The sequence below is a fragment of the Procambarus clarkii genome, chromosome 66 (assembly GCF_040958095.1).
Source record: "Procambarus clarkii isolate CNS0578487 chromosome 66, FALCON_Pclarkii_2.0, whole genome shotgun sequence".
Classification (NCBI taxonomy): domain Eukaryota; kingdom Metazoa; phylum Arthropoda; class Malacostraca; order Decapoda; family Cambaridae; genus Procambarus; species Procambarus clarkii.
Genome location: NC_091215.1, coordinates 23,370,183 through 23,476,220, shown reverse-complemented (window position 1 = coordinate 23,476,220; position 106,038 = coordinate 23,370,183). Strand labels below are relative to the sequence as shown.

At 41.8% G+C, this 106,038-nt stretch overlaps 4 protein-coding genes across 5 annotated transcripts; 2 read left to right on the top strand and 2 right to left on the bottom strand.

Moving 5' to 3' along the window:
* Positions 1-23,308: 23,308 nt before the first annotated feature.
* On the top strand, positions 23,309-23,872 carry LOC138355268 (uncharacterized). The gene has a single exon (XM_069310132.1). The coding sequence runs from the start codon at positions 23,309-23,311 to the stop codon at positions 23,870-23,872; it is 564 nt and encodes a 187-aa protein (XP_069166233.1).
* A 179-nt stretch (positions 23,873-24,051) lies between these two features.
* Positions 24,052-25,482, bottom strand: LOC138355267 (uncharacterized). The gene is made up of 2 exons (XM_069310131.1): positions 25,425-25,482; positions 24,052-25,190 (listed from the first exon to the last, which is right to left on the bottom strand). Exons 1-2 carry the CDS (start codon positions 25,480-25,482, stop codon positions 24,052-24,054), a joined length of 1,197 nt encoding a protein of 398 aa, XP_069166232.1.
* Positions 25,483-27,386: 1,904 nt separating this feature from the next.
* mRpS26 (mitochondrial ribosomal protein S26) lies at positions 27,387-54,205 on the top strand. The gene is made up of 5 exons (XM_069309861.1): positions 27,387-27,672; positions 28,736-28,873; positions 35,261-35,407; positions 39,931-40,045; positions 52,583-54,205. Exons 1-5 carry the CDS (start codon positions 27,560-27,562, stop codon positions 52,763-52,765), a joined length of 696 nt encoding a protein of 231 aa, XP_069165962.1. The 5' UTR covers positions 27,387-27,559; the 3' UTR covers positions 52,766-54,205.
* A 2,461-nt stretch (positions 54,206-56,666) lies between these two features.
* On the bottom strand, positions 56,667-97,755 carry LOC123769186 (sorting nexin-25). 2 transcript variants are annotated; one of them, XM_045760201.2, is made up of 19 exons: positions 97,600-97,755; positions 95,461-95,712; positions 93,060-93,229; positions 89,217-89,351; positions 87,687-87,862; positions 86,045-86,231; positions 82,640-82,702; positions 78,920-79,040; positions 77,475-77,669; positions 77,064-77,273; positions 75,112-75,301; positions 73,679-73,815; positions 70,640-70,813; positions 70,093-70,337; positions 67,660-67,914; positions 67,106-67,327; positions 63,889-64,035; positions 62,764-62,902; positions 56,667-59,261 (listed from the first exon to the last, which is right to left on the bottom strand). In XM_045760201.2, exons 2-19 carry the CDS (start codon positions 95,698-95,700, stop codon positions 59,193-59,195), a joined length of 3,075 nt encoding a protein of 1,024 aa, XP_045616157.1. In that variant the 5' UTR covers positions 95,701-95,712; positions 97,600-97,755; the 3' UTR covers positions 56,667-59,192. The 2 variants fall into 2 exon arrangements, with proteins under 2 accessions (XP_045616157.1, XP_045616158.1); XM_045760202.2 differs by lacking the exon at positions 82,640-82,702 and having other exon boundaries at positions 97,600-97,754.
* Between the last annotated feature and the right edge of the window lie 8,283 nt (positions 97,756-106,038).

The following is a 106,038-nucleotide window of genomic DNA, read 5'->3' as shown; positions in this document are numbered from 1 at the left end:
TTAAAGTTGTTAGATACGATAGTTACAGATTAGTTACAGATGCAACAGTGATAAACGTCATTAAATCCTCGTAAACCTTTTTTTCCTGTGTCACATTTGTTTTTTGTTTTGTTTTTACTCTGTAGACTGTGTAATTTTTTGCTATTTTGTTGAGTGTATTGAGTTTGTTGACGGGGTGATCGACACACGTCGCTAGTGAGTGATGGTCGACACACGTCGCTAGTGAGTGATGGTCGACACACGTCGCTGGTGAGTGATGGTCGACACACGTCGCTGGTGAGTGATGGTCGACACACGTCGCTGGTGAGTGATGGTCGACACACGTCGCTGGTGAGTGATGGTCGACACACGTCGCTAGTGAGTGATGGTCGACACACGTCGCTGGTGAGTGATGGTCGACACACGTCGCTGGTGAGTGATGGTCGACACACGTCGCTAGTGAGTGATGGTCGACATACGTCGCTGGTGAGTGATGGTCGACACACGTCGCTGGTGAGTGATGGTCGACACACGTCGCTGGTGAGTGATGGTCGACACACGTCGCTGGTGAGTGATGGTCGACACACGTCGCTGGTGAGTGATGGTCGACACACGTCGCTGGTGAGTGATGGTCGACACACGTCGCTGGTGAGTGATGGTCGACACACGTCGCTGGTGAGTGATGGTCGACACACGTCGCTAATGAGTGATGGTCGACACACGTCGCTGGTGAGTGATGGTCGACACACGTCGCTGGTGAGTGATGGTCGACACACGTCGCTGGTGAGTGATGGTCGACACACGTCGCTGGTGAGTGATGGTCGACACACGTCGCTGGTGAGTGATGGTCGACACACGTCGCTGGTGAGTGATGGTCGACACACGTCGCTGGTGAGTGATGGTCGACACACGTCGCTGGTGAGTGATGGTCGACACACGTCGCTGGTGAGTGATGGTCGACACACGTCGCTGGTGAGTGATGGTCGACACACGTCGCTGGTGAGTGATGGTCGACAGTCTCCTCCAAACTTGTCAGGGTAAAAATGTTAGCTTTAAATGATGCTCATGTTTGGCAACATTTTTATGTTTACACACACACAGACACACACACACACACACACACACACACAGACACACACACACACACACACACACACACACAGACACACACACACACACACAGACACACACACACACACACACACACACACACACACACACAGACACACACACACACACAGAGAGACACACACACACACACACACACACACACACACACACACACACACACACACACACACACACACACACACACACACACACACAAAAGAAGGATGGGCAGACTGCATTTTCTTTGACAGAAAGATGGCTACGAGACTTCAACCCCGTGTAGTGCAATGAGAGGGGGGCAAGGTACGAGAAGACTTCTTGAAGACATGTAGCAAAGGCATGGAGCCTTAAAACAAAAAAATCAATACATTACTTAATATATTTCAGAGATACAGCACAATAACTAGAACCTCAAATGGTTAGAAACCAGTCAATTGAGAGCCGGACCCAATAACTAAAGTTCAACTCTAGCAAGCATAAATCTGAAAGTTAATACTCTCACATGTACACTAAATTACTTCCGTCCAATGACAGATTTCTACATAAAAATATAAAAATATATATCACATTCAAACTAAAAAAAAATCAGAATTGTTAGTATTTCTAAATAAACATTTTTGGCCTGAAAATAGACTATGGTGAGGCGCTGTTCGCTGTAATTTCAAAATTGACGTTTCCAATTTTCAAGTCTTTTTCAACGGTCGAGTAATATTCATGGGTTGACAGCCTGTAGACCGAACTGTCCAGCCTGTAGACCGAACTGTCCAGCCTGTAACCTGGACATATCCCCCGTTGGACACATCACCCTTGGACACATTCCAAATCTAGACACATTCTCGGGGAATACAGCTTCCCAGGAGTATTTTCGTCTTTAATCCCTGTAAACAAATTATTCCTAACAATTCCACACTGGACATATTCTGTGTCACGACCACTCCATGATATTTAATTCCTACAGTTTGCCCAGATATATTCCATTCTGACAATCCCATTCGTGAGATATTGCACGCTGTCACCCAAAATAATATTACTCCTGACAATACCTGTATGTAAAATAATACTAATTATGATTATAATCGATTTAATAAAATAATTTAGGAAATTCACGTTATTTTGGATTTCAGTTTGCATAGAGAAGAGCCACGAGTGATTGGTTACCGCAGTGATGTCTGGTAAGTAAAGAAGATGGATGCGGCCGTTAAGGGAAGGTAGGAACTATCCCATTTTTTTATTATTATTATTATTATAATTGTAATTTTTTTATATAATGCTAGAAAGTGGGTTATTGTAACTTGAAACATAACTGTAATAAGTGAATGAAAGTCATAGAAAAGTATTTACACACTTAAATCACTAGAATACATGTTGTTGAAGATTCTTATTGAAGGGAAAAATTCCAGTACAATTTTTTTTTATTTTGAAGCTTATTTGTAAATCACTGTTGAGTTTATCCATTTGTGATGACATTTTCCTACAATACGTAGAGCAACAGGCGCTACAATTTATATTTCATTTATTTCAAATTCCAGTTTTAATGCTATTCATATATGTTTTTAAATTTCCAAGTTTGTTTCAAATTCGTAATATTTTCTCTATCAGGAGACACAAAATATTAAATTGTAAAGTGATAGAACTGTGTTTCATCTTTGCAAATAATTTTGTCGTAATATTTCTTCGAAAGTTAACAAAAACTAAAAGACTTATTATATACCTTTTAAACAATGTAAAAAAAGACAAATCTGAAAATTCCTTTAGTTAAGTAGTTACCTTGTGTTGCTTTATACACAATATATATATACATATATATATATATATATATATATATATATATATATATATATATATATATAAATATATATATATATATATATATATATATATATATTGTTGAATGTGATGGAAAGGTTAAGATTAATGATTCTAACACGAATCTTCTCAATATTTCCTACGATTTTTTTCACTGTCGAGGGTAATTGAAAAATTAACTCTCCAAAGTTCATTTTCGCATATTATTTATGGTCTGACGCCTAGAAGTGTTTCGCAAGAGACTTCTTACGTTTTCAAAGACAAATTTTACATAACACCGTTTCATGCTTATATTCGTTTTTGAGTGAGGTGACAACACAAATCAATGGGTACGTTGCATATTTGACCTTCTTGCTTCTGTGTTGGTTCGGGGTCTTGAAGTGAACACTTCAAGACCAATACTTAAACATTACCGTTTAAGTTAATGCGACTGTGAAGGACTGTTGGCTCAACCAGTTTTTCTTATTATTGTTATGAGCGTTGAGCCTTTTGGGTTCTCTGATACACTAGGCTGTTTGGGGTTCCCTGATACACCAGATTGCTTCATTTTTGTAGATTGGCTTCCTATGTGGAACTATGCAAAGCCCTTCTGGTATTCAGGAAATATGCAATCCACCCACCTCTTTCCACTTCCGCCTGATCTCATTGATCGTGAAAGAGAATTTTAATAGGTTCATTAGGTCGAATTTTCCTTCAAAGTCGGTGCTTGTCTTCCAGAATTATCCCTTTGCATTCCAAGAGTTCGAGAAATGAGTGTATTAACCTAATTATACTCACCTTATTGTACTTGCGGGGGTTGAGCTTCGGCTCTCTGATCCCGCTTCTCGACTTTCATTATAATGATGTACAAGGATCATGTGTGTTTACTGAGCTAATTGGACGATAGTTTAACAAATGTGATTTGTCTCCCTACTTAACAATTGGGACCACATTAGCAACCCTCCACGACTCTGGTATTCTGCTCGACTCTAATGATTAATCAGCTATGCATGACAAGGGATATATAAGTCCGTCTTTACATTCTTTAAGCACCCTGGATAATACTTCGTCTCAATCTAGGGACTTATTAGGCTTTAATTTGTACATTTCTTAATTATTTCCTCCTCGATAAACACTAAACTAATCAACTTATCCTAGTTTTTCGCCATCAATATTGATTTGTTCAGCTACAGGCATGTTGGTAGGTTCTCCACTAGTTAGATTAGTGTGTATTTTGGTTTGACATACAGCCAGCATCCTAGCATATGACACCCACACTCCCAGCATGACACCCACGCACTCAGCATCCTAGCATATGACACCCACACTCCCAGCATGACACCCACGCACTCAGCATCCTAGCATATGACACCCACACTCCCAGCATGACACCCACGCACTCAGCATCCCAGCATGACACCTCAGCATGACACCAAGAGGCTAACAACTAACCCCTATAGTGAATGCTGATAAAGCACTTACCCTTAAAGGGGGAGCACTTACCCTTAAGGGAGGTAGAGGGACACATTACCATACATCCCCCGGCCCGCGACATAGCTCCTCACTTACCTTACCCTAGTTATACCTACTCCCTACCCCTACACCCTTCTCCCTAAACCACCCACCAGATAGGAGAAAGTGAGAGAAAAATGTTCTGAGAGACCGATAGACAGAGATAGAAGCAGACACACACGCAGTAGATAGATGGGATGGATAGATGCATGAATAGATGGGTGGATATATATATTTGAATGACCCAGGAGCCATTCAAAGCAGCCGGCATAGAGACTCAAGACACCGTGTCAGTATTCACGAGTCTCACACCCACACGCCCTCGCTTCCCATTTTCTCCTCGTGTCGCATTGGGCTTTAGGGAGCACTTAATTATTTTGTCCATTCACCGGCACCTTGGCGGTGGCTGATGTTGCCAGAGTGGTCTCCTCCGCGGTGGTCCAGAGCGGTAATGATGGCTCCTGAGGGCTGACCCTATTGATCAGCCTCGATGCTATTGATCAGCCTCGATGCTATTAATCAGTCTTGATGCTATTGATCAGTCTTGATGCTATTGATGAGTCTCGATGCTATTGATCAGTCTTGATGCTATTGATCGGCCTCTGTGCTATTGATCAGTCTTGATGCTATTGATCGGCCTCTGTGCTATTGATCAGTCTTGATGCTATTGATCGGCCTCTGTGCTATTGATCAGTCTTGATGCTATTGATCTCTCTCTCTCTCTCTCTCTCTCTCTCTCTCTCTCTCTCTCTCTCTCTCTCTCTCTCTCTCTCTCTCTCTCTCTCTCTCTCTCTCTCTCTCTCTCTCTCTCTCTCTCTCAGTTCCTACACTGTAAACAAAAGCTATGTTGATTCATCTTTGCGTGTGTGGCTAATTTGCATATCATCTCGTCCATCAAACACTCCCTAAGTCCAGGACATCCATCAGTATCACGAGGGGTGGGGAGGAAGGTAGGGAATAAGGTAGGGAGAGCAAGATAGGAAGGTGGGGAGGGGAGGGGAGGAAGGCGAAGATATGAAGAAGGTGTAGGGAACAGGAGACGTGAGAAAGATGGGAATTGGAGAAGAGAGAGAGAGAGAGGTGGAGAGATGATAAATATAGTAAAGATGAAGGGAAGAGCGTGACACAGTCAAGGTAAATAGAAGATATAAGGGAGAAGTAAGGACAAGATAAGAGCCGTAGTGTGGAGTGGAGGGAAGTGGAAGAGTCGGAGATGAGATGCGAGGGAGAGAGACAATAAAGAACACAGGAACTACGCGGGAACTGATGAAAGAGAAGGGGGAAGAGGATGCGACAAACGCAACATCAACAAGCGCCCCGCAACTTGAAGCTCGCCTAACCATCTTCCAGCACAAGGCTCTCAAGTGTAGTGAAGTGTAGCACACTCTCTCTCTCTCTTTGCAAACGAGAGGACCCGGGCTCGAATCCTGTGGCAGGGTCTCACACCCCCTGCCCTAGGAATCGAACCCAGGCCCATCCGTCCCTCCCATGTGATATCCTCCGTGCCACCTGAGGTGATCTCCCACGCCCACCAGGTATCCGAGGTGACCTCCCCCGCGCCCCCAGGTGAGAGCAGCGTGGGGCGAGGAGCAGGACGACAACAATATCCGCGGAACGGATCACCGCGGATCACAGCGGATCAGTCAACAACCTCAAATGGATCACTCTAAGATCCTCGCAAGACTTCTGTATTCACAGCCCGGCGAGCAGTGTGGGGGGAAGGGGGGGAGGAGGGTTGGAAGGGGGTAGGTGGAGGAGAGGGTGTTAAGGGGAAGGGGGAGAATGGAAGGGGAGGTAATGGAAGGTGTTGAAGGAACAGGTTTAAGGGAAAGGTGGTATAGAGGGAGAGAAGGTGGAGTTTACCTTAATTTACCTGACGGGCACCATGTCTAGTGGCCTCGACGGGGACAGGAAGCTCATGGTTTGTCAAAGGTCCCCCCCCCCCTTCCATTTTCCCCATTCTTCCTGAGGATATTTTCCTATTCAATTTTGAACTCTAGGACTGTCTTGGCATCTACGACTTCAGCAGGTAGGCGGTTCCATGGATTTATAACCCTATGCGTGAAACAGCAGCCCCATTCACCCTAATATTCTGGAGCGTTAACCTGGAAGTTGTGGCCTCGTGTGTGTGTGAGTTATATGGGATCTTTTAAACAAGTGAACTGGATTCATATCATCCAGTTTGTTAATTTTGTTTACAACCTAAACCAGATTAGCCATGTTATGTCTGATTATTAGCCCTGTTATGTCTGATTATTAGCCCTGTTATGTCTGATTATTAGCCCTGTTATGTCTGATTATTAGCCCTGTTATGTCTGATTATTAGCCCTGTTATGTCTGATTATTTGCCCTGTTATGTCTGATTTTTAGCCATGTTATGTCTGATTTTGAATTGTTAGTCCTTTGGCCCTCGACTCACCTGGTGTGTGAGTTGGCGTAGTGCTGGCATGATTGTTGTAGCTCTGTATTGTACTTTTCCCAAGACAAATATGTGTTCTTTTGAAGGTGAGGTCTCCTTAGCTCAGTCGATGAAGGCAGTGTCTGGGATGCTCCCGGACGCAGGTTCGAATCCTCGTCACGGCCCTTGTGGATTTGTTCTTGAGGTCTCCTTGCTTGGTTATACTAGTCTTCTAGATGGGGGGGGCTCAGACTTGTTCAGTTGAATAACCACTTTCTTGGCCTTGAAGCCAAGAGTTCGTTGACCAGACCACACACTAGAAGGTGAAGGGACGACGACGTTTCGGTCCGTCCTGGACCATTCTCAAGTCAATCAAGTCATTCTCAAGCCAAGAGTTCGTTGACCAGACCACACACTAGAAGGTGAAGGGACGACGACGTTTCGGTCCGTCCTGGACCATTCTCAAGTCAATCAAGTCATTCTCAAGCCAAGAGTTCGTTGACCAGACCACACACTAGAAGGTGAAGGGACGACGACGTTTCGGTCCGTCCTGGACCATTCTCAAGTCATTCTCAAGCCAAGAGTTCGTTTGATAATTCCTCTGGATTTTGTAAATTTTTCACCACAATTCCTACTTTATCAATCTTGGGAAAATTAGGACACGAGTAAACAGGAAGAGGAAGGGTATGATTGAACACGTATGATTGAAGTAAGTAGATGCATGAAAGGGTATGACTGAAGGGCATATAAGATTTACAAGACGCTCTCGGTGCGTGCTGAGTCGACGCTCGATCCCCGAAGGTCAGAGGGGTTGGGCCGTGTTCTCATGCCCCTTTCCAAGTGCTGTATGGTCGTGGCATTTTCTCCTTTTAATTTCCTCTCCTTTTTCGTAGTTCTCGTTCAGAATGTATAGTCTTGTTAAAATATAGTTTAAGATCCGTAAAATCGGCAGGAGAGACCCGGATTCTGTCCACTTTGTACCATCACAAAGTGCTTAGACGAACCACTTAGGGTCGTCTAAGTGGTTAGACGAACCACTTAGGGTCGTCTAAGTGGTTAGACGAACCACTTAGGGTCGTCTAAGTGGTTAGACGAACCACTTAGGGTCGTCTAAGTGGTTAGACGAACCACTTAGGGTCGTCTAAGTGGTTAGACGAACCACTTAGGGTCGTCTAAGTGGTTAGACGAACCACTTAGGGTCGTCTAAGTGGTTAGACGAACCACTTAGGGTCGTCTAAGTGGTTAGACGAACCACTTAGGGCCGTCTAAGTGGTTAGACGAACCACTTAGGGTCGTCTAAGTGGTTAGACGAACCACTTAGGGTCGTCTAAGTGGTTAGACGAACCACTTAGGGTCGTCTAAGTGGTTAGACGAACCACTTAGGGTCGTCTAAGTGGTTAGACGAACCACTTAGGATCGTCTAAGTGGTTAGACGAACCACTTAGGGTCGTCTAAGTGGTTAGACGAACCACTTAGGATCGTCTAAGTGGTTAGACGAACCACTTAGGGTCGTCTAAGTGGTTAGACGAACCACTTAGGGTCGTCTAAGTGGTTAGACGAACCACTTAGGGTCGTCTAAGTGGTTAGACGAACCACTTAGGGTCGTCTAAGTGGTTAGACGAACCACTTAGGGTCGTCTAAGTGGTTAGACGAACCACTTAGGTTCGTCTAAGTGGTTCGTATATACCCGTCAAGGTCAGTCCCGGTCAAGATGCAACCGTCTAGGGTTGCATCTTGACCTGTATTCATGGGTCAAGATGCATTTACGCGGCCATTTACGAAACCTGTGCATCTTTGCTCAGTCGTGGCAGTTTACGACATTGTTCATACCGTTGGGTTGAAGGTGACCTCGTTTGCTCTTCAGGGCTCGTAAACGCCTTTGGTGAATACCAATTTCGCCGCCGTGATGGAGATCAGACGTCCGGAGTTCGTAAGTGCATCTCGGGCCCTGGATCCGGATTCATAAAGCAGTTACGCAAGCACTTACGAACGTGTACATCTTTCCTCAATCTTTGACGGCTTTGGTTACATTTATTAAGCGGTTTACAAGTATGAAAACTTCCCAATCAACAGTTGTTATTGTTATAAACAGAGTCCTGGTGCTTTGGAGCTCATGAACTGTTTAATGATTGTAAACAAAGCCGCCAAAGATTGAGAAAAGATGTACACGGTCGTAAGTGCTTCGTGAATCCGGGCGCGACCACTGTAAATAGTATTGCCAGACCACTACGAGAGACAAACCTTGGTTGTTGAGGAAAATTACCCTCATTACGGCAAGGTAGGAAGTTGGCCGGTGGATGGTATCGAGTTCCTCCCACAGCAAGATGCTTTGGCTCTTATTCTTACATCCTTCATTAAGGACAAAAGTCGACTAGTTTCGCTGGCAATGCTGGAAGATAGCGGATATCTTGGATATCTTGGGATCGTCCCGCAAGGGGGAGAGGAGACGTAGTTCACCCGAGAGTTGGCAAAAGTGTTTGTTGTGTGTGGCTGCTGTAATTATTGCTGGATCGTCTTTATGTTTACTATTTATATCTACAGACATTAGCTCTTGGACCCCGCCTTTCTAACCAATTTATACACACACATACCCCCAGGAAGCAGCCCGTAACAGCTGTCTAACTCCCAGGTACCTATTTACTACTAGGCTAACAGGTGCACCAGGGGGTGAAAGAAAATCTGGCCATTTGTTTCCGCCATCGCCGGGGATCGATCCCCGGGCCATAGGATTACGAGTCCCAAGCGCTGTCCACTCAGCCACCAGGTGTGTATTGGCAAGCGTGCGTGTGTGTGTGTGATCCTGTTTTAATAACGTGGTACAGTGTTCGATGCTCATATTGACCGAACACTCCACGTCCCCTGCTCGTGGTCAACACTACTTCACGCTGCCACTATTATTGACCAAGTGATCTCATTGGCGCCAGTTTTCCCTCCCGTCATGTTGCTTATCAGCCAGCTGGTTTACGTCCAGTTGGTTCACGTCCAGCTGGTTCACGTCCAGTTGGTTCACGTCCAGCTGGTTCACGTCCAGCTGGTTCACGTCCAGCTGGTTCACGTCCAGCTGGTTCACGTCCAGCTGGTTCACGTCCAGCTGGTTCACGTCCAGCTGGTTCACGTCCAGCTGGTTCAGGTCCTGCTGGTTCACGTCCAGCTGGTTCACGTCCAGCTGGTTCAGGTCCAGCTAGTTCAGGTCCAGCTGGTTCAGGTCCAGCTGGTTCAGGTCCAGCTGGTTCAGGTCCTGCTGGTTCTTGACAGGTTAGGGAAGACATCTTAGACAGTGCCTGATGGTTACCCTGAGAAGGTTTCGGGGCTTAGTGTCCCCGCGGCCCGGTTCTCAACCAAGCCTCCTCAATAAACCCCCCCCCCCCCCTTGTTGCACATTTATGCCCCAGACAGAGAAGATAGCAAAGAAAATATAGAGAGACCTTTCCTATATCACTATCCCCCTACCCCCCCCCCCCTTCCTCTCTCCACAACCCCCTCCCCCCTACCCAATCCCTTCTCCTCCCATCCCTTCCACCTACATCAGACCAATCTTGGAACATGCAGCACCGGCCTGGAACCCTTGTGAAAGATAAGCCAAGATTTATTTACGCTAAAATGTGGTTTCGTTTGCGGCATGACTCCTCGCCCCTGGGTTAAGGCAGCCGATTCTGTTAACCCTAGAGGGTAGAAGAAGCAGTGGGGGATATGATTACGACATACAAGATACTGAGGGCGGATAGGCATGTTGGATATAGGACAGCGTCTTTAAATTGAGAGATAGTTGGACAATAGAACACAAGTAGAAGCTGGAGACGCAGGGGAGACGATGGAGGGTAAGGAAGTACCCGAACCCTGGGCTGGTGGTTAATAAGTGGAATGTTCTGGAGGAAAAAGTTGTGGAAGCCACCTCCATCCATAACTTTTAAGGCCAGATTCGACCTTGAATTCGAACGGCAGAATTACTTCTAGGTAAACACCTCAACCACCACAACCATTACCACCACCACAACCACCACCACCACCACCACAACAACAACCATCACAACCATTACCATAACCACCACCACCACAACCACCACCACAACCACCACAACAACAACCATCACAACCATTACCATAACCACCACCACCACAACCATTACCATAACCACCACCACACAACAACCACCACCACCACTATCAGTATGGCATTATTTTTCTCTCAGTGGAGGTTATTAAAGAAATGAGAAGGTAACCGCTCTGGGTAAACCAGGCCTCCAACTCTGGAGCTTCTGGCTAAAATTGAGGGATTTGTCGGGCTTTGTGGTGGTGTGGTGGTGTGGTGGTGTTGTGGTGTGGTGTTGTGGTGGTGTGGTGGTGGTGTGGTGTTGTGGTGTGGTGGTGGTGGTGTGGTGTTGTGGTGTGGTGGTGGTGGTGGTGGTAGTGGTAGTGGTGGTGTGGTGGTGTTGTGGTGTGTTGTGGTGGTGTGGTGTGGTGTGGTGTGTTGGTGTGGTGTGGTGTTGTGGTGTTGTGGTGGTGTGGTGTTGGTGTGGTGGTGGTGTGGTGTTGTGGTGGTGGTGTGGTAGTAGTAGTAGTGGTAGTGTGGTGGTAGTGGTGGTGCTGGTAGTAGTGTCATATATACTGTAGTGATGTGTTAAGTATTGTGAGTGACAACTCACTATACTCTGACTAACATGTTACACTAACAACCCAAAATTCATAAAATAACAAACTCGCGATTAGATGATACCAGAAAACGCCAATCTTCTAGCCTAATCCGTCGCATTTCTTACGATACCCACCAATCCGTTAAAATTACGACGCATTACTAACAAATCAAAGCACCTGAATATTGACTGTTTTCCGACGCATCGGCCGCGATAGGCTATAGGTGGATTAGAACGCATTTGGCTAGGCCAAACCGTTGCATTTCTTACGGATTGACATAGTGAGAGGACGGCCTGGCCAAGGACACGTGACCTAGGGAGGGTTGCCATGGTAACAGCGTCTTAGCCAGTCTCAGCTCTGATTGGCTGAAACTTACTGTGCTGTGATTAGGGAAGGGGGAGGGGGGGGGGGGATTGTGGCGTTCTTATACCGAAGATTTGCGGTGTTCTCGTTGATGTGGGAGGGGGAGTTTACTCCGTTCTGATTGGTGGACACGTGTCGTGTTCGCGTTCAGGGGGGTGATTTACTGCGTTCTGATTGGTGCAGACATGCTGGCTTTTTGTTTTGTTGCTGAAGATTTCCTGCGCTCTGATTGGAGGAGATGTATCGTGTTTTCGTTGGTGGGGATTTACTGCGTTCCCAGTTATAATTATGTTAGTTGGGGAAGCTGCTCCCACAGCTGGAAGGAGGCGAAGCTGCTCCCACAGCTGGAAGGAGACGAAGCTGCTCCCACAGCTGGAAGGAGACGAAGCTGCTCCCACAGCTGGAAGAAGACGAAGCTGCTCCCACAGCTGGAAGGAGACGAAGCTGCTCCCACAGCTGGAAGGAGACGAAGCTGCTCCCACAGCTGGAAGAAGACGAAGCTGCTCCCACAGCTGGAAGAAGACGAAGCTGCTCCCACAGCTGGAAGAAGACGAAGCTGCTCCCACAGCTGGAAGAAGACGAAGCTGCTCCCACAGCTGGAAGAAGACGAAGCTGCTCCCACAGCTGGAAGAAGACGAAGCTGCTCCCACAGCTGGAAGGAGACGAAGCTGCTCCCACAGCTGGAAGGAGACGAAGCTGCTCCCACAGCTGGAAGGAGACGAAGCTGCTCCCAATAATTCACCAATGACAACATATCTCGCCACCAAATTGGCCCTTTCATGGCCTGGCCGGGTCGAGGGGGGGGAGCCAGGCCGCCGGCAAGTTCAGGAGATTCGAACTTCAACTGAGGAGATTCGGTACCTCAACTGAGGAACATGAGTGCTTCACTTCTCTCCCCCATTGGACTTCACTCAATCCCGCAACTTTCCGTAATCCCCTCGTCTGTAATCTCTCTACTTCCTCAATGTACATCATGGTCTAACCAACTCCTTTGGCTCCTGTATGTACTCCAGGGTGATAATACAGGGGTGGCTAGCCCCAAGGTGGTGTCGCACGCCATATTTGTCTACCTCATTCTGGGCGAACACCAATGTGTAGTGTTGCTGGTCCCTCTTCCCTTCACTCTTGTAATGTGTTGCTTCGGGAAGTGTTGGCCCGCTGTGTCTACCAGTTTTGCTCTCCATGTCTCTACCTAATTTATTTCTCTGTGATTGAAATCTCCAGGTATTATTAAAATGTTATCCCTCGCTCTTCCTCCACTGTGGCTGCTTTTTTTTCCATTACCTTAAGGCATTTGTCGTTGTATTTATCATAGTCAACCATAGACTTTCAGTTGTTTGATGTGGGGGGACTAAATCGATGCTACCTCTATTGTCATGCCGCAAACTATTACTGTTCCTAGTATGTACTCCTGCTGATCGGTTTCCTTTTATACTATTACTTCCTCGAAGCTCCAGTGTGGTTGTGGCACTATGCCCACCCCCATGTCCACCTATGTTCACCCTATCTTTACTTATTACTTGATATCCTCGTGGGAAGATTGCATTTCCTACAACACTTGTTGGCTTCGTTTCTGTTACTACAATAATGTGTGGTTGCCCCTCTGTCTTCTGTTGCTTTCCTGCAGCTCAACCTCTTTATGTGTAATTCCATCTGCATTCCTGTACATAGCTGTGAAGCTGCTCATCTGTACTGGGCAACTTTGGTTCCCCCAGTAAATAGTGGATCCTGTTGGTCCGTGACCAATGCCACTATAGGAGGGGGGTGGGGGGGGGGGTGAGTGCTTCAGGGATGGTATAATCCAAACTTTAAATTGTTCATGATATAATATGTATATGTATTATTTGATCAGGATATTAACTATTATCGTATATATATATATATATATATATATATATATATATATATATATATATATATATATATATATATATATATATATATATAAACTCTCCAAGCGGGAAATATTTGTTTTTGATGTTAATATATGCCAGATAAGAGGGAGGGGGTTCAAGGGGGGGGGGGGCAGAAGGGATGGGTAAGGGACGAGAGGGGGAATAGGGGAGAAGGGAGAGTCACTAGGCAAAGGGGATGATTGGGGGTACGGAGAGATGGGGAGGGAGGGGAAAATGAGGAGGATCATTGAGGCGAGGTTTGAAGGAGGGGTTGAGAGGGGGGGGAGCTATCCAACACGCGGTCAACAAACACGAAAATTAACCTCTTGGGCGGCAAAGTGTATATACCAAAGGGGTGGGAGGGGGTGATGGGGGGGGGGCAAAAGCTGACACAAATTACCACTGATTCATCTGCAGGCATTCACTGTGATAACGAACTATTGTGGGCTATCATAGAGAGACTCGCGCCGCCAGGAGCCTCACGTGGATAGCCTCAGCCACCAGCTTATTTTTCAGTGTGCTTTCTTGCGGCCCGACAAATTTACTCGCGAGCCTAGCGTCTAATTTATATAATTACTTTACAAAAAAATTAATCATAGCTTAACTTTCAACGAGATAATAGACTTGTTATAATTTGTTTTATGTATCATCATCTTTCGCGCCGATAATCCCCAGTCATGTAACGGCATCTGAGTGAAACTTTGCGCAACACTTCGATCGCTTTCTCGTTAACATGGCAGTTCAAATTATGTTAAGATTACAGGACACTCGACCCCTCATCAATAGCAGCCACCAAGACCCTTTGATGCGCTCCCAGTGATTAAGTTATTAAAATCCGGCTCCAATTAGTTGAGAATTGATGTTGGTTGTGTTAATGGTTGGGTCGGGGATCCTAGAATGGCACTTAGGTAATATTCCAGTGGCAGCCAATGATAACACCGCAATCGACAAGCTCACATCCTATTGGTTGAATCTGTAACGTAAAATAACAGTTTATACTTTAAAGTGCTGCGAGGGGATTGGTGCTCAGAGAGTTGGAAGATGCTCTCTCATTGGTCGGGCATGGGTCTTCAGCACACTGGTGACCAATCAAAATAAATAGTGCTTATTTTCCTATCCCGCAAGGACATGGATGGATGGGAATGTTTATTCAGAATGTTCTCAGATAAATTCAATAACCAATTAGTCCTCATTAGCTCTAAAGAAATTGTAAAGGCTCCTAGTGGTCTCCTCCAGAGCCAGACGTGGCAACTTGTACTGATTTAAAACAATATTCAAATTATTACAATTCAAATTCAAATTCATATTATTACAATTCAAATTCATTCACACGGAGATGAAACCGAAGTGAAAATGATAAGACGACAAATACTTAAAAAATATTACACAACGAAAAATGCTAAAAAATTTAGCGTATAGGAAGTATACCTTGCCCAAGTTAAGGCTCCACTTAAATTACGCAGTTCAGTTTTGGTCGTAGAGTAAAGAGTAACACGAGACATAACTGGATGAAAAACATAACAAAGGGGATATAAATATAATTTAAATATATCCACACAAAGTAGAAGACGAAACAATGGATATAAATTGAATAAGTTTAGATTCAGGAAAGACCTGGGGTAAATACTGGTTTGGAAATAAGGTTGTTGTTTCATAGAACCCATTACCAGGTAACATAATGCACGTGGGATCATTTGCCTGTTTCAAATGTGTTGCTTCTCAAGCAAATTTCTCTGGTGATGGTCTGGTTGTGAGAAAAGATTATATGTTCCTTAATGGAGCCCTGTTGTTTGTGCAATGTTAATCGCAACTAACAAATGCACAAGCATTATATATATATATATATATATATATATATATATATATATATATATATATATATATATATATATATATATATATATAATGACAGTGTTAGACCACGAAGAAAGGATTGAAACAGGAATCTCCTTAAGTACTTTCGTATTTAATAATACATCTTCAGAAGGATCCTTTCAGCCGTCCTGTACGGTCGAAACATCGTCGTTTCTTCATTATCTGACGTGGTTTGGTCATCATATCTTCAAGCACGTTATTGAGACTCATCGTCTGTATTCTCACGTTGTTATGTAATAACAACAGACTTAAGGATCACTACAGCAGACCCCATACCATACGGGTCCAAGGACGGTCCGAAACGTCGCTCCTTTCAGGTCTTGTCTGTGAGGGGAGGTTTCAGGCAGGTTTTTGTGATATATCTGTACCGAACCAAGACTCGTTTAACTCCATCCTCTCTTACCCAAAATATATAGAGCTGCGGGTTGCTACTTTTGTGGTCTGATGTCCGAGGCTTCGATTGTCCAAATGAATGAAATGTAAATACATTATTTACACAAGCCTATTTGACTCATCTACAATTCTCTTTCCGACCCAGTATGCGTCCCTATTTTTCTGCCAAGTCGAAATTGACCAGTTTGTACCTATTGTTACGGATTGGTGACGCAACAATAAGGACTTTGATACGACAGTTTAATAACCACGTTAATATTAATCCCAATATTAATCCCAGGTAATATTAACCCTCACGGCGAGAATAATGATCATCTCTCCTTGGCTAGTATTTTCGTAGCCTAGCGCGTTCAGACCGTGACATACTTTAATCTGATTTCACGGGAAAAGTTCCTGATACATGGCATCAGGTTTTATGTCCTTCTCTGTGGTCTGAATCGTGGTCTAGCCTCGCTAGATATATTTAATGGATGATTATATATATATATATATATATATATATATATATATATATATATATATATATATATATAGAGGGGAAGGGAGTACCACCTCTAGCTGGAAGAAGGGGGACCCATAGCCTCGGAGGAAACCACGCATAACGCATTAGAGGGAATGTTTAGATCCCCTCCAATACAGTTTCTGTGTGCTTTTCTCCTACCACCCCCTTCCTTAAATATTTTTTGTGCTTTATTATGCATTTGATGGTTACAAGATATACATGGGTTGATACAAAAATAATAATGCAAATATATATATATATATATATATATATATATATATATATATATATATATATATATATATATATATATATATATATATATATATATATATATAATATTGTTGAATATGACCGAAAAGGTAAGATTAATAATTCTAACACGAATTTTCTCAATATTTCTTATGTTTCTCTTCACTGCCGATGGTAATTGAAATTGGTAATATTGAAATATCATAAAACGTAGGAAAGGGTCCTGAAAGATATTGTTGATAGGAACGTTATCCCCACAGACAAAAATCAGAAAATACAATTGACAGTTTACTATAAAACCAAAAAAACGGCCAACCTACTCATGAAAAACTCCCCAGACACCAAACAGAACGCCTTGAAGGAAACTAACGTCGTCTATGCCTTCAAATGCCCACTTGGGGGACTGTAAGCCCCAAAGAACTCAGTATATAGGCAAGACAACAACGTCTCTTTCCAGGCGATTAACAATGCACAAACAACAGGGCTCCATCAAGAAACATATAATCTCTTCTCACAACCAGGCCATCACCAGAGAAATCTTAACAAACAAAACAGAAATCATCGATAGGTACAGCGATAGCAGGAAGCTCGACATCTGCGAGGCACTACACATCAAACAGTCAACACCAGCAATCAACAGCCAATTAATGCACAACTATATTCTACCCACTTCAAGACCCCGAATCAACAAAGAAGCAAGAAAAGGAGGTATGGGCCATTAGGCCCTCTGCAGTTACTTCCATTCTTATGTTTTCATACCCAATTTATACCCATTGTTTCGTGTTCTTTCTTGTGTTTGTCACCTTACCCAAAACTTTTGTGCCATATCACATGCGTCAGACCATAAATAAAAATGAATTTTGGAGAATATATATTTCAATTACCATCGACAGTGAAGAGAAACATAAAAAATATTGAGAAAATTCGTGTTGAAATTATTAATCTTACATTTTATATATAAAAATATATATATATATATATATATATATATATATATATATATATATATATATATATATATATATATATATATATATATATATATATATATATATATATTAACAATAACATATAACCTGCAGATGTTGTGTTGTGAAGCCTAGCACTGTGTTGCCTGTTCTCACGTGTTGACGCTTTGATATTTCACTCTCAGGTCCACAACTCTCAAATGTATCTCACAATTTGATATATCCCTGAGACGTTATTATTATTAAGGTATATATAAAGGGGGGGGGATTGCAGAGGGCACAAAAGGTGTATAATCAGACCTCGACGCATATATTGGATGCTTGTCGGTCCCTCTGTGTGTTCACCTAGTTGTGCTTGCGGGGGTTGAGCTCTGCTGCTTGATACCTGGTTGATGGGGTTCTGGGAGTTCTACTCCCCCAAGCCCGGCCCGAGGCCAGGCTCAACTTGTGAGAATTTGGTCCACCAGGCTGTTGCTTGGAGCGGCCCGCAGGGTCACATACCCACCACAGCCCGGCTGATCCGGAACTTCTCTTAGAAAACAGTCCAGTTTTCTCTTGAAAATGTCCACGGTTGTTCCGGCAATATTTCTGATGCTCGCTGGGAGGACGTTGAACAACCGCGGACCTCTGATGTTTATAACAGTGTTCTCTGATTGTGCCTATGGCACCTCTGCACTTCACTGGTTCAATCTTGCATTTTCTTCCATATCGTTCACTCCAGTACGTTGTTATCTTACTGTGTAGAGTTGGGACCTGGCCCTGCAATATTTTCCATGTGTATATTATTTGGTATCTCTCTCGTCTCCTTTCTAGAGAGTACATTTGGAGAGCTTTGAGACGATCCCAATAATTTAGGTGTTTTATCTCGTCTATGAGTCCCGTATATGTTCTCTGTATTCCCTCTATTTCAGCAATCTCTCCTGCTCTGAAGGGGAAAGTGAGTACTGAGCAGTACTCGAGACGGGACAGCACAGGTGACTTGAAGAGTACAATCATTGTGATGGGATCCCTGGATTTGAAAGTTCTCGTAATCCATCCGATCATTTTTCTGGCTGACGCAATATTTGCTTGGTTATGCTCCCTAAACGTTAGATCGTCGGACATCATTATTCCCAAATCCTTGACATGCTGTTTTTCTACTATGGGAAGATTCGGTTGTGTTTTGTACCCTGTATTATGTTTCAGATCCTCATTTTTATCGTACCTGAGTACCTGAAATTTATCACTGTTAAACATCACGTTATTTTCTGCTGCCCAATCGAAAACTTTGTTGACATCTGCTTGTTATTTTTCAATGTCTTCAGCAGAGGTAATTTTCATGCTGATTTTTGTGTCATCTGCAAAGGACGACACGAAACTGTGACGTGTATTTTTGTCTATATCTGATATGAGAATAAGGAACAGTAGCTGTGCAAGGACTGTACCTTGAGGTACAGAGCTTTTAACATCGCTTGGACTCGATTTTATTTGATTGACTGTTACTCTTTGTGTTCTGTTCGACAGGAAATTGAGTATCCAGCGTCCTACTTTTCCAGTTATTCCCATTGACCTCATTTTGTGAGCTATCACCCCATGGTCACATTTGTCGAACGCCTTTGCAAAGTCTGTGTATACAACATCTGCATTTTGCTTTTCTTCTAGGGCTTCTGTGATTTTGTCATAGTGGTTGAGTAACTGTGACAGACAGGATCTTCCCGCTCTAAATCCATGTTGTCCTGGGTTGTGCAATTCATTGTTTTCCATAAAACTAGAAATTTGATTCCTAATCACTCTTTCAAACACTTTTATTATGTGTGATGTTAGTGCAACTGGCCTATAATTTTTTGCCAAGGCTTTACTCACCTAGTTGCAATACCGGGCCGATCCGCGGCAAAGGTGGAGCAAGCTCCTAGCACTTCGCCCACTTGTGCAACGAAGCTATATCTGCAGATTTAAGTGATGCTGGTATCTCCCCTGTATACAGGCTCTTTCTCCATATTATTATATATATATATATATATATATATATATATATATATATATATATATATATATATATATATATATATATATATATATATATATATATATAAGCGGGCTCTTTCGGCCCGCCTCTCAACTGTCAATCAACTGTTACTAACTACAACCCCCCCCCCCCACTCCGGGAAGCAGCCCGTAACAGCTGTCTAACTCCCAGGTACCTATTTACTGCTAGGTAACAGGGGCATCAGGGTGAAAGAAACTCTGCCCATCTGTTTCCGCCGGGGCAGGGAATCGAACCCTGGACCACAGGACTACGTATCCAGCGTGCTGTCTACTCAGCCACCAACGCCCTAGCCATGTGTGTGTGAGTGTGTGTGTGTGTGTGTGTGTGTGTGTGTGTGTGTGTGTGTGTGTGTGTGTGTACGCGCATGCGCTTAGACAAAAGCACAAAAAAATTTGCCAACGGTCCCAAACAGAGTATTAGCCAGGGACGGGGCTCAGATGCCAGCCAATTAAAACGCTCGTCTTCCACAATCCCCCGTGATAATTGGCTGATTTCCTCCTGGCGAGTGTCATTTTTCTCTCAGCTAATCATATATATATATATATATATATATATATATATATATATATATATATATATATATATATATATATATATATATATATATATATATATATATATATATATATATATATATATATATATATATGTCGTACCTAGTAGCCAGAACGCACTTGTCAGCCTACTATGCAAGGCCCGATTTGCCTAATAAGCCAAGTTTTCATGAACTAATTGTTTTTCGACTACCTAACCTACCTAACCTAACCTAACCTAACTTTTTCGGCTACCTAACCGAACCTAACCTATAAAGATAGGTTAGGTTAGGTTAGGTAGGGTTGGTTAGGTTCGGTCATATATCTACGTTAATTTTAACTCTAATAAAAGAAAATTGACCTCATACATAATGAAATGGGTACCTTTATCATTTCATCTGGAAAAAATTAGAGAAAATATATTAATTCAGGAAAACTTGGCTTATTAGGCAAATCGGGCCTTGCATAGTAGGCTGAGAAGTGCGTTCTGGCTACTAGGTACGACATATATATATATATATATATATATATATATAATATGTATTGCAAATCCACAATCATCCACAATCAGCTAAAGTTTACATCTAATTTTGTCGATTGTTTTGATAAATTGTCGACACCATCAGATGGTTATAATTAGTGGTTTGGTGACACTACCAGGAGCCGTCCTGGTAGTGTTTCAGTCTCTCTTCGTTATATCTACCACAAAAACCTTAGCCCTCCACATCCTGGGAGCGGTTGTAACTCACGTAATCCTGGATCAACACTACCCACAATATTCTCTTTTATTTGTGGGAGTAAAGACGCTGGAGAGCTACAGATGGCGGGGAAAGTTGTAGAAATGTTGATTATAGTGTGGGTTGTGATAGCAGGGCGGGCTGTCCGCCTTGCTGACACGATGTGTGTCCATGGTGGCTAGGCTAGGCTTGCTGTCTTTGGGCCTCCATATGTGTGTGTGTGAAAAGGTTATCCACGTGTATTTCAACATATGTGGATGTGTATGGATGAACGGTTTAGAGCAATCATGTATGCAAGCTCGGGAGTTTGTGTATAAGTCTTGGCGTTCCTATTTACAGCATAATATGTTTTAGTATTATTATTTTTATTCGTGAGAATTTTCGAGTTTGTATTTTATCTGGGAATTATATATTGTTGGACATGGTTGCCGCAGCCAAGCTCTTGAGCCACCAGTTGTATAAGATCCTGCTGTTGTTGTTTTAGATTCAGCTACTTGGATTAAAAAGTTCCAAGTAGCACGGGCTATGGTGAGCCCGTAGTGGACTTGGGGTGTCTCGTCTTGGAGCAGTTCTTCTAGCGTTGGGTCTGCTAACGTTTTGATCGTATTCCACAGCCTCTGGTGGCTTGCTTTTGTAGTCTGATGCTCAGAGCTACCAACCAGCTGTCTACCTGTTGTAGGATCCGGGAATCAGTGTTCCCGGCGGCCGGACTCCCGACCAGGCGGCCGCCAGGTTGGTAGGTCTGGTCGTGTCCTGAATTGTAGTGTTTACATGCAGGCGAGGAGTCACAATAACGTGGCTAAAGTATGATGACCAGACCACACACTAGAATGTGAAGGGACGACGACGTTTCGGTCCGTCCTGGACCATTCTCAAGTCGAAACGTCGTCGTCCCTTCACATTGTAGTGTGTGGTCTGGTCATCATAGTGTTTACATTTTAGTTCTCTTTAATAAGGCATGTTGAGGTACCGGAGGGTATTCGGTACACACTGTCACCCCACCAGGAACCCACCCGGGTCAACCCCAACCCACCACTCCTTACATAGCTTCATCTTCAACCCACCCACGCTCACCCTCGACCCACTACGGACCCACCCACTTCTCTCTCCACCAATAACACGAGATAGAAAAGAATACAAACTTGGGGCTATCCGGCAGACACTTGCACCCTCCCATTTGTTGCCTTGTGACATTGTGGAGAGGCGGGGGAGGAGCAGGGGAGAGGAGGAAGAGCCGAGGAAGCAGGGAAGAGACGGAAGGGAGAGGAATAGAAGGAAGAAGTGGAGAAGGAAGAATTAAAACCGAGAGAAAGGTGCAGGACCTCACAGACACCAGTGTGACCAACGTACTGACCTCAATAGCATGCTGTTTACCCAGTTAAATTCCTCAAGAAAGAGTGAAGACGTTGCACTAGAGCACCGCAGCTCTCAGAGCACCGGCGGGAGACCTCACTCAGCACGAGTCCTCCTACACACAGACTTAGAAGAACTCTTAGCAGTGTTTTTGACTTTGAAATTTATGTGTCCCCTTCTCACAGCACAGATTTTCTCATTGATCTTGTAATAACTGCCTACCTTATTTGTTTACCCGATTTTACCTGAGGGCCATTCTCCTCTAGTGGCCTCGACGGGGACAGTAAACCGGCGGCTTGTCGAAGAGTCCCGCCCTGGACAGCCTAGGGTTGGCCATCTAGGCAGTCCTCTGACTCTTGTGCTATCTTGAGGTTATCTTGAGATGATTTCGGGGCTTTAGTGTCCCCACGGCCCGGTCCTCGACCAGGCCTCCATCCCCAGGAAGCAGCCCGTGACAGCTGACTAACACCCAGGTACCTATTTTACTGCTAGGTAACAGGGGCATAGGGTGAAAGAAACTCTGCCCATTGTTTCGCGCCGGCGCCTGGGATCGAACCCAGGACCACAGGATCACAAGTCCCGCGTGCTGTCCGACCGGCTGGATATAAAAATAATTCCAGATCCTGGTATTTGTGAATTTGCCTGAATTTACCCGAGGAGCACCATCTCTCTAGTAGCTTCGACGAGGACAGGAAACCTGCGGCTTGTCAAAGCTCCATCATTTTTCCTGACGATTTTATCGAGCTGTTTCAGCATTTACGGTTGGCCGACAGGTGATTCAACGGGTTTATAACCCACAGAAGAAAAGAGAGACACAGAGACAGACAGAGAGACAGAGACAGACAGAGACAGACAGACAGACACACACACACACACACACACACACACACACACACACACACACACACACACACACACACACACACACACACACACACACACACACACACACACACACACCTCGGAAAGTATTCTTCGAATTATGGGGTTTAATAATGAGTGTGAGGAAGAATGAACCAGAACGAAAGCGGGTGTATAGTGGCAACACTACCACTGCACCACGGAACCCCACCACAGAGCCCCACCACAGAGCACCACCACCGACATTACCGCCAACACCACCACCAACACCGCCCCCAACACCGCCGTCAACACCGCCAACACCGCCCCCAACACCGCCCCCAACACCGCCGACAACACCGCCGACATCACCGCCAACACCGCCCCCAACACTGCCGCTAACACCCGCCGTCAACACCGCCGCCAACACCGCCGCCAACACCGCCGCCAACACCGCCGCCAACACCGCCGCCAACACCGCCAACACCGCCGCCAACACCACCGCCAACACCGCCGCCATCACCACCGCCAACACCGCCGTCAACACCGCCGCCAACACCGCCGCCAACACCGCCGCCAACACCGCCAGCACCGCCAACACCGCCGTCAACACCGCCGCCAACACCGCCGCCATCACCACCGCCAACACCGCCCCAACACTGCCGCTAACACCGCCGCCAACACCGCCCCCAACACCGCCGCCAACACCAGCCAGCTGATGTCCTCTGCGCCAGTAAGATCCTCGTTAGCCTTAACGACGTAGACAGCGATCACGTTTCAGAGTCAGTGGCACAAGGGTGGCATTTGTGGGCCCGTCTGTGTTGGTGGCCCGTCTGTGTTGGGGGCCGGGGACGTCAGTGTTGGGGGCCGGGGACGTCAGTGTTGGGGGCCGTCTGTGTTAGGGGCCCATCTGTGTTGGGGGCCCGTCTGTGTTGGGGCCCGTCTGTGTTGGGGCCCGTCTGTGTTGGGGCCGTCTGTGTTGGGGGCCGGGGACGTCAGTGTTGGGGCCCGTCTGTGTTGGGGGCCGTCTGTGTTGAGGCCCGTCTGTGTTGGGGGCCGTCTGTGTTGGGGGCCCGTCTATGTTGGGGGCCGTCTGTGTTGGGGGCCGTCTGTGTTGGGGGCCGTCTGTGTTGGGGGCCCGTCTGTGTTGGGGGCCGTCTGTGTTGGGGGCCGTCTGTGTTGGGGGCCGTCTGTGTTGGGGGCCCGTCTGTGTTGGGGCCGTCTGTGTTGGGGGCCGTCTGTGTTGGGGGCCGTCTGTGTTGGGGGGCCGTCTGTGTTGGGGGCCGTCTGTGTTAGGGGCCCATCTGTGTTGGGGGCCCGTCTGTGTTGGGGGCCGTCTGTGTTGGTGGCCGGGGACGTCAGTGTTGGGGCCCGTCTGTGTTGGGGCCGTCTGTGTTGGGGGCCGTCTGTGTTGGGGGCCCGTCTGTGTTGGGGGCCGTCTGTGTTGGGGGGCCGTCTGTGTTGGGGCCGTCTGTGTTGGGGGCCGTCTGTGTTGGGGGCCGTCTGTGTTGGGGGCCGTCTGTGTTGGAGGCCGTCTGTGTTGGGGCCCGTCAGTGTTGGGGCCCGTCTGTATTGGGGGCCGTCTGTGTTGGGGGTCGACTGTGTTGGGGGCCGTCTGTGTTGGGGGCCCGTCTGTGTTGGGGGTCGTCTGTGTTGGGGGCCGTCTGTGTTGGTGCCCGTCTGTGTTGGGGCCCGTCAGTGTTGGGGGCCGTCTGTGTTGGGGGCCGTCTGTGTTGGGGGCCCGTCTGTGTTGGGGGTCGTCTGTGTTGGGGGTCGTCTGTGTTGGGGGCCGTCTGTGTTGGGGGTCCGTCTGTGTTGGGGGTCCGTCTGTGTTGGGGGTCGTCTGTGTTGGGGCCGTCTGTGTTGGTGCCCGTCTGTGTTGGGGCCCGTCAGTGTTGGGGGCCGTCAGTGTTGGTGGCCGTCTGTGTTGGGGGCCTGTCTGTGTTGGGGGTCGTCTGTGTTGGAGGCCGTCTGTGTTGGTGCCCGTCTGTGTTGGGGGCCGGTCTGTGTTGGGGCCCGTCTGTGTTGGGGACCCGTCTGTTAACGTTATTGCAACGTAGATAGGAATGATTACGTTTTTTTATCGAGATTCTAACATATTTAGATAAAAAAATGTCCTTGAAGAAACGTTGTTGTAATAACAACCAGATCACTTAAGAATCTCGTAAGTTATCGGTCAATTAGGAGCCCCAAATATATATATATATATATTTGTATACCCTGGGTTTATTTATGTAGTAGAGCCGGAGGCGACATTGGTCAAGCGCACACTAGAGGCGTGCCATTCCCCGCGCGGGGCTGCCAGGCGTTTGTCACCACCAATGGCCATCTACAACGATTTATTGCTTCATAAAAATGCTCTTATGAATATTAGCCTCCACTAGGGTGACCGACAATGGTGAGGTGAGGAGGAGGAGGCGCTGCCCGCAGTGTTGCCACCACCACTAGTGCTTCTGTTCACCTAGTTGTGCTTGCGGGGGATGAGCTCTGATCTTTCGGCACACCTCTCAATTGTTATTAATTACTAACTCATTTTTTTCACGCACACACACATACCCAGAAAGCAGCCTGTAACAGCTGTCTAACTCCCAGGTACCTATTTACTGCTAGGTAACAGGGGCATCAGGGTAAAAGAAACTGCCCATTTGTTTCCGCCACCGCCGGATATCGATCTCCGGACCCTAGGATTACGAGTCCAGAGCGCTGTCCGCTCAGCTATCAGGCCCCCCCCTGATTGTGGGGGAGGGGGGGTGCAGTGTTGCCAGGTCCAGGAGTGTTGGTGGTGGAGGTACTGCAGTGTTGCCAGGTCCAGGAGTGTTGGTGGTGGAGGTACTGCAGTGTTGCCAGGTCCAGTAGTGTTGGTGGTGGAGGTACTGCAGTGTTGCCAAGTCCAGGAGTGTTGGTGGTGGAGGTACTGCAGTGTTGCCAGGTCCAGGAGTGTTGGTGGTGGAGGTACTGCAGTGTTGCCAGGTCCAGGAGTGTTGGTGGTGGAGGTACTGCAGTGTTGCCAGGTCCAGGAGTGTTGGTGGTGGAGGTACTGCAGTGTTGCCAGGTCCAGGAGTGTTGGTGGTGGAGGTACTGCAGTGTTGCCAAGTCCAGGAGTGTTGGTGGTGGAGGTACTGCAGTGTTGCCAGGTCCAGGAGTGTTGGTGGTGGAGGTACTGCAGTGTTGCTAGGTCCAGGAGTGTTGGTGGTGGAGGTACTGCAGTGTTGCCAGGTCCAGGAGTGTTGGTGGTGGAGGTACTGCAGTGTTGCCAGGTCCAGGAGTGTTGGTGGTGGAGGTACTGCAGTGTTGCCAGGTCCAGGAGTGTTGGTGGTGGAGGTACTGCAGTGTTGCCAGGTCCAGGAGTGTTGGTGGTGGAGGTACTGCAGTGTTGCCAGGTCCAGGAGTGCTGGTGGTGGAGGTACTGCAGTGTTGCCAGGTCCAGGAGTGTTGGTGGTAGAGGTATTGCAGTGTTGCCAGGTCCAGGAGTGTTGGTGGTGGAGGTACTGCAGTGTTGCCAGGTCCAGGAGTGTTGGTGGTGGAGGTACTGCAGTGTTGCCAGGTCCTGGAGTGGTGCGGAGGCAGCACATTCTAGTATGAATAAGAGTTGTGGTATATTTGAGAAAAATAAAAATTTTTAATACCTGAATTTACCTGAGGGCCAATAACACTATAGTGCCCTCGACGAGGACAGGTAGCCGACGGCTTGCCAAAGGTCCCCCAATTGGCCCTGATGATTTTTTCTAGTTGGATTTTAAAAGTTAAGTTTGTTGGCATTAACAGCTTCAACGGGTAGGCAGTTCCACTTATTTATAAACTTGTGGGTGCCCAGGCTATCCATAATACAGTGCATTAGGGGGTAGAAATAGCCTAAGCTACTCTATCCCTTTGAGATGTATTTCTTTCTTGTCTCAATAAACATACTTGAACTTGAACTTGAATACAGTGCATTAAAATAGGTGAATGTACCATTGGTTTCAGCCGCTATTTGAACGAGCCTAGCCTGAGTATTAACCTAACCATGAATTGAGAGCAGATAATAGCACAAATTTTGTAATTGTTCCCACTCCATTCCCTTGAGCGGAACTCCTCCCTGAGGACAGGTTGAATATATTATCGTGTCATTGTAAAAATTATTAATGCCTGTACATAATTTTTTTGCCCCAAATATTTTTACACATAATTATCATTAATAATACTATTATAATTTATTACTATAATAAATACTTATATCAAAAGATGGTATTCGAAAAGGAACCAGAGTGTACGAAGTAGTTGTTTACCTCAGGGACGTACGAATCGACGGACCTCGGCAGGGTGCGCTCAGACGGGCTGTGTAAACCAGAGCAAAGTTGCCACCAGTAAACCCAGCAACCTACCTCTTCAGGAAGGGGTAAACCGCAGAGGGAGTAGGAGTGGACTTCATGATGCAGGTGGCTGTTGTGGGAAGCAAGGTGGTGGCGTTGGGGTGTGGGACGAGGTCGTGGTACCCTGTGGCCCAAGCAACGGCAGCCTTAGCCGGACTCCAGACTGTCAGGTAATAATTCACTGTCAGGGGAGGGACGGGGACAGGAAGCCTGTGTGTGTGTGTGTGTTTATATATATATACACCTCTAGTTTAAGCCTGTATCGAGTTGTTCTTACTTCCCCAAAGTTTAATAAGTGACACTAGCCAGGATGCAATTTTCACAGCGGATTCCTAACTCTTTTACGTTATGTTAATTTAAGGGAGGGCTAAGTTTACCTTGCTGTGAGAGTAGATCACTGATGTTGGGTTTACCTTGATGTGAGAGTAGATCAGTAATGTTGGGTTTACCTTGCTGAGAGTAGATCACTGATGTTGGGTTTACCTTGCTGAGAGTAGATCACTGATGTTGGGTTTACCTTACTGTGAGAGTAGATCACTGATGTTGGGTTTACCATGCTTTGACTGTATCGCTGATGTTAGGAATGGTAGACTAATCAATGCACATCACAACTACCAAATTAACATCATTACCTTGCAGCATATTGATGAAGAAAAGGACCTTGGAGTCAAGTCCATCATTCACCGAAAGTTGCACAGCAAGTGGGAAGGGGAAGGGAACTATCAGGGGAAAGTGTAAAACAAGTGGGAGCGGCAGTAAAAAAGCTAGCCAAACCCTAGGCATAATCAAGCGTTCCTTTGACTTTACGGAAAACAAAGTAGCTATTCACTTGTATAAATTTTTAGTGCCAGCCATGAAAAATAATAATCCAAATTCATTTGCATTATTTTGATCAATCATGGAGACGTCATCTTCAGAAAGATATAGCCTCTTTGGGGAAAGTTCAATATTGGGCAACAAAAATAATTCTAGAACTGATCAACTCTGATTCCAGGAACGGTTGAGAGCCACTGGACTAACACCACTGCAAACCAGGCATGACAGGCTGAATCTCACTGAAACTTTTTGACATACCAAACAGTTTGGAGGATGTTGATCCAAACATTTTCTTCAAAAAGTCAGATGTAACACAAACAAGGAGCAATGGTTTCAAGCTCAGCAAGCCACAATGTACCTAAATGATAAGATATCAGTCTTTTTAAAATTTCTCATGATAGTTGTTTCATGTTTCAGATGGAGAAAACCAAGATGGCTTCCTCCAGCCAAGAGCAAAATGTTCAAGGTTCCTCCACGTGTAACTGTTCCTGAGGAGGAAGAAATCGAGATGAAACGCTTATACAACATATACCGAACTCAAGTTAAGGCAGTCAGGTACTGTAGTGCTTATTTATTTATTTATTTATTTTGTAATCTATTTATGTATCACTAGTTATATAATGTATTGAAATTAACAGAAAAATGACAATGAGGAATTATTTTTCTTATAAATACAGTGGCACCTCGACATACGATTGCCCCTACTTACGATAATTTCGAGTTATGATGTAAATTTCATCGAAAAATGCGACTCGACATCCGATGGTGTCGTCGACTTCCAATATTTGTTGGTACACGTTCGGGTCGACTGAGCACGTGGTTCCCAGTCACGCGGCCGACCTGCCTCAGTTTACTACAGCTGCCTGCTTAGTGACGATCGTGCCTTTAAGAAATTACACTTTTGTGGTGATTTTTTGCATTTTGAACATAAAAGTAATTATTATATAACACGCCATGAGTCCCAGGGAAGTCAGTGGTAAGGCTCAACATATGAAAACCCATGTAAGGATGACCATAGAGCAGAAACAGGAGTACAGAATGTCTCTGCCTCAACAATTAAGAAAATGTGTGCAGCATGGGAAGAATTGCAAACCTTTGCTGAAACGACTCGCCCAAATCAAGCTGCAGTAGGTCGTTGCCTTAACCTATTCAATGACACTGTGATGCATCATTACAGCCAAATGTTAAAATGAGGGGAAAAACAAATGTCTCTTGACAAATTTGTAGTGAGACAAGCAAGCAGTGAACCACAACCAGGTCCTAGTGGTAATCAGGCAAAACGTAGGAGAGAGAGTACCCCAGAGAAAACATCACTGCCTGATGTGATAATGGAAGGGGACTCCCCTTCCAAACTGTAACAACTCTCCTCCTCCCCCCTCATCACCATCTTCCATATGCCATCAAGAGCCCTCCATAAAGGTAAGAGAAACTTTGGTACTGTATTGTAGTTAGAAAAAAAACATTGTATTCAGTATAAAATGTATTTGTATGTTAATATTTTGGAGGGTGGGGAACGGATTAATTCAATTCCCTTTAATTCTTATGGGAAAAATCCCTTCGACTTACGATATTTCGACTTACGATCCGTCTCTGGGAACGGATTAGCATCATAAGTCGAGGCCCCATTGTACCTATATCAAGAAGTGAGCAACCATAACATTGAAGTGTCTGTCTGCCAGCAGGTAGCATCCTAGGTATGTAGGGTCTTGGGCAAAGGCCATCCTTATTTGTCTGGTGTCATCAGAGTTCCAGGAACCCTTGCATTACTCCCTTTTTATGCCAAATTGTGTTGGTTGTCACTGGAACTTTAGTTCTGTGAGGGACCATTGCTTTGTTTCATTTGCTTTTTATGGTTGTGCTTCGTATCACCCACATTACATGTTCCTTGGCTTGTATTTTGCTCTGGCCGTCCGCCAGGTCTGCCAGGGTTCTCTTCCCCTGGTGGCTGGCTGGCATTTTCCTTACATCACAAGATATCTGCTCTGAGAAGGTTGGGTTCCTCCTCTGTGCATCGGCTCCTCTTGAGCAGCCTTGCTTCTGGTTTATGTGTGGGACTTGGTCTCCACTGTCAGGCCTCTTGATGGGAGTTGACATAACCCACTGTATGCTTGTGTTAATATTTCTCCTGGTCCTGATTTGTGTGTATTTTGATTCCTTGTACTTGGTTTGTGGTAAATGATTTGTCCTTATCTGTGGCATGTATGCCTTCCCTCGCTAGGTAATGATCCTAGTTTGATGTTCTGTTTGCCAACAGTGCATTTCCAGTGCCTGGCGTACCAGCTCATCTGTATAATGGTCCGGCAACCAGTATTGTTTGTGTCCAGGTGGTTTTGTTTACAGTACTGTACATAGATTTTGCTGTATGCCCTTTCTGATTTTTATGGTCTTAGGTTCTTAAATTTTGTTAAGTATGTGGATTAAGAATACAAATAAATTATAAACATTAATTATAAGTGAAAATTAAGTACCTTTACCTGAATAATACTAAAGGAGCTTTATTGCAGTGATATTAGAATAAAGGAAAGCAATATATTTTGTTTTGTATGTAATGTAGTTAAATTTGCAAGAAAAAATAACATACTGTGCAGTATACACATAGTTTTATATAATTACCTAAGTGTAGTTACAGGATGAGAGCTACGCTCGTGGTGTCCCGTCTCCCCAGCACTCTTTGTCATATAATGCTTTGAAATTACTGACGGTTTTGGCCTCCACCACCGTCTCACTTAACTTGTTCCAACCGTCTACCACTCTATTTATAAAAGTGAATTTTCGTATATTTCTCCGGCAGCTTTGTTTCGTTAGTTTAAATCTATGACCTCTTGTTCTTGAAGTTCCGGGTCTCAGGAATTCTTCCCTATCAATTTTATCGATTCCTGTTACTATTTTGAACGTAGTGATCATATCACCTCTTTTTCTTCTACCTTCTAGTTTTTGCATATTTAATGCCTCTAACCTCTCCTCGTAGTTCTTGTCCTTCAGTTCTGGGAGCCACTTAGTGGCATGTCATTGCACCTTTTCCAGTTGATGTGCTTCTTAAGATATGGGCACCATACAACCGCTGCATATTCCAACTTTGGTCTAATAAAAGTCGTGAACAATTTCTTTAGTATTTCTCCATCCATGTATTTAAAAGCAATTCTGAGGTTAGAAAGTGTAGCATAGGCTCCTCGCACAATGTTCTTAATGTGGTCCTCAGGTGACAGTTTTCTATCTAGAACCACCCCTAGATCCCTTTCTTTGTCAGAATTCTTTAAAGATTTCTCACATAATTTATAGGTTGTGTGGAATCTATGTTCTCCAATTCCACAACATGGCATTTATTCACATTAAATTCCGTTTGCCAAGTGTTGCTCCATATTCTTTTGTCCAGGTCTTCTTGAAGGGCATGACAATCATCTAGGTTTCTTATCTTCCCTATTATCTTAGCATCATCAGCAAACATGTTCATGTAATTCTGTATTCCCACTGGTAGATCATTTATGTAGACAATGAACATTACCGGTGCAAGAACTGAACCCTGTGGTACTCCACTCGTAACATTCCTCCAATCCGATACCTTGCCTCTGATTACGGCCCTCATTTTTCTGTCAGTTGGGAAATTTTTCATCCATGTTAGTAGCTTACCTGTCACTCCTCCAATATGTTCCAGTTTCCAGAACAACCTCTTATGGGGAATTCTGTCGAAAGCCTTTTTTAGGTCCAGATAGATGCAGTCAACCTAACCATCTCTTTCCTGTAAAATCTCTGTGGCTCGATCATAAAAACTGAGCAAGTTCATTACACAGAATCTTCCAGATCGAAAACCATACTGTCTGTCTGATATTATATCGTTTTCCTCCAGGTGTTCTACCCATTTAGTTTTAATTATTTTTTCCAATATTTTGACTATTACACTTGTCAATGATACAGGTCTATAATTAAGGGGGTCTTCCCTGTTTCCACTTTTGTAGATTGGAACTATGTTAGCCTTTTTCCACACATCAGCTACAACTCCTGTACACAGGGATGCCTGAAAAATCAGTTTAAGTGGAATGCTGAGCTCGGGAGCACATTCTCTCAGAACCCATGGTGAAACTCCATCTGGACCAACTGCTTTGTTCTTACTTAGCTCCTGGAGCATTTTTTCCACTTCATCTCTAGACACCTCTATGTGCTCTATGTTGTTCCCTGGAATTCTTATTGTGTCTGGTTCCCTAAAGATTTCATTTTGTACAAACACACTTTGGAACTTTTCGTTTAGTGTTTCACACTTTTCCTTTTCATTTTCCATGAATCTATTTCCCATTTTCAACCTCTGAATATTATTCTTTATCTGCAATTTGTTGTTTATGAATTTATAGAATAGACCTGGTTCTGTTTTACATTTGTCTGCAATCTCTCTTTCAAAATCTCAATCAATCAATCTTTCAATCTCTCTTTCTTTCTGCCTCTCTCCTCACTGCCGTGTAGTTGTTTCTTGCATCTTTGTATCGCTGGTATGTTTGGGGGTTTGGCCTCTTCCTGTATTGATTCCATTTTTGTGTCTTTTGGTCTCTGGCCCTCTCTTAATTTCTATTGAACCAATCCTGTTTCCTAGTTCTGCATCTCTGTTTTGGTATAAATTTTTTGTGCCTTTTATCATATATTTCACAAAACTTGACATACATCTCATTCACTTCCTTCTCTAGCATCAAGCCTGTCCAATTATACTCACCAAAAAAATTTCTAAGGTAGCCATAATGTCCTCTCCTGAAGTCAGGTTTTTCAACTGCTTCAACCTCCTTATTTTCTTCCAGATTATAACGCATTGCATACTTTATTCCCAAAAAGACATGGTCACTTTTACCCAAGGGAGGAAGGTACTGAATGTCAAATATCTCTTCCTCCTTCCTGGTAAATATCAAATCTAGCATGGAGGGAACGTCCCCTTCCCTCATCCTCGTAGCTTGTTTAACATGTTGATACAAGAATGTTTCCAGGATGAGGTCTACAAATCTACAGGTCCAAAAATCTTCTGTTTAGCTTCATATGCTTCCCAGTCTATGGATTTCAAGTTGAAGTCACCGACTATCGACAGTCGTGATCTATCGTTATCCGCTCTCGCTATAATCCCTCTCATTATTGTTATAAGACCTTCGTGTTTACTATCTAGCTCCTCTTTTGACCATGTGCTGCTTGGCGGTGGACTACATGCATTTATGATCATTAGTTTATCATACTCATGGCAGCTCTCTAGTGCTATTATGTCAACTTCTTGTGGATTGGCAGTCATTATTTCTTTCACCTTTAGGTGTTCTTTTACCCGCACAGCAACGCCACCACCTTTCCTAATTTTTCTGTCCCGTCTCCAAATTGAGTAGCCCCTTGGGAATATGACCTCATTTAAAATAACATCTTCAAGTTTTGTCTCCATGAGTGTAACAATGTCTGCAGCTGCATTACATCACTTAACTCCAGTATCTTTGATCTCACTCCATCTATGTTGGTGTATGCAATCTTCAGGAACTTGTTCCCCCTCTCCTTATTCTTCACTCCCCTTCTCTCTATTGATTTTGTTGGTTTGCCTTTATGTACCACTTTACTGGTGTGCCTACCCCTATCACTTTGTAGAAAAAAGAATTGATTTCTTCTTCATTCCTGTTCTCATTTAAACTTTTTGCCTCGGCGAGGTTCAGTTTCAGCTTCTCTCTGTCTTCTTTTGAAAGATCTCGTTTTAACGACCACACTTTCCCATCCTTATCACTTTGTAATTTTCTGGCATTCCTGAGTACTTTTTCCAATTGTTTGGCACCGTTTAGGGTGATCCTCAAAGGAGGATCTTTCCCTTTTACGTATTTGCCTATTCTCCTGTAGTCGCACACATTCTCTATGGTAGTAAGACCTTCTACGAGGCCAACAATTTTATCTACTACTTTCGCTTCTTCTACAGCTCTTTCTGACCTAGATGTTATCTCCTTTTCTTTGCAACCAAAAATTATCAGGGATTTGCTCTGATCAACTGTGTTTTGCACCAACTTCGGGTTAGATGCCAATTCCTTTCTCACTTCCAGCCTAATATTTGTTTTATCTTGGTTGCTGCAGTGTTTGGCTTCCTTTACTGCTTCTTCAATTTTTTCCTTCTTTTTGGCCACTTGTGCATAGGTGAGTTGCATATCTTTCTTGCACTGTTAACTTCCTGTGTAACTTCCTCCATCTGTGCTGACAAAAGCTGTTTCTCCTGTTGAATTTCCTTACCTAACCTATTGTAGTCATTTATGTTTAAATTTACTTTAACTTCTTCCAAAGCTATTTTTAAGAGTTTATTTTCTTCTTCCATGACTTTGCAATTTGTTTCCAATTGATTTTTATCCTTGCATAAGTCTTTCACTATATCCTCAAGACATAAAACTTTGCTATTTAAATGGTCATTACTTTCTTACTAATTATTTCTACATGAGAGTTCACTATAGTATCTAATTTTACCAACTTGTTATGTAGACTTCTAATATCAATGCTTTCTTCATTGAATCCCGCAAAAACAAGCTCTGTTTTGTTTTTCCTCTTGCCGGCCGCCATCTTGAATGTTCTTCTCTGCACTGGAAACACTAGGGCAACTTTTTCTCATTTGATTTTTCACTTCCCTTAGCACATTCCTGTTATCTCACCTATTTTTCAAAAGCACTATACCTTTATGTTCTCTGGGACACCACTCACTATCATCAACCTGTACTACAATACTTAGGATTGTTGAAATATGCTGGAGCTCCTCTGATGCAAGTGTTGACCTTAGGGGTGTCACCTTTTTCTCTGCATATGGGTGCCTATCTGTGCTTTCTTAGTTTGATAACATATACTTGGTCATAACTCTGAGCTGATTCTTAACATTTTGGATTTTATCTATTCACAAACATGTACATCTTAGAAGCAATTATACAGTTTAAAATAGTAACTCATTAACTAAAATATGGATTACTCCATCAGGCGACACCTGAGGGACCAGTTTCTTCGCACATCGGACACATCGGAAATGGCCGTGAAACAGAGTGCAGAAGAAGAGGCCGAACATCAGTACCTCATGGAATACAACCATCAAGAGAATTTAAGAGTGGCAGCATTAAGAGAGGAAAGGTTAGTATTTGTTAGTAAATAACAGCATGGCTATTACTGATAATTATGAAACGTTAAAGCAAATGTTGGCATTACTCGTGTATTGGCTTTTGATTGCAGATTTTTATCATTTGTATGTATATAAAAGTTCATAATATTTACCTGAATTTAGCCAAGTGCCACTATCTCTAAGGCAGCGGTTGCCAAACGGTGGTCCACGGACCACCAATGGCCTGCAAGACAATTTTATTTGTGTATTGTATGTAACGTGTGTATTTTCTTTAACTGTTATATTTAATGGCATCAAATATCTTGCATTAACAACTATAATTTCTTATTTGGTGGACCGTGGTATTCATGTTAGTGGTCAGCGGGATTTAAAATTATGAATTTAGTGATCCTTGAGCTCCGAAAGGATGGTGACCTCTGCTTTAAGAGATACAAATCACATAATACACAATACAGTCCACAAATGGATTTTAAAACTTACCTAACTTTCCCTAACATAACCTAAGCCAAACCAACCTAAACTAATCTAACCGAACCTAACAGCCTAGCCTAATACATCAAAACCTAGGGATACATATGGTTTTATAAAAAACAAGCTTTTTCGAACTGTCTTGGTTGTGCTTTGACCATACCCTCCATCTTAAGTGGCCTCACTGTGGACAGGAAGCCAGTAGTTTGTCAAAGGTCCATCCCTATTATTTCTGAGGAGTTTTCCCCAGTTAAATTTTATTCAACAGTAGTTGTGTCTCGACATTTATAGTAACACTTCACTGGTCTTGAGGTAAGCAGGACTTGGAAAGACTAGAAGGTAAAAAAATACTGCTGCGGGGAAAGTTTATTGAAAATCTTAGAAAAGAGTTAACAAATTAGCATGGAATCTTTTTAAGACAAATTTTTAGCTCACTATATCTTCAAAGAATATAGTTCAAGTTCATGAACAAACTCTCTTTTCCAAAATCCTCATCAGTATGATGCATGTAAGGAAATGTTTCTCTCTGGGATGTGTATAGTAGCTTGCCACAACTTATGGGACTGATGTAGTATTAATTTATGAGATACAATAGCCTACACTGCTATTGGCTACAACTACCATTTCAAAGATTTAGTTTTTACCTCAAAGGTGGTGTGAGAATCATTGATCAACTCACAACTGAGGAAAGCCACACACAAACAGTGAAGGAGCACTAGTAAACATAACACACCCAAAAAATGTTTGGACAATTCTAACATAACACATTAAAAAAATAAATTGCTGTCAATCGTCTGCTCACTTGACATCTCTCAAACATTTCTTGGGAGTACGGTTTTCTAACACACTTTCATTGTTATGGGTGGTTTTCCTTGAGAGTTGATCTATGATGCTCTCTCTCCCTGTTCCTTCAAGAAGCCAAGACGGAATCATTGGAATAGTACTTTAAGTCACCATGCATAGATAATTGGATATAAATTGGAGCTACCTCATTGGGGCCAATAGGCCTTCTGCAGTTTCCTTAATTCTTATGTTTTAATAATCACACGAGCCTGGTGTGTTGAAGGTGGCCATACTGCATCATTCCCATAATCTTAAGGGGCTTTGCTTAGAAATAATAATAAATAATATAATAAATAAAATAAGAAATAATAACCTTATGCGGATGATGAGTCACAATAACATGGCTGAAGATATGTTGACCAAACCACACACCAGAAGGTGAAGAGACAACTATATTTCGTCTCTTCATCTTCTAATGTGTGGTTTGGTCAACATAATGACCCTGTAGTTTTGCCTGCAAAGAAGTGAGTTTACAAAATATATACATTTAAGCAACGATTTGGGAGAAACAGGCAAAAAAAGGCAAGAAGACACTCAACCCACAAATCTGAAAAATGAAGAACGTACGATGTTTTGGTTCATCCAGAACCATTATCAAGTCGTGTAAATCCTGGACAACTGATAATGGTCCAGGATGGATCAAAACATCACTAATTCTTCATTTTCAGATTTGTGGGTTGGGTGATTTAAATCAAGAATCTTCAGCTACATTATTGTGACTCATCATCTGAAGTGGCAAGAAAAAAGAAAAAGAATAGGAGAGCATTAATCATTGAGAGAACTATGTTGAGATTGAGAAATTGGAACAGACCACCGTATGGCATACTAAGAGTTTACCCGAAGAGGAAGAAACTACTAAATGCTTTCATAAAATAAAGGAGGTTATTTTCAATTACAGTACTTTTGTTCCAAAATATGATTGAAATATAGGGATTTGGTCATGCTTTTATGGTACTGTATTTTAACACTTTGGCTGCCCATCCCATCAAATGAAGGAGTAGCTAAATACTGAATGCTTAGACTGCGCATACCATCACATGAAGTACAGTATTAGGGAACTGCATAAGATCGTCTTGCTCATACATGGGCTCTCGCAGTTACTTCCTCAGACCTCCAGTAAGAATCCCCCATTTTGAAAGAAAAAAATCCTGAGTCCCTCACCAGCACTGGTTCCCAAACTGGGGGCCATAGACCCCTTAGGGGGGTCATTTTGTAATATTTAGGGGCCATGAGTTGAGCCAGTGTAAATTTTATGCTACCAGAGGATACCAAAGGGGACATTTTACCGAATGTAGGGGGACCCTTAATAAGGACACTATGAAAAAGGAGTAATGATCATAAAGAGTTTAGGAGCCACTGTTCTAGAGCCTTAGTAAAAAAAAAATGAGGACCATACCTGGTAACATCACCCTCCAGTATCGGAACGACAGGGTGGCCATGCCAGCAGCCACTGAACTTTTAACAACAGCAATTAAGTAATTACCATTATATATTTCAGGAGAAATGGGTGTGCTGTATCAAATTATAAGATTTAGGTTTGTATATAGGCTTATATATATATAATAATATAATATAATACTGTATTCTAGTATGAATAAATACATTAGTACAGTGGTACCTCAGATTACGAGCATCCCTCTTTACGAGTTTTTTGGATTACGAGCAAGATTTGCTCGGAAAATTTACATCAGAATATGAGCGTTGCCTCAGAATACGAGGGTGTTGATATGCGTACAGGCTGACGTAGCACGTGGTGGCATGGCGATTGCCACTTGGTTTACCAGTGCCTCACACCCAGTGACTATCTCGCCTCAATTCTCCACAAGGATTTACAGTGTTTTGTTGGATATTTGGCCATTTGAGCATAAAAGTTGTTGTTATGTATCTTGCAATGGGTCCCAAGAAAGCCAGTGGTAAGGTTCAACCTAAGAAAATAGTTGAGTAGAGGCAGTAGAGGATGTCCCTTCCTCATTAAGAAAATGTGTGAAGTATGGGAAGAACTGCAAAGTTTTGTTGAAAAAACTCACCCAGATAAAGCTGTAGCAGGCCGTTGCACTGACCTTTTAAATGACAATGTGATGTCTTACTACAGACAAGTGTTAAAATGTAGGGCAACACAAGTGTCTTTAGACAGATTCTTAGTAAGACAAGCAAGCAGTGAGCCACAAGCAGGTCCTAGTGGTATGCAGGCAAAACATGCCAGAGAGTGTATCCCAGAAAAGTCACCACTGCCTGATGTTATAATGGAAGGGGACTCCCCTTCCAAACAGTAACACCTCTCCTTCCCCCTCCTCACCATCTTCCATACACCAACAGCAGTCATCAGCAAGGGTAAGTAATAACTTGAACATACTTTTGTAGTGTAGATTTAGATGAATTAGGTATAAAATTTAGTTTGAAGTGAGGTTTTCGGGTAGTCAGGAACGGATTAATTCATTTCCCATTATTTCTTATGGGGAAATTAGCTTCGGTTTGAGTTTTCGGATTACGAGCTGTCTCCAGGAACGGATTAAACTCTTAAACCAAGGTACCCCTGTATATATAAATACGTGTTTATATTTATATACATATATCTGTACATACTTATATTTTCAAAGTTATACCTAATGAACCTCATCTCTGACACATCAGTACAGCTTGTTAGAACCAAAAAACCATATAAATAGTGAGAAACAATGAAAATAAATTGACAAAGTTATTCCTTTGTGGCACCTATTCTCATTTCTGTGGAAAAAATGCAACTACTCCTGGCCACTACAGCTTAACCACAAGAGGTAGAGACGTTTTATTTTGATTTGTGTGCTTCCTGGAGGCTATCTTGAGTATCTTGAGATGATTTCGGGGCTTTTTAGTGTCCCCGCGGCCCGGTCCTCGACCAGGCCTCCACCCCCAGGAAGCAGCCCGTGACAGCTGACTAACACCCAGGTACCTATTTTACTGCTAGGTAACAGGGGCATAGGGTGAAAGAAACTCTGCCCATTGTTTCTCGCCGGCACCCGGGATCGAACCCGGGACCACAGGATCACAAGTCCAGTGTGCTGTCCGCTCGGCCGACTGGCTCCTGGCTAATTAACAATGTCAAAAGAAAAGATAATTACAGGATTATATTCAGACCAATTTATTTTTTGCACAGTACGGGGGATGTCAGCTGTTAGGTGTGCAGCCCATGGGTTAATATTTATGAATAATATCTTGTTTTTCATGCTGCATGTACTGTTTTCAGGGTTAAAATGGAGTTTGAAGCAGATTTGGCTCGGATTGAAGTTTCTAGAGAGAAACTAGCAAAGAAAACTCTGGAGGCTGAGGAAGAAGCACTACGGATTATTACTGAGACGCAGGTATGAGTTTCCTAAAGATTTTCTGAAATCATATACCATAAGTGGATTTCTCTGCCGGTTTAATTTGTCTTTTTCAAAGATATACACAGGGGTTTCGGTGTATCTATTAACCCTTTCACTGCTAATAAACCAAATTTAGACACCCCCACTCCTGAGGACTGACAGAACTTATTATTTTGTATATATACCTGTACATGTACTGAACGCTGTGCGTGTAATTACCTAAGTGTAGTTACAGGATGAGAGCTATGCTCGTAGTGTTCTGTCTTTCAGGTGCAGTGCTCTTTGTCATAATGCTTTAAAACTACTAATGATTTTGGCCTCCACGACCTCACTTATCTTGTTCCACTATCTACCACTCTGTTTGGAAAGGAGAAAGTTCTAATATTTTTCTGGCACCTTTGTTTCTGTAGCTTGAATCTACAACCACTTGTACTAGAAGTTGCAGGTTTCAAGAATTCCTTTTTGTCAATTTTGTCGATTCATGTTACTGTTTTGTATGTAGTGATCATATCGTCTCTTTTTTTTCTGGGGGGGAGGGGAGGGGGGGAGGAGCTATCCAGGGGGGCTCCCCTGGATAGCTCCGGGGAGCCCCTTCGGCTCCCCGGAGCTATCCAGGCCGATATGAATATCCCAATCTTTGGCACCAGTTGATGTGGGTGGAATTATAGACCTACCTGGGACCACGAGCCAGAACCTGGCCACTCTCAGAGAGGCACGAGGAGTAATGGCCTATAGAAATGCGCATGTGATTTGGAGCATTCTATATCTGCCATGGACCGGGACAGGCACCCAGAAAGGTAAGCGTGCCAAAACAAGCCCCTATTCTGGTTAAAAACAACGAAAATAGACAAATGAGTGGCCAGAACTCTCCAAATGAAAACTAGCAAACAAGCATGACGTCACATGAGCCACGCCGCACATCTGTGCAGCTCCTCCCTCCCCGGGAGGGGGGAAGGGGAAGCCATAGACTTCCTTGCCGGCAATCCACACCGCAGTTCTTTGGCTGGTGTGATACGGCATGGTCATGTGGCTCCAGCTTCAGACTTTTGTGTTTGTTGTGCTGTCCTCTGGTTCAGTACTGCTCTTACATTGGCGGCGCTGCCTCAACCTTTACACTACGCCTCATCTTCTCCTACTGTTCACGCAACTCTGGACAAAATCCACTAGCGATGCTCCCGAATTATTACACAGCTCAGCTGAATTGTGACACGATAGTGTCTATGCTCTACAGGTGAGAGTATATGGTCTGGTGATGCTGTCAGCTAGGTGCTGGTTCTCAGTTTTTGGATGAGTGTTTGGTGTTCCTTGTAGTGTGTTGATTGGCCATTTTGCGTGCATCTTAACGTGACCTTTATGTGCTTATATCTATGCTGTCTGGACACTCCTTCCTTGACCATGGTTCAGTGCCTGGCTGTACTCTTATATATATACTGTAGACACGCGATTATCCAGAATCTGACAATCTGGAAAATCCCCTTATCTGGCTAAAATCGTGGCCGGATAAAGTTATCTCACTATCCGGCCAAAATGTCCATGAGAGCCAGAAAAGCAGGTGTTTGGCCAGATAAGAAAGCCAGGCGGCGGGCCATACTGTATTAATCCCGTATGGCTGTGGCTCGAGGCGCATGGTGTAGGAGGGGGTGGGGTGGGTGGGTGATGTCGGGAGAGAGGGGAGCATTGGGAGGGACCACCTAGGGGGATAACGGTCAGGAAGGAAGGGAGAGAGTGAGAAGGAGGGAGTGAGTCGGGGAGGGCAGGAATGGAGGGAGTGAGTCGGGGAGGGCAGGAATGGAGGGAGTGAGTCGGGGAGGGCAGGAATGGAGGGAGTGAGTCGGGGAGGGCAGGAACGGAGGGAGTGAGTCGGGGAGGGCAGGAACGGAGGGAGTGAGTCGGGGAGGGCAGGAACGGAGGGAGTGAGTCGGGGAGGGCAGGAACGGAGGGAGTGAGTCGGGGAGGGCAGGAACGGAGGGAGTGAGTCAGGCAGGAAGGAAGGAAGGGAAGGAGGGAGTGAGTCGGGGAGGGAAGGAAAGAGGGAGTGAGTCAGGCAGAAAGAGGGAGAACTGTTGTGTTTTTGTGACTCGCTTAAGCCTAACGAAGGAAGGTTGCATTGGAGGTGTTGCAAGAATTATATTGTTTTCTTATTGCTGTGGAGAGCTAGTTACGAATATTAATTAAATAACACACCGTAATACTGTAGTTGAACAGTACAGTACAGTATTTGGTTTCCTATTTATTCATTTAAATATTTACAAGAAAATAAAAAGGGATTTAACAAAACTTAAGGCACATATGTTAAGTCATCGTACAGCGTGTCAACACCCACGTATCGACACACGTGGAGGGAAGATGGAAAGGCCAGCGTGAGGTGTGGGGAGGGGGTGACCAGGCAGGAGATCACACGTGTGATCTGTCTCTGTCCAGTCTCGCCCACCCACCCACCCACTTGTTCACCCAGCTGCCCGCATGCCCACCGGCCCACTTGCCTGCATGCCCACCGGCCCACTTGCCTGCATGCCCACCGGCCCACTTGCCTGCATGCCCACCGGCCCACTTGCCTGCATGCCCACCGGCCCACTTGCCTGCATGCCCACCGGCCCACTTGCCTGCATGCCCACCGGCCCACTTGCCTGCATGCCCACCGGCCCACTTGCCTGCATGCCCACCGGCCCACTTGCCTGCATGCCCACCGGCCCACTTGCCTGCATGCCCACCGGCCCACTTGCCTGCATGCCCACCGGCCCACTTGCCTGCATGCCCACCGGCCCACTTGCCTGCATGCCCACCGGCCCACTTGCCTGCATGCCCACCTACCCACTTGCCTGCATGCCCACCTACCCACCTTCCTGTTCGCCCACCCACCTTCCTGTTCGCCCACCCACCTTCCTGTTCGCCCACCCACCTTCCTGTTTGCCCACCCACCCACCTTTCTGTTCGCCCACCCACCCACCTTTCTGTTCGCCCACCCACCCACCTTTCTGTTCGCCCACCCACCCACCTTCCTGTTCGCCCACCCACCCACCTTCCTGTTCGCCCACCCACCTTCCTGTTCGCCCACCCACCTTCCTGTTCGCCCACCCACCTTCCTGTTCGCCCACCCACCTTCCTGTTCGCCCACCCACCTTCCTGTTCGCCCACCCACCTTCCTGTTCGCCCACCCACCTACCTGCTCGCCCACCCACCCACTTGTTAACTCGCTCCCCACCTGCCTGCACGCCCACTTAGCCACTTGCCAATCCACCCACCCACCCTGTTCACCCACCTGCTTGTTCACCCACCCACCCACTTGCCTGCTCGAACCTGTTCACCCACCAAGCCTATCTGCCTGCCAGCCACCCATCCAAAACCCACCTATCCCTGCCAGCCACCCATCCAAAACCCACCTATCCCTGCCTGCCTGCCCATCCACTTTCCCTGCCCACCTACCAGCTAGGCAGCTAACCACCCCCCCAAGCCCCACACTAATTAGTGTGTATCAATTCAAATCATGAGTGGTATAAAAATTGTTGGAAATGGTCCCGTTTGGACTCAAGAGGTAAAAAAGTACCCTGATCCGGAAAACGTGATTATCCGGCTGGGGGTCCTTCCCATATAGTCCGGATAATCGAGTGGAGACAGTACATTGGACTGTGTGTATGTGTATACTTGATCATGTACATTCTGTTACCACTTGCTTCCTCGGTCTTATTCGTTCATCATCTTGATTATATTCTCTTGTCCCTAGCTACCAGTGCTTGGGCTATATTTAGGGTCTTTTCATTGCATGTTTCTGTATTTCCTACCTCTATACTACACATTGTTGTAATTACCTAAATAATTACCTAAGTGTAGTTACAGATGAGAGCTACGCTCATGGTGTCCCATCTTCCCAGTACTCTGTCATGTAACATTGTAAAATTACTGACGGTTTTGGCCTCCACCACCTTCTCACCTAACTTGTTCCAACCGTCTACCACTCTGTTTACAAAAGTGAATTTTCTTACTTTTCTCTGGCAGCTTTGTTTTGTTAGTTTAAATCTATGACCTCTTGTTCTTGAAGTTCCAGGTCTCTGGAATTCTTTCCTATCAATTTTATTGGTTCCTGTTACTATTTTGTACATAGTGATCATATCGCCTCTTTTTCTTCTATCTTTTAGTTTTTGCATATTTAATGCCTCTAACCTCTCCTCGTAGCTCTTGTCCTTCAGTTCTGGAACCACTTAGTGGCATGTATTTGCACCTTTTCCAGTTTGTTGATGTGCTTCTTAAGATATGGGGCACCATTCAACACTGCATATTCCAGTTTTGGTCTAACAAAAGTTGTGAAACTTGTTGTGTGTCTTAGCATGTGCTTATTGGCTATACTAGTGTTGGTGCTAGGTTGTACTGTGTGCATGTTCAGTTCCCTGCGATTGGACAGCCCCACTGTTCAGTTATAGAACTGAGTTCTTTCATCTTCTTGTATGTCACTACCAGCTTGTGTTGCAATATCTGCTGGTGGCTGTAGGTTCCAATCAGCCACTCCTGCCCCTACAGTTCCTTTTCGTTGAGACAGGAAGAGCTAGGATTACGGCCCTGGCTATGTCCTTTTCCTTGTTCCTTTGCTGGACAGTACATTTTTTATTTAGTGCGGTGCATGTCCTGGGTAGTTCTCCTCATCTGTTACTCTGCTGCACATGCGTCGTTCTGCCCTGCTGGAGCTGGTGTCGCTGCTCCTGCGGGTTGCGGTGTCGCTGCTCCTGCGGGTTGCGGTGTCGCTGCTCCTGCGGGTTGCGGTGTCGCTGCTCCTGCGGGTTGCGGTGTCGCTGTTTTTTGCTTCGTGTCTCACGTGTCGGCTCGTAGTGCTTGCTTCCTTGTTGGCCTCAGTAGTTTGCCTCGACGAAAACTACCTCATATCCAGAGGCAAACAAGGGCAACAAAAACCCCGGCTGACTCCAAGGGCTACCAAGTACCGAGCAGTAAAAGACACAGAAGAGGTAGGCCCCAAGGTGACTTGTGGAAGGTGGCCCCCAAGCCCCAAGGGCAGTACTTACAGGGTACCTAGGGAAGGAAACCCTAGGCACATGCAGTTCAAGTACCCTAGAATATTACTCTTGATCATGCAACACCTGTAGAGACAGACCACGCCATAAGGTACAGTAACTGAAATCAAAACAGGAGCCAGAGGCACATGACTCATCAGTATCACATCAGCCAAGAACTGGCGGTTGGATTGCTGGCGCGAGGGTCTGGGTCTCCCCCCTTTCCCCTCCCGGGGAGGGAGGGTGTTGCACAGACAGCGGCGTGGCAACATGATGACTTCTTGCTCGTTTGCTAATTTTCATTTGGGGAGTTCTGTCCACTTGTTTGTCTTTCAGTAGCAATATTTTCACCAGAATAGGGGTTAGTTTTGGGGCACCTATCTTTCTGGCTGCCAGACCCAGTTGATGGCAGACATAGAATGCTCCCAACCACACAGGGGGGGGTTTCTATAGGCCATTGCTCCTCATGTCTGAGGGAGCCAGATTCTGGCTCATGGTCCCCGATAGGCAAGAACTTCATGCACTTTGATGCCAAAAAAACTATTACATATCAGCCTGGATAGTTGCAGGTAGCCTCCGGGTCTCACCCAGAAAACGGCGTTTCATTACGTTCAACGCTGGTTTTTTTTTTTAGGTCCAGATGTACACAGTCAACTTGACTATCTTTTTCCTGGAAAATGTCTGTGGCTCTCATAAAAATGAAGATTTGTTACACAGGATCTTCCTTTTTGAAAGCCTTACTGTTTGTTATTGTATAATTTCTCTCCAGGTATTCTACCCATTTGGTTTTAAATATTTTTCATCAGCCACTTACTGTTGAAAAATATTTCATCACTATTTACCCACATACATCTCTATTTATATACAGTAATTCATTCGTCATGTCCCTCTTGAGGAAATACATATCTGTATCTTGGTACATTTTGAAGTTTGCTCATTTTCAGTAAGATTGCTTCTTTTGTAGCCTTATTCACGGATACTGTTTGTATCGGCCTATTTCTTTCTTTGCTGTAACATTCTACTGTATTCTGTACCCTTAGGGTCCCAGTAGTATAGTCGGCACTCTTTGATAATAAGTAGACTTTTCTTGTTGCCACATCCAGTAATTTTATGGGTCAGCCTGTACATCAAAGAAACACTCGTTTGTACTGAGCTGCTTAACACCACAAACGATATGGTGGAAGTGCTGATAATCAAAATAGAGATTCTAAATGTATTTATTGTCCATGTATATAAGTCACGAGAGGCAAATCTTCAGAAGTTTAAAGACCAACTAATGAAAATAGAACATTGCTTGGAAAACCTCACAAATCCAACCCCAAACATCATCCTGCTTGGGGACTTCAACTTACGGCACCTGAAATGGAAGCACCTAGCTTACACAGTTATATTAGAAAGAATACTGGGAAGTAGCCTAAATGAACAGTCACATGAAAATGACCTTCTACAGATGTGCGACAGATTTGCCTTAAACCAGCAAATTGTAGAACCAACTAGATAAGATAACACGCTGGACCTCATTTTCACTAATAATGATGAAATGATTAGGAACATAATGATTACAAATACCTGTTGCTCAGATCACAACTTCATTGAAGTTCTGACAAGCATGGGGAGTAGACTTGCACAACTAGTCCCGAGTCCGAGGGAAGGAGAATTCAGCAAATTTAATTTTAATAATAAACAGATTAACTGGGAGCAAATAAACCAAGACCTCACAGAAATAAACTGGGAAGAACAGCTAGAAAATGCAAACCTGAACCAGGTCCTGGAAAAAATAAACTCGGTAGCTGTAGAATATGCTCAAACTGCATACTCCTAAGAAAAAAGAGGAAGAGGAAGAAATGCAGACTGGAACGAGAATAGTGTTCCCTCTATAGGTGAAGAAAAGGAATCACATAACTTGAGTCACACCCTAACTCAAGAATGATGTAGAAGAGAAATAGAAATGATTGAACTAAAGCTACGTGAATCGTAAAAAATCCAAGAGAGACAAAGAGAGCAAAAGGCTATCAGTGAAATAGAGAGAAATCCAAAATATTTTTTATCCTATGTAAAATCAAGATAAAATAACTACATCTAGTATTGGGCCCCTGAAAAAGGGATAGGGAACTTTCACAGATGACAACAAAAAGACGAGCGAAATTCTGAGGAAACAATACGACACTGTTCTCAATGAGCCACTAAACACACTAAAGATTGATAATCCAAATGAATTTGTCATGGATGTGATGCCAACATCAAATCATATATCAGATGTCGCCCTATCTCCACTGGATTTTGAACAAGCCATAGACAGTATGTCTGTGCACTCTGCACTAGGCCCTAATTCTTGGAACTCCATATTCATCAAGAACTGTAAAAAAACACTGTCACAGGCTATTCACATTCTTTGGAGGCAAATCCTAGATACTGGCATTATCCCTGACATACTGAAAACAACAGAGATAGCACCACTCCATATAGGAGGAAATAAGGCAGAGGCAAACAATTACAGACCGATAGAACTAACATCACACATCATGCAAATCTTTAAAAAGAGTGCTAAGAAGTAAGATCACAAAATACTGTAGATAGAATCACAGCATCTCCATAACCCTGGACAACATGGCTTCAGAACAGGATGCTCTTGTCTATCACAGTTGCTGGAACACTTTGACATGGCCTTGGATGCCATGGAAGACAAGCCAAATGCTAATGTAATTTACACAGATTTCATAAAAGTCTTCGACAAATGTGACCATGGGCGCCTGATAGCCGAGTGGACAGCGCTTCAGATTCGTAGTCCTGAGGTTCCGGGTTTGATACCTGGTGGAGGCTGAGACAAATGGGCAAAATGTTTCTTTCACCCTGATGCCCCTGTTACCTAGCAGTAAATAGGTACCTCGGAGTTGGACAACTGCTACAGGCTGCTTCCTGAGAGCGTGTAAACAAAAAGGAGGCCTGGTCGAGGACTGGGCTGTGAGGACGCTAAGCCCCGAAATCATCTCAAGATAACCTCGGGATGGTGTTATTGCACACAAAATGCATTCAAAAGGAATTACCAGAAAAATAGGAGGATGGATGTACAATTTTCTGACTTACAGAACCCAATGTGTAATAATCAACAAAATAAAATCTGACCCATCAACCGTGAAGAGCTCAGTTCCCCAGGGTACTGTGCTTGCTCCAGTACTTTTTGTCATCCTCGTATCAGACATAGACAAGGATACAATCTATAGTACTGTATCATCCTTTGCAGATGGCACTAGGATTTTTATGAGTAGACAACATAGAGAACACAGCAAACCTCCAATCAGATGTAAATCAGGTCTTTCAATGGGCTACAGAAAATAATATGATATTTAATGAAGATAAGTTCCAGCTCCGGCACTACAGAAAAAAATAAAAATATAAAAACAGAACCCATGTACAAAACACAGTAAAATCATAACATAGAACGAAAAAGCAATGTAAAGGATTTTGGTGTACTCATGTCGGAAGACCTTACCTTTAAAGAGGACAGTAAAGTATCTGTCACAACTGCAAAAAAATGACAGGTTGGATAACAAGAACTTTTCAAACTAGAGATGCTATACCAACGATGATACTCTTCAAGACGCTAGTGCTCTTTAGAGTGGAATACAGTACTGTTACACAATGACAGCCCCTTTCAAAGCTAGAGAAATTGTTGATCTGGAGAACATGCAGAGATCCTTCACTGCTAGAATTCATTCAGTAAAACATCTAAACTACTAAACTATTGGGACTGACTAAAATGCCTAAATCTGTATTCTATTGAATGCAGGCGGGAGAGATACATATTAGTTTACACATGGAAAATAGTAAAGGGACTGGTTTCAAATCTGCACACAGAAATAACATCACATGAGACCAGAAGGCATGGCAGGATGTACAGAATACCCCCGTTGAAAAGCAGAGGTGCAGTAGGTACTCGGAGAGAGAACTCCATCAACATCAGAGGCCTGAGATTGTTCAACACGCTTCCTTTACACGTAAGCGGTATAACTGGCCGACCCTCTCAGTGTTCAAGAGAGAACTCGATAAACGCCTCCAAGGGATACCTGTTCAACCAGGCTGTGAGCAGCTGTGTCCAGCAGCCTGGTTGACCAGTCCAGCAATGAGGAGGCCTGGGTGAGGACCGGGCCGCGAGGGCACTAAGCCCCGAATCCATCACAAGGTAACCACAAGGTGAGTTCCATGTAGCTATGCCACTATGGAGTTTTATGTTCTCCCAGTCTCTTACATTCCTACATACAACAGAAACTGCCCTTTATATTATAGTAATACTTTAGTTGCCATGTTTCTGGATCTTGTCATTTCATGGAGCAGATATATCACTGCTACTATCTTTGATTTCCCATTCTTCTGGTGCCGCTGTATAGTTGCCGAGACCTTTACAGCTCAGGATTACCATCTCTCTGGAACTCCAGTCCTCTTTTTATCAACAGGGCCATTCCTCTTTCCCTTCTCTCTTACCTTACTATATGGGAGTCCTGAAGGAATACTACTTTAGTTATGACATGTGATAATTTAGTTTATAAGTGCAATTACATCTCTCATTTTTCATTGTCACCTTTTCCCAAGTTTACTTAATTTGTAATCCCATATATATATTTGTGTACATTTGATGCTCACTTTCTTCTGTCCATTCTCACTTACTCGGATTATACCATGGTGAGGTGACTGATCAGGGCTGGATATGAGTTAAGCAGAGGGGAGAGAATAGTTAGGCATGTAGATGGGAGTAAGTTGTCTTAGGGTGTGGAGGAAGTATTTTGGCGAGTTGGGCTGGATATGAAATTGTGGGTTTAGGGAGTGCAGGTTTAGTTTTTATTTTAAGTTACCTGGATGTTTAGGGAGTGAAGTTAGTATGTACCTGCTAAGTGGGCCAGAGAGGAAATGTCTTCTCTGGCCCCCTTATGGTCAGAGGGGGAGGGCCCACTATGGGTCAGGAGGTTGGGGTGATGTATAAGGGAGGCAGCTTCCTGGAAAGGGGGAAAGATGGGTGGTTTAGACTTCTGTTGCACTTCTCTTTGGAGGTTGATTTGCTGGTCAAGGGTTCCCTCAGTTTCCTCTCAAATTGTTGAGTTGGAGACTGATTTTCCCATTCCCTTCTCTCTTCCTGCACCTCTTACCATTTTTTGTCATGTCCCTCTTGAGGAAATACATGTCTATATCTTGGTACATTTTGAAGTTTGCTTATCTTCAGTAAGATTGCCTCTTTTGTAGCCTTCAAGGTTGGGCACTCTGTACTCTTTTAGAGTCCTGGTAGTACAGTCGGGTTCGTTCTCAACGCACAATCAAGAATTCCGGGTTCGAATCTCGGGCGGGGCAGAATTGGTTGGGCACATTTTCTTTCACCTAATGCCTCTGTTCACCTAGTAGCAAGTAGATACTCGGGAGTTAGCTTATTGTAGGGTTGCATCCTGAGTGAGATCAGTAACTTGACCCTGGGGAGAGGGGGGGACCTCGATAAAAGCCTAACGTGTATGAATGCACTCTAGCTTCTTGTTCCCGGAAACAGTAAATTATGAATTACAGTACTGTATTATAAAAGTCAAACAAAGACACCTTTTGGAGTTCAGTGAGTCCACTTGGAATTTTTTTAAACATAATCAGTTTAAACATTAAAAGTAGTGGTAGTGGCTTGAAATCAGCCTTGTGTGACCAAATGTTGGCAAAATGCAAGAACAGTTTCAGGTTTATGTTTAACACTGACATAATGGGTTTATTTTCTTTTGTAGAAAAGTGAACAAAGTCTGAATTTTTAAGCTGGCATTCCCAAAGGAAGAGCCGAATAAAGAAAATTTAAGTTACTGTGTAACAAGGGCATATATTTTTCAATTTGTTAAAGGCACTGGTAGGCCAGCGATTAGATCAGCATGCCGTATCCGACCTGTGGGCTAGATTCTTCCAACCCCTGTTCTAAAGTCACTATATAGTATTAATTTTTATTTTCTGTTCTTCTACCAATGCAGATGATGAGTCACAATAACATGACTGAAGATATGACGACCAAACCACACACAAGATGGAGAAACGGTGACATTTCAGTTTGTCGTGGACCATTATCAAGTACTGTACATAGTGTGAATGTTTACATTCACACGACTTGATAATGGTCCAGGATGGACCAAAGTGTAGTCATTTCTCCATCTTCTGATATGTGGTTTGATCATCATAGCATGTCTACCAGTGATTTCTTGTCTTTTTTTTTCCTCTTAGAATATTGTAAGATATGATCTTAGAATAGAATATTGTAAGATCTTAGAATAGAATTGTACGATATGATCACCTTTCTACCACTTAACACTTTCGCGCTTTCGATTAGAGATAACTCGTCACTGGTTTTTCTTACGATTCCGTATAACTGCCTACTTTTCTCGTCAATCGAAAAAATATTTCTATAAATTCCATTTTTTAACCGAAATGGATGGGGATACTCTTGTTTTGTAGAGAATTTATTTGCGAATTTTTTTGGTACCAGAATGAATATTATATCACATAAACTTCTATGAGTAAAAAAAAAAATACACAAAGTATGTTTGGGGGTGTGGCGAGCGTGTGGCAGTGGGTTCCCTTTAGCCGTTGATATATCCAACACGTGGGAAATATTTGTATGTTTTATGTATATGTCTGTGTAGGGAATTTTACTGCGATCACTGTCATGCAAATTATAAAATGTTTCAACAAGTATAAACATGACAAACATCAAACGAACGAAAACAATGCGTTCGTTTCATACTGAGCGACGTGGTTCTATATTTGGCGCTTCTCTTACACATGCTTTGTACAAATGTTATACAGTTCATCTTATAGAAAATTTTATTGCGAACACATTGGTATAAAAAAGAAATACGTACATAGAAAAGTAGGGTCAGGAAACGTATAAATGTATAAACTTTCCAAGCATGATTGTGTTTTCGCCAGTGCGCTCGCGGCTAACTACTCTCCACTTCACACACTCTTGCGGGTGGGCAATTACCTATATTAAACATCCATATGCATATGTCCGTGTAGAGAATTTTATTGCGATTCCAATGATACCAAAATTAGCGATGTAGGACAACTGTAGGCTTCGCAACCATTAAGAGAGTGGAAACATTTTGTTGCTGTTTGGCGCTCTCGGCGAGTGATCTGCATAGTTTTTTATTTGGTGTTGATACTCCTTATGCTTGGGCGGCATTTTATAGGTATGCTCTTATAGACAATTTCATTGCGAACACAGTGATACCAAATTTAAATACGTGCGCCTTCAATTATTGTCAGGACAGTCAAAAGAGTGTACACTTTTTCGGTCTTACCGCGTAGGCGCGCGAAGTGCCGAAAGCATCTGGGGTATTTTTTTTTTTGAGCGTCGAGAGCGCGAAAGTGTTAATCTTCTCTTACACTGGACTTTTCATTAGCCAAACCAGCAGGGAGAAACATATGTTGAATAATGATGAAAATTAGATATCTTTTGATAGTGCTATGTCTATAGTATAGGCTTTTATTTGGTACTGTGTAATATGTATTTTTTTCATTTTTAAAACAGGAGTTGGTGAAGACTTTCATCAAGCAGGAGGATTTGGAAAAAGCCATTGAAACTGCTTTGGCGAACCCAGTTGATTATAACTATGCCATTGACCAGGAGGGCCACATATTCCGTGGAAGCAAAACAAGACCTGGAGATATTGCTAAAGAAGACTGGGAAAAGCTTATAAGTGTGGCACAGTAATAACAAAGTTGGTTTTGTGTAGTGGGGACAGCACTATGTCCCCACTTGTGATATCAGCTTGAAATCACTTGTCGATACTTTGTGAAAGATGTACAGGATGAGGTGTATATGATCAACCACCATTGAAGGCTGTTAATCCTAATGGTAAATTGCCTTGTAACAGTGCTATGAACTAGTGTCCATCAGACTTTGTGTTGGATAACATTTATCACTTGCCATTTTAAAAGCTACAATGAAGTACCATAAATGTTCAAGTTATTCAATATATAAGACTTTAATATTCATCTGATGAAATTTGAAGCATAGTTCATGATAATGTTTTGTATAATATTTATATATTGTATAATTTTGTATATATGGTCTGGTCAACTCGCCTGTTAGACTGCTGCCCACAATTTGACACATGAATATTAATGTTTTGTATAATGGCTAAGTCAAGGTGTGCAATGTTTACATTTCGGTGTGCTTTAGACAATTAGTACTGTACTTTTATCTTTACCAGGAATAAATTGTATGAAAATTTTGCATTCTAAGGTAATGAATAATTATTTTTCTGATCTTGTTTACTCTACAAGAACACAAAGGAAATTGAGATTATACTGTACTTATTTTGAGAAACGGACAGCCAGGGGTAAAACCCAGGTAGGTACAACCCAACCTGGGTTTTACCCCTGGCTGTCCGCTTCTCAAAATAAGTACTGTACAGTATAATCTCTATTTCCTGTGTGCTCTTGTGGAGTAAACAAGATCAGAAAAAATAATTATTCATTACCTTAGAATACAATTTATTCCTGGTAAAGATAAAAGTACAGTACTAATTGTCTAAAGCACACCGAAATGTAAACATTGCACACCTTGACTTAGCCATTATACAAAACATTAATATTCATGTGTCAAATTGTGGGCAGCAGTCTAACAGGCGAGTTGACCAGACCATCAGCCAGGCCGTAGACCTGGCTGTATGGTCAAAGATCCTCGGAACCACCTCAAGGTAACCCAAAGGCAAGGATCTAAATCTAAGGCGAGTTGCACCTTCAGTGAAACTGGTAGGATTTTTCCTACATTTAAGTTAGTCTGCTGTAACCTCTTAATACGAACATGGGTACAATACCGAATAATTGTTCAAAGTTGTTTATATAAACGGACATAAAAAGCAGAGAATGTACATAATTTTAATTCTTTATAATAGGCAAACTTATTGAAGTCTATACTGTCTGTACCAATGTCTTGGTGGTACAGTAATGTACTTGGGTTCACTAAATTTGTGAGTTAATAGGCATATTAGGGCATTAAGGCATTTAAACATTGGCAGATATTTTTGTGCTGTTTGTATACAGTGTTCCTCAGTAGAGACGTGTTGAATAGGTAACTATGAATAATATGTTTCACTGATAAACAATAATTCAGTGGCAGTAGTTGTCCAATAAAAGATGAAAACTCTGTAGTTGCAACGTGCTACATATCCTTCCTGGCTTGGTGCCTTCTTTATCTAGTTACAAACTCCGTAGTCGCAAAATGGCTGTATTTTCCGACTACAGATTTTTCCGTAGTCGGAAAACCGGCTTCTTTTTCCGACTACGGATCTTCCGTAGTCGGAAAACAGGCTGCTTTTTCCGACTACGGATCTTCCGTAGTCGGAAACCAACTTCTTTTTCCGACTACGGATCTTCCGTAGTCGGAAAACAGGCTGCTTTTTCCGACTACGGATCTTCCGTAGTCGGAAACCAACTTCTTTTTCCGACTACGGATCTTCCGTAGTCGGAAAACAGGCTGCTTTTTCCGACTACGGATCTTCCGTAGTCGGAAACCAACTTCTTTTTCCGACTACGGATCTTCCGTAGTCGGAAAACCGACTACGGATCTTCCGTAGTCGGAAAACCGGCTGCTTTTTCCGACTACGGATCTTCCGTAGTCGGAAACCAACTTTTTTCTGACTACGGATCTTCCGTAGTCGGAAAACCGACTACGGATCTTCCGTAGTCGGAAAACCGACTACGGATCTTCCGTAGTCGGAAAACAGGCTGCTTTTTCCGACTACGGATCTTCCGTAGTCGGAAACCAACTTCTTTTTCCGACTACGGATCTTCCGTAGTCGGAAACCAACTTCTTTTTCCGACTACGGATCTTCCGTAGTCGGGAAACCGGCTGCTTTTTCCGACTACGGATCTTCCGTAGTCGGAAAACCGACTACGGATCTTCCGTAGTCGGAAAACCGGCTGCTTTTTCCGACTACGGATCTTCCGTAGTCGGAAACCAACTTTTTTCCGACTACGGATCTTCCGTAGTCGGAAAACCGACTACGGATCTTCCGTAGTCGGAAAACAGGCTGCTTTTTCCGACTACGGATCTTCCGTAGTCGGAAACCAACTTCTTTTTCCGACTACGGATCTTCCGTAGTCGGAAACCAACTTCTTTTTCCGACTACGGATCTTCCGTAGTCGGAAAACCGGCTGCTTTTTCCGACTACGGATCTTCCGTAGTCGGAAAACCGACTACGGATCTTTCCGTAGTCGGAAAACCGACTACGGATCTTCCGTAGTCGGAAAACAGGCTGCTTTTTCCGACTACGGATCTTCCGTAGTCGGAAAACCGACTACGGATCTTCCGTAGTCGGAAAACAGGCTGCTTTTTCCGACTACGGATCTTCCGTAGTCGGAAACCAACTTTTTTTCCGACTACGGATCTTCCGTAGTCGGAAAACCGACTACGGATCTTCCGTAGTCGGAAAACAGGCTGCTTTTTCCGACTACGGATCTTCCGTAGTCGGAAACCAACTTCTTTTTCCGACTACGGATCTTCCGTAGTCGGAAAACCGGCTGCTTTTTCCGACTACGGATCTTCCGTAGTCGGAAACCAACTTTTTTCCGACTACGGATCTTCCGTAGTCGGAAAACAGGCTGCTTTTTCCGACTACGGATCTTCCGTAGTCGCAAAACTGCGGAAAACTTGGTATTCGCAATGTCCTACATTGCCTCTTCTTGATAATTACTGGCTCCGTGGTCGCAGGACCTCACGGAAGGCTCCGTGGTCGCAGGACCTCACGGAAGGCTCCGTGGTCGCAGGACCTCACGGAAGGCTCCGTGGTCGCAGGACCTCACGGAAGGCTCCGTGGTCGCAGGACCTCACGGAAGGCTCCGTGGTCGCAGGACCTCACGGAAGGCTCCGTGGTCGCAGGACCTCACGGAAGGCTCCGTGGTCGCAGGACCTCACGGAAGGCTCCGTGGTCGCAGGACCTCACGGAAGGCTCCGTGGTCGCAGGACCTCACGGAAGGCTCCGTGGTCGCAGGACCTCACGGAAGGCTCCGTGGTCGCAGGACCTCACGGAAGGCTCCGTGGTCGCAGGACCTCACGGAAGGCTCCGTGGTCGCAGGACCTCACGGAAGGCTCCGTGGTCGCAGGACCTCACGGAAGGCTCCGTGGTCGCAGGACCTCACGGAAGGCTCCGTGGTCGCAGGACCTCACGGAAGGCTCCGTGGTCGCAGGACCTCACGGAAGGCTCCGTGGTCGCAGGACCTCACGGAAGGCTCCGTGGTCGCAGGACCTCACGGAAGGCTCCGTGGTCGCAGGACCTCACGGAAGGCTCCGTGGTCGCAGGACCTCACGGAAGGCTCCGTGGTCGCAGGACCTCACGGAAGGCTCCGTGGTCGCAGGACCTCACGGAAGGCTCCGTGGTCGCAGGACCTCACGGAAGGCTCCGTGGTCGCAGGACCTCACGGAAGGCTCCGTGGTCGCAGGACCTCACGGAAGGCTCCGTAGCTCCTAAAATGACTTTCCCTTGGTAATAAAAGCACTCAATCCTAAGAATAATTGATGCTTAGTGTCAAGTATTATGCCAAGTGTCAAGTATCATTAATTTCATGATGTGCTCAGTATTACCCAGGATAAATATACAGTATAGTAATATGATTTACAGTAATTTTTATACCGACTTGATAACAAATATGTCAGTTAAAAATCGTGTGAATAAGTACAGTATGTATAATTAATGTATTTTCTGGCAAATAGGATGCATGCTTTTGGTCCACTAACAGTATGTGTCATATTATATATATATATATATATATATATTATATATATATATATATATATATATTGGTTTTTTCCTTACAAAACCACTTGTTACTTAATTTTCCACAAAATATCCTTTAAAGTTAGGTGCATCTTATATGCCAGAAAACACAATATGCACATTTGTATGGAAGCAACTAAGGTAGTAAATAATCATTACTATTTCTGTACAACGAAAGGTTCACATATTATGAATCACACTGAAAATAACAATTTATACAGCTGGGAAACTGTACTGTATTTAGTAAACATATATATGTATGTAGCTTCAGATATGACAACCTATACAGTTTTATATGAAGTTAAAACATTTTAAACCCTTAATTAAGCCAACAGGCACAGGCATATTGGACTAGGAATACTATATATTCACATGCTTGCCAACAATGGTGCTTTTTAAGTATTGAAATAGTTATGATCAACATCAATTGACACTAATGCTATGGAATAATATACAGTTTTTTGTACAGTGTTATTTAAAAACATAATTGCTTGACATGTCAGGAACAGACAATAGTGGTTAAAGTCTAGCATAAGAATACTTGTACTGTGAATTTTTCATCAGTTAAATAATTTTTTTTAAATAATTTTGTTAAAAAAAAAAAAAAAAAAGCACCAACAAGGTGTTACAATACAAGTATGAACTGAAAGTGATGACATTTTATTCCATCCTGGACTTTTACAAAGCTGTTATAAGGATCCAGGATGGACCGAAACATCTTCACTTTTCTATCTTTTCATGCGAGGGTTGGGTTACTAATTTTCAGCCATGTTATTATGACTTACTCTCTGCTATACTAACCAAGTTTTGCTATTACTAAGAATAAGGAAAGTTTTAAGACGAGTGGAAAAGAACATTTTATTTTGGCTAATGGGTATGGGCCACTGATTTTGTAGTCATAATGCCAAAATAAATGTATCGGTGCATTACTGAATGTGCACCAAAAAATAAATGGGCCATCCCCACACTTTAATGTCACACACAGGATCGAGCTAACATCTCAATCCTTCAGGCACAAATAGTAAATACCCCTTTTTAAAGTACAGTACTCATTAAATCCTAATTTCTGCATTCAAAGCAGGACAGTTTCAATAGAATTATCTTTAAAACACACTCTAGTAATCATAGTTATTTTATTAAAACCTTTAACATTATCTGCATTTGTATTTTCAAATTACACTATCATTTGTGACCATAACAATACTGCCCAATATAACTTAAGAATTATTTCTTTGGTTTTGTAATATCACAGTAATAATGCAAGATACCCTACTGTAATGAATTCTCCGATACACTTATATTGTTTAGTTAACTCTACAGTGTTAAATATCAAATTTGCTTATCCTGCTTAGGAACTTTCAGTATGACTAGACAACCTGGAACTCATAAAACTGGTACCTCTATGGTATGGTGAAACATTACACTGTATATAGTTTATTTTAGAAGTTTATCTTATCGACCTGTAACACACTAGTGACCACAATCGGCTCACAAATGACCATATCCTAGTTTCATTGCCAGGCAAGGCAAGACATCTGGGAGAGCAGGAGCCAGCTGCCCACCATGCCCTGAGGGTAAACCAGGAGCTCACCTCTCAGTCTAGCTAGTGCTGGACACCATCTCCACCCAAAGAACCAGCCAGAAAATAAAAATCTGTCAACTTACCTGTCAGCGTGGACAGGCTGCACAGAGTGGGGAGACAATGATGGACAAATAATCACCCGTCTCCTTCCTGTTCAGTTCCCCCCCTCCCCAACTCAACCAATACAAGTGTTAATATTTACTGTAGGATGAAGTAACTTTATATGCTTTCAATTGTCAATACCCCCATTTTATATTCTTGTAAATATCTAAATTATTAAATAACCAAATAATTATTACGTCGTTATTTACAATTCGTCACACGAGTGAACAACAACTGCACCACCTCCCTGACCCCTCCCCAGCTAGGGTCAACTCTAGCTTGTGGACCTCTGCCAGTCATCTCCACACACTAAGCAACACCAATCCCTCATACTTCCTACATGCCAACACCCATATGCAAGCACCCACACACTGATACCCAAACCCACATGTAAAAATCCAACCACCATTCCCGACACCCACACTTACCTGGACACTATCAATTATTCGTTCAGTCTCTGTCCCAAGGCATCTAGAAAGCATGTTGTAGTCCGAATACCACATTTTTCTCCTTGGTTTACACATGGCAGCCAGGTCTACTTCCAATAACAGATCCTGATGAGGATCAGTTTCCACTCAGACTTGGGCTAGTTAATTCCACACAGGACCACAATGCAACCGATACCACTAGTAAATATACTGGATATTTTCAATCCTCTGAAGTTACACTGAACCTCACAATTTCTTGTCAATATGTTCTTGGAGTTCAGGAAACAATTCTTTGAGGAGGACTTCTAGCACAGTCTGGAATAAACACAAATTTCAAATACTTATGATATTTAAAAATTAAATACTGTACACTTATACACCAAACCAGGAAGGCTATGTAGCATACTGTATAGGGTACAAGTACAATTTGTTAACAAATTAGAGGAAAAATAAGAGTTATTCTGCAATATAAAGATGAAGTTGTAAAAAATAATTAAAATTTACTATAGAGCTGTACTCTGTTATTGGCATTTGGCTCTCGAACCTCCTTGTCACGCAACTCAAAAAACCTTGCAACTCTGCTCGGGAATCTCCTTGGGACCTTGCCTAGAATCCTCCATAAACATCTGGGCACTAACAGGATGAGACATTTGGCCACATTTCCTTACAACTGAATTTTTTGTCCATTTAGCAATCGGTAAGTAAGTACTAGACAACTGTTTTGGGTTGCATCCTATGTAGTATCAGTTGTTGGCCTGAGGGGACCTCGATAAACCTAATAGGATTCCTGTCCCCAATAGCCTCCGTGGTGTAATGGTAAGACACTCGCCTGGCGTTCCGCGAGCCCTTTGTCATGGGTTCGTATCCTGGCCAGGGAGGATTTACTGGGTGCAAATCCTTAACTGTAGCCTCTGTTTAACTCAACAGTAAAATGTGTACTTGGTTGTAACAATGATTCTTCGCAGCGGGGATCGTATTCCAGGGACCTGCCCGAAACGCTACGCGTACTAGTGGCTGTACAAGAATGTAACAACTCTTGTATACATCTCAAAAAAAAAAAAAAAAAAAAAAAAAAAAAAAAAAAAAAAAAAAAAAAAAAAAAAAACTTAGAAAGCATACGTCTCTAAGCCTGGTTTCTCTGCATTATTGGCAGATCAAGATTTGACATGCTGAATTGGTTAGGTCTTATTAAATGATTGTTTTTTTTTTTTTAAAGTTATTGAAGCCAGACTGATAAGGCCCTTCATGATACACTATTTGTTAAAAGCAAAATCATTTGTTTCACAATTTTACTTCCTCTTTATGAAACTGTTAACTCCATAATTTATGCTTACATTAATGAGTGCTTTAATTCTAGTGTTTTGCGACCACTTGAAATAAGGAATGGTCCACACATCAAGCAGGAAGGGGTCCATAAAATGTCAAGAAACTTCAGATACACAAACGACTTGTAAACACACACAAGATGTTCCTTATACACAAGAGCCAACTGCCTAGTTAAAAACAAAGTTTAATAGATGAACATAAGTATCTTAGCTGGGTATTAACCAGGAACTGAGTGCGCCTTGATGCACTAACCTGGTGTGGGTGCTACAACCAGGAATAATGAGAGCCTTGAGGCAAGGAACCCAGTGTGGTCATAGGTGCTACAACCAAGTGGGCAAGGTGGTAGTTAGTGAGGGTATTATTTTACTTTCATTTTAGTGAAAAATTGGGCTTGGAAGGGATTTTTGACAGTAATAGTGAGCCTATTGAGGTCATTGTGCTTCTGCTGGTTGTGGCCCTTATCTGACTTTAATACTCATACCCAATGAGGGAAGAAAGGTAGCATTCAAGTGGGATAGCTCTGAACAAGCTTTATTCTGCAGGAATTGTGTCTTTTTCCTATATGTACAGCATACATATATCCCTGACACTCTTCACTCTGCTACAATACCTGCTACTCTGCCATTTCCTTTCAGTATTTCCGTTATTCGGTAAAGTAGACATACAGTGGGGCCTCGACTTATGAATTTAATCCGTTCCCAGAGATGGGTCATAAGTAAAAAATTTGTAAGTTGAAACAAATTTTCCCATAAGAAATAATGTAAATTGAATTAATCCGTTCCACACCCCTAAAAATATTAACTTAAAAATACATTTTATACCGAATACCAGTCTTTTTGTACTAGCTACAATACAGTATGTACTGTATATCTTGCCTTTATCGAGGACTCTTGTTGGCGTATGGAAGACGGTGGGGAGGAGGAGAGGTGTTACTGTTTGGAAGGGGAGTCCCCTTCCATTATAACATCAGGCAGTGAGGACTTCTGAGGTACTCTCCTGCATTTTGCAGGCATACCACTAGGACTGGTTGTGGCTCACTGCTTGCTTGTCTTACTAAGAATCTGTCTAAAGACACTTGTTTTTCCCTACATAATAACACTTGCCTGTAGTAAGACATCACATTGTCATTTAAAAGGTCAATACAATGGCCTGCTACAGCTTCATCTGGATCAGTTTTTTCAACAAAACTTTGCAGTTCTTCCCATACTTCACACATTTTCTTAATGAGGACGGGACATCCTCTACTGCTTCTATTCAACTGTTTTCTGTGGTTGAACCTTACCACTGACATTTATATTATATAATATATATAATAAATTATATACATTATATAATATATATATATTATATAATATATATATTATATATTACCTTCTCGTGTTCTATGTTTATAAGCGTTTGTGGGAGCTTGCACCTATATTATAATTACCCACGTGTGTTACAGGATGAGAGCTACGCTCGTGGTGTCCCATCTTCCCAGCACTCTGTCGTATAATGCTTTGAAAGTACTAACTGTTTTGGCCTCTACCACCTTCTCCCTTAGCTTGTTCCAACCGTCTACCACTGTTTGCGAAAGTGAATTTTCTTATATTTCTTTGCCAGATTTGTTTAGTTTAAATCTATGACCTCTTGTTCTCGAAGTTTCAGATCTCAGGAAGTCTTCCCTATCAATTTTATAGATTCCTGTTACTATCTTGTACATAGTGATCATATCCCGTCTTTTTCGTCTGTCTTCTAGTTTTGGCATATTTAATGCCTCTAACCTCTCCTCATAGCTCTTGTCTTTCAGTTCTAGGAGCCACTTAGTGGCATATCTTTGCACCTTTTCCAGTTTGTTGATGTGCTTCTTAAGATATGGGCACCATACAACCACTGCATATTCTAGCTTTGGCCTAACAAAAGTCATGAACATTGTGGCTTACTTGTTTTGCCTGTATCAAATGTTCCTATATATTCTTATAATGCATCCTATCTCCTAGACTACGTTGCCACGGGCACAAACCCCTTCTATTTTTTCCCCCACATTTATTTTACAATTATATGTTAAAAATCCTTTAGGAACAATGTAGAAACCTTTGGCAAGCTACCGACTTCCTATTCCCATCAGGGTCGCTGAAGATAGTCGCCTTAGTGTAGAAATGCAAAATATCCACATCATCCAGGTTGTTTATTGTATACACTGTTATAAATAATGCATACTAGTGGCGAATACACGCAGCCGAGAGATTTTTTGTAAAATGTATTAATGCTATAAATTTTTACCTATTAAATACTGTGCCATAAATGTTTCAAGAAAGTTATTCTGTGAAAGAGTTTTACATTTTAGAATATTCTTCTGCTGCATCATTAAATGATTATGACTTGTTTAAAGAGGAAGATAATCTAGCTGGATGAATTAATATCTTTTACTTCCCTCATCAATAAATGAACATTTCAGTTTTATACAATTACTGTACAGTACATTACTTCAAGAAAAATAGGCAAAACTTACGTAAAACAAGTTTTTATTAAGTGCATGATGTTGAAGAGTGGTGAAGAGCTTTGTTGCCCCCCGACGAGCATTTTGCTGACCCACCAGAGTACACAAAAGAACAGGCAAGTTATTGACAAATTGCTCCCGTGCTTCATATCTGAAAATAAGGTTTTTGTAGGTTAGAGCCAAAAAGATTACAATTCAGGTGTCATTGTATCAATAGCATCAAAGACTGCAGTTAATTTATCACAATGTACCTATTAGTTAATGAGTTATGGTTACATTCTATTAACTAGTAAATATATATTGTTTATCTTATTACAGTAAACTCCCAATTTTGTTTAAGGAGATCTAACATGTAATACATCAACATATAAAAATTTAGACCATTTTTATGTTTAATGTGCTCAACAACTGGCATCATGATAACATACTAATGCAGGTTATCTGTCCAACCAATATAATTTCTTTTAGAAAGATAATTGGCAATATTTTAAGTACATAACTATTGAATGTCATAGCACGTTTAAACCAAAAAATGCAAAATACGGCACTTATTTGTGGAACTTGAATGTGTTCATTAGATAATAAGATACAATCATCATTGACAACTATGTTGTGTATACAAGCCTCGCATTACCTGTACAGTACCACCTTATCCTTAGCATGATGATCAAACTTCTGGTTTGAAGATGAAGAGACAACAATGTTTCAGTCCGTCCTGGTCAATTATCAAGTCGACAATCTACTCGATACAGAATGGACAGAAATGCCATCATCTTATCTTCTGATGTGTGGTTTGGTCCTCATTCTTAGCATTTTTGAAAATTCTTAGACAATGAATTCTTTAAGCAAATTTTGTTTTTATTGTGAAAACAAAAGTAAATTCTCACCGACAACTATATAAATAATAAAGATGCCATGATGAGATGTTTCAAATAATGCTACCGGCTATTTTACACCCAAAAGGCTTCTAACTCTTCTAATTTTCAGAATATTCTGCATGCACTACTATAAGGAAGTGGCAAATAAATTGTTTTCAAAAGCCTATTATGTGTCAGTTATAATACTTGGAAGTTTTGCTCGAGAACAAATGAAGAAAATATGATACATAATAAAAACATTATGTTGACGAGAGGTAACCTTGTTCTAAGTTTGTCCTCTTCCGTCCGAGGTTGGTGTGGTGCTTGTATCTCATCTTGCGAGGGCCAAAGATCGTCTTTAACCGTGTGCATGTAGTACAGTACCATTGATTCACTGAGCATGCCAGATACCGTTTCCCGTACATGTCTGAAAGCAAAATTAGACCATGGTGCAATTCCAATATCTGGGCATCATCTCAGTAACTTCAACCATACTCTGGATATTAATATTATGATAGGCATAGGAACAAGTATCTTTTCAAATTATGTTTTACCCTGCAATTGGTCTCAGATATCAAAAAGACAAATTTATACAATTGAGTACGTACTTCAAAATACTAAGATTCAGAACTTCCTTCTGAATTTTGTTTGGCAAATAAAAACATCAAATTATCATTCATTCATTATATTCACACCATAGAGGTGCAATAGGTACTCAGAGAGAATTATCAACATAAGAGGCCAAAGACTGTTCAACACGCTTCCACTACACATAAGGGCTGTAACTAGTCGACCCTTCAGTGTTCAAGAGAACTTGACAAGCACCTCCAAAAAATATCCGATCAATCAGACTGTTACTCGTACGTCAGGCTGCGGGTTTTTATAACAAGAGCCACAGAGATAATACAGAAAAGAGGTGGTTGGGTTGACTTTGTCTATCTGGACCTAAAAAATGCTTTTGACAGTCCCCCACATAAGAGGCTGTTCTGGAAACTGAAACATGCTGGAGGAGTGACAGGGAGACTTCTGACATGGATGAAAAACTTTCTGACAGACAGACGAGGGCAGTAATCAGAGATGATGTATCTGACTGCAGGAGTGTTACTAGCGGAGTACCACAGTGTTCAGTTCTTGCACCAATAATGTTCATCGTTAACAAACGATCTACCAGAAGGAATACAGAATTATTTGAACACGTTTGCAGATGATGCTAAGATACTGTGGAAGATAGGAGGCGCAGAGCATAAAGTGGCAAATGGAATTCAGGTGGATAAATCTCTTGTTATGAAATGTGGATTCAGAGAAAATAGACAACACACAACTTACAAATTATGTGGAATGGAATTATAGAACTCTAATGAAGAACAAGACCTAAAGGTGGTTTTGGATAGTAAGCCATCGCCAGGGGAACACAAAAAACATTGAGAGGAGTGTACGTGTTGCTTTCCAACTTCAGACTTTCTTTTAATTATATGGATAGTGAGATACTAAAGAAACTGTTCATGACTTTTGTGAGACCAAAAACTGGAATATGCAGCAGTTGTATGGTGCCCAAATCTCAATTAGCACAAAGAAATTGGAAAAGGTGTAGTAGCATGCTACAAAATGGCTTATTGAACTGAAAAACAAGAGTTATGAGGAGAGACTACAGACATTAAACATGCCTAAACTAGAAGATAGAAGAGGGGTGACATGATCACCACATACAAAATTTTAACAGAAATCTACCAAACTGACAAGGAGGAATTCCTGAAACCAGCAACATCACGAACAAGAGGACACAGTTTCAAGCTAAGGAAAGAGAGGTGGAAAAAAAAAAATTAGAAAGTCTTATTTTGCAGAGTAATTACCTAAGTGTAGTTACAGGATCAGAGCTATGCTCGTGGTGTCCCGTCTTCCCAGCACTCTGTCATATAACGCTTTGAAACTACCGACGGTCTTTGCCTCCTCCATCTTCTCACCTAACTTGTTCCAACCGTCTACCACTCTGTTTGCGAAAGTGAATTTTCTTATATTTCTTCAGCATCTGTGTTTAGCTAGTTTATATCTATGACCTCTTGTTCTTAAAGTTCCAGGTCTCGGGAAATCTTCCCTATCAATTTTATCAATTCCTGTTACTATTTTGTATGTAGTGATCATATCACCTTTCTTCTGTCTTCTAGTTTTGGCATATTTAATGCCTCTAACCTCTCCTCGTAGCTCTTGCCCTTCAGTTCTGGGAGCCACTTAGTGGTAGATGGTTGGAACAAGCTAAGGGAGGTGGTGTATGAGGCAAAACCCATCAGTAGTTTCAAAGTGTTATATGAAAAAGTACTGGGAAAACAGTACACCACAAGCTTAGCTCTCGTCCTGTAACTACACTTATGTAATTAAACACACATATTCCCCTCCCCCATTCACTGTATAGCTAACCTACGGCTGAAAGGAGACAGTTGTTCTACACCTATTATATTACCTGGCAATTTCTATAAATCTACAACCCCATTTGCAAATACAAGACCATTTAACACTTTCGCCCGGGCATGACGCAGCATTGCGTCACCCGTTTACTGTCGGTAATACTGGGGATGACGCAGCATTGCGTCATCCACTTTAAATAATCGCCAAAAATCAGGGTTTTTTCCGATTTTGGGGGGACTGGTTTTAAAATGTGCGCCGATGTCTTCCCATTTTCTTTGTTGAGCTTCGTGGCCCTCAGGCGGCTTGGCACACGCCGTGGGCCCATTGTTTTCGCTCCACTGTTGTGACCAATGTCGCCTCTCCTCGCATCTCAAACGTGTGAACATTTCGGCTATTTTCCGTGGCTATATTTCTTACTGCGGCTTTAGAAACTATCTACGCTTACTCCACGATGGATAGTAATCATGAACAAGGCCCTTCCAGGAAGAAAATTACGAAAGAAAGGCTTGAAAAGGGCGGGAATTGGGAGTGTAGCTGGAAGGCGTCTGAGCGCTCACTCGCGGCTAACGTGTGGCCCGTCTTCAACTCGTTGGCGGTTGGAGCGTGACCAGGTTTTTTATTTTATATGCTAATGTTCCTCTAGAGAATTCTATTGCAAACCCATTGAGACCAAAATGAAAGACCTAGGACAAAAATTGAGGTGACCCGAGTGAAAATAGTGAAAACATTTTATCGCGTTTGCGCGCTCCTGGGTAACTCATTCGCACTTTCTCTGTTTGCTGCGGGTAATTAGCCGGGCTTTTGGAGTTTATATGCATTTAGTGCTGTAGAGAATTCTATTGCGAACACAATGATACCAAATTTAATCTCGTAGGACGAGAATTAAGGTGACAAAGTTGGAGAGTATACACTTTTCAGAATTTACGCGCGCTCCCGTGACACCCTGGGTCCCATATCGCACAGTTGAGGGGTGGCGCGCGGGGTACGCCAAAGTGTTAATCAATAAAATGTATGTAATAAAAACAAGCTAAGAAGAATTGTTTACATAACAAAATGTTTTGTATTTGAAAACACTAACAGCATTTCACAGCACTTACTTAGTGATTGTTTTCCCATATGTGATTTGAACGAAGGAAATCAAAGTTTTTCTAAGCCATTTGCTGACACCCCTAAGCTCACAAAGTTCCTCTAGGAACGAAAAGAGAGGTTCTGCTATCGAGTCCTTCCCACCATCGCCACTCCCTCCATCGGCTGATGTCTCTCCACCATCCATTATCAACCCTAAGTCTTCCTCATCACTGTCACTCTTGCCATCACCTCTGAAATAAGAGGGAAATTACAATTATAAACAATGTTATTAATAGGTATGAACTAATATTTAGTGGTATATATATATATATCAGGAATTTTCTACTGGATAATGGAGATAATACATAAGCTAACTTACTCTTGGTACTAAGAGTACAAGTAATTGAAAGACATACGAATATTTAATACAGAATATATATATTGCCGTCAAGTCATGCCATGCAACAAGTTAAAGATATGCGTCATTAACATGTGGCAAGTGTTATACATGCAAAATACGCATTATTTCATAATTAAAATGATAAAAAGGCTGATAAGAGAACCGTTTGTGACTGCAAATTACCCTTTAAAGAACGTAGAAAATGAGAATTTTGATTTCTTTCGTTGTATTTCTACTTGCTTTAAATGTTCTGGGGATGGCGACAAGTAAGCATATATAAGTTCCGAGCCAGAGAGTTTCTCGTCACTTAAAACTGCATCAAAATACGTCTGTGCCACGACACGCACTTTTTCTAGATGAGCTTTGTCAGCAACTTTGCCAAACATTTTACTTGGTACAGAAGGTAGTTCCACTGCTTTCATCCATGGAGCAATTTGACTAAGAAGAACAAAATAGGAATTAAAGTGAAATATTTCTTCGAGCAATCACAAAAGTAATAATTATCCTGTAAAGAATTCAGTTACACTATATACAAGTTGATTATATATAAAAAACATTTCTGAAAAAGAGAATCAAATAACCAGTGAATAATTCCAGTGAAAGAAAGAGAAAGAGGCTGATCAATAGCATCAAGACTGCTCAATAACATTGAGCAGTCATTGAGCAATACTGAGGGAGGGAGGTGATTGGGGGGGCAGGCTATCCACACCACTTGTTGCAACCACACCCCCCCGGACTAATATGGTGAGAGCTGGGGCCAGATTCACGAAGCAGTTATGCAAGCATTTACAAACCTGTACATCTTTTCTCAATCTTTGGCGGCTATGTTTACAATTATTAAACAGTTAATGCGCTCCGAAGCACCAGGAGGCTGTTTATAACAATAACAGTTGATTTGGAAGTTTCATGCTTGTAAGCTGTTTAAGAAATGTAACCAAAGCCATCAAAGATTGGGGAGAGATGTACATGTTCGTAAGTACTTGCGTAACTGCTTCGTGAATCTGACCCCTGGACTCTAAACTCTAGCCAAGACCCAATGCATCCACGACTGGCTTAAACGATGAATGGAGTAATACCACGGAGTTTAATTGCATAAAACCAAAGAGGAAAATACATAAAATAAACTCTTGTCATTATTCTTGTATACAAACCTCTAGATGCAACAGTTGAGGAATTTGCAGAACAGATAAACAAGATAAAAAATAGCCTCAACTGCCAAACCCAATACCTAATATCTTCCCAAGAGACTTCAACCCGACTGGTCTAAGATGGAGAATAGCAAACAATAATATTATACCAGGAAATCTATCTGGAAATAACCAACTACAGGTCAGGGAACTACTTAGGTTCAGTAAAAAAAATTCACTTGTCTAGCAGATAACAGCCAACTCGAACCGAAAATATTCTAGATTTGAACTTCACGAACAATGAAGAAATAATCAGGGGCCAGATTCACGAAGCACTTACACAAGTACTTACGAACCTGTACATCCTTTCTCAATCTTTGGCAGCTTTGTTTACAATTATTAAACAGTTAATGAGCTCCGAAGCACCAGGAGGCTGTTTATAAACAACAACAGTTGACAGTTGATTGGGAAGTTTTCATGCTTGTTAAGTGTTTAATAAATGTAACCAAAGCCATCAAAGATTGAGGAAAGATGTACACGTTTGCAAGTACTTGCGTAACTGCTTCGTGAATCTGGCTCCAGGGACATTACAATCTCAGATACCCCATAAACTGTGATAAGCTCATTGAAGTGCAAACTAACAGACACTCGCAAAAGGTCTAAAAAAAATTATTAAGCGAGAAGGGTTATTCAATAAATTAAATTTTAATAATAAAAGGGATAGATTAGGGAAAAAATATACATGAAACTTTCAAACATATAATGGAAACTGTTGTAAGTAATAAAAATCCCACACAAGGAATAGAACAACCGACTGTTGAAGCACACAGTTTCTTGATATGTGTTCCTTTGCGAAAATTCAGAAAGAGGACCAGCTTAGAAAGATAATGCAGATGGCACTACAGAAGGGATAAAAAAATAACCGGAAAGCTTAAGTAGACACTATTATCCCTACAAAGAACAAATAATTTAAACAGGGAGACTGAAGACACAGAACAAAGACTGAAGCAATCGTCTCCGATTGAAGAAAAAACTCGTCTTGGCGTTTCTTTACATTCATATCACTACTTTGTTCTCGCCATATAAAATCATGTTAGAGTAGAAGACATGTACAATCCAAGGAGTATTAATGATGCTAGGATGGATAGAATAAGGAATAATAAAATCAGGGAAAAATGCAAAGCAAACTCAATGAATACATAGCAAGATTAGGGAGCTTGTGTTATGACAATCATGTTGAACAAACGAATGATGACTGTGTAAAATTTGAATGAATTTACAGGTAGAAGGAAAGGGGCCAGGAAGTAGATTGGAAAATATGGTGTGTGCATCTGAAAGCAGGTTTTATGAATGAAAAGGTCATGGAAAGTATTAGCAAATAATACAGTACCAACAAATTAACACATTAATTTTGAAAGCTGTTGGCATGCTTTTATCAATGATCAGCATAGCCTGTAAAACTATATATTTACTTTTAACAGTAACTTACCATAACTTTCTGTGCAGATCTACAAGTTGCAGCAATTTTCTCACAATAACCCAGCCATGTGCAGGGCTCGAACTGACAACCAAAGACTCTGGGGTATCCAAGGTAGCACAAGATGACAGTAATGATGAGGTGGAAGATGCCAAGGCAGATGCCGAGCAAAGATCTTGGCACGGCAAGGTCTTTATCTCTTCAGAATTTAGGTGAACTAACAACACCAGGTGCGGGATATCTTTCTCTTCGATGAGCTAGAATGGATTTAAAACAAAAATATTAAACACAGTACAAGGCTTGGTTCTCCAGTAGATTGATCTCATGTTAAACAATTCTCGCATTTGATATCACTATATTGAACAGAACTGGATGCAGAAGAGTCATAATAATGTGGTTGAAAATATGACTACCAAACCCCACACACCAGAAGACAAAGAAACGACAATGTTTCGGGCTGTCTTATACCATTATCAAGTCCATCCTGGATTTTATAATGGTCCAGGATGAACCGAAACATCGTCGTCTCTTCATCTTCTGTCAAACTGGATACACTAACCTGGACACTTTGAACATGAACCCGCCAACGACCAATGTTATCGCTCCAAAGCCCTGTTCTCTCCACATGAGTCTCTAGCAACTTGTGGTCACTGCGTAGCTGGCTAATTTCCCCCTCCAAGTGTGTGATTACTTTTCCATCTGCTTTACCACACTGACGTAAGGCTTGGAGTGCCTGATATTAAACTAATATTAATATGTCATCCCCTGTTCCCTTCAACAAGACAATTTTACGTATTACAGTAACTTAAAAATTATAGAAGCACATAGTAAATTCATATGCAAAATGAACAAGATAGAACATTAATTAATGCTGAAAAAAAGTACAAGTTAGTTATACTTTAATTATACTGTACCAGTATATGAGGAATATCTAAATAACTACAATACGTTGTGCAATACATTGCAATATGCAACGTGCCACAATAATTTGCAATACATTGTGCCACAGCCTGGTCTCCTCCAGTTTAGCTACTCACTCCTGCACTTTATTGTGCAGGAGGAGTGCCAAATCTCTCATGGTTTACTAAAAAGAATGATGAATGCAAATTAATTTGGGTTACCTAAAATTTGCATTGTCAAGCTCTTATTATATGAATGCAATTTTCAGTACCATAAGAGCATTGAATGTAATGAAACCAAAGACTGAATGGTCCCTCAGTAGTTCTCCAGCATTTGTAAGACTTGTTTACTCTCAGACAAAATGAGCACGGGGATCAGAGACTGGCCCAAAAACCAAGGAAACGACGCAGAAAGTTTAAAACGAAACAAAAACCACTGCCGTTATGAAATTAAATGATGCTTAGCAACAGATAAGCAACCCAAGCTCCAACTCCCATGACTGCTACTAGATGTTATCTTGGTGACCCCAAGGTGACAAGTCACCAAGGTAGCAAAGAATACCCTTTAAAATATAAACTCGTAATTTTGTGGTACACTTTACCACCACGTTTAATATAATTAAAACCAATGGAGAGAAATTATATAATAACACACACACAGACAGCATGGCTACAGTATGATACTGTGTAACAAATCATCATAGTTTCAATGAGAAAGCCACAGATATTTTACAGGATGGTTGGGTCGACTGAATTTATCTGGACCTAAGAACAGCATTTGACAGTCCTACACAAGAGGTTGTTCTGGAAACTAGGACACACTGAAGGGGTTACAGAAAGACTTTTGATATGGATGAAAGCCAAATTGAACAACCCTCCTGATGACTTATGACAGTTATCCCTTGGCACCCCAGACTAAATACAGTGCACAGCAGCTGCAGGACAGAGCATATAATGGACTACCAGCCAGCCAAATCACGAGTCAATGACCAAGGGATTCCTCTGGATGGCAGTGAACTCATTCTTAAAACATTGGAGAATGTGGGAGCGGGAGAAAAACAGGCATAAATGAACAAAACCCTTTCCACTGGCGAAGGGTGTGAAGCTTACTAGTGCGACTACCAGATTCCAAAGCTAACACCATCACCACACTGAAGAAGGAATCCTTATAGGAAGAAGATGCATGAAACAGATGAAGATAAAACATTTAATAATGCATTGTGTTGGGGACAGGCAGCCAGTGTGTATATATACGTGTTAGGCCAATATCAAGGTCCCCTCTCAAAGTCAAATTACTGACCTTCCCCAGGATGCAACCCCACAACAAGACTCCTGAGTCAACCCATCTTCTTAAAAATAACGTCACTTTTCGCTCGTATGTGCGCCATGGCCAAAACTGACCATAATTTTAAATGAAATCGACTCGCAAAAGTGATGTACTGTCCCATTTTCTGTTTGAATCCTCCGGCTTACTCGGAAAGGTTAGAAGAGGAAACTTTAAATTAACATTTTTCATGAATTTGAAACTTAAGGAGAATTTCCTGCCCTCCTAACCTACCAGAGGACCCTTAACATACTGTTTTGGAAAAAAAAATCCAAAATTTTCAATTTTTTTTCCATTTTCAAATTACATCCAGTTTTGGCCATACGGGCAAATAGCCAATTCAGCCATAATTTGTAAGAGGACAGGTTGCCTAGGGTACTAATTTCCTGCTAGGTGAACAGATGCATTAGGCGATAGGAAATGCAGCCAACCATTTCTGTCCCACCCAGGATTCAAACCCGGAATTCCCAACTGTAAGTTGAGAACTAACCTGACTGTACTACTGGTATGTAAAAATGTTATCCAATGACTAAGTACAGTCAGGAGGAATGCAAGGCAGGCACCGAGAGAAAATGCATTAGACAACTTTAATTACTCATACAAGGGGTAACAAGTTCAAGCTTAATAAGCCAGAACATAGGACAGACAACAGGAGATGCTTTTTTACCCACTGGATATTAAACCCATGGAACTACCATAAATGCCATGACAGTACTACAGTTTAAAATTAAACTGGAAGAAATCCTTAGAAATACTGTATTGGGAGGATCATTAACAAGCCACTGGCTTCCTATCCCACTGGCTTCCTATCCCAGTGGAGGTCACTGAAGGTGGTGGTCCCCTTAGGTACAGTATATTCAGGTAAAAATGCTGCCAACTTCCTCACTGGAAAATGCACTCGCCACAGCTCACCAGCATAGGAAACGGCTCCTGCTGAGGATCGACACACTCTTACAACTACGAGTGACAGGGCAAAGAGTACCATAGCATCAGACCCTGAAAAGCTTGAAGTGGAAAGAGAGAGATATGCAAAAGTATCAAAGCACTGGCCAGAAAGTGCCTATAGCCAATATGAAACCATAGGAAAGACCACATAAGCAAATTTCAACCAGCACAACAATCACTGGAGAACCATGAAAGCAAAGGAGAATCTGATAGGTCTCTTCTAGGATCAAATAAGATTTTGATCCTTGTTTGTAGTACAGTAGCTTAAGTAAGTCAAGGAGCTTGGTACAATTGGAGGTCTCTGTACCAGAGCCTTCAGCACCAGAAAGCTTCAGAGAAAGAAAGCACAGAATCTATACCAATTTATTACGGATAACAAGACAAAGGTTATGAGAATACAGGTAACAAAGGCTTATTAGGCAATACAAACCAAGAGCTTATTGGTAAGTCTTTCCTGTAGGTGTGCCAATTTATTTCTGGCATAAGAGGAATGATCAGAAAGCTGCATTTGCACAGGTTCTATTGCTTCTGTGTTACTTCCCTCTGTATTTCCTGTTCCTCCTTCCTCTGAAAATATGAAAATGAGACTTAAAGATGTTAAAAGGAAAGGGAAAAATCAGAGCAAGAGCACATCCAACAAACTTATAAATTACGAGAACAACAAATGGAATGTCTGAATTTATAGAAAAATATTTATAGAAAATTAACCATTGTACATACAGCACAAAGAAGACAGGCATTATGTACAGTTCTTTCATCAAAAATACAGTTAAGGCAAATAGGGGACTCGAACCAGTAATTGGCTGTGCACCTTACTCCTGTGTCACATTTTGGTACCATTCATACAACCTGGGATTCCACCGAATCCACAGTATATCTGGAGGCTTCTATTGTAGCCAGTCCAAGTTTTACATATGAAACCCCCAAGCACTCTGGTGTAGGTAAAGCCTTTCATCAACTGTATGCTCCAGCTTCAGATACACCAAGAAATCACACTAATCTGATATATTAATGTGAAGATCAATTGGAGCATTGTAATAGAATGCATTTTTCAGGTGGGCCTCTTGGAGGCTACTGAAAATTATTTGTTAATCAAAAGTTTACGTGCAATAGTTGTAACAGTAACAAGACCAGAGGACATACAGTCATCAGATTAGTTTAACCACTTTGCTGCACTGCTTTTAAACCTTCCACTGCACATATATATATGTATGTATGTATGATTTTGGCCTAACTTTTGTGCCTAGTACATTCGGAGGATGAATTTTGTCAAGTGAGGTGGTATAGTCATCTGACTAGCAGGTGGAGGAGCTATGCTGTTTGTACTTGCCAGACCAGCTTAGTGGTTCGTTATGTTGCACAAAATGTAGATACTGTAGTTATATATAATGTGTGTATATAGTGTAATAGCAGCAAAAACATTGTTTTATTGTTCAAAGAATATAATATTGAACTCAAATTAGTGACAAATACATGTGTGTACCAATATTCTATACATTCTATGATACAAATAATATTACTGACAGCCCAGTACAACATTGCACTGGAAAAATCCATGGTAAAAACATTCAAAATATGAATGGTTTTATATCTAGTTTTGTCTCCATTGGGCCTTCTTGTACAAGGCACAATGGGTTATTAAACTGAAGATTTGGTAATTAAACAGTATAGTCTTGTAAAGCTACTAACATGAAAAGCTTTTTGGGCAAAGATTACCAGTACAGTATATCAAAATTTTACTATATACTATATACACAATTTTACTATATACAGTACTATACTAGTACAGTATATCACAATTTCATCTTCACAGGGAAAAGGATATTACAAATTCTCATTCAAAGAACAAAACGTAATACTAACCAGCACATTCAGTCATGAAATCTACACCCTGGAGAGCAGCCTGACGGAGCATTGCATGGTACGTTGACGACACCAGGAAACCAGTGTAGTGGCGCTCTTCTAACGTTCGCTCAACCTCTTCTCCAATTTCATACAAAACTTCAGGGCCTCGGTTGCCCAAAAGAAAGGCTTCTACACCACGTAGTGTTGGCTGTAAATAATTCACTGCTTTTGAAATAGACCATTCAATGTCATAGCTAGATTACTGTAATTGCATCGATTTGCAATCATTTTTAACGAGAGTAAACTGAATGCCCACACCTGTGCGATGGGTTCTGTAGGTATCCAACTTCCAGCTCCATTGGGAAATTGTGGGAATTAATAGTTACAAGTGGTGTATCTTGAAGGGGCCATTTCACTTTTTTGGCAAGAGTGTGGTGAAAACTATTACAAAAAATGTTTCATGACTATAAAATTCAATGAAAATATACCAAACCATGAAATATTTTATTGCAGGCTATTGCTTGATAATCAACTTAAAACCTTGTGCTTAATTTTACCATTATATATTATTAAAAACTACTGTATACAACTATTTAAGAAAAAAGTTTTGAGTGGAACGAAACATCACCTATCTGAATATACCCGAGGGCCACCAAAGTCACAGGATTCAGTAGCCCATAAGAGCCCCCTATCTCCCTAGTGGCTTCAGGAGAGCCCCAATCTTCCTAGTGGTCTCATTAAAGACAGGAAATTGGCAGCTTGTCAAAGGTTCCCCCATTTGTCCTGATAATTTTATAGAGCTGGAGCTGGCATTAATGGCATCAGCAGGTAGGCAGTTAAAAAAGTTTGTAGCCTAATGGGTGATAAAGTATCTTCCGATTTCTCTCCTACATTGTGGTTCGTCGAGTTCGAAACTGTCATTTCTTGTTCAAATTACATCTAACCTTTTAATGTAATTGTTCTCTTGTGCCAGTCATGGGTATACCCTGGTTACCATTAGTATGCCAGCTCCTATTCGACTTTAAATACAGGGAACTGAAAGTCTAGTGAACTGGAGCACATTTGAGAGCATACTTCAATTCACTACCGAGAGAAATTACTCACTATAACAACATTGGTTTACATTGTTGACTTACAACCGAGGGACCCCAAGCATGACAAATGGTTGAGCATGTTTCTTTACATCCGATGCCGTTATTCACTTAGCAGTAAAATAGCTAACTGGAAGTTAGACAACTGTTGTGGGTTGCATTTTGGGGGAAGGCCTAAGGTAATAGGGTGACCTCAATAGGTCTCTATATGCTTCTTGTACCTGGAGCATACCTGGAGAGGCTTCTGGGAGTTGTTCTACTCCCCGAGATAGTGATACTCTCCTATATCTGACTATGCGAGAAAATTTGTATGTTTAAATGTGCATAAAGCTGTGCTCTATAATTTGCTATAACAAAATATGGTGATAAATTAAAAAAAAAAAAAAAAAAAAACTGAATACAATATTTTGAAATTTGGATTACAGTAGTCACAAATCTGGATTGGGTTCAGAACATCACCCAGATTGAAGATGTAACTGTACTGCACTTTTATTAGAAAAAAATATATAACTCATATAACACCGCAATTAACAAATTAACGTATAAACACACAGGCATTTATAATCTGTTTACTACTGAAGATGCTGTTCTCGTGTGTAAAAATGTTTGCTGTAGTACAGTGGTCTGCATTCGCTACTCACAATTGGGGGTCCCGAGTTTCATCCCTGGGTGGGATACAAATGAATGGGCACATCTCATTTCACCTGATGCCTCTGTTCACCTACAGTAAATAGGTACCCACGAGTTTGGCAACTGTTATGGGCTGTATCCAGGGGTAGGTCGGTATAGTTCAACCTAGAAGTAGGCCTTTATACAAGCCCAAGTCTTGTACAGGCTTCCAATCCTTGACAACGGGAATTATTATAAGTGACAATATACCTTATCAACCTTTACGGGAGGGGGATGGGGGCTGAGGTAGGTATAGTAGATTTCCGTTCCTAACTGGTGGTGCAGCTTCTTGTCTGCATGACGAATTTCCTGAACTGCTGACCAGAAGCTGATGAGTGCACCTTGTCCAATCTCATCCAGATATATCGAGAAGTAACGACGTGCAAACGCAGACTCCAGTAATGCTTGAAACATGAGAATCTAGAACAAATAAGTGATTTTTTAAACCAGTTAAATAGATGCCAACTTAATTTTTCCATCATTAGCAGAACGAAATATTTTTTCATTCTTATTCCATAATGTTTGGATTCAAGAATAATTATACTCTATACAGTACTTCACTACAGTACATTTGTTCTTACACAATACAATATGGAATAATGTATTATAGTCAATACCAACCTTCCTTCCTGGGAGATTCTGCAACGAGTGAGAGAATGAGTCCGACAAACTTGGTGCAACATCAGAACTGCCAACACATCCTCCAGCAGCGCTCGATTCTATTGCTACCTTTCCACTGTTGAGGATATTTATTCGGCGCTCACACTGAGCCTTAGCATAGGTCAGCTGGTTGATGTAACGCTTCAGATTCCTGGCCTATTATAGAAACGTTGGAAAAGATGGAACTGATACATAACTACTTCCAAACCATCAATGCAAAATCAAATTATTTATAAATAAAAAAACAATATTTTTTGTTTATAAATGCTTTAAAAAACTTTTTTCTGGCTAATTCAGCACCATCATTTATGATGAAAGTAAAGTTTGACAAATCATATCCTTCACATCAAGCAAAAGGGGAGGATGGCACCTACTTACCTACCTGTTGATTCCGAGAATCAATGTCCCATCGGCCTGGTCTCTGACCAGCCTTTCTAGTTGCTGGTCTGATCAACCAGGCTGATGTAGCTGCTCACAGCTTTATGTAAGAGTCACAGCCTGGTTGATCAGGTATGCTTTAAGAAGGAGAAGAGAGAGACCTTCAAAAGGCCAACCTTTAAACCTTGCCCTTCATAGGGCAAGGTTTAAAGGATGGCCTACACTTATCTTCAAAAGTGGGACTTGCCACAGCCAGTAACTCAGGAATAGCTGAATGCTCAGACATCAGCAACAGGACTGACTCACAGATAATGCAGCAGCCTGGAACTCCCAGAGGTCACCTAGTGGTGGCCATATGCAACTAGAGGATTCGAGCTAGTTTTGGAGTCATTTTGTCAGTTTCGACGCTTTGTTTTATGTGAACCTTGCTAGTGCTCGTAATGTTTTGCTAATTTTCGGAATGCCTTCTCGGTGCGAGTGATCATAACAATCCCCAAGTTTTCCTTGCCATTGTGAGGGCAATGCCAGGTTCTGGGTCTGGTCTCTAGTAGGCCAAACAGGACGCCTACAGCCAATGTACAGTAACTCAGTAGGGAGTAAACCATCCCAGTGAGATAGCTCCAGGAAGAAAGAGTAACGGATAGCAACTGTGATGATTACGTTAGTTATAAACACTAATTATAACAGCATTGATGACAACGCATAAAAGTTTCTCTGCATTAGAATGCAAAACAATAGCATGATAATTCCCTATACATAGTGTATGTGCCATTTTGCTTATGTACAATTTTCACAATTATTTATTGTTCATTTACTATTTTCATTCATAAAAATACTTGCCACTAAAACCTACTATATAATAAAATTTACAATACTTAACCGAAATATTCTACTGTATTTTCTTTTCAATACATTTCCCTTGAAACTTCACCGAGGACTAAAACGAGACCAAGTCTTATTTATGAACCCGTAAATATGGTTCTGTACACAAATACAATATACCTCGCCATCATACAGAACAAACATACCTGAAGCAAATCTCCCTTTCCGGATCCCTGAGGTGTACTCTCACGGCTGAGGTCCACTCCTTTGGCTTTCTTCAGATTGTTGATGGCAGTTGCTTGCATGATTTCATTAATTATGTTTCGTCTGCATGAAAACAATTATATAAGTATCTTCGCACCTGTGTTTAGGACATAATTATTGTATGCAGTACAGTATATAAGTGACAAGTACCAGAAATAAAGTTTTACTGACAAAATCTGTACTGTACTATTAGAGTGATAGCACTTTGAGAAGTCTGCATTTAAGTATGGATAGACAAGAATTCACAGGTACATAACTACATCAAAAATTGGATTAAGAGGAAAGTCAAAATGAAAAATATGACTACATGCATAAAAATATAACAGAACTACTGTACCATGTACAATACATAAAACAATACGGTAGAAATATATAAATGAAAAATGTCCACTTTAATTAAATTTGACTTCATTAAAAATGTCTGTATGCAAATATTATTAAAAAGTCATGCAGAGTAAGTGCATATTAACAAAAATATTCGAAACATTAAGAAACACAAACATAATTCATGCGGGCATCAAAGCAGGAAGAAAATTAATGTCAATTTCTAAACTACTCCCTCACATCAGCAGCCATCCTGCTGAGCTTAACCCTTGTAGCGCACAAGGGTTTTACGTGGGCATTGTCTATACGCACACAGAAAAATACAGGAAGACCTTGTTTTGAGTACTATAGTTAAAAACCAATGCCCTAAGCATAGGACAAAAATGTCCCAAAAATTATGTCACTTATCAAGGTGGCAGATGTTTACTCAAGGTCTTAGATACCAATTATGAAGACCATGTACCAGCATGCATTTCAAATGTTTCAAAAGTACCTGAAACCTCTTGGGGGTCTTATGTATACCACAGGTCAACCATCTTAAGATATGTGAATTTCAAGAGTTAAGCACTGGCCATCACTAGCCAGACATGTCAATACCAGGTACTTTTGAATCGGTAACATAGTGGTCTACATCCTTGACTCACACACAAGGAACCCGAGTTCAATCTCTAGACTGGACAGAGGGGAATTATGTTCATCATAATTCCCTACAGTGTGCGACTTTGGATACAACCTTTTAACTGTCCTGCATCTCATATGGGCATTTTCTGTGGTGCCCTCGTTTCCATTTACTTGGAGGCATATTCTATGGCCCTTGAGCATAGTTCTGGCATGGTTCTGTAGCATACATGAATACACTAAGTGATTGCATTTTGTTCTTCCTTATTGGTTAGAGCCATACATTAGGAGTGGAAGAACGAGGTGTAGTCAAGAAATCAGAAATGTATGCAGTAACATTAAAAATGCCTTTGTGTATAGGTCACTCTGCTGCTGCTGCTCCCTTTCTCACCCTCCAATACATTTTCTATGCTCAGACATGGTTTTTGGTGTTAGGATGCATGTCAAGGGCACTGGGTGTGAGGATTTGGAGGCATGTATCTTGTGCTTTGTATGGTAGCCATCAGCCAAGGTTTTCAAGCAGGAAAATGGATCATTAATGTGGTAAATTCTCCGATTCCAAGGTGTAGGCTCTTTTGGTTCGACTCGCCAATAACTTACCAAACTACTTTGACTGGCTGATAGAACGACGGTCAGCGTTTAATTCCCAATTATTCAAGTGGGGCACCATTCCTTTCCTCCGTCCTATCCTAAATCTTTATCCTAACATCCTTTCCAAGTGTTATACTGTACAGTACTGTATTGTATAGTCTTAATGGATCGATGCTTTCTCCTCATAATTACCTTACCTTGCCAGTAACTCCTTGACACCTTTACAACCCTGCATGGTCAGCTTGAAAAGAACCTTGTAGTGCCAGTGGAACACAGCATTTTAACCTGTATGACCATGACTACTTTCCAATGGGCCCATCTGAACTTATTTTAGGGAGCACTCAAATAATATGCTAAGAAAAACACTTACTTGAAACCTGATTTTTACTACTGTATCAGTATTTAAGTTTCCAATCAATTACTATACATTCTACATTGAAATCCATCTTACCAACCGATGTAAATCAATTTTCATTGCATAATCATGATGGGTTACATTCCTACACATTTCCAAATTAATTGTAAATGACATTTAAGCAACTAATTGAGCTCCTCTTCCTTTAAATAGGAAGAGGCAATTGAAAGCTTAAACATAATGGATTCATGTCAATGAGCACAATACACTAAGAAAGTTTTAACAAAATACCAAGTTAAATATAAGACAAACCATTCTTGCTTACTTTCTACACTGCACACCTGCAGAAAATTGTGATTCCAGAGTTAAGCCAACCCTCAATTGCATGCTTGCATGCATGCATGTTAATGCCGAGTCAACTAATAATATAACAAACTTAACTGCAGTCAGTAATAATGCCAGAAAAATCCATGGAAGATCATGCATAATATATTATACCTTATCCACCGATACGACTTCGGCAAAGATCACTTGCACTATCAAGTCGACAAAATAGCAATGTGTCATTTACATACAGACCTATGAAAAAGTTTAATTATTTTCCCAGAAGCCCTAATATAATCATTATAGAATAAAAAATGCAAAACACCGCCATAATGTAGAATTACTGTTAGAAAAGTCGGTTAATTTTTTGGGGCTTTTATTCCTCTCCAATAACCCAGCGATGCAATAAATTTCATGCAAACCACTGTAAACTTCATTAAAGGGATAAAATAAAGGCATATGCATAAATAAGAAAGATATACTCAAAGAATCATGCAACTTCTATTCAAGGAGTTACTCCATCAAAATGCCATTTTTAACTTTAAGGGACAGTATGCAATACTCACTGGAAACAACATTCTATTACAAATTTCTGGCTATTAGACAGCTAAAACCGTTGGAAACTTCCAATATTATAATCCTATTCACATTTTTCCCCATTAAATTTCCCCAGTAATTTTCCCCCATTATACTTCAATAATCTGTTATGTACCACGATACGAAACGGTTACACATAATGAAAACTATTCAGCATATAATTTATTTCCAATTTAATACATCTACTAAAACATTAATGCAATTTTTTGTCCAGTCTTGCCCACAGATAGATAAATTTTGATTGTATAACAACCTGAATTTAACAATTTAAAAATGCTTCAGTAAATGACTTCTACTAAACTGTACTAATCAGTACCAACTAAAATACACATCTCCATTAATGTGGCGGACATTTCCCGAGAACGAAGCACTAGTTGACCAAGTTCCACATTAATAGAGGGCGATACATTGGCCATGATCATCATAACTCTCACACATTCCAATGATCATTACCATGCACAAGAACATTAAATACCATATGCACTTAGTAGATGAAAATTCCTTTTAAATAACCCATGAATGATAAGCAAGTTTTATATCCTGTGGAAATGCACTTAATTTCTCAATTAATCACTTATAAAGCCAAGGATTAGTTGTGCAAATGTAAATTTGAAATCTATGCACAGACAGACGGAAAAAGATAATGTTATATACTAAAACTCAAGAAGTGGAAAAGTGATAATATATCATCTGTTTCTAGATGCATCATCCGTCAGAAAATTGAGAGAAACACACCAGGCAACCAGAATCATTCCAGAAAACCTACCGCCATACTGGCCCTTTGCAAAGGAAAAGCATTTAAGACAGAAATTAGGCCAAGCTGCACAATGATTGCAAGAAAGTGCGCCCTCACCTTATCCTGAGCATTTCGTCCGTGCTTTCAGAGGCTAAAACCAACTCTAAGAAGTTGTCAAAGCTGACAAATAAAAACAAAAATTTTCAGCAGGTCACAGGCTACCATGAAAAGAAAGTTTGATTGTGTGCTACCAAAGGCCAAAGGCAATAGTAATAACAGAAACAAAGTATATTGATAATGGAGATTTATTGCATTTTCCATATGCACTGAAAACTATTGATGAAATAGTGCAATTACATGGCAAAAAAAGTTGCAAGTTAAAAATTAGAATCTTTTAAAATGTCCAAAATATAATTGAGGTACTCATTAAACAATTACAAAAAAATATTAAAATATGGTTAAGAATGGAACATATTTAACTAGAGATATCCACTTACTGAACTTTTATTTAAAACATCTTTCAGAAAATAGTTTGGAGACTTCTATAAAAGCACAGTACGCTACACAAATGCAAATATGCAACTTAATACAGTAATCAGCACAATTAGTTCAGAACTGATAAGTCTTGAGATCAATTTCCATGCAAGACAATGGTATTTGAACATATTTCCATACACCAAATGCCTGCCTCCATTCACCTAGCAGTAAATAACTCACCAAGAGTTGGGCAACCGTTATGGACAGCATTATCAAGAAGGTCAGACATTGCCCTAGGCCAAGGGAAACTTTGATAGACCTAACAGTCTTCCTGTTAATGACCATGGGAACCTTATCAATTATATATACACAATACTGTACACACACACACACCAAAACATTTATACCATACAGATGTAAATAAAGAAAACAGAACTGGTTTAACATAAATTGGAAGAGGAACAAAAAAAAAAAAATAATCAATACAGGAAGAGTCCAAACTCACAAACATACCAGTACTGTACAGTATTACTAACAAACAAGAAGCAACCACACAGCATTGAGAAGAGACAATGACATTGTGAACAGAAAATAGCGGACAAATTTAAAACAGAACCCAGCCTATTCTATAAATTCATAAAACACAAATTGCAATTACAAAAATTCCAAATGTTACAAATGGGAGACAAACTCAGACAGAAAAGGAAATGTGAGAAACCATTAACTGGACCATTTCAAGGTGTGTGTTCGTGCAGGAAGAGATTTTCAGCAAACCAGCATCAATATCGACTTTGAAATGTAAAGTGCACATATAAGTGTCCCGAGAAGAAGTAGAAAAACTGTTCCGAGAGCTAGACAGTCTTCTCTCGAGTCTTACCTCAGGTCTTAAGAAAATGTGCAACCGAGATTAACACCCGACTAAAGACTATCTTCCAAACATCCTTATGAACAGGGAACCTTACAGAAAAAAAAAAAAAAAAAAGTCAACAAACACGGTTACTATAAGAATTTTAACAGGGAAGACCTTCTGAATTATAAACGTGTATCATTGACAGGCGTGTTAGTAAAAGCACTAGAAAAAAATAGCTAAAATCAAATGGACAGAGCACATACCTAACATAACACTTTCAATTTCAAATGGGAATGTCCTGCAAAATCAATCTACTGTACTTAGTTACTATGATAAAGCCACAAATATTAGAATGAATGGCTGAACTGACTGCGTAAACCTAGACTTAAAAAAAAAAAAAAATTGACAGTCAGTGTTCTACTGGAATAAGAACAAGAAAACTACTGGAAATTAGAATACATTATGCAGTAACAGGCAAACTATGTTAGAATGAAATTTTTGTTTTAATAGGTAGACAAATGTGAACAGTGTTCAGAGGCAATGTATCCGACTGGAGAAATGTTACTAGCAGAGTACCTCAAGGTTCCGTTCTTGCACCAGTAATGTGCATGATGCAACAGAGAGAACGCATAGTTAAATGAATATCTTTACAGATAAATTGTTAGGGAAGTCAGGATCCATTATTACCTGGAATCCCAGGCTGTAAAGGGAAATCAGGATTCGATTCCAGAGAGGCAGCCTGAGAAATGGTTAGCACATCTAAGGAAGGCAGCAGGGATGAAAATTACCACACTTCCAACATGTGAAGGTAGTAATGAAAAATAACAATGCGAGACTTGTCCAAGAATGGAATCGGAATGAGTACAGTACTCATTCCGTACTCATCCTTTAACGAGGGTCTATTGGAAGGCAAGTCTGGTGCCAGCAGCTGCAGTAATTCCAAATTCTAAATAGTAGAGATCTGTTTGTCAGAGAGCCAAGCCCTAGGCCCAAATGCTGTGTGGGGATGTCGGGAGAAAATAAATGCCTTCAAATAAAGTAATAGTTACACTCGCTGTTTACAGCAGGAGTAACCATGTCTAACAATAATTCAACAAAAAATTTCTAAACGATTAATAAAAATCTGGCAAATAGTGGCAAACACCCAACAAAATAGTGGCACACGCCCAACAAAAACATTGGAGCATTAAGAATTTTCTTCGTTAGGAGTTTGCCACAACACGGGTACAAAAGTTACAAGAAGTTCTCTTTTGCAAGCAGAGTTGTAGACGGGTCGAAACAAGTCAAGTGAGAAGGAGGTGGATGCTAAAACCATTAGTAGCAAAGCATCACTAGACAAAGATTATTGGGAAGACAAGATTCAATGAGCATAGCTCTCATCCTGCAACTACACTCGGGTAATTACTTTTACATATACACACACACACACACACAAATACCACAATTACACAAATGTCACATACAAATGCCCCGCATATATACAATTTCCACGCAAATGCCACACACACACACACACACACACACACACACACACACACACACACACACACACACACACACTAGACTGTGTGTCTGAAGTGTATATCTGAAATAGTGACAAACACTGAGGGGGAGAACACCGAAGGTACATTGGGACCCATAAGGCACATTGTTATGAAAATACACAAAACGTTTACATCTTTGTTTTTAAATTAACACATTTAAATAATAAGGATGTAAACCAAATTTGAAGGACATACCATTTAAACAAAAAATTTGTCAAAGCAAATGTCTAACAATAATTTGAAAGTAAACTGGAAAACTTAAGAGGGGATGACAGTACAGTACAGCAATATGCACAGTCATATTCAGTTTCCAAAAATAATAAACTATGTGCATTTTCATACAATACTCAATGTGTGTAATGTACCTTTTAATAAAAACACATTAGCAAGCAATTGCCATAACTTTCATATACAGTTTAAATTAATTGAATGTTCCATTCCTAATCAGTTGAACATAAACTAGCTAAAATACAAAATAAAGATGAAAGAACCAATGCTATATTAAATTATGCACTAGGCAAAAAAAGTTCAAGTGCATTAGAAATTTATTTAATAAGAAATTTGTTAAAAAGGGCATTTCTAAAATGCAATTAATTGATTATTTATCAAGATTCACCGAAAATCTAAAACATAAAAACAATGGAGCATTACCCGAGGTGCTCAAGATCATGAATATCAGTAGAGTCATGAATGAGCGTGATAAAATCTTCGTAGCTAGCTGCATACATATAGGTGCGGCGGTGAAGCTCTTCTGCTGCGTGCTGCTGCCGGAGATATGACACCAACCTCTGATTGATCCAATCTGGGTCACACACACGATCAATCATAGGCTCAAAAACTGAAAAAGAAGCAGCTCTATCACAAGGGAGTGATTAAATATTTTACAGGATAGTCGAATCCATTTCAGTAGTGAACACAGTTGTCCGTAAATTTTTTTCACAGTACAATATTTAAAATTTTACTTATTCTCGTTAAGAAATAGCTCCCTCTTCAAAACACAACAAAGAAAAACACAGAATAAAGTATAATACAGTACAATAAACCTTTTATCAAGATTCCCTTCACCTGGACTGTATGGGTCTCGAACCACGAACCTCACGCTTGTGAGGCCATAACACCATCAACTAGGCTATGAGCAGTCTTAAAAAAGTTTTCAGAAGCTTCATCCTGCTACACACCAAAATTTTCAACTTTCCCTGACTACTACTGAAGCCCAGAGGAATTACTGACCCACGTCCATGTCATATAAATTGCCATCCACACTGTGGAAATAAGTATTCCATTCACCTGGCAACTTGTCCTCTTATAAATTGCGCATTAATTTGGCTGTTTACCTGTATGGCAGAAAATGGACGTAATTTGAAAATGGAAAAAAAAATTAAAATAAATTTGAAATTTTGTTTTTTTCCAAAACAGTAAGTTAAAGATCCTCTGGTAGGTTAGGAGGGCAGGAAATTCTCCTAAACTTTCAAAACGTCATGAAAAACATCAATTGAAAGTTTCCTCTCCTCACCAAACGAGTGTACGTACTGTACAGAGGTCTACATTATAATTTCTAGCTTTTATTTTTAATAATTCCAATACTTTTATATTTTTTCAAACGTATATTTTTTACTTTTATCGATACAAATGTTAATTTTCTTTATAAATTGCCAATGCCTGCAAGTATTTAGAGTTGTGTATGGAAGAGAAGGCTTATTCTGGAGCGATGTAGAGTAGTGTTTCATGCTTTTGGGTGGCCTCTACCTACCCTCCTCCCTCTGCAACAGAGAGGACAGCCAGGATCTGATCAATAAAGGTAGGTGTATGTGTGTATGTGTATGTGTGTGTGTGTGGGGAAAGAGTGCTGTGAATGGTGGGAGCTATCTAACTGTTGTGAAGGAGTTTCTATTAATTTTTCTATCACCCAGCATCTGTGTAATAATTCATAATTCACCATGTCAGGGGACAGGCAGCCAATTTATACATACGGTACATGTTAGACTTATATCAAGGTTCCCCTCCAGGGTTGAATTACTGACCTTCTACAGAATGTAACTCCACAGCAAGCTGACTAACGCCTGTGTACTTATTTACTGCTGGGTGAACAGGCCCATTAGGCGATACGAAACGTGGCCAACTATTTTCAGTCTTGCCTGGAATTCTTGATTTAGAGTCGAAAATAAACCCGACTGTACTACTGGGACCCTCGAGTGTACTAGGGGTCCCAGTAGTATATGAATTGAATGTTTAACGAACCACTCTGGAATAAGAAGGGGGATAACAGCAAGATGGCAATAGTTTATAAACAAACCTTTACAAGCCAAAAGTTCCTTAAGAAGTGTGCGCAATGGTGTGCATCGAGAGTATTCTGATGGGAGACATCGAGAAATAAGCAGCTCTGCCACCAGCCGAAGGAAGTTTCTCTCTCTTTCTGGAGAACACAATTGAGGAACCAAGTGGAATATACCCCTTTCGCCTCGAGCTTCTCTGCAAATTAATAACCAACTTATTTGTTACAAATTTACTAAAATCTCATAGTTTAATAAGTATATAACTTTCACCATCTTCATAAAACACCAATTTGCTATTTTTTCTTTAATATAATTATGTAGGCAAAGTTCACTAGCATTTAAAATACTCTGCCATTAAACAGGTTTACTTTTAATATTGCAAATGAGCAATTGTTTAATTAACCCTTAAACTGTACAAATCATCATATGAGTAACTCAATAAATTGCTCATATCACATGATTTTTGGAGTACCGCGCAAGATTTAAAAGGACCATGGCTACACGGGGTTCACACCAGCTTTTCCAGTGCTCTAGTAACCCACCCCAATCTTGAAAAAAATATCCCGAGTCCCTCACTTATCTTCTAGGGCCTTAGTAAGAAAATAATGACCACTGCTTGGCAACATTACCATCCAGTGTCTGAACGTTTAGGGCAACAATAGAGGAGACACTAAACTTTTAGCAACAGCAAATGAGCGATTACCATGTATATATTCGAGTAAAAATTAATGCTATATGCAATTTTAAGATTTAGGCTTATAATATGTATACACATTATTATGAATAAGCATGTGGGTGTCTGAATATCTATATACTTGTATATCCATACATACTTATATTTTCAAAGTTATACATAATAGACAGTACCTTTGACACACAAATACAACCTGTTAGCATGAAAAAAACTAAATAAAGTGAGAAACAATAAAAATAAAAAAAGGTTATTCCCATGCAGCACCAACTCATTTGACCTAAAAATATGCAGCTTCTCCAGGCCACTATAGCTAAACCACAAGAGCTAGAGACGTTTTAATTGGATATTTGTTCTTCCTGAAGACTAAAGTAACAATGTCACAAGAAAAATAATTGTTTCATAATTTTTTTTTTCTTTGAGCACATGGGGGGGGGGGTATGTCAGCTATTAACAGTTAGCAGTCTAAGGACTAAAACATATTGCACTACTAAATACAATGCATAGGCCTCGGCTGGCTTTACCCTTGAATAGCTCCAAATCGCTGTCTGTCATTACCACCCATGTTTGAATCACCGTATGTGATATTTTTTAATTAGTTTTGTGATCTATATTTTGCCATGCACAACACTATGTAGGACTTTAAATTAGCCGAGCCATATAAGGGTTAAAACAGTGCAAGCCATGAATGCTACAAGCGTACTTCGCTATACTTCAACGGCCATATTGTGGTGCTCGACTCAATTTAGTGTAGTGTACTAGTTGAGAATTTCAACCATTGCCATACTACTGTACTCTATTGTATTGTCTTGTAAAAAATGTATAGCATTCCTATCTACAGATATTTCCAAAGACTTACCCAGCAGCTTGAGCAATCTTGATCTGTTCAAGGTGACGTGTAAGACAATTAACTGCGCCACCAGTAACAAAGCGAACATGATCCATACGGGCTAGCCTCTCGTTAATGTTTACAACGCTATACCACAAGACGCTCCTGCATTCACGGAAACAATAAAATGTACTCGTTTCAAGAAATGGTTGGAAAAAGATGAAAAAAAAGTACAGTACTGTATATACTGAATCATTACAGATCAATTACAAACATACTTCAGTTTTTTGTCAATGAAAACATTCTATCAGGCATGTAACCATATCTAAACACTAATTCTAAACATTAAAAAAGATTTATGAAATACTGTAATTAACATACAACTTAAGACTTAAATTTTATTAAGCTGGTCTACTGTAGTTGCTTAGAAGATATGATCCTTGGAATAATACAAATTAAATTATTACTGCATTACTACTAATAATATAATATGTACTCTATTAACAAATAATATAATTCTAAACAAATATAAGTACAGTAATATAATTATTAACAAAAAATAATATATTAACAATATTAGTACTGTAAATGCAGTACTGTATTGTAATAAATAACAATATAATATTATTCAAAGAAATGCAATGATTGAAATGAGAATGGGATTAAATTTACAGTGAGTATGATAGAGTTTGTGACATTAACACTGGAATATCTATTCGTTTCATGCGGAGAGGAGGATGGAATAAGCCGTTTCAGAGCTTTCAGAATTGCTCGAGTGACGTACACACTTCCAGGGATACGGAGAGAGAGACACATGCTACACGAGGGTATTAGCTAATGACCTCGGGAAATACAAATGCACTTTACTGCTGCAAACCCTCTCGACAGTGTAATAGGTCTGCTCCATGGTAAGTACAGAAAATAGAAGGCAAAATTGTACCTCTCAAGGTGAAAAAGATTCAGCATGAACCGGGACAATTACGGTGTTTGTATGAATGGCATGATAATATACCTTGGTTACCAAGAGTCAATAGTTTACATGTATATTGTGACGGGTCAGTGGTGGAAGATGGCAGGGCAGGGTGTGGTGACCTAATAAGGGAATATACCGAGTTTGGAACTGTGGACAGGAAAATTGTACTTCGACTTGGTAATTACTGCATATATTATCCACACACGCTGAACTGCAGGCCATTCTGGCTGGTTTGGAGGAAGTATGGCAAGACGAAATAGATGTTTTTGCATTTGTCGATATCCGAGGAGCACTTTATTCCTTAAACAGTCAAAATCCAGTATTGTATTCATGTCCATAGTCGAGGATTGTAAAAGAGAGATTAAATGAGATACAGCCGAAAGGTCACAGTGAAATTCATGTGGATGCCATGTCACGTTGGAATAGTGCTCAAGTTGGCAGATGACCTGGCCAAACGCACCACATTTTATTTTATTTTATTTATTTTATTTAATTTTATTTATGCATATACAAGAATGTACATAAGGAATGTGAGGATACAAATATGGCAATTACAGTCTTGTAAAGCCACTAGCACGCGCAGCGTTTCGGGCAGGTCCTTAATCTAAGAAAATTTTAAGGAGGTAAATACTTGCAAAATTAGACAAAAAATGATAACAGATTACATGAAATGAAAAAAAAGATGAGAGAAAATTGTAGGTACAGTATATTAAAGCACATAGGAAGCTAAGATTGATTGCAATGACAGCTTGAATGGTAGTTGACAAAAAAATTGGTAGGCATAATACAGCATATGGCTAGCACATAAAAGAAGACAGCAATGAACACAATGATAAGGTTGTTTGAAATTACATAAAAATTAGGAGATTGGGTAACACTAGGTACAGAGCAAATTTAAAGCTCAGTGTAGGAAACTAAGAAGATGAAGTTAGGTACTTTTTGGTTTTGCTTTTAAATAAGGCAAAAGTTTTACAGTTTTTCAATTCACTAGGGAGTGAGTTCCATAGACTAGGTCCCTTAATTAGCATAGAGTGTTTACACAGATTAAGTTTGACCCTGGGGATATCAAAGAGATATTTATTTCTGGTGTGGTGATAATGGGTCCTATTACATCTGTCCAGGGAGAGTTTCAGAGCATGGTTTGCATTTAAGAACAGGGTTTTGTAAATGTAGTTGACACAAGAGAATGTGTGGAGGGAGTTAATATTTAGCAAGTTTAGGGATTTAAACAAGGGAGCTGAGTGTTGTCTGAAAGCTGAGTTAGTTATCATTCTGATAGCAGATTTTTGCTGTGTGATGATGGGCTTAAGGTGGTTTGCAGTGGTAGACCCCCATGCACAGATACCATAATTAAGATAGGGGTAAATTAGTGCATAATATAGTGAGAGGAGAGCAGAGTTAGGAACATAATATCTGATTTTGGAGAGTATACCAACTGTCTTAGAGACTTTCTTAGTTATGTGTTGAATGTGGGTGCTGAAGTTGAGTCTCTTGTCTAGGAATAGGCCAAGAAACTTGCCATCATCTTTATTACTGATGTTAATGTTGTCTATCTGTAGCTGAATTGCATTTGATGATTTGCTTCCAAATAAGATGTAGTAAGTCTTTTCGATATTTAATGTTAGTTTGTTCGTTGACATCCATAAGTGGACTTTTTTTAATTCATTATTCACAACATTATTTAGTGTATGTGGGTTGAGGTTTGAATAGATAAGAGTAGTATCGTCAGCAAACAGTATAGGTTTGAGAATATTAGAGACATTAGGCAGATCGTTTATATATATAAGAAATAGAAGAGGTCCTAAGATGCTGCCCTGTGGCACTCCAACGGTAATTGGTAGAGTGGACGAAGTTGTATCATTGATGGTTACATATTGGTGTCTGTCACTAAGATAGGATCGGATGTAGTCAAGAGCAAGGCCTCGGAAATGAAAACTATAAGTTGACATTGAATGTGTTTCAGCAAGGAGACAAATAAGAAGCATAATTAGAAATATTCAGGCACAAACATTACTGGCAAGGAGAGGTATAATGTACGAGGGAAGTCAAACCATGGAGCACTACACACCAGAGTCAAAACACCCATTTCACTTGTGGTAAAAGGAGAAATGCTTGGAGTGACTGCACACATGTGGCTCAGGCATGGCTACAAATATTACTGGGAATATGGAATAGATGTTAATGAGAATGAAACAAAGTGTAAACTATGTGGTACGTTAGGGTCATACACCCTCACCCATTATGTTCTCGATTGCTCATTGATTAACGTACAGTATATAGAAACACGAGACAAGAACTGTTCCTAAGCAAATTGCCTGGATGTGTTACAACAGAAAGATTGATGATATTTTGAGAGGTAAGAATTTTACACCAATATTGTAACCTTGTTTAATTGTTTGAATGTCTATTGTAAATTGTTTGTACTTAGTCATAAAATTACAGTACATTACACATGATGCAGTGAAGCATTCTTAAGTACATAAATATTACATGAAGCCACTCCTAGGCAAGTACCAGGTAGGGTCTGGTGACTGAGTAAATGGACAGTGAAGAGTTTTTCAAGCCAGAAAAAAAATTGCACTCAATGCCATAGCTGAACTACTGAAGAATAGTTGTTGAAAGAATACAAGAAAGTACTTTACCAAAGAACTAAAAACCACTAAAAGCTTTAACAGTACTGTACTGTATTTATGAGAATACGAGTAGCTCTCTACCTGTAACTACAAATAGGTATTAAACTACTGTAATGGATAATAGCACACACTAGCACTTTTTCTTACTCTTCCTTTCACTCTTTAACATACAAATTAACATAGAATAAATACAATTTACTATATATTGTACTGTACCACTAGTTAACATGTTCCAGGTTTCATATTACTGTACTTATAACTACTTACCTAAGAGCTTCAATACTTGGGGTAGTTTCATTAACCAAAGTCGCGTACCATGGTGTTACATCATTCTCAATGAATCCATCAATTAGCTCATTGATAGCACCGTCAATTTTACGACTAATAATGGCTCCATGCCTTGTTGGCAGGGAACTTTCTGCATCGCAGCGGACACTCTGCACCAGTGAACAGAACACAATTATTGGTTATGCAGCGTGATAGCACTTAGGAAGACAATGTACTGGAATAACCACTGTATAATAGGACATCTTGTCTCCAAGACATGTTTTTATTTTTGGATATGCTCCCACTAAAGCACATTTTAGGGGTCCTATATGGATCCTCCATAGTACAGTAATCGATGTATTTGGCTCGTAGGTGGTTCAATCCCTGGGAAAGGTAGAAATGATTGGGCACATTTCCTTTCGCCTGATACAACTGTTCATCTAGCAGTAAACAGGTACCCAAAAAGTTAGACAATAATTGTGGGCTGCATCCTGGGGAAGGTCAGTAGTTAAACAGCTTCAATGTCATCAGTTCCGAGTCGTGTGTAAATTACCTTTCATTCATAAAGAGGGAATGACTGCTGTTCAAAATTTATACTGGGACCTTAAAAGCTTTGAGGATGGGTTGCTAACAGTGCCACTCCTATCCACTGCTCACCAGCAACTAAATAATAAAGATGCGATTTTTGTTTAACTAGGTAACTTAACTTCAGGGAGCCGGTCGGCCGAGCGGACAGCACGCTGGACTTGTGATCCTGTGGTCCCGGGTTCGATCCCGGGCGCCGGCGAGAAACAATGGGCAGACGTTTCTTTCACCCTATGCCCCCGTTACCTAGCAGTAAAATAGGTACCTGGGTGTTAGTCAGCTGTCACGGGCTGCTTCCTGGGGTGAAGGCCTGGTCGAGGACCAGGCCGCGGGGACACTAAAGCCCCAAAATCATCAAGATAACCAAGATATGAAATATTGAAGATAATTTCCATCCCCACACATGGGGTAAGACAGCATGTCATGAATGTCAAATATGAAGGCATATCAAGCTACCACTACAGAATCGTTCCGACATTGTGCAAGAGTTGTGGCACGTAAGTAAAGAGTGCTGTACGCTTATATCTAATAACTAACTAGATTAAAAATTAAAGAAGAAAATTCACAAAATGCAGTATTACCTCTTTTGATATGTACTGTATATGTTCACAATTGTGAAACTAAATGTTATAGAATTTATCAGGCAGATGAAAGGGACTAAAGCTTGACAAGTATATACTGTAAATAGTAAATCAATTGTAGCATTTAAAATAAGCACTTTATTGCAAATCGTTTAATTATTATTCCCATTCAGTAATGTTCCTAAGATAAAGGAAAGGACATGTTCAATACCAAAGCTGAACTATCATCAACTCAAACTCTTCAGGATGTAACTCGATGCATGAAAACAGTAAACAAACCGTTATGAATCTGGTGAATATACAGGAGTCAAATGTCAAGGTAAAAAGAGGGTCAAAGAATGGAAGTTCCCAGAATGAACAAAGCATTAATGACATTTTTTATGGCAAAAGAATGAAATAAGCCGAGAACCTGTACTGCAAGAGTTCAATAATGCAAATTCCAGTAACCTTAATGAATTCAGTTGTCTCATGCATGGAAAAATGGCAGAAGTAAATAGGCAAATTATGAAAATGTGCATATTTGTACCACAGGTTGTGTTATAAACTTTTTTCATTCTTGTTGTTTTTGGACATTCTTGGGATGAAATTTGGCAAACTTGAATGTTTCGCTAACTCAAATAGGGGGGGGGGGGCTTCCCCCCACTCCCCAATATGATTTATATTACCGAGAGCAGACAGCATTTTTCCATACCAAATATATATTTTTTCCCCTCTTGATCTGTACTTCTAAATAATTAAGTGACCATCACTACCTTAAGTAAAAACCAATTACTAATTCTCTGGAATAGTTTTGAATTGCAACCAAATAAAAAAAATACTGTACTGCATATTAAAGAGGGCACTACTTTTGAGCTGGATTTAGAAACCTCCAGCATCTTCACTGACCCAGCATGACTTTACGGAAATGTTTGACAAGATCAAGACTGTGGTGGAGCAAAATCAGCTGGTCTTGATGGTGCATTTTGCCATTCATGGGAACAAGACCTTGCCTTTGACAGCAACCCAAATATTATGCTCAAAAAGAACTTTAGCTACAGTATGCTCAAATCCTATTTTTTAATCAAGAGACATCTATGATTTTCCTAACACTAAATTACATCCAAACGACACAAACTATATTCAATAAATAGCACTAAATTCAATAGCATTCCTCACAATATCAAGTTAGTTTTGTATAGCCGAGAATACGTTTTAATTATTAGGTTAAAAATAAGACGCAGTCAAAACAAGCTTACCGCAATAAGTGCATGTAGGGCAGAGATCCCTGCAGGAACACGCACTGTAACCTGGTGCTTAGCCGACAGCATAACGTATGCCGCAACAGTGAGTGTGGCGCCGAGAACCATGGCCGAGATGCCTCCAACAACCAGAGAGAAGGGGAGTACGACCCCTAAACCCCCTCCATCTCTGCCCCACCCCCATACTGCACTCACGCAGCAAGCAGCTAACAACCCTCCGACAGCTGCACCCCACATCCACCCACAACCCTGGCAAGATGAGAAAACTCATTAAAAACTGTATTTGCTCAAAAGCATTAATCAAATGGACACTGAATTAAATGTACAGCCATTAAAAAAAAGGCATACTGTAATTAAAATGTTAAATTAATTTGGTGAAAATTTTGTTATATACAGTATCAAAATAAAATAGTATGTGATGTGAATAAATTAAGTTATGATATGTGAAAAAGAAAATAGATGCAAAAAAATATTTATAGATCAGGATACAGATAGGTAATGAAAGCAGCATTCTAAGGAGTTCCTGAGCATTGAAAATAAACACACACACAGTATATATATACAGTACAGTACATGACAAACTAAAATTTACACTACATACTTAAATTTGAAGATTCAATATGCAGATCGAGTAGGAAGAGAATAAAACACTAATACTACACACTGAAGAAAGAGGCTTGCTGCAAACCAGGTCACTGGAGGGATGGTAAAGGCAGGCTATAATGGTGGTACTGTATATGCAAACATTTCCTGAATGCAAGCACAAGAGCCCAAGAGATCAGATGTGTAGATAAATTGATCCTACAAGTGAACCTTTCTTAATACTGTATATAAGTGTCCTACTGCACTGAAAATGTTAAGCTAAGCAATTAAACCAAGAATAAAATGCATACGAGGAGATAAATGTTACACTAAAAAAAAAAAAAAAAATTTCATTTGGGGATTTGAAGAGCAAGTCAAGTTGATGAATATAAATATGTAGTAGCGTATCAGAAGATATAGCGAATCAAGATATACAAAAATCAAATATATTTATACTGTACATGTATATGGTTAGGTAAATGTGTTTATGATAAAAATGCAAGAATTATCTGAAAAATGATGGAAGACAAATTAATATCCTTGCATTTACACGAGAAACACTGCAAATATAAAAACTTGAGTATGAACAATTGAGGACCATTCAGATACACACTTTAGATTCTTCAAAAGAGTAATAAAAAAAATTAATTAAACAAGAATTCTCTGGCCATATTTTCTCAAATTATTGTTATAAGTGTCACAGTACTTTGATCTCTGCCCATCATTCTTTGTAGGGGGCTTTTATGCTCACTACATGATTTTTGTTTTGTTTAATCAAGTATATTCTTATTAACCTGTCCTCTCAGAAGTAGATCACAGTACTGTACTATATAAATCTCCAGTGGCCAAAATATGACGTATTCCAAGTCATAGCAGCTCGCAAAATTGATGGGCTGTCACATTTTCTACTCGTGTGGTCCTTGGTCAAGTTCAGGCAATCCAGTACATTATTTTCGTGACAACTCGAAAGGACAGACCGACAGACCGAGCTATATATAAATATGCAGGTCGAGTCCAATTGTACTTAATCTGACTAGGAGTGCTTGAACATTATCCACTGTGATCCGTTTTTTTAATACCCATTATGACATACCCAGTTAGATTTATACCATATCAAATTTTGTTTAGTGTCCCATGGACATTGTATCAAAATAGCACAGCATGCCATACTCCCGCATCCATATAAACTAAGAGCAATTCACCGAGAGTCTTGTTTCCAACACTGCAATTATCACATTAATAAAACTATAATGCAGGCAATTCTCAAACTGCTCTTAAAAAAAAAAAAAATGCCGAACATTTTTTTAACGTCCAATTCAAATACATGTACTGTACAATATTTAATTATTTCGTGTACAGTACACATAATAGAACAACATTGAAGTGTACATTCAAAATTTATAGTAATTACAAAGCATTTTACAACAATAGTGAAATGTTACTTCCAAAACTATGCTAAACACAACTGCCGAACTGCCAGTCAGAGCCACTGGATTGTCTCCTCCCGTTTCCCATGATGTAACACAAGCTGGCCTTCAATATAGACGTTCTAACCTGCCCCTTAACTGATGTATCTGCAATCTTGGGATGTCTTAAACGCTGTGACCGCTGAATTCTTAAATGTTAATCTTCACGACGGGCTTCCTACTCGCGTCCTCCTGGAGCTGTCAGTCTGCACCGACACCTGTTCTAGTGTTTACTGCGGGTCAGCTGATCGATCCTTCACGTTTTCAATGATGCCAAGACGAACCATTTTCTATGGTCGCTCTGACGAATGGTGCTTACCTAATTTTATTTTATTTTTATTTTATATATATAAATATACAAGAAGGTACATTAGGATTGTGAAAGATACATAGCATAGTAATTACATTCTTGTAAAGCCACTAGTACGCGCAGCGTTTCAGGCAGAAACTAATGTGGCTTTCCATACGCTGACAAGGGAGTGAGGGAATAACTGGCCGAATGTTCAGTAATATGTTCATTGCTTGTGATGTGCGTGTGTGTGTAAATGAATACTTTGTATTGAACGAGGGTGAGAATAGCTTAAGCAACCTCCTCCTTTGATGTGTATTTTATCCCTCAATACATCTATTTCAATTCGCTAGTTAGCCTTGTTACACCTGTTGCGTTAAATTTTAATTTAACTTTTCCGTCGACACAATTCTTTATCAAATCTAAAGTTAAAAGTTGTGAATGGAGATTGCATTCTTCCGGGCGTTGAGCTTCAGCTTTTGGGTCCCGCCTCTGATCGTATCTGATTGATTGATTGATTGATAATGATTAAGCCACCCAAGAGGTGGCACGGGCATGAATAGCCCGTAAGAAAATCGTATTTGAGATATCCTAGTGAATATATAGCCACTATCACATGTGCGTATCAAGCTGTGTGGGTGGAAGCTGCCTACACTTATATACATAAATAAATAAGTATATTTATATACAAGAAGGTATATATTGGATTTATGGGAGTACAGAGCATTGAAGTTATACTTTCTTGTATATTGGATTTATGGGAGTATACAGAGCATTGAAGTTATACATTCTTGTATATTGGATTTATGGGAGTACAGAGCATTGAAGTTATACTTTCTTGTATATTGGATTTATGGGAGTACAGAGCATTGAAGTTATACATTCTTGTATATTGGATTTATGGGAGTATACAGAGCATTGAAGTTATACATTCTTGTAGAGTCACTAGCATGCATATATAGCATTTCAGGCAGGAAATATGCCTTTTTTCTCAGTCAATTCCATTTGTATATTAACTTTCAACCTGTCCCCGCGTAAATGCTCGTGTACCCTATAATTCAAATAATATTTTATAATATAATGATAAAAACAAATCATTTTAAAATAATTTCATGAATATTATACATTGGTTTAATAATATTCCCCCTGAAAATATTGTAGGCCTTTAACTGCATTCATTGACAATTGTATAAATTAACGGTGATCTAACATTGACAATTGTATAAATTAACGGTGATCTAACATTGACAATTGTATAAATTAACGGTGATCTAACATTGACAATTGTATAAACTAACGGTGATCTAACATTGACAATTGTATAAACTAACGGTAACTTAACATTATATTTTGTTAGAGAATTAAGGACGAGATATGGTATATTAGGCCTACCTGTCAATGATAAAGATATTTAACTGGAAAAGATCATCAAAGAGTGGGGGTGGGGAGGGGGCCTTCAACAAGCCGCCGGCTTCCTGTCCCCATCAAAGCCACTAGTGTTAGTGGCTCTCAGGTAAACTCAGATATATAATGTTGATAAAGGAGTTATATTTGTAAAGAGTAAAGCACGTAGGTCTACTAAATGAATTTATATTTATCAGAAGCAGGTGAACTAGAAGCATAAGGTTCTTGTCCAAAATGCGATCAAGACTCATCAAGACAGACAGACAGACAGACAGACAGACACACACACACACACAGAGAGAGAGAGAGAGAGAGAGAGAGAGAGAGAGAGAGAGAGAGAGAGAGAGAGAGAGAGAGTGTGGGAAAGCCACTGTCGTATAGATGGCGGTAAACTTTCGTAAATATTGATTCTCTTGAAGGTGTGAATGTTTTCAAAGCATTCACGTGAGACTGGATATGCGGGGGTTGAGGAGCTAGTCACACTGACGAAGAGGAACAATTAGGCGTGTTTTGCAGAGAATAAATGACAACACTGTGGCTTAAAATTAGGCGACGCCACCCACACAACTACCTCATCAACACTGTATAACTTGCTGGCCTAAATTAATTTTGTGGGGAGCTCAGTCCCTGAGCCCATTATTGTGGCTCTGTAAACCCCCCTTTTCCACTACCGCCCACAGGATGGGTTTGGGGTGCACTGGTGCCCACAGGATGGGTTTGGGGTGCACTGGTGCCCACAGGATGGATTTGGGGTGCACTGGTGCCCACAGGATGGGTTTGGGGTGCACTGGTGCCCACAGGATGGGTTTGGGGTGCACTGGCGCCCACAGGATGGGTTTGGGGTGCACTGGCGCCCACAGGATGGGTTTGGGGTGCACTGGCGCCCACAGGATGGGTTTGGGGTGCACTGGCGCCCACAGGATGGGTTTGGGGTGCAGTGGCGCCCACAGGATGAGTTTGGGGTGCAGTGGCGCCCACAGGATGGGTTTGAGGTGCACTGGCGCCCACAGGATGGGTTTGGGGTGCACTGGCGCCCACAGGATGGGTTTGGGGTGCACTGGCGCCCACAGGATGGGTTTGGGGTGCACTGGCGCCCACAGGATGGGTTTGGAGTGCAGTGGCGCCCACAGGATGGGTTTGGGGTGCACTGGCGCCCACAGGATGGGTTTGGGGTGCACTGGCGCCCACAGGATGGGTTTGGAGTGCAGTGGCGCCCACAGGATGGGTTTGGGTGCAGTGGCGCCCACAGGATGGGTTTGGGGTGCAGTGGCGCCCACAGGATGGGTTTGGGGTGCACTGGCGCCCACAGGATGGGTTTGGGGTGCAGTGGCGCCCACAGGATGGGTTTGGGGTGCAGTGGCGCCCACAGGATGAGTTTGGGGTGCACTGGCGCCCACAGGATGAGTTTGGGGTGCACTGGCGCCCACAGGATGGGTTTGGGGTGCAGTGGCGCCCACAGGATGGGTTTGGGGTGCAGTGGCGCCCATAGGATGAGTTTGGGGTGCAGTGGCGCCCACAGGATGGGTTTGAGGTGCACTGGCGCCCACAGGATGGGTTTGGGGTGCACTGGCGCCCACAGGATGGGTTTGGGGTGCACTGGCGCCCACAGGATGAGTATGGGGTACACTGGCGCCCACAGGATGAGTATGGGGTGCAGTGGTGCCCACAGGATGGGTTTGGGGTGCACTGGCGCCCACAGGATGGGTTTGAGGTGCAGTGGCGCCCACAGGATGGGTTTGGGGTGCAGTGGCGCCCACAGGATGAGTTTGGGGTGCACTGGCGCCCACAGGATGAGTTTGGGGTGCACTGGCGCCCACAGGATGGGTTTGGGGTGCAGTGGCGCCCACAGGATGGGTTTGGGGTGCAGTGGCGCCCATAGGATGAGTTTGGGGTGCAGTGGCGCCCACAGGATGGGTTTGAGGTGCACTGGCGCCCACAGGATGGGTTTGGGGTGCACTGGCGCCCACAGGATGGGTTTGGGGTGCACTGGCGCCCACAGGATGAGTATGGGGTACACTGGCGCCCACAGGATGAGTATGGGGTGCAGTGGTGCCCACAGGATGGGTATGGGGTGTACTGGCGTCCACAGGATGGGTATGGGGGTGCACTGGCGCCCACAGGATGGGTTTGAGGTGCAGTGGCGCCCACAGGATGGATTTGGGGTGCACTGGCGCCCACAGGATGGGTTTGGGGTGCACTACCACCCACAGGATGGGTTTGGGGTGCACTACCGCCCACAGGATGGGTTTGGGGTGCACTACCGCCCACAGGATGGGTTTGGGGTGCACTACCGCCCACAGGATGGGTTTGGGGTGCACTACCGCCCACAGGATGGGTATGGGGTGCATAATAAATGAACTTCTGAATAAAAAAAATCGTCGCCAACTGGGCTTCGTACCTACGGGTTTATATGCATAAGACGAATGACATCTAAACCTTTACATGTCCACTTATGGAACGTCAGCGCCCCCCACCCAGTGCTCTCAAATGCATAGGCCTATAACATTTTTTTTCAAGTGACCTGATAGAGCCATGACCACTCCATTAAAAATCACATGGAGTCTACATACAGCCAGACCACTAAAATAATCCAACCCGTTCTCCCACTTGCTTTTGTCAATATTGGCTTATTTAATAAGTGCATACGTGACATATTAATTAATTGTGAATATTTTAGTTTACCTTGAAAAGCTTCATAGAAAACACCGACCTCACCTAACCTTCTTAGTATGTCAAGATAAGCATCTTATTGCTTCATATTTACAATTATTACTTAACCTATCAGACAGATGGTGACCACTGAAGAGCGGACATAGCAGAAGCACTTCACACCAAACATTCATCGACAACTAACTTTCCCCCCCCCCCCCGGGAAAGGGGGTGTGTTCGGGAGGTATATTATCTCCCGAACACTTTATCTGGTCCTCTCAACATTATATATAAATATTTTTAATTACGTGTGTAAGTAGTATACGTTGAAACGTTAGGCTTTTCCATTTTTTTTTTCGGCTTTTCGAGAACCTTGGTATACACGCCGCCAACACTGCTCCCTCTCTGGGGGGTGATATTAACCCAATACAACCCCCTCCTGGACACAGACAACCCCCACAACCCCCTCCTGGACACAGACAACCCCCACAACCCCCTCCTGGACACAGACAACCCCCTCCTGGACACAGACAACCCCCACAACCCCCTCCTGGACACAGACAACCCCCTCCTGGACACAGACAACCCCCCACAACCCCCTCCTGGACACAGACAACCCCCACAACCCCCTCCTGGACACAGACAACCCCCACAACCCCCTCCTGGACACAGACAACCCCCTCCTGGACACAGACAACCCCCCCACAAGCCCCTCCTTGACACAGACAACCCCCCACAACCCCCTCCTGGACACAGACAACCCCCCACAACCCCCTCCTGGACACAGACAACCCCCCACAACCCCCTCCTGGACACAGACAACCCCCCACAACCCCCTCCTGGACACAGACAACCCCCCACAACCCCCTCCTGGACACAGACAACCCCCCACAACCCCCTCCTGGACACAGACAACCCCCCACAACCCCCTCCTGGACACAGACAACCCCCCACAACCCCCTCCTGGACACAGACAACCCCCCACAACCCCCTCCTGGACACAGACAACCCCCCACAACCCCCTCCTGGACACAGACAACCCCCCACAACCCCCTCCTGGACACAGACAACCCCCCACAACCCCCTCCTGGGCACAGACAGCCCCCTTAACGACCTTCCTCCGCCTCTTTGTCTAACTTTTAATCTCACATGAGAAAATTAAGTTGTAAATAACCCGGGGGGCGGGTCCCCCCGGGCTATGGAGGCGGGGGTTTAATTCTGGGGGAATTGAATTATCCCCCGCTTCTCGTGCGGTCCTTGGTGGGGGAAGAGATGGGGGAATGGGGTAGGGGAGGAATGGGGGTATGGTGGGTAAATGTTGTGTTAGATTCAGCTACTGGGAAGAAAAGTTCCAGGTAGCACGGGATATGGTGAGCCCGTAGTGGACTTAGTTGGCACAGGAGCGGCGCTGAGGTGGGGTAAAGCAGGGGGGACGGGTTTATACCTATCAGTGTCTACGAGGAGGGTGAGCTCTAGCTCTGCATGCCCCGTTTGCCTACTACCCTTGTTACCTAGCAGTAAAATAGGTACCTGCGTGTTAGTCAGCTGTCACGGGCTGCTTCCTGGGGGGTGGAAGCCTGGTCGAGGACCGGGCCGCGGGGACACTAAAGCCCCGAAATCATCTCAAGATAACCTACCATCACACGACTTGATAATGGTCCGAAACGTCGTCGTCTCTTCAGTTTCTCAAGTGTGGTTTGGTCATCGTGTCTTGAGCCCCGTTATTGTGACTCAACGTCTTCTTTGTAACTATAGGCTTTCAAATTCTTGGTCGAATCGAGCCCCTTTATAGTGTAGCTGTCTTCTGGTCTCCCCTCTTTACTCTCGTTATCACCTTATATTAAGAGTGAATTCTGTGTCTCGCATTGTCATTGTTTCCCCTTATATGGCTATAGTGTGGTGGGGAGGAGGGGGTGGATTGGGGCAGGGGGGGGTTTGGGTGAGGGGGGGGGGTAGGAAGGGTATGGGGTATGGTGGGGGCAAGAGAGGAGGAGAGGGGGGGGAGTTATGGGGTATGGTGAAGAGCAGAACAAAACGGAGTAGGAGTAGGAGAGATGAGAGACTCTAATGGGGAATGAGGGGGCAGGGGGAGTGGAGGGGGGGGGGTACGTTGTTAATGAAGGGTAGTTGTGTAGGTTAGCTGAGGAGGCCTCCCGTGTTAATAGTCAAGCACCACCTGTAATTATGTCAGGTGAGTGACCCTTATTTCCTCCCCCCCCCAACCCCCCACCCCTTTCAACTGACCCCCACACACTCCCCCCCACCCACCCACCCACCCCTATATTCAGTTTGACCTTACGTGACCTCAGACTGAAGACCAAGAATATAAGTGTTAACTCTTAGGAGTTTACGGGCTCACCATAGCCCGTGCTACTGGAACTTATTGTTCTGAGTAGCTGAATCTAAGACAACAACAACAACATCTTAGGAGTTACGAACTCTGGTTTCCCTTCAAAACGCATAAATCTTTAGCCTTTTTTCCCCAAATCTTAGGAGAATATATATTTCTTAAAGTCTAGCTGCAAGACACGAACGTAAAAGAGGGGCAAGACTGCCTCATCACAGAGTTGATTGACAGGTGAGAGGCGGGACCAAAGGGCCGAAGCTCAGCTCCCCGTCGCAAGCACAACTAGGTGAGTACACATGAACAAATCCACAAGGGCCGTGACGAGGATTCGAACCTGCGTCCGGGAGCATCCCAGACACTGCCTTAATAGACAGAGCTACGACAGGGTTAAAAAGAGTTGAAACCGAAGTTCTACTGAACTTACTATTCTGAACTGAATACTGAACTTCTATTCTCAGTATTCCATTCGCCTGGGGTCTTGGAGACTCGAACCGTGGGCCCCATGCGTGTCAAGGCGAAGCTCACGCATTTGTGTTTATACTGTCAGAAGTGTGGGCTTCCAGCAACGCCTGGCAGCCCTCAACACCACCCAAAATAAAATAGGTTAATCCCAAGGTCTCTCTTTGAACTTGTGTATATATATGAACTCTTTAGTGCTTCCTTCATTACGGGCTCACCATAGCCCGTGCTACATAGACATTTCCTTTTGAGTAGCTAAATCTCAAAACAACAAAGCAATAGCTTCCTCCGGTACACCTGAGAGAAGTTATGTTGAGAGGTTATGTTGAGAGGTTATGTTGAGAGGTTATCTTTAGAGGTTATCAGCTGCTGATCACATTACCCAGAAACACCCAAATGATTCCCCTCTTCTCTTCTCCCTCTACCAATGTTGTTGTTATTTTAGATTTAGCTACTCAGAACGAAATATCCATGTAGCACGGGCTATGGCGAGCCCGTGACCCTCTATCAGTCCCCTCTCCTTTATCCCCTTCCTTACCGTACTGTCTCTCCTCTCCTATCATCCTCCACATCACCCCCCCCCCCCCTCTCTCTCTCCTCGTCGCTCCTCCCTCACCCCCTGGCCCATACCCCCACCTCTCCCCCTCTCCCAACCTACCACCACCACCCCCCCTCCACCTCCCCCCACCACCCGGGGGCCCATCGGGTCCTCCGGGTGAACATGATCCCGGGTTAAACACCAGCGTTTTACACCAGTACGTTAGTAATGCATAGGTCTGCCACCGGTGCCAGCACAACCCCCTCCCCCCTCTCCCCCATAGTGCCAGCACGACCCCCTCCCCCCCCCCCTGCATCAATATTCCACTAACAGGGCCAGTTGGCCTTATCTAACAATGGCTCTCTCTCCCGAATGTAGAAAAGCAAAAATCAGGAGGATTTGTTTCTTAGATAAATTACCCCCTTTGAGTTGGCCACGTCAACTCACACACACAATTTAGACAAATGTTAAACCAAAGAGTTTACATTATACATTTTATATATATATATTTTTTTTTCATTCAGGCTTGTTCGCATATATATATGTGTGTGTATATCACGAAAATAAACACGTGATTAAGAATGTGACAATGTCAGACCACGGAGGAAAATGAAACAGGAATTTCCTTAAGTACTTTCGTATATTAAATACGATTCCTTCTGAAGATGTATTTAATATACGAAAGTACTTAAGGAAATTCCTGTTTCATTTTCCTCCGTGGTCTGACATTGTCATATATATATATATATATATATATATATATATATATATATATATATATATATATATATATATATATATATATATTATATATATATATATATATATATATATATATATA

What these genes read in the sequence shown, in the direction of transcription:
- LOC123769186 (XM_045760201.2), bottom strand. Translation starts at nt 95,700, where the DNA reads ATGTGGGGTGCAGCTGTCGGAGGGTTGTTAGCTGCTTGCTGCGTGAGT. An exon ending in CCCTACATGCACTTATTGCG is followed by an intron (nt 93,230 to 95,460) that starts GTAAGCTTGTTT and finishes TCACTGGTGCAG; the next exon opens with AGTGTCCGCTGCGATGCAGA. An exon ending in GAAAGGGAGATTTGCTTCAG is followed by an intron (nt 77,670 to 78,919) that starts GTATGTTTGTTC and finishes TTTCTATAATAG; the next exon opens with GCCAGGAATCTGAAGCGTTA.
- mRpS26 (XM_069309861.1), top strand. Translation starts at nt 27,560, where the DNA reads ATGATGCAGGTGGCTGTTGTGGGAAGCAAGGTGGTGGCGTTGGGGTGT. An exon ending in ACTCAAGTTAAGGCAGTCAG is followed by an intron (nt 28,874 to 35,260) that starts GTACTGTAGTGC and finishes TTACTCCATCAG; the next exon opens with GCGACACCTGAGGGACCAGT. An exon ending in GCAGCATTAAGAGAGGAAAG is followed by an intron (nt 35,408 to 39,930) that starts GTTAGTATTTGT and finishes TACTGTTTTCAG; the next exon opens with GGTTAAAATGGAGTTTGAAG.
- LOC138355268 (XM_069310132.1), top strand. Translation starts at nt 23,309, where the DNA reads ATGAGTGTGAGGAAGAATGAACCAGAACGAAAGCGGGTGTATAGTGGC.
- LOC138355267 (XM_069310131.1), bottom strand. Translation starts at nt 25,482, where the DNA reads ATGGCCATTGGTGGTGACAAACGCCTGGCAGCCCCGCGCGGGGAATGG. An exon ending in CGGGGAATGGCACGCCTCTA is followed by an intron (nt 25,191 to 25,424) that starts GTGTGCGCTTGA and finishes TAACGTTAACAG; the next exon opens with ACGGGTCCCCAACACAGACG.